This window comes from Bubalus bubalis, chromosome 21 (assembly GCF_019923935.1).
Source record: "Bubalus bubalis isolate 160015118507 breed Murrah chromosome 21, NDDB_SH_1, whole genome shotgun sequence".
In the NCBI taxonomy this organism is placed as follows: domain Eukaryota; kingdom Metazoa; phylum Chordata; class Mammalia; order Artiodactyla; family Bovidae; genus Bubalus; species Bubalus bubalis.
In genome coordinates this window covers 10575574-10700956 of record NC_059177.1, presented here as the reverse complement: position 1 = coordinate 10700956, position 125383 = coordinate 10575574, and the positions used below count along the sequence as shown (strand labels likewise).

Below are 125383 nucleotides of genomic sequence, written 5' to 3'. Positions count from 1 at the left end.
CGTAATTATATCGCAATAAAACTGAAAGATGAAAAAGAATTCCTAAAAAAACACAACACTTTCTCATCATAATAATAACTGTGAAATGTTTTATATCACTGAATTCTCAGAACAATTCACTCACGTCCATTTTACTGATGAGGAAACTGAGGTTCAGAATGGTTGAGTACTTTGCCCATTATCACACAGCTCTGAAGAGTCAGAGTCAGGGTTTGAAGGCAACTCTCTTGGACTCAAGAATTGTAATCCCCATCACCACACACTACATGACACCCTGCCATTCAGGAACAGCCTTCCAGATCTTCCAGCCTTCCAGAGATCTCCATTTCCCTTCACCCAGCCGTACCCATCACCTCCGACACCACTACGCCTCTACATATACCACTCTCCCCAAGACACTGCCAGGTCTCCCTGGGCAATGATTTTATGGGCTTGGTCAATAATTGTTGATGAATCAATAAAAATATTTCCTCCTTGATCATCAGACAACCCTTTGAGGATGGCTGGACAATGACTATTAAGCTAAGAAGGTGAAGACAGTGAGGTTCCCAGAGAAGTCCAATGCCTTGCACCAGGTCACCAGGAAGCCTCAGACCTCTGGGAATGGACCTGAATTCCCTGACTCCCAGGACAGATGTCTGCTTCCCCATACTTCCACTCTCCCTGTATTTCCCTCTTCTGACCTACATTACCAGGAACTTAAAAACATCCTTCCCAAAGAACTCCCCCACATATGCATCTTCAAAAGGGGCTCTGTGTTACTGACAGATGGGCCAGATTTAGACATTCACAGGGGGCCACCACAGAAAAACCTGGGAAACTCTGGATACCAGATACAACAGCCCCCTGGATGCAAGGAAAGGAAACATCATCAGGCAAGAGCCTTCAACTAGTGAAGCCTATCCAAGCCCCTCACAAGGAACCCAAATTTAGGCAGAGGCCCCTGGAAAGCCAGGCTGGTGGAGACCCATCACCCTCCCTGGCCAGGCACCAGCCGGTCCCTGGAGTCTGTGGTATTGTGATTCAACTGGTCAAGACAGCCCTTCCTTTCCCTTTATTGTCTTCAGAATGAAGCTAAGGGGACTTCCCTGGTGGTCCAGTGGTTGAGATTTTGCCTTCCAATGCAGGGAGTGTGGGTTCGATCCCTGTTCGGGAAGCTAAGAGCCTCACGGCCCAAAAATCAAAACATAAAACAGAAGTGATATTGCAATAAATTCAATAAAAACATTAAAAAGCGTGCACATCACAAAATTGTTTTAAAAAGAAAGAAGCTAAGACATTTACCCAGTTCCACATGTAACCAGAAAAAAGCAGCACACCTGCCTGAAATATTCAAATATTTAGGAAAACATGGGAGGGACATTTCCCTCGAACTGGTTAAAAGAGGGTTGAGGGAAGGCAAGAGTGAGATCCTGTGGACAATGAAGCAATGCTCCATTTTGTTTTGCATTATGCCAAAGCACCATGCCACCCTTTGGGCACCCACCAAAGGCACCCAGATGAGGTGATTAATGGGCTCTGACTCCCTGTTGGTTAAACTAGTGCCTAGGCACAGAGCTCCATCCGTCAGGAGGCACTTTGTGAAAATTCTCACCAAGGCACTCTGCAGGCTAGCACAGGCTGCCCAGAGCTCGTGATACAGTCGTACTCAAGAAATGTTTGGCTCGGTTCCCTAGCATCAGATCCCGAGACAGGAATTTCTTAGGAAAGTGTTTCACTAGCAAGTATCCCTAGGAAAAATACTGGTAGGGGAGTGAAGACGTGAGGCCAGAAAGAGAAGCCAGAGCAGCAATGATGCCTGGAGGTCAACACGATGCCACTCTACAGTGGATTTCTACAGATTCCAGAAGCCCCAGCAAAGAGGGTCTTCCTCCAACAAAGAGGAGGGGCTGGCAGCTGGAAATGAAAGCACCCGGGGCCCCAGTGTGCAGAAAGGGCTCTGAGGGGACACTGAGTGACAGTGGAGAGTCCCTGACAGCCCAGGGTTCAGTATTCCTTTCTCCAAGGTTCGCCCAAAGCATGGCCACGATACCGCTGACTCAGTTATTCTGCAGCCTCACAGGGTTCTCATATTTCTTTTGGCTCACCCAAAAAGGACCTGGCTCAAAGACCTTTCAAACCTTCATGGAATGAGTTACAGAGCCTCTTTCATAATTGTTTCCTGACTCTCTTCTTTCTCCCATGAAGCATTTTCTGTCATTAACCAAAGCAATCCAAATATTAAGCTGAAATGTTTTCCTGAAGTTGGGCTGCCAGGCAAACCCAACAGCCTTTTCCTTTTTTTTTGTTTTTTTTTTGCTTGCTAGGGCCCCTGCTTCTTGCCACTTTGCCCCTTAAGGATAAGCACAATGCTTGGCTACTCTTCTAAATGCCCCATTCGTTGTGTTAGTGATTGTTAGCTCAACGCTAGCTTGCAGATCACCTCTATAAGCAGTAAATGGACTAAGTTCATGGCTCCTAACCCAACCATCAAGGCACAGGATCACCTAATGTCAAGACGATCGACAAGGAAGGACCCAGCTTCAACTTGACAGCTGTCATGTTGGACAAGACAGAGAGTAAAGGACATGGAATCCACAGTGGGGGGCGGTGCAGGGGGATGGAAAGATGACTAACTGTTGAGGATGAATAACAACTGAGTTCTCTCCACAACTTCTCCTCACCCTCCCCTCTCCCAGCAGGCAGATACCCCGAAAAGGTGTCTCCAGACACCTCTGCCCAGTCCTGTACGGCCTTCTCCCGTCTCACAACACCTTGCCCCCAGAGTTAGACAGGAGAAGGCTGCGGAAATGCAATCCTATATTTGAAATCATTGATGGGATATTTCACGAATTCATTTTCTTTCCTTTTCTTTTCTGTTCATGCCCCAAATGCTCTGCCTGGAGCCTTTTCTCCTGTGTTCTTTAGTTCTTCTCTGTGTTTCTTTACTTCTAAGGAGAACTGCCTTTCCTTTAGCCGGGTCACAGAGCTGCAGGAAACCTGGGTTCAAATCCCAGCTTGGCTGCTATCAAGCCATGTGACCTTGGGAACCTCCGTTTGCTCATCCGACAAATGGGAATAAATCCACCTTCCTTATAGGTCTGTGGAGAGGATGAAATGAGGTCAACTCTAGGTAAACCACCTGCTACGTCGAGATGCTCAATACAGATACAGGCCGGATTGCTCCCTCGCGGCTCCCCTCTCCTGCAGCCCCACCGCACCTTGCAGGATGTCCCCTCGTTTCCCAGGCCAGCCCCTCTGGACAGCGAGGGACAGGAACCCAGCTCGGGACAGCGTTAACCCCGAGGAGGCGAGTTTCAGCTGGTGTGTACACACACACAAGCACACGCGCGCGCGCGCATATACACGCGCGTACAAGCACTGCGCGCTTGCTCCGGGCACCCCCGCGGGACCCGCACTGAGGCCCCGCCGCGCACTGAGCGGGGTCTCCAGTCCCGGAGACAGAAGGGCTCCCCCTATCCTGGCGGCGGCCCCGACCCGGTGGGCGCCCGAGCGCACAGCACTTACCCGGGGTGGGCCGAGTGGGGCAGCCGGGGGCGGGCCGGGCGGGGGGCGGCGGCGGGCGCGGGGCGGGCGCGGCGGCGGGCATGGTTTGGAGGCCCGGACACGGGGCCGCGGCTCGACGGCAGGGCGGGCGCGGCGCTAGCGGCGAGGAACCCGCGCCGCCTCCTCTGCTCGTTCCCTCCCGCCGCCCGCCTTATGCTGCGCCGGGCGACAGCCACGGGGAACGTCTCCGGGGGCGCCGGCTTAGCAACCGCGCGCCCGCCCCGCCTCCCTCCCCGCGCCCGCCCCGCCCCGCCCCGCTCCTCGCCCGGCCCTGCAGGCAGGTGGGGCCCGCTTTGAACTAGCTCGCGCACCCCTTTCTTCTCCAGAGAGCGCCCGAGGTGGCCCTCGGGGACCCCTCTGGAGCCCCGCCTCTCCCCGCTGGCAGGGCGCGCCCTGAGCTAGGAGCGGTCGGGCTTTGAACCTGAGCCTCGCCCACGTCCTCTGTGGGTGGCGGACCAAAGGCGTTCCCAGGACCCCGGCAATCCTCACCCCTCCTGGCGGTTCAGAGACCAGGCTTCCCTCATCGATCCCTTCCCCCTACCCCATCCCCACTATGGTCATATACGGACCCCGCAGCCGCCCTCTGCGTGCCCCCCCAGACTCAGAGACCTGCTCCCACTCTGTTCACACCAGTGACCTCTAAGATATAGCTTGCAAACTGCCCTCCAGCCCCATGTCTTCCCGGTACCATCCAACGGCTGCTCAGTGCCCCCTGCATTTTTCTACCCCTTCCAAGCCCACCACGCTTATAATCCCCCCCACTTGCAGAGATCCCCCATGTCTGCAGTCACAATCCCGTCTCCTCAAAGAAGGCTCCCAGGCCCCTCTCGGGAGAGATGATTAAGGCAGGGAAGACCATGCCGGTGTTGGGGAACAGGATTTGCCACTCCAAACGGTCTCTCTTCGAAATATTATTTTAAGCTGGCTATTTTTTGACAAACAGCAGAGAGGGGAAAAACTCTGAAAACCAAGTAGGAGTTACCCTTGTGTAAGAAACATTTATATTTGTAAAGGAAATCTCCGTTTATTACATGTCTCCTTTACCTGGAAGAGAAGGACCAAATCTCTAAAAATTCCTTTTCCCCCTCCTTTCATTTCTAATTCTTTACTGAGTCTTGTCACATCATTTCTGAGTTTTTCTTTTTTTATTATTACATGAAATATATATCGTTATTCTCCACATTTTTAAATGGAACTAACATAGAGCAAGCATTATTTCCCAAACTTATTTGAGCACATAGTTATATTAATATATCACGAACAAATGGTTCTATACGAAGAATAAATGACAGCTCATGTGCAAGACCTAGAGAAAGATATTTAAAGAGAGATGATTTTCTCTTTCTTTTTTTTTTTGTTTGTCTATTTCATGAGGTTTGTGGGATTTTAGTTGAACCTAGGAACTTGACGTGAATGTACAAAGTCCTAACCACTAGGTCACCAGGGAATTCCCTAAAAATTCTAATCATTGGAGAAAGCAATGACAAATCTGCATCACAACCTTCCCCCTTTATACTGTGCTTTTCCTGGTAACCTCTACACCCTCAAGATCCTCTTTTGTCTTCAGTTGAGGATGGTATGTAAGGTGAGGGCTTTAGCCATTTGGAAAGTTACTCAGTTTTTCTGGGGCTCTTCCATGTACGTGTGTATGTTTGCTCAGTCGCATCCAACTCTTTGTGATCCCATGGACTGTAGCCTACTAGGCTCCTCTGTCCGTGGAATTTTCCAGGCAAGAATACTGGAGTGGGTTGACATTTCCTACTCCAGGGGACCTTCCGGACCCAGGGATCAAACCGCCATCTCCTGTGGCTAATGCATTGGCAGGCGGATTCTCCACCACTGCGCCACCTGGGAAGCCCTCTCTCATGTATACCTGTTGTTAAACTTGACTTGATTTTTTCTCCGATTAGTCTGTCTCATGTCAATTCTGAGACCAGCCAGAAGACCCTAGAAGGTAGAGGAAAATTTCTTCCTTACCACCACCTACCTCTCCACATGGCCACTGACATGATTACAGCCGTGGTCTCGATTTTCTTTGATTCATCAGGTCACCGAATGGCCTTGTCTGGTGTTGGTGTTCTGTGCACTTGTTCATGTTGACAACACCTAGGCTGAGGACCAAGCCTGTTCCCAGATGTCAGGGTCTGTCTTCCTCTTCCTCACACATAATAAACACTCTAGGAGAAGGCTCTACTACATTGGTTCAGCAGCTCAGAGGTGATCTTAGGACTAAATCTCTTTCCGTGGCATCCTTTAACATATTACCTTCTCTCCTCAGACTCAGACGGTTGCCTCAGGGTCATTGAACGGCTGCAACAGCCTCTGGAAGCCACTGTACAAAAGAGCTTTGGCTTCCAGCTCAATTGATGGCCACAAAGTGGTCATCAGGGACCATTTGCAGCAATAGTGAACAAAATGACAAATGACCTGCCTCCCAGTCACTCCTCTCTAGTAGGGAGGAGCAAATAATGAAATAGCAAGTATGGTGATAAATGGCAAGGAGAAAACAAACAAGGAGAAGGGAATGGAGGTTGGGACTGTGTTGTTTTAGGTTGGGCAGACAGGAAGGGCCTCACTGACAAGATATTTGAGCAAAAGCCTGAAAGAAGAAGCTATCTTGCAATTTCTCTTGGCGGTAGATAGCCCCTTGGCTACTTAAATATTTTCTTTTTAGAAGCCACTGCAGCCACTGTTCTTGACTCTATGATTTAGGAGTAGACAAAAGTTTCAAAACCAAAGTTTTAGGGAATTCTCTGGAGGTCCAGTGGTTAGGATTCATGCTCTCATTGCCAAGGTCCCAGGTTCAATCTCTGTTCAGGGAAATAAAATCTCATAAGCCTCAGGCAAAAAAAAAACCTACAACAACTGAGTTTAGAAAAAGGTTTAACTTTTGTGAAAGAGGATTCGGATGACTTGTTTTTTCTTTCTTGTAAAAGCAACAGCGCAGCAAGGTTTAATTACTGTCTACATAATCATTTATAAATTCATTAGATAAACGCATTAAATACATACAAAGAACAGCTTAGCTCAAGTTATCAGATTACCTCCCAACAGTGAGGGATAAACATGATACATCTCATTGAATACTGGAAGAAACAGTTACCTGCTCACTGAACACATATTCTCTTTCTGACTTAGTAACAGACCCCAATTTTTAGCTGAACACACTGCAGCCTGGAATAAAAACTAGATTTCCTAGCCTCCCTTTGTTAGTGTACCAAACTGTGGTCGGCTTGCCTACTATGCAGCAAAGCCAGTCTACTGATACCAGGTTGTGATAAAGGAAAGTACAGTGTTTATTGCAGGACACCAGCAAGGAGAATGGGCCGCTCATTATCCAATGGCTGAACTTGCTAATGTCTTTCAGACAAAGTGTTTTTAAAGGCAACATTTGGGGTGAGGGTTGCAGCTCATGGGCCTTCTTCTGATTGGTTGGTGGTGAGGTAACAGGATATTTCAGGAATCTTAATCATCAACATTCTGGTTCCAACCAATCTGAGATCTGTGTGCTTGTGGTCAACATATGGTCACCATCCTCCATTTGGGTGGGGGGGCCTTAGTTTCTGCAGAGCAATGCAAAGATATGCAGCAGATTGTTATGTATATTCCTTGAGGAGGAATGAGGACTGTTTTGTAGTGAACTACTGCTTAACCTATCCTTAGTGTTGTTGCTTGACTGCCTCAGCTTCTGCATTCCCTCACTTCCCTAATTAGTAACTGCTTGAGTCTGCTCTTTGGAACTTAGGAAACTCCTAGGAGACTAATGCCTTTTTCAAGGAACAGGGGGCACAGAGGGGATTTTGTACCCCAAAAGGCCCTGTGGGGACCTGCTCAATATTACCTTTCCCTACCTTTTCTGAAAAAAAGACTCCTCCAGCCTGAGAGGTCTAGGGGCAGGATAAGAAAGGGAATAAAACTTCAGAAAGGAACTTGGCAGGTGAACTCCATCTTAGTGGGGAATTCAGACAGCTTCACTGTCTGCCTCTCAACCCTCACCTCCTGCCAGTTCCCCAGGGAGGCTATAGGCTCCCGCTAGTGCAAATTCCTTGCTTTGTCTTGGCCACTGTCTCTTTCCATCCACTGTTCCATCTGCCCCATGCAGCCCTTACTCAAGCATCATCTCCTCACCCTAAGTAAACTGCAATGCACCTAACGAGTCCTAACTATTCTGTCCTCCCTATCAGCAGAAGATAGGAAAGTAGGGTGTTGAAATGGCTGCATCGTGGTCAATCTGGCTCCCCTTCAGTAATAACAACTGGCACAGTTAGTGACACATTCCATCCAGCTGGTGATTCCTATCAACCTTAAAGTCAGCCAGAATGCCTTGGTCAGCTTGGGCAGACTCATCACATACGACTCAAGTCCACTCTGGTAGACTTCTTTCAACAAGGAAGAAGTCAGGGAATTCCCAGGCCGTCTAGTGGTTAGGGGCTTCCCAGGTGGCACTAGTGGTAAAGAATCTTCCTGCTAATGCAGGAGACTTAAGAGGAGTGGGTTCAATCCCTGGGTTAGGAAGATCCGCTAGTGGAGGTGATGGAATTCCAGTTGAGCTATTTCAAATCCTGAAAGATGATGCTGTGAAAGTGCTGCACTCAATATGCCAGCAAATTTGGAAAACTCAGTACTGGCCACAGGACTGGAAGAGGTCAGTTTCCATTCCAATCCCAAATAGAGGCAATGCCAAAGAATGCTCAAACTACCGCACAATTGTACTCATCTCACATGCTACTAAAGTAATGCTCAAAATTCTCCAAGCCAGGCTTCAGCAATACGTGAACCATGAACTTCCAGATGTTCGAGCTGGTTTTAGAAAAGGCAGAGGAACCAGAGATCAAATTGCCAACATCCGCTGGATCATGGAAAAAGCAAGAGAGTTCCAGAAAAACATCTATTTCTGCTTTATTGACTATGCCAAAGCCTTTGTGTGGACCACAATAAACTGTGGAAAATTCTGAAAGAGATGGGAATACCAGACCACCTGACCTGCCTCTTGAGAAACCTATATGCAGGTCAGGAAGCAACAGTTAGAACTGGACATGGAACAACAGACTGGTTCCAAATAGGAAAAGGAGTACATCAAGGCTGTATATTGCCACCCTGCTTATTTAACTTCTATGCAGAGTACATCATGAGAAACACTGGGCTGGAAGAAGCACAAGCTGGAATCAAGATTGCCGGGAGAAATATCAATAACTTCAGATATGCAGATGACACCACCCTTATGGCAGAAAGTGAAGAGGAACTAAAAAGCCTCTTGATGAAAGTGAAAGAGGAGAGTGAAAAAGTTGGCTTAAAGCTCAACATTCAGAAAACTAACATCATGGCATCTGGTCCCATCACTTCATGGCAAATAGATGGGGAAACAGTGGAAACAGTGTCAGACTTTATTTTTTTGAGCTCCAAAATCACTTCAGATGGTGATTGTAGCCATGAAATTAAAAGACGCTTACTCCTTGGAAGGAAAGTTATGACCAACCTAGATAGCATATTGAAAAGCAGAGACATTACTTTGCCAACAAAGTTCTGTCTAGTCAAGGCTATGGTTTTTCCAGTGGTCAGGTATGGATGTGAAAGTTGGACTGTGAAGAAAGCTGAGCGCCGAAGAATTGATGCTTTTGAACTGTGGTGTTGGAGAACACTCTTGAGAGTCCCTTGGACTGCAAGGAGATCCAACCAGTCCATTCTAAAGGAGATCAGTCCTGGGTGTTCATTGGAAGGACTGATGCTAAAGCTGAAACTGCAGTACTTTGGCCACCTCATGAGAAGAGTTGACTCGTTGGAAAAGACCCTGATGCTGGGAGGGACTGGGGACAGGAGGAGAAGGGGATGACAGAGGATGAGATGGCTGGATGGCATCACTGACTCGATGGACATGAGTTTGAGTGAACTCCGGGAGTTGGTGATAGACAGGGAGGCCTGGCGTGCTGCGATTCATGGGGTCGCAAAGAGTCGGACACGACTGAGCAACTGAACTGAACTGAACTGAACTGAACATATGAAGAAGTAAAATTTGGTGCCTTGCCGCACCTTCTCCATTTCCTCCAAAGACAGAACACAGAAAGGTGCTGACACTATAGCAGGGGTCTGTAAACTTTTTTTGTAAAGAACCAGGTAATAAATATTTTTGACTTTGTGGGTATGTTGTTTAGTCGCTAAGACGTGTCCAATTCTTTGTGACCCCATGGACTGTAGTCTGCCAGGCTCCTCTGTTCATGGGATTCTCCAGGCAAGAATACTGGAGTGGATTACCATTTTCTTCTCCAGGGCATCTTCCCAATTCAGGAATCAAACTCACATCTCCTGCATTGGCAGGCAGATTCTTTACCACTGGGCTACCTGGGAGGCCCTATGGTCTCTGTTACAACTATTCAAAAATAACATAGGCAATGTGTAAATTAATAGGCATGGTTGTATGCCAACAAACCTTTATTTATACAGATTGACAATGAGCCAGATTTGACTGTGCCATTCATAGAGTCTGCAGATCTTGCCTTAGAGCAGCAACTTCCAGTTAAATACAAGAGTCAGGCAAGGTCTGTCCACTTTCTCTCTGTTTATCTTTGAGGACAGCATTCATATCTTGGATGACTTTCTGTCCTTTATATTAAGATGAACAGAAAGAATTTATTTGAGGCCAACTGAATCACTGATAAGCTTATTTTAAAGTTTTATATAAGAGAATCTGAGCCCCTAACTTCAGAACTTCCTTATCACATTCTCAGTTCTGGCGGGGTCCATACATAGGCATGAACCATGCATCGCATTTTGCAAATATGCTTGTACATATGTATGGCTTTAACTTTGTGTGCCTTCATGTTTTTTTTTTTTAAGTTTTTATTGAATTTGTTACAATATTGCTTCTGTTTTATGTTTTGGTGTTTTGGCTGCCAGGCATGTGGGATCTTATCTCTCCCACCAGGGATCAAACCCATATCCCCTGTACTAGAACTAGACTGCCAGGGAAGTCCCCTGTGACCCAGTAGGTTTTATCCTGGAATCTTAGCACTGGCTACTATTTACTTATTATCTCTTCTCTTTTTTTTTTTTTTTTGAGGACAAGTTTGGTAATTCAAGAGAGATTACACATATTTTTGTGTTTCAGTCTGTCTTCCTCAGACTTAAGCCCAGTTCTGTTTTCTAGCTCTTATACCTAATTATAGGCAGTGTTTTGAGAATGTCATGTCCTGTGATGCTTGAAATCTTGCCCTGAATCTACTACTATACCGTATGGGCAGGGGAATGTTTCAGACTTGCCCTTTATTAGCATTCCACATTTGAAAATCATTTAGTAGTTTTGCAAATGAGTTTGTTTTTATTGCTACAATAGAGAAACAATTATCTGCATCTTGTTTTTACTGCACCGAGTGCCATATTCTCAGACATCGGGAAGGCCCAGATGGCAAGTTTAGCAGACATTGGAAATAAACGGATTTGTTTAAAAAAGCAGGAGCTTGTATCCAGGAAAAGGGGTGTTGCATTTTAGATATATTCCTGAAATCATGTCTACACACAGCTGACACAGTTAGCTGAAACAGAGTGGAGAGATTATATGCATCAACATCTTCCACGGGAAATCCTGGAATTTATCTTAGACAAGAGTTTTGAATTCTTCGTTGTTTTTTTTTTTTTTTTTTTTCTGGACTTTATATACCACGCTGCATGGCCTGTGGGATCTTAGTTCCCCAACCAGGGATTGAACCCTGGGCCCCAGCAGCTGAAAGCAGTGAAAGCACTGAGTCCTAACCACTAGTGTGTGTGTGTGTGTGTGTGTGTGTGTGTGTGTGCGCGCGCGCGCACGCGTGCATGCAATAAGTTGCTTTCATCTTATCCGACTATTTGCAGCCCTATGGATTGTAGCCCGCCTGGCCGTTCTGTCCATGGGATTCTCCAGGCAAGACTATTGGAGTGGGTTGCTGTGCCCTCCTCTAGTTCAGCTCAGTTCAGTTGCTCAGTCGTGTCCGACTCTTTGCAACCCCATGAATCGCAGCATGCCAGGCCTCCCTGTCCATCACCAACTCCCGGAGTTCACTCAAACTTATGTCCATTGAGTCAGTGATGTCATCCAGCCATCTCATCCTCTGGCATCCCCTTCTCCGCCTGCCCCCAATCCCTCCCAGCATCAGAGTCTTTTCCAATGAGTCAACTCTTCTCATGAGGTGGCCAAAGTACTGCAGTTTCAGTTTTAGCATCATTCCTTCCAAAGAAATCCCAGGACTGATCTTTAGAATGGACTGGTTGGATCTCCTTGCAGTCCAAGGGACTCTCAAGAGTCTTCTCCAACACCACAGTTCAAAAGCATCAATTCTTCGGCGCTCAGCCTTCTTCACAGTCCAACTCTTGCATCCATACATGACCACTGGAAAAACCATAGCCTTGACTAGACGAACCTTTGTTGGCAAAGTAATGTCTCTGCTTTTGAATATGCTATCTAGGTTGGTCATAACTTTCCTTCCAAGGAGTAAGCGTCTTTTAATTTCATGGCTGCAATCACCATCTGTAGTGATTTTGGAGCCCAGAAAAATAAAGTCTGACACTGTTTCCACTGTTTCCCCATCTATTTCCCATGAAGTGATGGACCAGATGCCATGATGTTAGTTTTCTGAATGTTGAGCTTTAAGCCAACTTCTTCACTCTCCTCTTTCACTTTCATCAAGAGGCTTTTTAGTTCCTCTTCACTTTCTGCCATCAAGGTGGTGTCATCTGTATATCTGAGGTTATTGATTTCTCCCGGCAATCTTGATTCCAGCTTGTGCTTCTTCCAGCCCAGCGTTTCTCATGATGTCCTCTGCATAGAAGTTAAATAAGCAGGGTGACAATATACAGCCTTGATGTACTCCTTTTCCTATTTGGAACCAGTCTGTTGTTCCACGTCCAGTTCTAACTGTTGCTTCCTGACCTGCATATAGGTTTCTCAAGAGGCAGGTCAGGTGGTCTGGTATGCCCATCTCTTTTCAGAATTTTCCACAGTTTATTGTGATCCACATAGTCAAAGGCTTTAGCATAGTCAATAAAGCAGAAATAGATGTCTTCCTGGAACTCTCTTCATTTTTCCATGATCCAGCGGATGTTGACAATTTGATCTCTGGTTTGTCTGCCCTTTTCTAAAACCAGCTTGAACATCTGGAAGTTCATGGTTCATGTACTGCTGAAGCCTGGCTTGGAGAATTTTGAGCATGACTTTACTAGCGTGTGAGATGAGTGCAATTGTGTGGTAGTTTGAGCATTCTTTGGCATTGCCTTTCTTTGGGATTGGAATGAAAACTGACCTTTTCCAGTCCTGTGGCCACTGCCGAGTTTTCCAAATTTGCTGCAATATTGAGTGCAGCACTTTCACAGCATCATCTTTCAGGATTTGAAATAGCTCAACTGGAATTCCATCACCTCCACTAGCTTTGTTCGTAGTGATGCTTTCTAAGGCCCACTTGACTTCACATTCCAGGATGTCTGGCTCTAGGTGAGTGATCACACCATCGTGATTATCTGGGTCATGAAGATCTTTTTTGTACAGTTCTTCTGTGTATTCTTGCCACCTCTTCTTAATATCTTCTGCTTCTGTTAGGTCCATACCATTTCTGTCTTTTATCAAGCCCATCTTTGCATGAAATGTTCCCTTGTTATCTCTAATTTTCTTGAAGAGATCTCTAGTCTTTCCCATTCTGTTGTTTTCCTCTATTTCTTTGCATTGATCACTGAGGAAGGCTTTCTTATCTTTCCTTGCTATTCTTTGGAACTCTGCATTCAGATGCTGACATCTTTCCTTTTCTCCTTTGCTTTTCGCTTCTCTTCTTTTCACAGCTATTCGTAAGGCCTCCCCAGACAGCCATTTTGCTTTTTTGCATTTCTTTTCCATGGGGATGGTCTTGATCCCTGTCTCCTGTACAATGTCCTGAACCTCATTCCATAGTTCATCAGGCACTCTATCTCTCAGATCTAGTCCCTTTACATGTTAAATAATATATAAAGAACTTTTCTAGAAAAAAATTCACATTTCTCATTCTCGGGTTTGAAATAGACATTTTACTTTAATCTAACCCTTTGGGTTTCCCTAGAGAAGGCAATGGCACCCCACTCCAGTACTCTTGCCTGGAAAATCCCATGGACGGAGGAGCCTGGTGGGCTGCGGTCCATGGGGTTGCTCAGAGTCGAACACGACTGAGCGACTTCATTTTCACTTTTCACTTTTATGCAGTGGAGAAGCAAATGGCAACCCACTCCAGTGTTCTTGCCTGGAGAATCCCAGGGACGGGGGAGCCCGGTGGGCTGCTGTCTATGGGGTCACACAGAGTCGGACACGACTGAAGCGACTTAGCAGCAGCAGCAGTGGCTCAGACAGTAAAGAATCTGCCTGCAACACAGGAGACCCAGGCTCAATCTCTGGCTCAGGAAGATGCCCTGGAGAAGGGAATAGCTACCCATCCTAGTATTCTTGCCTGGAGAATCCCATAGACACAGGAGTCCATAGACAGGCGACAGTCCATGGGGTCACAAAGAGTCAGACACGACTGAGTGACTAATACTTTTTTGGTGTCCAACCCACTTGGGAGATTTAGCTCCTTCTCTGAATATTCTCAACAATCTCTACCAAAGAGGAGAAGCCCAATGCAAGAGGAGAGACAAACATTTTTGAACCATCAATCAGGAGCTTCTGTAGAGGGACACCTCTTTTAAGCCCAGAACTCTGTAAGGTAGGATCATTCTTGCCATTTTTCTGAGGATGTCTCCTGTTCTTAAACACTTGAGAAAGCTGAGAGTCGGAGAGCTTAAGAAACTCACCCAAGCTCACTGCTGCTGCTGCTGCTGCTAAGTTGCTTCAGTCGTGTCCGACACTGTGCGACCCCAGAGACGGCAGCCCACCAGGCTTCCCCGTCCCTGGGATTCTCCAGGCAAGAACACTGGAGTGGGTTGCCATTTCCTTCTCCAATGCATGAAAGTGAAAAGTGAAAGTGAAGTCGCTCAGTTGTGTCTGACTCTCGAGACTCCATGGACTGCAGCCCACCAGGCTCCTCTGTCCATGGGATTTTCCAGGCAAGAGTACTGGAGTGGGGTGCCGTTGCCTTCTCCGACCCAAGGTCACACAATAGCCTAATAAATTGCAGAGGCAGAATTGTAATCCAGGTCTGTCTGATTGCAGTGCACATCCACCATACCTTGCTGGCCTGATCAATGTATCCATTTATGCATCCAATGAATAACCACTGAGCACTTTGGGGGTATTTGGCTATGTTCAGTCTCTGCACCAGAGCCTGAGGACACAAAGATCATGAAAAACAATGAAGAGGGACTGCCACCAGAGCACAATACATTTCCAATAGGATTGATGTGACCTCCTCCAGGTCAGAATCCCCTCAATTCATAATTTAAGTTTAAAAATTAAGAGTAACCATATCCTTCTGAAAGACAGTCCCATGGTTATATCTTCCTAAAAGATGTAGCGTTGACTAATTAGATCATAACCCTGAAGTATAAGCGTACACAGACTGTTGGCATCATGTCAGAGAAGTCATCTGACTCATGAGTTAAAGTAATTTCTCAAACCAATTTAGTTCTTTAAAAATCTAGATTACCTTAGAATTTCTATTAACCACCATATGAGACCTAATTCTAGAGTCCTGTTAGTGTAGAACTCACCAGACTGTGAAGACATATAAAGTCACTATTTCCTAGTCTCTAACTTGGGTGTCATTATTTTTTCAATGTAGTCTTGAGTTTTTTTTTTTTAATGCTTAAAAGTTGAAAGTTCATTCTATAACCTTGATAGAACATCTTTAGTTTCCAACAGCAGCTCTAGTTACTTAAGGGATGATTATATTATTTCTTTCCCTTGAATCTTCATGGCTATATGAAGCCTTTCATAGAATCCTGAAAGTAGTAAAGAAAGTAGTATTATATACATTGCAACTCTAAATGTTTTAAATGTAAATAGTGAAGATTCTAGTAAATCAGTAAATGTGAATCTGTCTGTGCTGGAACAAGTGACTAGGACATCATTTCACACAGTCAGAAAGGTCGTTTGCTTATTTGTTTTCAAAAAGCAAGTAGGATGGGAACTCTCCAGACGTCCAATGTTTAGTACTCGGCACTTTCACTGCTGAGTGACCCGGTTCGATCCCTAGCTGGGGAACTAAGTTCCTGCAAGCTGCACACGTGGCTCCCCACCCCTCCACCACAAAACAAAAATAAAAACAGAATGAATAAGCAAAATAAATTTTAAAAATAAATAAAAAAAACAGGTAGGAGGTTTGACAGTGAAGATGTGAAATCTGATCATCACTGCATAAGCAATCTACTGACCCCTAATGCTCAAGAATTGTCTGTTTTGAAATTTTGAAACAGATGGCAGGAAGTCATCTATACCTTTATGATTCTCAAACTAAGCACAGTGACAGAATCACAGTTACAGGTAAACCAAATTCTCCCCACTTGCCCCAGAATAAGTCATATGTTCCAGTGTGAAAATAACCGATTATTAATAAATGGTTGAAGAAAAGCACTAAGGCTCTAGGGTTTCCCTGGTGGCTCAGACTGTAAAGAATCTGCCTGCAGTGTAGGAGACTCAGGTTCAGTCTCTGCGTTGGGAAGATTCCCTGCAGGAGGAAACAGCAACCCACTCCAGTATTCTGGATACAATATTCCAATATCCTCTTGCCTAGGTAATCCCATGGACAGAGGAGCCTGGCGGGCTGTAGGGGTCGCAAAGAGTTGGACACAACTGAAGCAACTAACACTTTAATTTCACTTTACACTGGTGCGTGACTCAATTTTGAACTCCTTACACCAAGGACAGAAGTGGTATGGACCTAACAGAATCAGAAGATATTAAGAAGAGATGGCAAGAATACACAGAACTATACAAAAAAGATCTTCATGACCCAGGTAACCACGATGGTGTGATCACTCACCTAGAGCAAGACATTCTGGAATGTGAAGTCAAGAGGGCCTTAAGAAGCATTACTACGAACAGAGCTAGTGGAGGTGATGGAATTCCAGTTGAGCTATTTCAAATCCTGAAAGATGATGCTGTGAAAGTGCTACACTCAATATTGCAGCAAATTTGGAAAACTCGGCAGTGGCCACAGGACTGGAAAAGGTCAGTTTTCATTCCAATCCCAAAGAAAGGCAATGCCAAAGAATGCTCAAACTACCACACAATTGCACTCATCTCACAGTCTAGCAAAGTAATGCTCATAATTCTCCAAATTAGGCTTCAACAGTATGTGAAAAATGAACTTCTAGATGTTCAAGCTGGATTTTGAAAAGCCAGAGGAACCAGAGATCAAATTGCCAACATCCACTGGATCATTGAAAAAGCAAGAGAGTTCCAGAAAAACATCTACTTCTGCTTTATTGACTATGCCAAAGCTTTTGACTGTGTGGATCACAACAGACTGTAGAAAATTCTGAAAGAGATGGGAATACCAGACCACCTGACCTACCTCTTGAGAAATCTGTATGCAAGTCAGGAAGCAACATTTAGAACTGGACATGAAACAACAGACTGGTTCCAAATTGGGAAAGGTGTACGTCAAGGCTGTATATTGTCACCCTGCTTATTTAATTTATATGCAGAGGACATCATGAGAAACGCTGGGCTATAAGAAGCACAAGCTGGAATCAAGATTGCAGAGAGAAATATCAATAACCTCAGATATGCAGATGACACCACCCTTATGGCAGAAAGCAAAGAACTAAAGAGCCTCTTGATGAAAGTGAAAGAGGAGAGTGAAAAAAGTTGGCTTAAAGCTCAACATTCAGAAAACTAAGATCATGGCATCTGGACCCATCACTTCATGGCAAATAGATGGGAAAACAATGGAAACAGTGACAGACTATTTAGGGGGGGCTCCAAAATCACTGTGGATAGTGACTGTAGCCATGAAATTAAAAGACGCTTGCTCCTTGGAAAAAGCTATGACCAACCTAGATAGCATATTAAAAAGCAGAGACATTACTTTGCCAACAAAGGTCCGTTTTTCCAGTAGTCATGTATGGATGTGAGGGTTGGACTATAAAGAAAGCTGAGGGCCGAAGAATCGATGCTTTTGAACTGTAGTGTTGGAGAAGACTCTTGAGAGTCCCTTGGACTGCAAGGAGATCCAATCAGTCCTTCCTAAAGGAAATCAGTCCTGAATATCCATTGAAAGGACTGATGCTGAAGCTGAAACTCTAATACTTTGGCCACCTGATGGGAAGAACTGACTCATTTGAAAAGACCCTGATGCTGGGAAAGATTGAAGGTGGGAGGAGAAGGGGACGACAGAGGATGAGATGGTTGGATGGCATCACCAACTCAATGGGCATGGGTTTGAGCGAGCTTTGGGAGTTGGTGATGGACAGGGAAGCCTGGTGTGCTGCAGCCCATGGGGTTGCAAAGAGTTGGATATGACTCAGCGACTAAACTAACTGAACTGACAGCAAAAACAAAAGTAAATATCTTGTAATATCAATCACAGTAGTAGTCAGGACAAAATTATGCCTAGAGGCAAAGCAGAGAGGGGTATTGCCAAAAGCTGTTACCAAATGACAGTACAGGAAGTCTTGTAAAATCAGTGAGAGACACAAGAGGAAAGAGTAGTCTATATGATGTGTGTGTGCACATAATAAAAGTTTCTTCAACTTAGATTGGGACAAAACACTGCAAAATACAATCTCACTCTTGACCCAAGCATTGCACATTCACAAGGGAGAAGCTCTCAATGACTTTCATGTACCAGGATGAGAGATTGTTTGGGCAGCTTTGTTGTAAACTGGAAAACAAGTGCTGAACCAGGGTTGATGGAACATCAGCCACACATGAAGCAAAAAAGAGTATATCTGTATAGTTCAGGGCCTGTTCCTGCAGGCCAATCCATACACAACTTTATTAGCAGAAGACAGGCAGTGACTGACCATCAGCATGCCCTCTGGTCATTGTATCCGGAGGGAGCCAGTGAAAATGACAAACATGATCAATTCACGGTGACCTAACCTCCACTCTCTCGGCATGCAGTGAGAAGAAATGGGCAACAAGACTCTGCTTGGCATGGTTTGTATGAATCACATTCAAGTAAGATCACAGTCAAGAAGTCTGTTTCCATTAAATTATGGAGAGGAGGATGAGGTTGTAAAAATGTTTTTTTTTCTTGTAACTAATATGTAAGGAAAGACCTCTTCTATCATTCCAAGTGGGCTTCCCAAGTGGCATTTGTGGTAAAGAAACTGTCAATGTAGGAGGCATGAGACTTGGATTTGATCCCTGTATCAGGAAAATTCCCTGGAGAAGGGCATGGCAACCCACTCCAGTATTCTTGCCTAGAGAATCCCATGGACAGAGGACCCTGGCGGGCTACAGTCCATAGGGTTGCACAGAGTCAGACACAACTGAAGCAACTTAGCACATGATTCCAAGTGGCAAATGGCAGTGACATTTTCAGTATTTTAGAGATGGTTGAGCTTCAAAGCTAATGTATCAGCTTTGAATAATGATGGTTAGCCTCAAAGCTAATGTATCACAATCATAAATACCCAAAATAGATATCAGGGGAATTCCCTGGAGGTCCAGGTGGTTAGCACTCTGCACTTCTACTGCAGGGAGCACAGGTTTTATCCTTGGTTGGGGAACTAAGATCCCACATGCCACATGGTGTGGCCAAAAAAAAAAAAAAAAGATATCAGAATTTCACAAGGAGGTTGAACTCTGGTATAAAAGATTCTAATCATCAAGTAGGAATTTTTTTCTCAATGTTTTCTTCACTCATCAGAGAAAGAAGTCATTATATTATCAATCAGGTTGACAAGTCACATTCAAACACTGCACCAGACCATGAAGAAATTGTTTCAGAGGCCAAGTCAGTCAAGGGCAGGACAGGGCTGTAAGCAGTGTTCCACTCCAGGTTCAAACATTCACCCTCTTGGGCTCCCCGGGCAGTGAAACTGTTGACCTAGCAGCCTCGAAAGATAGCCTTCAGTAAGAAATTGCTCCAATATCCAAACCAACTAATGAAGCTATCAGACACCTGCTGGTGTCCTCTGCTCCTAAAATTATGATTTAGTAGAAGCAAAGAATTAGAGAAGAAAACAACGAGGGAGTTATGATGGCCAATTATTGAAGCTGACAGATACCCTGGTGGTGGAAAAAAACACTCTTCTCCTAGGTGATCTGAAACTATTGTTATTAATCTTGACTTTAATGTCATGCTTTGTAACATTTGAAAGTTGTGATGATTTTTTTTTGAACTAAAGTTGGTAAATGGTGTGATCTAAATTCCCATGGGTTGTTTAAATTTAAAAACAGAATAAATTATGAAATAAGCATATTAAAAACAAACAAAAATCGACGGAAACATAGCTCTTTTTGCAGTACAAAAGCAGGGCAGGGCAGTCATGGCCGAGTCTGAAGAGCCATTGTTCTGTGAGGAGTTCTGGTCTTTGTTTTTCACACTCGCACAGAACATTCTCAGTTTGAAATCTCAAGAATTTTGCAAGTGTTCCATGAATCTTTAGACCATCCCACTTACACTGCGAGTGGGTGGAGAACAGGAGACCCAGGGAAGTGAAAGAGCCTCTTCTGTGTCAGAGACGAGAATAAGGATGAAAAAAAAAATGTCCTTAACTTTGTTCTGGTTCATTTTTAATAATGTCATTTGTGAAACATTTTAGCAACAATAAAATCAGAAAGAAAAAAAAACAAAACCCTCCAATCATCCCTCAGTTTCAGAGAAGGTAGAAAATGTAGATTTTGGTAAAGCTATTTTCAGGAAAGCATTTAAAAAGCATAATTATCTAACAAAGCAAAACTGATAATTATATAATTCCACAGCATTTGGCAGCAGGATGGCTTTTGTTTCAAGGAACGGGTGGGATTCATTGGATGCCTTCATGTCTGCAGCGCTTGGTGCTTCAGACTGCTAGAGATCTCTGGTGTAAAACAAGGTTAACATCAATCAAAGGTCTTGCAGGAACAGACACTATTTATCTTCGTCTTTGGGAAAACAAAAGTTGAAAAGTACAAATGGAAATTATTGGTAATGAAAAAGTCAAGATATGGTTGAAAGAATGCTGTCTCTGAAAAATGAAAGCAAATGACATATAATCAGAGGCAGAAGACTTGACTCCCAGAAAGGTGGCACCTCCTACACCTTGAACTTTAAGAAGGGATCAGCAGGTCTTTGGAAGAGGTGTTGAGACAAGAGGATGTGATGGAGAAATGATGAGCACACCAGGGAAACTGAGGCCGCAGGCGTGAAGATGTTCTGTGAGAAACAGCAGAAAAGACAAAAGAGAGGCAGAAGGCAGAGCTCAAAGGACAGCATTTATTATCCACCCCCTGCCCCCACCAGCCAGTTGTCCAAGCTCCTCCAGCACCAGCAGCATCCTAGTTGACCAGATGACTAAAGACTTCGGTCCCCTTTGCTCAGTCAAAACTTTCATCCCAGGTTCTGCTCTCTGTGACTTGACAACTGAGACAAATGGTCCAACCAAACTTCTTCTTCCTTAAGATATTGATGCCTTTGTGCTGTGTGCTCAGCTGCATCTGACTCTTTGCAACCCTTTTGACTGTAGTCCACCAGGCTCCTCTGTCCATGGGATTTTCCAGGCAAGAATACTGGGGTGGATTGCCATTTCCTCCTCCAGGGGATCTTCCCAGCCCAGGAATCAAACCCATGTTTCTTGAACTGGCAGGTGGATTCTTTACCAGTAGCACCACCTGGGTTACCTCTTCTTCAAGAGTTGCTCACAAAGCTGATGCCTCAATCCAGTCCTGTGGGCTAAATTGTATCACCACACTGCTAAATTCATAGGTTAAAATCCTAATTCCCAGTATCTCAAAATGTGACTGTGTTTGGAGATAGGGTCTTTAAAGTGGTGATCAGGTTAAATGAGGTCATTAGGTTGGACCCTAATTCAGTAGAATTGGTTTCCTTATAGGAAGTGGAAATCTGGACACAGAGGTCCACAGAGGGAAGATCGTGTGTAGACACTGGGAAAAGACAGCCATCTGCAAGCCAAGAAGCGAGGCCTCAGGAAAGACCAAACTGCTAACAGCTTCATCTCAGCGGTGCAGCCACCAGAACCAAGAAAATATACTTCTGTTGTGTAAGCACCCCTCAGCAGACCTGGTTATCATTAGTGGGGAGACAGCCTTAGTCACGAAGGCTTCTAGTTCTCCTCTCCTTAAGCCAAACGTTCTGTCCCCTCCCCGCTACATAGAACTCCCTCTACCCCTCCCTGACGACCCCACCCCACCACCTACTCCCATCACTGCAGGGTGAAAAAAAGGAGGTGTAGACCCTTCAGATTGCAGGCTCTCACTTGACTTTTTAAAATATCTCCTATAAAAAGGGTAGGCAAAACAGTGTTTGTCCCTTGGCAAAGACTGCTTCTCAGATATATTTGCGGATTGCAGTTCACTTGAACTAAACTGCGGTGGCTTCGTTCCACCTGGACACCCCCAAGCAGCCTGTGCATTTTTTTTTCCTTTGAGTTAAACACAAAGAAGGAACAGAAGGAATGAGAAATTCAGCCACATGCACCTTCTTTCATGTCCTGACTCCTCTACACACACACACACGCACACGCACACGTGCACATGCACACACGCACACACGTGTATCCTGCCTACTCACAGCTGGGCCTGGGGATAGGCCATGTTTCCTCCTCCAGCAGTCAGCCTGACAGACTAACATCTCCAGAGTCTACTTTTGTTCTAAATAGGACTTCTACTTCTTTAAAAAATTTATTTGAAAATCCTTGATAGGAGGAAGATTAGAGTTCTTCCGGAAAGTGTTTCTATTACAAACCCAGACCTCCTTGAAAACTCTAACCTGACTTTTGATGAGCTGAGAGAATTGACGATCAAGGTCAGCCATCTCTCAGTTCTGAGGACGCCGATGTTTGGCATCGGGAACACTATCTCCAGGAAGACAGACGGCATCTTCTCACTTGGGTCCAGCTGTTCAGCCACCTCACAGCCTCCGCAGGGAAGCTGTGGGGCGGAGATAAAGTGCTTCCCCCTTACTCTGACCCAGAAGCTTTGAATAAAAGAGAAAAACTCACCAACCTGGTCTGTTCTGATTCCTCCTCTGTGAAGTCAGGAACATTCCAGGCGAGAGGCTCTTTCCCTCCCTCGGTTGTGACTGACCCTGTATTGTCCCCGGGAGTTCCGCTCCTGGGCCAACGCGACCAGAGACAGGGTGGGAAAGAAGCCCTGAAGCTATCAGCTAGGAAAAGGGGCTTTGTGAGCAGTGATTTAAAAACAAACAAACAAACAAAAAAAAACAAAAACAAAAAAACAACAGGTGCTCCCCAACTCCCCACTGCCAAATAACCACCTGCAAAGTGAGCAGTCAAAATAGTCAAAGGATTCCAGAAAACTGGAAACACGCTGACATCTATGTGAAGGAAAACTGAAACGGGGAGGAAATTGGTGGAATAGAAAATGGAAGAAAAGTGTTTTTTATCCCAAGAGAACTACCACCCTGTCTATCTTTGTACAATTGAAGCAAACTTACCTGTGATCCCCACAGGCTAGTGCTGGAGAGGTGAGGCCTGAGGGGCGGGGCTACATGCAGCTCTCACAGCCTCAGTGCTCATCTGTATAATGGGTGTGATCCCGACACCTGCCTCACGGGGCCGCTGTGGGTACTCACTCGCCTGTATGAACAGCAGGGAGGTACTCACTGCACAACAGCTGTTAACAGTGGTTGTTTGCATCGTGTCAAGCTCCAGTGGGGCTTCCCTTGTGGCTCAGTTAGTAAAGAATCCACTGCAATGAGGGAGACCTGGGTTCGACCCCTGGGTTGGGAAGATCCCCTGGAGAAGGGAAAGGCTATCCACTCCAGTATTCTGGCCTGGAAAATTCCATGAACTGTATAGTCCTTGGGGTCACAAAGAGTCGGACACGACTGAGCGACTTTCACTTTCACTTTTCAAACTTCACAGCTAGATGAGCGCATCTTCGAAGCGCAAGAAAGAAGCCAGGGAAGGTAGCAGGAAGATGTCATCGGTTGGGAGACTCAAGGGTAAGGATGCTCTCGGGGAGTATACCTGCGCCAAGTTTACTAAGAGGCTGTAGCAGGGTCAGGTGATAACGTTCAAGGTGTAACTGATGGATGACCTTAGAAGCTGAGGTGCCCTCTAGCTGTAGGTGCACACCAGTTGGATGGGGGTCAGTTGGATAAAAAGCACAGGACAGAGCTAGACCAATGGGACCTCAAAGGGGTGTCTCCAAGAGGATCCTTTCCTACTGCATTATCATAGCCTCTCTCTCTTTTTTTTTTTTTTTTTAAGGTATTTTGACATGAGCCGTTTTTTAAAAACCTTCATTGAATTTCTTACAATGTTGCTTCCGTTTTATGTTTTGGCCCCAAGACATGTGGGATCTTAGCTCCTCCACCAGGGATGGAATCCACACCCTCTGCACTGGAAGGTGAGATCTTAACCACTGGAACGCCAGGGAGATCCCTCTCATCACCTCTTAATATCATTTTGGAAGCACATGAGTGGACGGAGCCTGCTCCTCTCTAACCACCTCTTTGAGCAACAGGTGTGTGCCCTCCTGTTCCTCTCTGTTTTCATCTCCAAAAATATCTTTACTGTTCTTTGTGACCACATATAAACTCCAAACTATTTTAAAAATCCCAGGTCTTACAGAGTACTCAAGATCACCACCAGCAGCAACTTGGAATTAAATTTTATTTTTGTTGGTTTTTACTAATGTGGATTGAACCATAGAGCCTCCTCTTCAGCATGAGTTTTCAGGGAACAATTGATCTTCTCCGCATGTCCATGCTAGCATATTTACATCTTTCTAAAACCTGACCCATATTCAAGGTATCCATCTGAAATTTGAGTTGTCTCCAACTCTGTACTTTCCTGGAGACTCTGGAAGTGGACATTTATTTGGGTACTTCTAGGAATGTTTCTCTAATGGAAAGTCCTGAAAGTAGAAACGCTGACAATATACATACAATGAAATATTCTTCCACCTTAAAAGGGAACGAAGTTCTGCCGTATGCTACATGGGTGAACCTTGAGAACCTTATGCTGAGTGAAATAAGCCAGTCACAGAAGGAAAAAAGCTGCAGGAGTCCACTTAATCGAGGTCCCTAGAGTGGTCAAAATCAAAGATGCAGAGTGGAATGGGGGGTGCCAAGGGCTGGGCGGAGGGGAAATGGGGAGTTGTGCGATAGGTACAGTTTCAGTTTTGCAAGGTAAGAAAGTTCTGGAGATGGTTGCTCAATAGTGTGAATGTGTTTAACACTGAAAAGTAATAAAGATGGTGAATTGCATGTTGTGTGTATTTTACAATTAAAAATGATAACAATTAAGAAACAAAAAGTAGAAATGCTGAGTCCAAAGGTGAGCCCTTTTTTAAACTTAATACTGTCAGCGTGCCCTCCAGGAAGGCTGTCCTGGTTTTGTTCCCATGGCTGTGGGTAAGCCCACCATCCACAGCCTCATTGGCAGGAGTGTCACCAAACTTTTCTCCACCGTGATTTGGTTTTAGCAAGCAGAATGGCAAAAAAAAAAAAAAAAGAAAAGAAATTGGAAGAGGACAAATACTCTCAACTTTAAGTGTAACAAGTGTTCATCTGGAGACTTCACTGATGGTCCAGTGGTTAGGGCTCCACACTTCCACTGCAGGGGGCGCAGGTTCCATCCCTGGTCTGGGAACTAAGATCTCCCATGCCAAGTGGCAAGGCCTCCCCTACCCCGCAGAAAAGGATGTTTATCAGCTTGGTCCCTCCAGAAGCTCCAGAGTAGCCACAAAGAAAATGCGGGCTGCAGCATTCTGCAGGGTAGGGGTAAATCTCCCAACGATGCATCTAGAAACTCAGGAGTTATTCTCGTTGTCTTCCCCCAACCCACTCCCTAACCTTAAAATGATGACTCCAAATATCACAGAGTGGCCTACATACTTGCCTGAAACAGCTGTCCTGCAGAATCACAAAAACGTGGGCTAAAAATAGCCTCAGTCTCTAAAAAGGTTGGGCCCCAGGGAACAAAGCCCTCATAGAAAAATATCTCCACTTCCATCCAGGCCACACAAAGCTGACCCAGCTCTGTCCCTGGTGCTCGTCATCCTCCGTGACCACCTCTCCCTGCCCTGGAAATAGATGCCTGGCATCTTTTTGCCTTCTTGGTCCCTAGAGGGGAGGGAGGCAGGGTAGGAGGGAAGATAATGCAGTTACACCCAAGCTCCAAGCTTGTATCATTATTTCCATATTATAAATGCCTTTAAGGGCTCAGATTTTAAATAACGTGTCTGAATGCCCACGGCCAGAATAAGTAGCCAAATTTCAAACTTAGGGCTTGCTTCCAAGATCCTGTGGTGACAGTTCTCCTTTCTGTGCAGCCCATCACCCCAAAGGGTTCTATGAGACACTCAGGTCACATCCCTACTGAGGAGGGTGAGATGCTGTGTCTTAAGCAGAGAACACAGGCTCTGAGTAGGGTAGGATCCTGCAGAACTGGGAGGCAGGTTTCTCAACAACAACCCACCTAAAGAACGCCTGGTACCTTGCTGATGGCTTTCCCTCCCTCTTAGTGAGTGAGGAGACACATTTTTCTGGGTGGCAAGTGGGAGTGTGGCTCAGCTCCGTAGTCATTGGCAGGCCTGCTGTCTCTGCCATTGTAAGGTATGTGGGTCTGTCAAGTTCAACTCTAAACCTCTATGGTGTTGTGGGGGCTGCCGGATGGGGGATGGCTCCTGGTGGCCCCCACCTGCCTTGCACTCTACAGGCACAATCTCTAAAGCACGTTTAGAGGGACAGGCTCGATTGGGTAAAGACAGTCTCAGTGCCGAGGAAAGAGACTTAAGGGGCGAGGGAGAGGGGTTACCTGTCCTTTGAGTCAGGAACTTAAGGACAATCCAGGAGTGCAGATTTCTGACAATCACATAGAATCAATCTGGGAACATGTTGAAGGGATCTCAGACTCTGAGTCAGCTGGAGATAGGGCATGTGTATGTGTGTGTGGGAGAGAGAGAGGAGGAGGTTAGGCACTGAGATGAAGCTGGTGTCATGCCTGGAGAACCCGTGAATGCCAGATTCCCGTCCTGCACAGACCCCAAAAGAGGCAGATGCATGACAAGAAATGACCAGTACACACGGCACAATGCAGCGTGCATGGTCAGTTGTGTCTGACTCTGCAGCCTCATGGACTGTAGCCCACCAGGCTCCTCTGTCTATGGGATGTCCCAACAGGAATACTGGAGTGGGTTGCCATTTCCTCCTCCAGGGGATCTTCCCGACCCAGGGATTGAACTGCATTGGCAGGTGGATTCTTTACCATGGCGCCACCTGGGAAGCTACTGACACAAGGTTGCTACTGCTGCTGCTGCTAAGTCGTGTCATTCGTGTCTGACTCTTCGCAACCCCATGGACTGTAACCCACCAGGCTCCTCCATCCATGGAATTTTCCAGGCAAGAGTACTGGAGTGGGGTGCCATTGCCTTCTCCTAACACAAGGTTATGTTGTTATTAAATACTGGGCCCAAAACCTGCCATACCAGATCCCTAGTCTCTAGGAGGTCGCATTTCAGCCCTAAGGGCGTGTGGACCGTGTCTGACTAGTCCCAGACTAAATGGCTCCTTGGACAGGATCAGGATTCAAGGCAGGCTCTCCTGTCTCCCAGGGCAATGTTCTTGTTACCTATTCAGAACCCTGCCTGTGTGGAAACACCCAAAGGGAAGAATTTACATAGGCAGGCCCTCAAGAGATGGTGCAACCAGCTGTGGGTCTTTGGGCCCCTAGATTTCTCAGTTTCAGAAAACACAGCAAGCTTCTGTCTGGATCAGTAGCCACCAGCTGACCCAACCCTCCCCTACCCAAGATGTACCAAGTTTTAAAATTTACCCCTTGAGTCTCTAAGTAAAGAGATGAGAAATAAACAAGTGGACAGATGTATGTAAGAGAAATGATTTAACTTTATAAAAATGTGATCATACAGCAAGATTTCTTTTTTCTTTTTCTTCTGGCAAATGAAGTTTATAAAAACACCTGGAATAAAAAGTAGAACCATAACCTAATAAAAATTTAAAACCTTACATTTCAAGGAAACAGAGTTGTTTCAGAAAGACAATGAAGAGAAAACAAAGAGCAGCCAGAGCAGCAGTGGCACGGGGAGAGGGGAGAAGGCAGGTTCTGGGGGTATAAGGAAACAGCGACCGACTAAGGTGAGCCTGACCTTTGGCACCAGGGTGGGCTCAGGACTGGGGGCAGGGAGGGCAGTGATCATGAGAGAGGCAGGTGGGCTTCCGGAAAGGGACAGACCAATGGCTCAGTGGGCAGCAGTGGCCTCCTGCAAACGGCCCATGGTCCCCTCCTCTTCCCAGACCTGCAAGCCACGGGGCAGTGACTCAGCCAAATCTCTATGAATTTGCCCCGGTGGGGAGCTCAGTGCGGGGAAACTCATTGGAATGTCAAGGTCAGCTAGGGCAACTTGCCACAGAGACCCAAGGAAACTAGACAGACAGGGCTACACACAAAACACTGTTTGGAATGTCTGCACCAGCCAAGACAGGGTAGAGACAACCCTGGAGAGATAGGCCGGGAACCCACCGCAGCAACATCCCCCAGCCTCTCCTTCTAGGGAGCTGGTCCTGAGGCTGGCTTCTCCCCAAGGAGATGGGGAATTCTTGACTACATTCTGAGGTAGTCTAATCGCCACTTGCACAGGCGGCTGAGAATGACCTCAACAAATGGGGGCAAGGCAGGCAGAAAAGTTTCCACGGAGAGAAAAGGCTAAAGTATATAACAGAAGGAACTGTCACAGGTGGGCTCGGAGAGGACTACAGTGCAGCCTGGGGTCGGAGGTGGCTGGCAGTGTGAAAAGATAAGCGGATCTGGGGTGGGCATGGTTCTCAGGCCAGGGCAGTGGTAATACTGAGGTGAGGGGTGTACCTGCCCCTGACTGGGGTCATGCTGATGATGAGCCAGAGAACCTTGGGGCCTCGGGAGGCAGGGGGTGGGTCCCAAGGTGGGTCCCAAGGCTATGATTCTGGTCATTTGAGCTTGTTTTAGGGAGAACCAGTCCTGCTGGACTTGAACTTGGAAAAGCATTTAAGAGGCCCCTTCTCTGAGGAAGCAGTGTACCCTAGGCCACCACAAAGAGAGAAATGATAAGGATGAAAAGCAAAGGTGATGTCAGACCCCTCATCCCGCTTTCGATGCTAATATATATTCTTTTCCTCTTCTGCCCCAGCACTTGGGATTCTAAGTCAGGAAGGAACATTCTGAAGGTTTAAGAAGCAGCAGCCATGTGGATGTTAGTGCTTCTTCTTTGCACATTTCCGAGGACGCCTTCTGGGACGGAGCTCACCAAAGTCTTCCACTTCATTTTCATATACATCTTCCTGAACGACACCTATTTAAAAAGCAGAATGGTGATTTTTTTTTCATTCTACTGTAATATATAATAACATCCTAGTAACACCTAATGTTGACAAAAAAGAAGAAAAAAAAGCCAGAGCTAGAGTAAACATCCTTCTCCAGAACGTTCTTTTACAGAGTAGCTCCTCTGTCCTTCTTTTAGAGGCCCTTTAAATGAAAAATAAGTCCAACAAAAACTAAATTCAACCGCACCTTGAGGTGGTATCCCAGTTATGTTCTTCTGTTTGAAGCAATCACAAAAAATCACAGTGTCATCAGAGACTAAAATCTAAAGATTATTGGCAGAGACATTTGTGTCAAGTCCTTCCCAGTTTTCCCCAGCTCCAGGGTTTGGATTTTCCAGTAGCATCTGGGTCACGAGGACTCACAGAAGGGCAATCTGGGACAAGTGAAATACTAGGAGGCCGAAGAAGGAAGATACTGCCAAGAGGGGGAGGCATTCCAGATCATATAGAATTCAGCAAGAAGATTCTGTCAGGAAAGAAACCCTGGCTCACTCTATACCAGCTTTAAATTCTCTGAAGGAAGACGTATGCCAAGGTTCCCCAAAGATTTTGTTTGTTTAGTTCACAAAGTTGTTTAATATCCCCAAGCCCACAACAGTGCTAATACGTTCCAGACACTCATGGAATTACATGAAGGGCTTGCACAGGCAAACATTTATCAAGGGATACACTCCGCCCATCCTGGGAGTCACTGTACAGAGTACGAGTAGTAATAGAGCATCACTGGTAGCAGCTCGTGAGTGGCAAACATTTTTGGAAAAGCAATAAGCCGAGTAACAGCCCTCACAGTCAGATGGGGGAGCCCAGTCACTCTGCTGCTACTGATCAGAGTCGCTGGGGGCGGTGTTCCTACACAGTGAGCGACCACTGCTCACAACACAGGCGGTCCCACTGCAGACTGACCGGGGAGTCAGCAGAACCAAGGGCCACGAGACCCAGAGCATCACCCCAGGATGAAGGACTCCTCACCTTCCTCCTGGTGCAGCTCCGTTTTCCTCAGCCACTCCTGTGCATCCCTGACGGACGGGATCAGGATGTTGACCAGCCGAGCCATGACCTCCTCCGCTAGAGAACCAAAGAACCAGGGCTTTGAGTGAAGGGGCGGTTGTAGGGATTAGGACGCTCAGTGCTAGCATCCAAGCCCCCACCTCCCAGGCCCTTGTCTCTGCTTCCTCTGAGAAGGGCAATGAAAGGCCGCTGTCTGCCCCCAGGAGCAGAAACTACATGTCCCTGTCTGGAGGGCTGCCAATAGCAAGCCTTTCGAGGAAGCTTTGCAAACTGTTCTTACCTTCAACTGGACTGTCTGAATTTTAGAATGATTTAAACACATACAATTTCACTAATTTTATACATAACTTCCCTCTTCCCTCGTGGCTCAGTGGTAAAGAATCCACCTTCCAACGCAGGAGATGCGGTTTGATCCCTGTGTCGGGAAGATCCCCTGGAGAAGGGAATGAGGACCCACTCCAGTATCCTTGCCTGGGAAACCCCATGGACAGAGGAGCCTGCAGGCTACAGTCCATGGCGTTGTAAAAGAGTCAGACATAACTTAGTGACTAAACAACAACATACATAATTTCTATTCAGTGTTGCTAAGATGTAGCTAATAAGGATGTCAGAGGAAATCTGATTCACAGATCACGTAAGAATTCTTTTTAGAGGCTCACACTAGGTATGGTGTGAGGACGCTCCTAAAAGGGAAGGACCAGGTATGCAGGCTAGATCTTAATCAAGTCAAAGTGTTAGTTGCTCAGTCATTTCCGACTCTTTGCGACACTATGGACTGCAGCCCACCAGACTCCTCTGTCCATGGGATTCTCCAGGCAAGAATACTGGAGTGGGTAGGTATTCCCTTCTCTAGGGGATCTTCCCCACCCAGGGATCAAACCCAGGTCTCCTGCATTGCAGGCAGATTCTTTACCATCTGAGCCACTAGATCGGGATCAGCCCATAGCAGGTGCTCAAGAAATCCCTGAATGAATGAGCCAAGGAAGGTTTAAAGAATTTTCTCAAGACTGGAAGCATTCTCCTTCTATCTTCTCCATAGAATTGGTTAGCAAACCCTTTTCTTATCTGTCATGCCAGGGGAAACCATCCTGCCCTAAGAATAGGACACACTGGTTAACTGGGGGAGGGGGGATCCAAAGAATTGGGCTTTGCTGGGACTGGAGAACACGTGGTCCTCACTTGTGTCTCTGCTACTGCCAAGATTCCAGCATCCCCAGGTCAGACCTCACTACAAAGGGGCTCGACTTGGACACAAGTCCTCAAAGCCCGGGTTCCGCCACCATCTGGGCCTGCCTTTCGAGAACCCTTACCATCAGCCCAGGCCTTCCGCCTGTAGAGGTCCTCCACCAAGTCGGAGACCTTCTTGATGTTCTCCTGGACCTTCCTCTGTAGTACGTGGCTGTGCTCTTTGGAGCCCAGGTGTTTGCGGCCCCAAGCGCTCTGCTCCATGTCCTGCACCACCAGCTTGCCTTCCTCCATAGCCGGGTCCACCTTCTCGCGGAAAAACTCCAAGTACCTCTGGTAGGCCACTTGCTGACTCTGGTGGCTTTCCAGGCGGATGTGCTGCTCGTAGGACTCACTGCTCCTCTCCCAACCTTGCTCATCTTCCAGCTCCGTCCCAGAAGGGGCTACAGCCTCGGGAGCCGCACCCTCAAATGCCTGATCTGGGGTGAAATAGTTCTCGGGCCCGCGGGCGAACTTGACCCCGCACAGGTCGCACTGGGTCCGGTCCACGTCAGCCTTTTTGAAATTCCCAGCCGCGGGCTCCCTGCCCTCCTCCCTGAAGTGCTCGGCCTGGCCTCCCGCCCTTCCTCTCCTCCATCTGATGCACAAAGACACCACCAGGCATACCCTCCGCATTTTCCGGCGGATGGAAGCCCTCCACAGCTTCTGCGAGAGGACAGCGTCTAGGAGGTGGTCCCCCTCCAAGGCCAGCTCCTCTGGCTCGTCCTGGCCGACCTCATATTCGGGTTCAGCCAAGTAGCCCACAGGATCCATGGAGAACAGGCGGTTCAGCCTGACCTCCTCGTGGTAGAGACCCCGCACAGCGGTCCCTTTGGTGTGCCCACTGTCCCACTGCCAGTGGCAGTCCATCAGGAACTCTTCATCCCGCTCAAAGAGCAGGTCCTGCAGCGCCTCCGCCACGGACTTCACGTTGACTGCCAGCCTCACTCGCTTCACCACTCTGAGCAGGCGCTCGGGGACCTGGCCCGGGCACTCCATGCTCAGCAGCTGCAGCCTGGCTTCGAGCTCCTGGAACTGGCTGGACAGGAGAGGCTTGCAGGATGGCTGCAGCACACCCTTGGTGTTCACCAGCATCACCAAGCACAGCACCAGGGTCCGCTCGGCCTCCCCGGAAACCACGTAGTCGATGTCGCTGAAAGCGTCCAGCAGGACGTTGAAGTTGGCGTTCTCGCAGCCGCAGAGCACCTTGACGAGGTAGGACAGGTGGAACCGGAACTCCTGAATGGCCCTGGTCAGGTCCTTGGGTCTGTACTCCTGAATGATGGCGAACACGTCCCCGGGCTCCCGGTCCTTCTTGCTAAACAGGAACTCCCAGTAATGCAAGAGTGCGATGTAGCTCTTCGGGAGGCACAAGACGGCATTCTTGGAGAGGCGGGCCAGGACCGCCCCGCAGTGGATGAACTGGAACTCCAGCAGGGCCACTGTGTTCCCGATGCTGGGGATCAGCGGCTCTTTGCACCTCTTGACCAGGACATTCATGAAACGGAAAAAGCGCCTCTTGTAGTCTTCTGGGTTCCTGCACACGTAGAACTGGTGGATGGAGTCCTGCAGCAGTCGGATGAAGCACAGGTGGGGCTTCTCCGCACTCTCGTCATCCTTGTTGGGCGCCAGCATGCCGAATTTCCCTTCTACTCCTTTCATCCTGCTGCCTCTGTCCCTGCCCCTTTTCTCTTGTTCAGACTGCAGGGCTTTGAGTTCCCAGTTGTACTGGTCCTCCTCCTGGTACAGCAGCTTGTCGAGCTCATCGGGGTAGCTGGAAGAGAGAAGAAAAGCCTGCATGGCGCTCAGCCACAGGTCCGTGGACTCCCGGCGGCTTCGGGCCCGTTCGTTTTGAAACAGGACGTGGATGTATTCTTTCAGGGCAGACCTGTAGGATCGGAAGGATTTGTAATGTGGCTTGAGGACTTCTTTGCATGCCATGGGGTTTTCTGACAACACCCGCTGGTGGAAATGCTTAGGGAAGACGACATTCAGCAAAGATTTGCAAAGGCCATGCTTGTCCAGAGACAAAATGTAATCAATCTCCTCAAGTCCTTCAGCTAAGACTTTAGAGAATACTCTTTTGGCTTCCAACAGTAACCCCTTGATGGCCACCAGGTGTATTTTTGACTGGACCAAACACTTGGCCTCATGACGCCGCAAAGGCCTGTGGAAGTCTTCACAGTGTCCATCCTCGCATTTTAAGCCCACAAGAAACTTCATGCAGACACCCGGGTAGGTCTTTGCAAGCAGGCTCTCTGTGATCTGACATAGCCTGCTTAGAAGGTGTTTGTTTAGGGCTAATTTCACCTGATCCATCATTATCAAGAAATGGTCTTTTGTTTTCTTCTCTTTCAAGTTCAAATCCAGGTCAGAAATGATGCGTAATATGGGTCCAGGGTCGTTCTGAGCTATCTGACAGTACTTGGCATCCACCTGCGAGATTCCAAAAAACTCGAAGCAAGACTTGACCATCTCCTTCTCAGCGTTGGTGGTCACCTTTCTGAGGGCCCTGACCAGATCGAGGAGGACCCCGAGGCCCCCCGGAGCCAGAGCTAGGACATCCTCGGGCTGGACCTCACAGTGGCTGGTGGCTTCGTAGAGTGCCTCCACTGCCCCTGCCGAGTGGTTGAGGGTGTCAAACTTCAGGAAAGCATCCTTGAGCTTCAGGAAATCTCTCATGATCACCCCCTGCAGGAAGTGGGCCTGGGCGATGCCAGACACCTGGTTGGTCTGATGGCAGAGGTCCAGGGCTTCTCTGAGGATGGCCTTGGTAAGGTCAACATCGGAATCCCTGGCCACGTTGAGACGGGCGGCCGCTAGCAGACACGAGGCCTGGAAGTCCTTGTCCGCAGTGAGCCTGGCAGCCTCCAAGAGGCAGCCGTGCTGCTTCATCAGCAGCGCAGCCTCTTCCCTCCGACCTTCCCTGTTGAGCAGGTCGGCGGCCTCCGTCAGCCGCTTCCGAGACCTCAGGAACACCAGCTGGTCTTCAATGTCGAGCTTCGAGAGCACACCCATCATCTCCTTCATTTTATTCATGCTCAGGTACTTGGCTGCAGCTTCCAAGTAAAACTGGCTGGCAGAATAGGTGAGCTTGGAGACAGGAAGGGCCTTGGCCCTTAGCATTTCTTCATACCTGCAAAGATAGACAACACCGATGTCAACTAAGCATCACCCCATATAAAATATATAAAATGCAGAACAGAGCAACTTATATAAAATGGCACTTGTAGACAGGACCTGCCAAACTGGACCTGAAGTTAGCAGCAGGTGTATCAAGACTTCATTTTATGCTATAAAATTAATTCTTTATTCCCCAAAGGAACCCAGCACTAGTATGTTTAATGAAATATAGTGGAGTTGCACAGAAAGAAAAAAATAGTTAAAAAAGAAAAAAGAAATAAACCCAAACAAAACTGAAAAAGAATAAATATTAAAAAAAAATTTGCAAAAAAGAATATAATGGAGTTGCATCCTAGGCAAGTGACATTTACGTTAGAAGTCAACCTGCAGGGCATAAAGTATGCATAGTCAAAATTATTCTTGGGGGAAAAAAAAATCCCTTAAATTTGCATAAGAGCTTGCTAATCATTTTGGGTATATAGCCTATGGAGGCTGATACCTGATAAAGGAGAAAGTGTGGCGATGGGGGCTGCAGACACACCAGCCATTACATCAGTCTTCCTCTTATTATTCAACTTGCGGCTTTTCTCTTTTTACCAAGAATGCGTGTGATTGATTTAGTGTGAGATGAATGAAGCCTTGAAGTCAAGTTCCCTTTGACACTGTTGATCCAAGTGAGTATATCCCACATACCAATTTTTAAGGCAGTGGGCCAATCCAGTGAAACATGCCTACTTTTGAACTCTTGCAGGGGACAAAATGTATTTCCTCACAACCAGAGATGCCCAGGAACCTCCTGCTGCCCTGGGGTCATCTTACAAACATCAGATCCCCTCTTATAACAGGACCTCTCTGAAGGAGTGTGACTGAGGATGAGCTCCTCTCATAAGCTTTGGCTGATAGAATAGAGGGTATTTATAGCACGTTTAAGGAACTAACCAGGTATTTGGTTTTCAAATCTAAAATGTTCTAATTACATGTTAAGTCAGGCCAGCTAGCAATTGAATTCTACATCCAGTATGTAGAGCATTCAAAAGACTCTCAGACAAATCAAGTGCTAGGCTCCAATTAGTACTGACGACACTTAGATCTCAACTCAACATATCAATAACGAGTTGGTTGAATATCTCAGGAAAGCTGATAAACAAAATAATGAGACCCCAAAAAATGTTTCTGGGGAAACATTCAATGCTATCCTGACAAAGTGAGAACAGAAGATTAAAATAATTGAAAGTACAAAAAAACCCCCAAAACCCTCTCAATTGCGTTCATCATATGGCATCACAAGGGAACTGTCCTGGTCAATTTCTCAGAGTACATAGCACCCTGACAACTGGGTACACAATCAATGCCACAGCTGGCACCCTGCTACAGACTGATGGTTTGTGACCCTACAATTCATATGTAGAAATCCCAACCCCTAGTGGGACTGTATTTGGAGATGAGGCCTCTAAGGGAGTAATTAGGGTTAATTGAGGTTATAAGGGTGGAGTCCTGATCTAATAGGATTAGTGTCCTTATAAGAACTGACACCAGATAGGGAAGGAAGAGAGCTCCACCAGTAATCCAATTGACTGGAGCCCGGATCGTGAACTTCTAGCCTCCAAAACTATGAGAAAATAAATTTCTGTTCTTTAAGCCACCCAATCTATGGCATTTCATTATGGCAGCCTGAGCTGACTAATATACACATGCTGTGTGTATCTTATGCATAATAGCATCAAAGACCTGGATAAAGAAATATGTTCATTTACTAACTGTGACACTAGAGACGTACTGTTTCATTTCTAAACATAAAACTCAATTTCTTTATCTAGGTGTTGGTTATATAAGTGTGGACTTCCCTGGTGGCTCAGACCGTAAAACGTCTGCTTACAACGCGGGAGACCCGGCTTCAATCCCTGGATCGGGATGACCCCCTGGAGAAGGAAACGGCAACCCACTTCAGTACTCTTGCCTGGAAAATCCCATAGACAGAGGAGCGTGGTAGGCTACAGTCCATGGGGTTGCAAAGAGTCAGACATGACTGAGTGACTTCACTTTCTTTCTTTCTTTCTTTTCTTTATACAAGTGTATTTACCTTGTGAAAATTATGCGCTTTTAAAAAATATATGATATACTTTAATAAATGCTAACTTAAAAATATAAAACTTGAACACCTGGTCAATCCCGTTCATTTTGTCACATGTATAATTTGGTAGAAAGCAAAGAAAATACAGAACCAAGTCACAGCTTACTTTTCCAGGAGCTGCTGAGCAGAAATGCAGAAGAGCAGCCTCTGCAATTCTAGCTATCTCCTTCCACCTGGAAGACCTCCTACCAGGAGGCATCAGGAGGTCTGATGTTTCTAGAGTCCTTATCAACTGTTAACCCCATCTGTCTCCACTTCATCTTTGGAACATCAGTTAGGCTGAAGGCTCAAGGAGGCTCCTCTAGGTCATGTATGAAACATGTGTGTCCTACAACTTCGGGCATGTGGGCATACATATCATATACACATGTATCAGTGCCCACAACCCTGACTGCCCACTAGTGCTCTGACCTCTATCTGTCCACGTCAGTGAAACTGTCAACTCAGCTGGTAAAGGTGGAGAGGTCAGAACCATCAACCAGGAAATTGCTGGGCATGTGATATACATACTTGCAATAATACATCCTTCATCTTCTTCTGCCCCTTCTCCTCATGACACTGTGTTCAAGAAACTCTTGACTCAGCACCAAGGCCACCACTCAAGTGTAAGGAGGGTGACTGGTCAAGCCACTTTAGAAGAGCAAAATAGGGAGTTCCCTGGTGGACCAGTGGTTACGACTTGGTGCTTCCAATACAGGGGGCACAGGTTTGATCCCTGGTCGGGGAAGTAAGATCCCACAAACCTCATGGTCAGGGATAAAAACAAAAAGAAGAGCAAGATAACACCTCCCCAAGGAGCAACGGAAAGGTAGGGCTTGGGGATGGGGAAAAGGAAGGACGAGAATAAAACCACCTACTTTTCCACTGCCATAGCAGCTTCTTCAAACAGCTCCTCTTGGCAGTACATTTTGAGGGCTAGATCAAATTCCTGAATCTGCTCAAAGCATCGGGAAGCATCTTTGTAACACTGACTTCGCTTATAGAAATAGGCGGCATCTCTTACCTAGGACAGAGTAAAATTTTATTCAGTATATTTATAACAATTTTTCATCTTAAAAGTAAACCAAAACCATGAATAATAAAGAGGATGTTTATATGTCTGGAATCTGTTAGAATCCAGTGAAAAACACTAAAACCTAGGTAATTTAGGAAAACTAATTCTTTTCATGAAGAAAAATAAAGTGAAATTCCAACCTCACACCATACACAAATAGAAGCCCCGGCGGTTAAAGGTCTAAGTGAGAAAGCTATTGGAGGAGTGTGTGTGTGTGTGTGTGTGTGTGTGTCAGTCACTACTACTACTACTAAGTCACTTCAATTGTCTCCGACTCTGTGCGACCCCATAGACGACAGCCCACCAGGCTCCCCCGTCCCTGGGATTCTCCAGGCAAGAACACTGGAGTGGGTTGCCATTTAAGTCCTATCTAACTCTTTATTATCCCATAGACTGTAGCCCTCCAGGCTCTCTGTCCATGGAATTCTCTAGGCAAGAATACTGGAGTGGGTTGCTGGTTCCTCCTCCAGGGGATCTTCCTGACCCAGGGATCGAACCCAAGTCTCCTGCATTGCAGTCAGATTCTTAACTGTCTCAGCCACCAGGAAAGCTACACTGGAGGAGAACGTATGAGAATATCTCTGACTTTGAGGTCAAGAAAGTCTTCAACAAAACTCAAACCACACAAACTTCGGGGGAGATATTGATGGATCTGATTACAGTTGACAACACAGATTTGACCTGCATGGGTCCACTTATACACAGATTCTTTTTTCAGTAATAAATACTACAGTGCTACATGGTCTGCAGTTGGTTGAATTCCTGCTGCGGAACTGAGGACACAGAGGAACCTCAGATACGGAGGGACAAGTGTAAATTACACGTGGATTTTCAGCTGTGTGGAGGGTCAGAGCCACACCGACACTGTTTAAGGTCAACTGTACATCTAAACTGTTCAGCTAAGGGCATGTGAAACGCAGTTAAGAGAGAATGGAAGCATTATATCTAGACCAGCACTGTTACAGGGAGCCTTTTGTGAAGGTGGAAATGTTCTATATTGGTTTATCCTATCTGTCCAATTCTGTATCCACGAGACACATGTGGAGGCTTCCCTGGTGGCTCAGACGGTAAAGAATCCGCCTGCAATGCGGGAGACCTGGGTTCGATTCCTGGGTTGGGAAGATCCGCTGGAGAAGGTTACTCACTCCAGTATTCTTGCCTGGAGAATTCCACGGACAGAGGAGGCTCCAGTCCATGGGGTCGCAAAGAGTCAGACACGACGGAGTGACTAAGCGCACAGATACGTGTGAACAGTGGGCACGGGAATGTGAGGACAGTGCAAACAAGGGGCTGGATTTTTAAGTTTCACTTAGTTAATTTTAATACAAAAAGCCACATGTGGCTGCTGGTTACTGTACAAGAGTAGGCAGGTCTAGAACATAAGATGGATTCCTGCAAACTAAGAAAAAGACGTTCAGGAAAACCAGACAAAGGTTGTGAACTGGCAATTTGAAGTGGGGGAAACTTGAATCCCACTGACTCGGCTCTCCCAACACTTCTTGGACTGGACAGGACTTCTCAGCACCTGCACCACCGGGGCGGCAATCCAAGCCGCAACATCTGAGCCTAAGCCACTACTCGACCCTCCTAGCTGGTCTTTCTGCTTCTACTCTCACTGCCTACTGAGCTCTTATCCCAATCAGTTGTTTCACATCATTCCTCCAATCAGTACTTTCACTGGCTCCCCTCATGCCCGAACAAATCCAGCCCCTATCATGGACCTGCAATCTACTCCAGTATTCTTGCCTGGAGGATCCCATGGACAGAGGAGCCCGGTGGGCTACAGTCCATAGGGTCGCATGGAGTCAGACACGACTGACACGACTGAAGTGACTTAGCAAGCATTCATACCATGGACTGGGGATTCCCATGTGGTGCCAATGCAGGACACGAAAGAGACACAGCTTGATCCCTGGGTTGGAGAGGTCCCCCTGGTGTAGGAAGTGGCAACCCACTCCAGTATCCTTGCCTGGGAAATTCCATGCACAGAGAAGCCTCAAGGGCTACAGTCCTCGGACACGACTCAGCACACCATGAACCACGGGATCCTACCTGATTTGTTCTAGTCATCCTCTGTGGCTCATTTTACCATTTTGACCCCACTCCCTCTGCTCTGGTCAAACTGGCTTCCTTGCTGTTTTTCAAACTCGATCACACTCTCCCACCTTGGGGGCTTTTGTCTGCGACGCCCTCCAGCTATCGTGATCTCTGTGCAAAAGTCAGCTCCCTGACCCTGGCTCCATCTCAAACAGCAACACCATGAGACTTCTCTGGGGGTCCAATGGTTAAGACTTCGCCTTCCAATGCAAGTGGTGGGGCGGGGGGCGGGTTCTATCCCTGGTTGGGGAGCTAAGACCCCACATGCCTCGAAGCCAAAAAACCCGAACATAAAACAGAAACGATGTTGTAACAAATTCAATAAAGATTTTAAAAGCAGTCCACATTTTTAAAAAAATTATTAAAAAAAAAAACCAACCGACACTTGACATCCTCTGTCCCCTCTGCCAGCCCTCATCCCTGCAGACATCTTCTGTACTACTGGCTGTCATCTCCCTCCCACGCTAGAAAGGGATCTACAAAGGCAGAGGCCCCTGTTCTGCTGCCTGCTGGGCGCCAAGCACCCACAGCACCAGGCACACCCCCAGGTGGGAGCAGGGGGTCTACTTATTTGTTGAATATTTCATTTCCTAACTTGACTGGCTGCATCTGAGTTCCAAAGAGAAAACAGAATAAAAATGGGACCAAAAAATGCAATATGCTAGGCCCTCTAATAAACCTCAGCTGGGTTTTATTTAAAAAGAGAAGTGACATAAAATGCCAAAATATGAACAAGATTCAGGTGTGCATTTTTGCTACATCCAGAGATCTCACAGACCAGGGAATTCCCAGACCCATCTTCATAATCTCCATATTCATAACCTCTAGCCACCTTTTCCTCTCCTCAACAAGGCTGACTACTCAGAAGGAAACCCCTGGGGTGAACACAGGCCCCCTTAGGTGCAAGCGTGCACCCAACTGGATCGAGAGAGAGGAGGGCTGACTGTTTTAAGCAGGCCCCCAAGTGGGTCTCTGGGCTCCACCACCCAGAGCAAGGGCCCTGAGCAGTTTCCAGGGAAACCGCATTGCTCTTTAGAGATGCAGCAAGCAGGCAAAGCAGAAGAATCCCTAAAAGGAAACCTCCTGCTCCCATGGCCCTCCTCACACACCCTCTCCCCAGGATCAGCACATGTTTGGGGGCAGGGAACAGATAGGCTGTTTGGCCTAGGGATTTTGCAAAAGATGGTCCATTTGTATCGTGCTGGCTAGTTTGCTGGATGACCACAAGAGGTCTGATGCTGGCTGAGGGTTGAACAAACATCCTTCCAGGGAGGGGCTTGTGCAAAGAAAGGGACCAGACTCTTCCCCGGATGGGGCTCAGAGATGCTGGAATGTGCTAGGGAGAGAAGGCAGAAGGAGGTGGCCCCAGTGGTCAACCCTGGGGACGTGAGGAAGGCTGGCAGGTGTGCTTCCAGGAACAGGGCGGCCTCCACATCTTGAAGGGACTGGGGTCGTAGAAAGGGACACAGGCTGGACATCTGCCCTCCTGGACCCCATCTCATTTTCAGAGGCGGAGCTCGGCAGCCTTGGGGAGGCAAGATGAGCAGACAAGGACGGGGTCTCTGGCTCAGCCAGCAGGGGCGCTGCCAGGCAACAGGGAAAAGCGGCAGGTTCAGGTCTGACCCTTGCAGCTGTCACTGCTTAGGGCCCAAGGGGGTGCCTTGGAGATTGGAGGCTGGGAGACAAAGGAAGATGGAGAGTTTGGAAACCATCTAGTTCCTGGAATCTTACTATCCAAACTTCCTACCCACACTGAAATCCCCATTCCACCCCCCTTCTCCCACATCCTAACGAGTCACACCCCATAGTACACATGGGGCGAGGCAGGCAACCGTGGGAGGGGGAGGGTCTTACCTTTTCTGACACTGAGTGGGGGCCACACTTCAAACTTCCCAGTAGGTACCATCCCCACCCCGCCCAAAGCCTTGGTTCAGGAGTTCCTGCAGTTCACATACAGATGCGGACACTCCGCTCCCTACTGGAGGGTCCATAATGCTCAGTGCAGGCAGAAACACAGCACCCGTGGTAAGGACCAGACAGCTGCACGTCCAACCCTCCACAACAGGTACAGTACAATGAACTGCTTCATATTATTCACAGTAGCCAAGACATGGGAACGACCAAAGTGTCCATCCACAGATGGCTGAACAAAGATATGGTCCATACACACAATGGAATACTATTCAACCATAAAAAAGAAAGAAATTCTGCCACTGGCAGAAACATGGATGGACTTGAGGACATTATGGTAAGTGAAAAAAAAGTCAGAAAAATACTGTATGATATCACTTACATGGAAATCTAAAAAATACAACAAACCAGTGAATAAAACATAAAAGAAGACTTATGGATCTGGTGAACAAAAGAGTGGTTACCAGTCTGGGGGGAGGGGCAAGAGAGAAGAGAGTGTTAATAGAGTGTTAAGAGGTATAAAGTATTAGGTATAAAACAAGCCACAGGATATTTTGTACAATATGGGGAATAGACCTAGTACTTTATAATGACTATAAATAAAGTATAACCTTTAAAAATTGTGAATCACTACACTGTGCACTGTTAATATTACTGCACTTCAGCTATACATCAATAAAAAATTTCTTAATTTTAAATGAACTGCTTCATGTACAGGATTTGACTAGTTAATAATATTGTACTGTATATTTGAAAGTTGATGACAGAGTAGATCTTAAAAAAATTTTTTTATTGTAATATAGTTTATTTATAATATTATATTAGCTTCAGGTGTAAATACCTGAATTTGATATTTTTACAGATTACATACCATACAGAGCTACTATAAAGAATTGGCTAAATTCCCTGTGCTGTACATTATATCTTGTAACTTACTTATTTTATACCTGGTAGTCTGTGCCTCTTAATCCTCTTCACCTATTTTCCCGCTCCTCTCTGGTAACCACTGGTTTGTTCTCCACATCTGCAATTCTGTTCCTGTTTCGTTATATTTGTTCATTTATTTTTCAGCTCCCACATACAAATGAAGGTGATCTTAGGTTTTCTCATCGTAAGAAAAACAGACTGTCACTATGTGTGGTGACGGACATTAACTAAACTTACAGCCATGATCACTGTGTAATGTATCTTTGTGTCGAATCGTTACATTTGTACAATTAAAACCAATATAATGATATACATCAATTATATCTCAATAACAAGGAGGACAGATGAATCTCTAAGAAAATCATCACCATTCAGATGTCAGAGCAATGCCAAATGGCCATAAAAATCTCTAAGTGCCTACTCTCGCCCTGGGAGTTCATCTCATTGCAGACAACAGCAGTCTGTGCTGTGCATGGCTGACCATGCTGACAGTCCTGTGTCCTGGACCTCCAGGTCTCTCCACTGGCGCTTCTAGAATGACGGACATGTTCCATCACAGCATGCAATGAGATGTGGCTTGTGAGACTTCGGAACTGAATTTTTGACTTTATTACACTTTAATTAACTTAAATGTTTCATTAGGTAGCCACTTGTGGCTAGCAGCTGCCAGACTGGTCCCTGCAGACCTAGAGTAAGGGCTGTGGGACACAGAGAAACCACCATGTATGAGCCAGATCGTCCACCCAGGCTGACTCCAGACTGAACACAGAGAAAGAGAAGGCAGGACTCTGCCAGACTGGTCCCTGCAGACCTAGAGTAAGGGCTGTGGGACACAGAGAAACCACCATGTATGAGCCAAATCGTCCACCCAGGCTGACTCCAGACTGAACACAGAGAAAGAGAAGGCAGGACTCTTTGAAACCCGTTTTCCCTATGTGAACATGTGGCCTCCCTGTGGTTAATAACAGATCACAAACGCTTGTAGAGACATGGACACACAAACACACACATACACAGTCCTTGGAACCATCTAATCTTTGAGCAAATGGAGAAAGAAGGGCCACCCACAGAGTCAACATGGCCAACCTCTCTCTCTTGGGAGGACAGGAGCCCTCCCTGATACAGGAGGAGGGAGGCTTGGGCCCCCCCTCCACTTGCCCAGTGGAGCCCAGTTCTCCCAGGAGCAGCTGCGGGCCGGGCATACCTTTCCCAGCCGCTCGCAGAGCTGGGCACACAGCTGGAACTCCTTGGCGTAGCTCAGACACTTAAGGCACAGCTTTGGCTCCTTGCACTCCAAATAGGTCTTAGCCAGCTCCAAATACTCCACCTGCTTTTCCCTGGGAAGGGGAAACAAAACAGAGTTTCATGGACTATGACACCAATAAACTGAACTGGCAGCTCCCATCAGAGCAAACCTGAAATGACACCGAGACTCTTTGTTTTAAAATTTTATTTTTAATTGAAAGATAATTGCTTTATAATATTGGTAAATTCATTAACATGAATTAGCCATAGATGAGCATATGTCTCCTCCCTCTTGCGCTTCTCTCCCACGTCCCACCTTTCCCCATCACTTTGGGTTATAGACCCCCAGTTTGAGTTCCCTGAGTCATACAGCAAATTTCCATTGGCTATGTTTTACATATGGCGGTGTATATGTTTCCATGCTGCTCTCTCCATCTCACCCTCTCCTTCCTCCCCCTGCCCTTGTCCATAAGTCTGTTGTCTATGTCTGCGTGTCTATTCCTGCCCTGCAAATAGGTTCATCAGGACCATCTTTCTAGATTCTGTATATAGGTGTTAATATATGGTATTTGCTTTTCTCTTTCTGACTTACTTCACTCTGTATAACAAGCTCTAGGTTCATCCACCTCATTAGGGCTTCCCTCACAGCTCAGTTGGTTCAAAAATCTGCCCGCAGTGCAGGAGACCCCTGCTGGATTCCTGGGTCGGGAAGATCCCCTGGAGAAGAGATAGGCTACCCACTCAGTATTCTTGGGCTTCCCTTATGGCTCAGCCAACAAAGAATCTGCCTGTAATGCAGGAGACCTGGGTTCGATCTCTGGGTTGGGAAGATTCCCTGGAGAAGGGAAAGGCTACCTACTCCAGTATTCTGGCCTGGAGAATCCCATGAACTGTATACCCATGGGTTGCAATGAGTTGGACATGACTGAGTGACTTTCACTTTTCATCCACCTCATTAGAACTGACTCAAATGTGTTGCTTTTTATGGCTGAGTAGTATCCAGTATATATGTACCACAGCTTCTTTAGCTATTCACCTGTTAATGAACATGTAGGGACCATTGTTAAAGTCTTTATTGAATTTGTTACAGTATTGCTTCTGTTTTATATTTTGGCTTTTGGCTTCAGGGCATGTGGGATCAGACCTGTACAACCTGCATTGGAAGGCAGAGTCTTAACCACTGGACCGCCAGAGAAGTCCTCCCTTCCCCCCAGGACTCTTACTTGAGGCTGACTTTCTTGGATTTCATGTTCAGGGCAGTGTTGTGGGCCAGAGCCAGCTTCTCCTTCTCAAGTGCCCCTCCCTTTTGGTAACATTTGGCAGCAACCTGGAATAGACCAAAGGTTTCTATTCCCAGCAAGGTCATGGAGAGGACACAGGAATAAGAGTTAAAGCGTGTGTTGTTCCATGTTGGCACAAAGTCCTGGGTCTCATTGCAGCCGAATTCAAGAGGAGGGGCAGGAAGATGCTGACATGTTGAAGAAAACAGCCACAGAGGATAAAGCCCAACAGAGTTCGTGGTTAACACTTCAGACTCAAAGCTTCTTTTTGGAAACACCCAGAAGCCATGGAAAAGGCACTTCAGACATGTTTTTACAGGTCACCATAACAACACTCTCATCTAATCTTCAACAGCCACGCAGGAGACGTTTCATCCTTCTCACTGTATTTGATAGCATCCTCAGGTCAAGGGCATGAACAAACTGGCCCAAGGTCACCCAGCGGCTTTTCTGGGTTCAACACAGGTCCCTTCTGGTCGGTAACAACCAGGGCTAGTGGGCAGGGTGGGAGGAGCAGGGGTAGAAGTGGGGACAGAGCTGGTGTCCCAACACACATCCCAGAAAATGACTGACCAGAGCTTTGTCACATGCAGACCTGGGTGGAGCAAACGGAAAGTGGCAGATCTCTGTCCCAGGTGAGTTGGCCTGTGTCCCGCCGGCAGAAAGCTGCTGACACTATGTCTCCAAGGCAGAAGGTCACATTCTGCCCAGCATGTAGAGATTAGGTCTCAGGGTGGGTGAGGGAAGGATTAAGTGGAACTTACTGATGTCCTGGAAAGGACATCACCTCTCCCCCTACCCTCCCCCAGACTCTCTGCCCCAGACTCTCCAGTCCTGTGGGCCTCCTCTCATTCCTGACCCGTGCTATGCTCCTTTCTGCTACAGGGCCTTTGCACACATTCTTCCCTCTGATCAAAATGCTCTTCCATCCCTCCTCCGCCTGGTTAACTTCATGTATCCTACAGGTCCCAGCTCAAGGCTCCCCTCAAAGCAGCCTTCCCTGGCTTCTCCATGCAGGACAGGTGGTTCTGAAGGCAGCTGGTCATTCATCTATGACACAGGGGACAGCCAGCCCCATGCCCTCTTCTGTACATCTGTCATGCCTACCGTCACATCCCCCTGACCTAAACACAATGCAGGGCTCACTGCTCAACAGGAATATGATCAGTGAATGAATCGCAAGGGGTTTCCATTTGTACGGTGGTTCTGGGACACTTGCTGACATGCAGCCAAAATCAGTATGCCTCCTGAGTCCCAAAGCCCTTGTGCAGAGCCAAAATAAACTCAGGTGAACAGGAGGCTTTTTATAACAGTCTCATCCGTGCCGCTCCCCTCGAAGGATTTTAGAGGCAAACATTCAGAAGGTATTTTCAAAGGGATAAAGAATTGGAAATCCATGGGCAACATGTATAACACCAGCTGTGTTCTGCAGGGAGGAAGGGAAAGAGTGAATATAGTTTTCCTATTTCATACCCACTACCCACTGCTCACATAGTCCCTCCATATCCTCTATCTGAAAAAAAAAAAATCTTGGTTTTATAACAACAGCCAGGTGCTTAATGTTCCTTGCCAATTACAAGAAGGATGGGCAGAGAATACAGTTTGGGGCTCAGTCAACTTCTGCAGCTGCAGGTTTATGGAAATCCTATCCTGACACAGCCAAACACATAACAGTGCAACCTGCCTTCTCTTCCCTCACGCCTGACGGCAGGGGTGGCCACAGGCTTGCACCCTTCCCATCCCCCTTATGGAGCACTCTATGGCGTACTCTACAGCTTCTCCCCTGGGGAGTGCAGCCTGTTCCCCGTCCCTCCCGATAGAAGGAATCCTCAGCAGGCAGAGACGGGGACCCTCCCTCTTCCTATAATCACCTGCTGGCACTTGGTCAAAATGAAAAGCTGTCCTGACTGTACAGGGGGAGAGGAGGACAGGGAGCTTTCTGCATGGCGGGTGACCTGATGTTACAGAAGCGAGAGCAGCACCAGAAACATGACCTGTGACGCCCCTGTCCAGGTGACAAATGCAGTGATGAGAGACCGGCTGGTGAGGCCCGATGAGGCCCCGGGACACGCAGACTCACCACTTACCTTCCAGCACTGGTGTTTAGCGTAGTAATCTCCTTGTGCGATCCACTCCCCAGGGGTCGAGGTCTTTACAAACATGCTATCATCAAGGTCTAAAAGGAAAGAGAAACGTGGGTTTGCCTCTCTGCAGATTCCTTCACTGAAACCTGTTGTTAAGGGCTCGATTTTGTCATGACAAATTTCAAGCGTTGAAGCCCTAAACTTTGTCGCTTGGAGTTTGACTATATTTGGAGACATCTTTAAAGAGGTGGTTAAGGTAAAAGGTCATGTGGGTGGGCCCTGATCCAATCTGATGGGCATCCTTAAAAGAAAAAGGGCAGGCTTCCCAGGTGGCACAGTGGTAAAGAATCTGCCTGCAATGCAGGAGACGTAAGAGGTACAGGTTCCATCCCTGGGTCAGAAAGATCCCCTGGAGAAGCACATGGCAACCCACTCCAGTATTCTTGCCTGGAGAATCTCATGGACAGAGGAGCCTGGCATGCTACGGTCCAATCAGCTCAGTTCAGTCACTTTGTCATGTCTGACTCTTTGCAACCCCATGGACTGCAGCACACCAGGCTTCCCTGTCCATCACCAACTCCCAAAGTTGCTCAAACTCATGTCCATCCAGTCGGTGATACCATCCAACAATCTCATCCTCTGTTGTCCCCTTCTCCTCCTGCCTTCAATCTTTCCCGGCATCAGGGTCTTTTCCAATGAGTCAGTTCTTCGCATCAGGTGGCCAAAGCATTGGAGTTTCAGCTTCAGTCCTTCCAATGGATATTGAGGACTGATTTCCTTTAGTATTGCCTGGTTTGATCTCCTTGCAGTCCAAGGGACTCTCAAGAGTCTTCTCCAACACCACAGTTCAGAAGCATCAATTCTTTGGCACTCAGCTTTCTTTATGGTCCAACTCTCACATCCATCCATGACTACTGGAAAAACCATAGCTTTGACTAGATGGACCTTTGTCAGCAAAGTAATGTCTCTGCTTTTGAATATGCTGTCTAGATTGGTCATAGTTTTTCTTCCAAGGAGCAAGCATCTTTTAATTTCATGGCTGCAGTCAAGCTGCAGCCCAAGAAAATAAAGGCTACGGTCCACAGGGTCACAAACTGAAGTGTGACATGGAAACCACACAAGTGACTAAGCATAAGAAGGGCATCCTTATAGGAACTTCCCTGGCAATCTAGTGCTGAAGACTCTGAGCTTCCACTGCAGTGGGCACGGGTCTGATCCCTGGTCGGGGAACTAAGATCCTGCATGCCGCGTGGCGTGGCCAAAAAAATAGGAAAGAAAAGAGAGATTAACACATACAAAGAGACACCAGGAGCTGACACAGAGGAAAGAGAGTACACAGCCAAGAAGAGAGGCCTCAGAAGAAGCCAAACCACTAGCAGCTTGATTGATCTGAGACTTCTAGCCTCCAGAACCGAGACATAATTTCTGTTGTGTAAGCCGCCCAGCCTGCGGTACTTTGTTGGGACAGCTGGAACAGACGAACACCTGTGCTGTCTGTCTAGCGGTCATGTAACATGGAGTTTAGCTTACCAAGCCAGGTCATGGAGGGTTTGGGGAGAAGGAGGTGGGGGTGAGAAAGGATCCTCTTTGTTTTTTTGAACTGTGTTCCCTTCCTTTCCTATGGCCATGAATCAAGACAGACAGTAATTTCTAATTCCTCCTTGAAAACCCAAAGCCACATTGCTCTTGGCAAACTCCCATGCTGGGCTTTAGCAAGGGATAAGGTGACGGGACGTGACAGTATTTCCAAATGTGCACTTTGCCCTCATCACAGGAAGCAATCTGACACACTGTTTTTTTCTTTTTCCTGGCCGTGTACCTTGTGGGATCTTAATTCCCTGACCAGGGACCGAACCTGGACCCTCAGCAGGGAAAGCGCAGAGTCCTAACCACCGGACCACCCAGGGATTCCCACAGCCTGACACATTCTTATTGGTGGATACAGACTACTGCAACCACCGAGTGTGGGTTCCGTCTATGAGCCTCAGCAGCTGGTGGTGACTGCAAAGGCCCTCCCCTTTTGAGGACCCCCGAGCATCGTCAGCCAGGGATCAACACTCCCTGGGGCTTCCGAGCCACAGCTTCATGAAACACATGAAAGGCTGACTATCCGGCAAATGCCGAAGCCAAGTCTGAGCCGGAGAGATCTGAGACTTCCAGGGCAGTGGCTGTCAACCGAAGGAGCCAGGCAGACAGGTCAGCTTTGTCCAGAAGGTACACAAGCACATGCTAACCCTTGCAGCCTGACCCTCCCTGGTGCCGTGCGCCGTGTGCAGAGCTGACTGTGCGGCATCTAGCTGTGACACCACGTGCACTGAGTGCCCAGGCGACACCTTATTCCTGCAGCAAAGCCCTGCAGTATCTCTGCATCTGGCCGTGACCTCTGCCGGTGCACAGTGAAGAAGCCCCCCAACTGCAAGGTCACCACACTCATCCCCAGTTCCCCGCATGGTGGAAACAGATGTCCTCAAAGACTTTACCACGTGCAGCTCACAACTCACAATGAAGGCTGGATTTCTTGTATTCTTCATGCAGCCTAGAGATAAATAGCAATCCTTTTTCATTTTTAATTTTTTAAATTAAAAAAAAATTGCTATCTTTGAAATAGATAACCAATAAGGACCTGTTGTAAATCACAGAGAACTGTATTATTACACAACAACCTAAATGGAAAAAAGAAGTTGAAAAAGAATAGACACATGTGTAACAGAATCACTTTACTGTACAGCTGAAACTAACATAACATGGTTTATCACCTCTACTCCAATATAAAATAAAAAGAATTTTAAAAATGGCCTATCTTGATGATCTCTTATAATGGGCACCGGATTGTGAGAATAAAAGTGACTATGAGCTGCCGAAAAGAATAAAAACCACCATGGTAGGCCAACCCACTCATTTTGCTTTTAGTAATAGTTGAGGAAGTGGAGGCCAAGGAGAGAAAGTGCCAGCTGAATTAAACCCTGTGGCTGTTCAGGTGGAGAGTTCTAACGAGAAGGCAGCTTACCCTCAAATCTTCGACTTTTCCCTTTACAGCACCACGGTCAGGTCCCAGAAACAGAGCGTCTAACCCCAGTCCCCAACTGAGCCTTTGGCTGGAACGGGAAACAGTCTCCATAAAACTGGCTTACTGGTTTGTTGTGGAGCCTGGGACTTTTCTCCCATCTTTAGAGGAATTCACCCTGGTTTGGAGGAGCCAGCCTCCCCCCAAGAAAGAGAACAGTTTTCTTCTTCATGAGAGTTGATTATTTCTCTCCTAGTTATCCCATCAGGAGAACTTCATTCCATTTTTTAATTAGCTAGCTTTTGTAAATTATGAAAACAATACATGATAATGTTGGTCTAAAAAAAACCCCAAACACTGCAAACAGCACAGAAGGGTATAATGGTGGAAAGTTAAAGAGGTCCATATCTAGTTAACAACCTCACCCCCACCAGTCCAACACCAGAGGAAGCACTGGGAACAGTTTCACCTTCAAGGACACTTAAGTCATATCTAGTTTCTTACAATTACCAGTGGGGCTGTAATGAGCACTCTGGCGCATGTATTGTTATCTTGGAGGTCTTATACAAGAGTCTCTCTGGATGGATCCCTAGAAGTGGAGTTACTAGGTTTAAAAGTACGTGCTTTCTTTATCTGAATAGATATTGCCAATCAGCTGCCCAAAAGCCCACAGAAATTTGTCTTCTTCCAATAAAGCCTATTTTCTCTAACCTTTGCCCATGACTCTCACCTTTAGTGAAGGCGTCAACCCTCCCAGTCTTACTACAACCCCACTCTCCCAGGCACTTTAGCAATAAAGAGGAACACTCATTTCTCAGAAGAATATGGAAAAAAAGTGCTTTCCAAAAACTATACCCTTTACACCTGGCCATAGAGCAGATGAAGAGTAACATGCTTTCTCGTCAACAGCCAGAATATTTTGAGTGCTCACCTTTGTTTTCATCCATTTTCACAACTTCAACAAATTTCCTCTTCATGAAATATTTGAACGCAGGAGCCCGCTTCTCTGGGTTTTCATCAAAGATCCAGAGGTTGACCCGAGCCCGGGTGATGGCCGTGTACAGCTGCTTCAGCTCCCCGTTGAGGAGCTAAAGACAAGACCGATGCAAAGACTTGAGTCTTCAGGCTACAGTACCAGGTATCTCCCTTCAATGGGCTTACTCTCATTTTGGAGAAATATTCAAATAGTAAGTTTCACAAAGTACAGCTCAGACTTGAGCACATGTGGGGAACTCCCCGAGGCCACAGTACAGGGAAGCTCTAGCAAGGGGTACCCATAGTACACCCTTGCGCCTGCTGTGCTTATTCATTTTGAAATAATTACAGATGCATAAGAAGTTACAAAGATACTATAGAGACGTCCCATGCATTTTTCACTCTGTTTACCCGAATGCTCACATCCCACCCAATGACTATAACTTACTTTTTAAAATGTCTTTTCTTTATTTATTTGACTGTGCTGGGTGTTTGTTGTAGCACGTGGTACCTTTAGTGGCAGCATGTGAGATCTAGTTCCTGACTAGGGATCAAACCCAGGCCCCCTGCATTGGGAGCACAATCTTAGCCACTGGACCACCAGGGAAGTTCCTATCGAAACTTACTTTAAAAATCGGAGCAGTGAGAAGTCCCTGGTAGTCTAGTGGTTAGGAGGCTTCTCTCGTGGGTTCAGGGGTAAAGAACCTGCCTGCCAATGCAGGAGACTTGGGTTTGATCACTTGGTCAGGAAGATCCCCTGGAGAAGGAAATGGCAACCCAGTCCAGTATTCTTGCCTGGGAAATCCCATGGACAGAGGAGCCTGGCCGGCTATAGAGTTGGACACAATAGAGCGACGGAACAACTGGGGGTTAAGACTCTGAACTCTCAGTGCCAAGGGCATGTGTTCAATCCCTCGTTGGAGGACTAAGGTCCTGCTAAAACTTGGTGGTGACTTAACAACTATGTGCAGAGCCTTCCAGGTATTTACAGGAACAGTCGGATAACTGCTCTTCTGTTTGTTTTCTACTTTGTAGAAGACATAAAACTAAGCTAGTATCAATAGTTTCTCCCAAAGCTTTCAGTCTGGCTGGTTCGGTTTTCTGTCGTGTTGCCCTCACTCTTGACGCCTCTCGAGATCTCCGCAGAGCTTCTCATCTCTGGCCTCCTTCCGAGTGATGGAACTGGGATGCTCAGGGAAGCAGGGTCCCTTCACAACAAGGCTGGAAGACAGCAGTCTCCACTGACTACAGTCGTGGACTTCACTTCTGAGTTCCCCATTTCTGAACAGAGACGAGTTCCAGAGGTGAACAGAAGGTACTACCCTTCTGTGGTCCCTCCCATCAAGCCTGGCTGTCTGTTGAGAAGCAGGGCTCACCAGCGCTGAGATGGCCTCCATTCCTTTCCTGTCCTCCACGCCCTGGTGCTGACAGTCAGGAAGATTCGCAGCACAGACTCCACCTCTAACCCCATCTTCTCAGCTGAGCCCTGCTTGCTGGCTCCCCATCAAACCAGTGTGTGGACCCCTGGCTGATACTCACCTTGTACATTTCCGGATTCATGGTGACAGCCCGGCCCTGGGAGGAGCTGCAATTTTCCAAGGGCACCTCAATCATCGGCTGGCTTTCCTCTCTGCACCCGGAGGATGAAGGAGTAAATGAAGAAATGATCTTCCATTCCTTGTAAGCCTGAACAACGAAGACAAATGCAAGACCAGCAGAAAACGCTTCCGTAGTATACACCCATCCTCCCTGGGCCTCACGGAGAACTCAGCCCCTTTGCCTGGCATAGGGGCCAGGCCTTCAGCACCATCTGGGAGGACAGGACTGTTGTATGGCCTCAGTCGGGGTCCGAGCCCAGGTAGCCCAGCCAGAGACCAGGGCAGTTACCGCAAAGACCCCAAGATGCTTGGCCCGGACAGCCAAGAAGCAAATACAAGTGCTCACTTCCAGGAGAAATGTTAGGGCCCGGAGCTTCCTATTGTTGAAAGCGTGCCCACACACAGAATGGAGAGAGGAAACCAGCGTCCTCTCCTCTATTCACAATGTGTTTAAGAAATGCCACTTAGGTTCAGTTGTTAAGACACATGTGATGCTTAGCGTGGTACCCTCAGGGTCCACCCATGTTGTCACAAATGGCAAGCTATCAACTGTATAGTGACAAGTGGAAACTAATTTTTTTAAGGTTCATTTTATTTTTTATTTTTTGGCCATGCCCTCAAGGCATGTGGGCTCTTAGTTCCCCTACCAGGAATGGAACCCACAGCCCCTGCATTGGAGGCACAGAGTTTTAATCACTAGTTGTGCCAAGAAAGTCCCAGAAACTAAATTTTTGGTGGGGTCAGTATGCTGTACCGAATGTATTAATAGAAGTAGAAATACAACTTTGTATATAAGCAACTTATAAGCCAATGTTGCCTCAATAAAAAATGTCTAAAAATATAAACACAAACTAATTTGTGTTAAGCTCTGGGTTTCATATGACTAAGAATCACAAATAACAAAGATTAATCACAAATAACAAATTAATAAAAATTTAATTACTGCTGTTACATGTGAATAGTTACCAATGTTTAGATGAGTAACAGAACAAAAATGTATTAATTCATAAATTATTTTTATATCTATTCTATAAAATATATAGTCTTGCCTTTATGTCAGCAAAATTACCAGTTTTGTTATAACTGAGGTGGCGGGGGGATGGCTTCCCAGGTGGCAATAGTGGTAAAGAACCCACCTGCCAATGCAGGAGACATAAGGGGTACAGGTTTTGTCCCTGGGTTGGGAAGATGCCCTGGAAGAGGGCACGGCAACTTACTCCAGCATTCTTGCCTGGAGAAGCCCATGAACCGAGGAGCCTGGCAGGCTACAGTCCATAGGGTCGCAAAGAGTTGGACACAACTAAAGTGACTTAGCATGCTGTTATCATGGACTTTTCACATAATTGTGTTTCAATAAATGACCAGGATTAAGAGATGTAATTGCATCCAAAGTGTAAATAATTTGAAATATTTTCACTGAAAATATGAATGATAGGAAATGTAGGAATAAAAAATTAAAATTATTTTCTTATGATTTAGAAAAAAAAAGACACATGTGACAAGATTCCCTAACCAAGTGATTCAATCAAGGATGGAACAAAGGAATTCCCTGGCAGTCCAACGGTTAGGACGCTGTTCTTCCACTGCAGGGGGCCCAGGTTCGATCACTGATTGGTGAACTAAGATCCCACATGCCAAGCGGTAGGACCAAAAAAAAAGGATGAAGCAAAATTCAGGAGCCATGGGGTACACTGTGCAAGGTGGACTCTGAAATCAGACTGAACAACTTATATCCCAATTTGTCTATTTATTATGTGACCCTGAAAAAATTGGCTCTTCTACGTTTCACTTCCCTGTTCCGTAAAATGGGGATGAGAGAACTACCCACATTTGTTGGAAAAATAAAAGGAGATAATCAATGTCAAGTTTCTACACAGTGGGTGATAAAGAGTCACATTTTAGCCAAATCAAAGCACAAAACCAAGGTGACTTATAGGCTAGAGTTTGCAAATATTTTTGGCTTTGTGGGCTATATGGCTTCTCTTGCAACTGTTCAACTCTGCTGTGCTGTGCTTAGTCCCTCAGTCGTGTTGACTCTTTGTGACACCATGGACTGTAGCCCGCTAGGCTCCTCTATCCAAGGGGATTCTCCAGGCAAGAATACTTGAGTGGGTTGCCATGTCCTCCTCCAGGGGATCTTCCCAACCCAGGGATTGAACTCAGGTCTCCCACATTGCAGGCAGATTCTTTACCATCTGAGCCACCAGGGAAGCCCAAGAATACTGGAGTGAGTAGCCTATCCCTTTTCCAGGGGATCTTCCCAACCCAGGAATCAAACCTTGGTCTCCTATACTGCAGGTGGATTCTTTACCAGCTGAGCTTCCAGGGAAGCCCCAAAGGAGCCCTATTCAATAGTAAATGAATAGGCATGGTGTAACACAATAAAATGCTATCTTTTGACACTAAAATTGAATTTAACACAATTTTCACGTGCCAAGGAATATTATTTTCATTTTTTTCTTAACCATTTAAAAATGTAAAAATATTTTTTAGCTCACAGGCAGTGAGCTGGGTTTGGCCCCCAGGCCATGGTTTGCAGACCCGCGGGAGGCAAACCTGACTGGGTTACTCGCAGTATTTACAGCCGGGACTCCCCATGCAATTTCAGATTTCCTGCTTTACTGTCTGTAGGGAGTCGGTACTCAACTCTCCCATCCTTCAGTTCTTTATAAAATGGTGATACCTGCCACCTGTGCATCTTTTCAAGGATGATGGAGGTAGAGGCGTACAGTGCATCCCCTCCCTTCAGTTCCTCTGTAATGAACTCTATAAATACTAAGTTAAATGCTTTAAACACTATTACATAAGAGTGGTTATGCTACTAAACAACTAGGGAATTAATCACCACGTTCTGAGAAGAGATGCAAATCATGTAATCATTTAAGTAACTGGAAGCTGAAAAAAATTCTTCAAGACACATCTGTGAAATCTTTTCATCTTTGTAAAGCTGTTTACCCAACTTGTTTGCCAGAGGAAGCAGGCCAAGATCCACGTGCTGACAGCTGAGGGGTCTGGCGGCCGGCAGAGGTGCAGGCTGGCTGAACTTGGAAAGGCCAGAGGAGCACCTGTATTTCAAAACTGCTCGAAGGAGGTGCAGAAGCTGTTCATACAGCACACGACTAAGCTGCTGCCATGAATAAAACACGTCTCACTCTCAAGACAGAGCCTCCAAGGAAGGAGTACGTGTACGGATGGCAAGAATGCAGGCTAGCAGCAATTTTGGTAATAACAGGAAGAAGCATTTAGAAATCGTCCAGCTTCTTCTCTGGTGATTAATAATTGTGAAGGGAGAAGGCTTAGAATCTGCCAGCAAGTCTTCCTTTGCGGGGCTTTTTCTCTAGGTTGGTTCAGCAACCCTTCAAAGTTGTGGTTTTGAAAGTCCCTCCTGTCTTCCTCACACATGAGTTGGGGGGGAAGGGGGTCCCCACTGGGGCAGAGTGTCAATGCCAAGCACCCCTCAAAGTCCCCACAGGAGGAGAACTCGGGGGTGGCTGGGAGGATGACTGCCTCTCCCCCAAGTGAGGCAGCAATCTTACAAGAGAAGGCCTTGACCTAACCATTCCTCAGTTCCTTTCTCATCTCAGAAGACAGCCCTAATGTCCATGTGGTTGAACAGGTAACAGTGAATTCTCTGAAGAGAAGAATCACAAGCCAGGGCAACAAGAAGCCCCCTACACACACACACACAGACACACAGACACACACACACACACACAGGGTGTCTGCCAGACACACACTTCAGGGATGGAGAGGGGAGTCCTCCCCTGTATCAAACAACAAATACCCTTTAGTAGCCTTCTTTCTTTGAAAGAAACCCCACGTGAGCAGCCAGACCATGGACGTGTGGGGACTTATGTGACTTCTGTCTTTCCTCCCTTTTGCCTGAAGCATCTCCTCTCATTTGCTGACCGGCACCTTTTGGTCTTGTGGTTGTAAATGATAAACTATAGGTGACCTCTGTGCTGGGAGTGCATGATTCCATCCTCTGGTATTTGGGAAGCAACATACCAGAAATTTTTCTAGAATTCTCATTCCATTGTGGGATGAAGTGGTGTTACCATAGGACTTAATTTGTGATTGTTTCAATTTCATGCAACTCACTGAGCCACTGATGGGAGTTTGGGGTTAAGGTATCCAGGATTTTGTCATTCCAGGATCAAGGTGAGAGACACAGAGTGGACCACAAATTATGAGCCATAAGTCCAGATCTCGTGGAGCTTCTTACTAGCACAAGCATACAACTGGCACTTAATAAAGGACAGGAACAACAAAGTCTTACCCCTTCCTCTTTTAGAAGAGCCTCGGTCCAACCATGACCAATGGATGTATTATGAGAGAAAAAAGTTAGTCCTCAGAGATTAAAAGTGGTTCTAGGGTTAATGAGAGTGCATCTGATTTTATTAGCAAAAGTCAATAGAAAAGGAATGCACTTGAGCTACCGTAATGATATGTTCATTGTGGAAGGTTCTGGAAGCTGATTTGCTTTGCATGCGGGGCATTAAAAGGAAAGGAGTAGAGTGGAAATATCATGAGATTTGGAACTCAAAGCATCTGAGTTCATCTCCGAGCTCTGCCACCTATATTAGGAATTCAGGCAACTTAACTTCCATGACCCTTGGTCTTACATGTAGAATGAAGGTCATAGAAATACACACACCCTCAGAGGGTTGGTGGAGGATAAAGTGAGATGATGCATTCAAAAAGCACTTTATAAACCGTAAAGCATCCATAGCAATATTAGTCATAGTTATTGTCAAGGCAAATGTGACATTTAAAAAAAAGACGAGGAACAAAACCCACAGGACCCCCTTTAAAGGGTTGTTTCTGGGGCAGATTTTAAGGAGTTGAAGCTAACAATGCTCTTGATTTGAGTATGAAAACAGCCCCTGAAAGCATGCGCCATGTGTGATGGGAAATCTGCCACGGGGACCAGGGTGCAGCCAGCTACGTCCCCACAGGAGACCCAGCAGCATGGTCAGCAGCCAGCCTGAGCTCCCACCAGAGACGGTGGTGAAGAGCATGCAGTGGCTGCAAAAGTGAGAACCATTGAGTTGGTGGCTCTATCCATAATGTACTGAGCTCGGGAAGAAAAACCATCACAAGGACTCAGGAGCCAAGTCAAAACAATGGGCCGGCACAGAGGTTACTGGGGGTCAGTCCACGGATTCTTTCACTGCCATCGTGGGCAAGGGCAGCAAGCAGTGGTGGCAAAGCCATGCCAGAAGGGTGCTCAGGCAGGGCGGCTGTTCTCGTGCCCTGCATCACCTGGTCCCGTGGCAGGAACCAAAGCTCCTGTGTCTTCCCGGAGTTGTCTCTCTATGAATGACCTTGCCCAGTTCTGTCCTCAGAGGGTGGACACTGCTAACCTTGCCTTCATTTGTCAGGCTCTCCTTAGACCTTGTTCCAACTTGAGCATCCTTAGCAGTCAAGGATAACAGCAGCTAGTGAAACACAGAAGCTGGTACTTGGGTACCAGGCATTCGGAAAAGATGAATCCAAGAGAGCAGGGAAGGGCAGGGCACGGGGAGAGCCAGCCCAGGACACACTACAAACCAATCCACAGCCACTGTCAAAACGCACATCCAAACACAGAAAACCTCACACCACATGGATGATGCTCCGAAACAGAAATGGTCACCTGCGACAAACTCTTCTACGCAGCTCCAAATGCTTTTTCCTGGAGTGGAAGTGGAGTTCAGACATACACATGCTGTGCGAAAAAAGAATTCAGTATGGCATACCTCAGAGTCAGTAAAAAAGTTGTAAAGGAGGACATCATCGAATTCTAAGCCTTTGGCTTCGTAAACTGTTAACACAAGTGCTAATCCCAGCTCTTCTGGAATTTTCTCCTTTGCCATTTCATTAGCTACAAGGATTACCTTGGGGGAGGAAAAAAAAAAGGATTGGAGAGAAAAAACTTCAAATTGTACAAACAGAAATCTAATGAAGCTGAGTCTATTTTTCTGGGAGGCAGGTAATGTCTCCAAAGAGGAGTGGCTGGTGTGGACTAGGTCAGCCAGGCTGGTGGGAATATTAATAATAGTCACTCACTCATCTTTGAAGCCTCCTCATCCTAGGACAGGAACTGCTGAATTCTACCTTGTGGAAGAACTCAGCTTCTCAAACCTTTGTTCAATTGCAAGCTGCCTTTTGTTTTAAAACATACAATCTCATGAAACTCACCTGGTGGGCTCCAAATTCAATGGGCTGGGTTTTTCTTTTGTTGCCTCGAAGCAATATTGCCAAGTCACTCACACTACAGGACTCTAGGACAATTGGCCGGGGACCATCGAAAAGGCCAGAATCCCTTGGAAGGCGGTCGAAAGACTCGGGGAAATAGAACTGAAGTAAATCTACCACTCCAGATGCCAGATTGAGGATTCCTGGGATAAGACAAGAAAAAAAAAAGTCAGATGTTACACAACACACCAACATGGCTGGACTTTGGGGTTTTTTTTTAATTTAATTTTTTTTGGTCACACTGAGCAGGTTGTGGGATCTCAGTTCCCCAACCAGGGGTTGAACCCAGGCCCTTGGCAGTTAAAGCCCAGAATCCTAACCAGCAGGCCACCAGGGAACTCCTGTGTATTCTGTTTTCTTATTTTAGTTTGCTTTTTTCCCCCGAGAAGCAGTATTGGTCCTGAGAGTACATCTAATTGCGGACAGTTTTCAGGTCCAGTTAGATTTTATCACTTTGGCTCTGGGCTGTATTACTCTGGGTACAGCGGACAAAGGCAGGGATGCGTTTACTGTCCTAAGAAGGTTTTGTAGAATCTCATTCCTGGACTACATTCATGTTAGAGAAAATGACCTCATGAAGAAGAGTCGAGGCAGAAATGTAATCTAAACACTTAGAGCTGTTAGAATGCTAACACAAAGGGCTAATACAGTGCAAAAAAACCCAAGAATTATCACGTCCTCTGTCATTGGCACTTAGAGCACTGGAGACAAGGTTACACGCTAAGAGCTGGATTTTTTCTTTTTTCTTGGCTGCACTGGGTCTTCATTGCTGTGCATGGGCTTTCTCCTGTTGCAGGGGTGGAGGCTACTCTCTAGTTGTCACGGGTGGGCTTCTCTTGTTATGGAGCACATGCTCTAAGTGAGCGAGCTTCAGTGGCTGTGGCACATGGGCTTAGCCGGCCCACGGCATGTGGAATCTTCCCAGACTAGGGATCAAACCCACGTCTCCTACGTTGGCAGACAGATTCTTAACCACTGTACCCCCAGGGAAGTCCTAAGAGCTGGATGTTAGGTGGGACAGCAACCTTGGCTTGTGTCTCTCTTTTCCACTATGTTTATACCCAGGGGAGAGAACACTATACTAAGAAAAATTGTCAGTGCTAGATAAAGGATTTTCCAAAGAGCTTTCTCCCTGGGCCCCATTTCTAAGTGCTGAAGTAACAATGACAGTGAGGCTTACTATACAACAGGGTCCTTCATAACAATTATCCTGTTTAATCCTCACAGCAGCCTGGTAAGACAGACCAGACTACCCTACTTTTACAACCAGGGACTCGGAGGTCCGAGAGCTTCAAGAGTCATGAGCTGGACTGAATACAGATCATCCCAGGTCTCCTACTGATCTTAGGGGCTGTGCGCTCTTTGCCCGACACCAGATAGAATTCTATGAAGTGGGCATAGGTGTCCCCATTACTATTACCAAACAGTGAAGGTAAATTTTACTATTCAATGCTACTATTATTAAAAGTATGCAATATAAAGAAATCAAGAACACAAGTGGAAACTGTTGAATCTAAGCACATTAGCTGCCATGGTGGTTCAGAGATGTACATTAACGAGAGGATCAGAAAAAAGCATGGACGTGTTCATTGCAGTGAAAAACTGGAATCCACTTAAATGCCTTTCTAGGGAACTAGATGAACATTTTTTTAGATGAAACTATTTTATATGAACATAATCAAAGAATGGGCTTCCCACATGGCTCAGTGGTAAAGAATCTACCTGCCAAAGCAGGAGATGCAGGAGACAGAGGTTTAAACCCTGGGTTGGGAAGATCCCCTGGAAAAGGAAATGGCAAACCACTCCAGTATTCTTGCCGGGATAATCTCATGGACAGAGCAACCTGGTGGCCTACAGTCCATGGGGTCACAAAAGAGTCAGACACAACCTAGCAACTAAACAAAAAAATCAAAGAATAGACAACGGTTCAACCATAAAAAGCAGTGAGGGACTGAAACATGCTACAATATGGAAGAACCTTGAAAACACTGTGCTAAATGAAAGATGTCAGACACAAAAGGTCACATATTGTGTGATTCCATTAATATGAAATGTCCAGAATAGGCAAACCTACAGACACAGAAAGTAGACTGGTAGCTCACAGGGGTGGTGGGGGCCAGGGGTTGGGGAGGGGGATGAGGAGTAACTGCTAGTGTTCATGGGGTTTTTTTAATCACCCTTTTGGGGGTGATTAAAATGTCCTGGAATTAGTGGTAATAATTGCACAACCTTATGAATATATTAAAAGATGACTAAATTGCACATTTTAAATAGGTGAATGTTATGCTATGTAAACAAGGACCTCAATTTTAAAAAAGAATAAAAGATGGGGAGAAATATTCACTAAACATATATTCACTACCTAATCAATAGATGTATGTGATAAATGCATATATGCATATGGAAAAAAGATCAGAAGGAAATGAAACAAAACGTGAGTAGTGAGCAGCTTTACAGGTGGCTTGAAATTTTTTTTAATACTTTATGTGTTTTCTAAAGTCTCTCAACTCTAATACATATTATTGGGGCTTTTTCTGGTTCTATACACAGAAACATTTACACACAGTCTTCCCTTCATCCTGAGAGGAGGTGGAAGATGGGGCATAAGCAGTGATCATCTGGGTGGGTTGCTGAGTATATTAAAAAAAAACAAACATTGTTCACAGGAACAGTTCCCTCTGTCTGTGGAAAAACTTTAGCCAAAGAAAGTTTAATCAGAGAAGTGAGAAAATGTAGAAGCAAAGAAAAGCAATCCAACAAGACTAAATAATCAACGTTTAGTCATTAAGCAAAGTCAAGGACCTTTAGTTCCTCCTCAAGGATCAGAGATATTCTGAACCATATCCTCTGAGCAGTCTAAAAGATAATGAAACCCCCACCAGCTGGCAGACTTTAACTACACGATGAAAAGACTATAGCCAAGATATGCTGCCACAACTCTGAAAACTGGCCTCAAGCAATATGGGAACAAGCTGACCCTGGAACTGAAGAATGACTGTACTTAAAACAATCAGAATGACACTGATCAGACCACCACACGACCAATTTCAAGATAATGGTGAGAGCTGAGTATACTGTTTTTGCACATGTCCCCTTCCCCTGTCTATAAAAGCTCTTGTCCACTGATAAGGCAGTGGGGGGGTTGGGCAGGGGAGTCGACCTTTGAACCGTTTGCCTGTCTCAGAAATAAAGCAAACTTTCCTTTCCACCATCCCTGCTTATTAGCCTTTGAGCAGTGAACAGTGAGCCTAGAAAATCCCATGGACGGAGGAGACTGAAAGGCTGCAGTCCGTGGTGGGGTCGCTGAGGGGCGGACAGGACTGAGCGACTTCACTTTCACTTTTCACTTTCATGCATTAGAGAAGGAAATGGCAACCCACTCCAGTGTTCCTGTCTGGAGAATCCCAGGGACGGTGGAGCCTGGTAGGCTGCCGTCTATGGGGTCGCACAGAGTCGGACACGACTGAAGTGACTTAGCAGCAGCAGCAGCAGCGAGCATCTGGACCACTTGCCGTAAGGTTTGCGCACACAATGCGAGGCCGCACTCTCGCTATATCTGGCTCCCGTGGTTTTCTGGAGTGCCGCCGCTGCCATGACACTGTGTAGGGAAGGCTTTGAGGAACCTGCTGCTCGTGGCTTGCTGGCCCTGAGAAGGGGCTTGGGGAGACATCCTAGCAGCTGCTGAAGCAATTTGTTTTGAGGATCCTCCCTGTTTCTCCCCTGCTCGGCACTGGCTGCCAACATACTTCCCCTTGGAGGAGTGGAAACCTGAATCTGGACGAACTGAGGCGCTCCAAGACCCAGTAAGTCCCTTGGTGTGCACCCGGCTAACTTCTCTTTTGAGCATGATGCGCTCTTTGGGCATTTTGTCAGTTAGTTCTGATGTCTGTCTGCCATTGGGGACTGTTTAAAGTCATTTGGGCATTTTTGCCACTTGGTTCTGACCTGTGTCTAATATTGAGGACCCTTTGTAAGCAGTGAGTGTCATTTGGTTCTGATATGTGTCAACCATTGAGGACCATTCATGTTGGGGAGGTGTTTGGGACTCCATATGGGTCATCTTCTCAGTGGATCGGTGACCGTTCTGTCTTCTGATGTGTGTGTGTGTGTGTATATATATACACACATATACATATTTATATGCCATTTGTGTGATTGGTATTCTTGCTGCCTTTTGTGAAATGGGAAATTCAGGTTCAATTCATTAAGAAAAATTTAGCTATGAACCTCTAAGGAAAAAAAGAAAGATAATTTTTTTTAAAAAAACACTGTGGGGCCAATGACATTCTTCACACTCCAGAGAAAATTGGTTAAGATGAAACTTTTGAAACTCTAAAACTGGTTCTTTTTGCAATATTCAGTTAGAGAAAGGTGGCTTGATAAAATGCTGTTTTCAGAATTCTGACCCCAAGAGAATAAAAATATACCTAGAAGAAAGCTTGAAGTTAACTCTTATCAAGTCCTTGAAATAAGAGCTCATTCCCTGTGATTTCAGCCCTGGATTAATTAGTAGAACTTCAAAAGATATTTGGGTTCATTAAACACTTATCCTGTGCCACAGTAAAGAGAAAATGTGCTGTGAGAAAAATGTATGTTTTTAGAGATTATGGAATATGTTAAGTTTGCAAATCAGAAAATGCTGATATAATAGTTCATTTACTTGTTTCTTGGTTTTGCTATCATCTTTTAAAAGTTAAAACACTAATATGTAAAAATGATAAGGGAAGCATTTCAGGATGTAAAGCAAGTAGGAGATGTGTTGTCAATAAGGTATAAAAAATGAAAATACTTTTGCTGAAGGATAAAAGAAGAATAATTTTGTCTGGAACGTGGAATACAAAATGTGGAACAGTCATAAACTAGGTACTATCAGCACTGAGAAATGCATGAACTGCAGCTCCATGGTATTAACATGCAGAAATCCCAAAACATTGTTATAAGCAAAAAAAAACAAAGTTGTAAAAAGGTATGTCTGACATGAGTCCATTAAACAAAATGTTCAAACATGTAAAATAATACTCTATGTTGTCCATGGTCACATGGAGAACATAGATGGTGAATTGGTGAGGAGTCTAAAAACCACATAGGAAGTATTCTCTGTGCCTTGGTTACCTCCTTTGTAAAATGGGAGAGATGCCTTCTTTATAAGGTTGTGTGAAGATTAACAACAGATACCCGTGGGAGTTCCCTGGTGGTTTAGTGGTTAGGATTCTGGACTTATATCACCATGGCCCAGGCTCAATCCCTTGTCAGAGAACTGAGATTCCACAAGCCACATAGCCCAGCCAAAGAAAAAAAAAGCAGATACTCTATGCCAACTGCTTGGCATCATGCCTGGCACAGGGAAGAGGAACATGTGAAGCACAAATTAAAATCACCTGAGTTAGCATTATCTCCCACCACCTCCTACCACCCTACTTTTCTTTCTTCTTCTGAAAGAAAAGCTGCTTTCTTTCAGGATTAATGACTTGTAATTGGTGTGTCATTTTACATTACAGAAGCGTGTGCCTCCAAAGTGCTTTAACAAAAGTTCTCAAGCAGTTGTTTACATGTTCCCCTGAAATGTTTCCACATCATGGCCAACACCTTAAACTGTTACTACTTAGAGGTTTATTTCCATTCAACCACACCTTAAATCATCAACCTAAGAATGAGTAGTGGCATCTACTTAATTTATGGTTACTAAAGGGGGAAAGTAGGGAAAATAGGAGTTTGGGATTAACATGTACACACTACTATACATACAATAGACAACCAACAAGGACATACTATACAGGCACAGGGAACTCTGCTCAGTGTCTTGTAATAATCTGTAAGGGAAAAGAATCTGAAAAATTTTATATACCTGAATCACTTTGCTAGATACCTGAAACTAACAACTATATCAACTATACTTCAATTAAAAAAAAGAAAAAAAGGGGGATTCCCTGGCGGTCCAGTGGTTAGGACTCCCTGCTCTCAGGGTGGAGGGCTCAGTTCAATTCCTGGTCTGGGAACTAAGATCCCACAAGCCACATGCCACCCCACCCCAAAAAAGAGACAGGAAAAAAAATGAGCAGTGGCAAAAATCCTAAGATCTCTTGTTCATGAGGGTAGTTACTAACAAATGCCAAAATACTGTACTTGGCTCAGCTACAAGAGCCCAACAAAACTAAGTTACAGCTTTAAAACCAGCCCAAGGTCAGTGCCAAGCACCTCCCCCATAAGGCAAGCCCAAGGCCTGGACGTACCGGAGTGGGACCTGTAGTTCTGGTACAGCTGGTGGATCTTCTTGGGCTTGCGCACTGCGCACTGCTTGTCCACAGCGTTCCTGCTGGCGTAGTGGAACAGGGAGCGCAGATCACTGAAGCGGAAGGCCACGCCCTTCATAATGCTCTGGGCCGTGTCCCCCGTGAGGAACATGGCGTTGGGGTCGTTGATGCATTTCATCAGCAGCGCCAGCTCGGCTTGGGTGAAGTCCTGGATCTCATCACCATAGAGCTCGTGGATGGACCACGGGAGCACCTTGAGCTTCGACAGCCTCCGGGACAGGTTGTACAGAACATCCTCATCGTCAAAGTACCCTTTCTGAGACCTAATCTGCTGATACAGGCAGAAGAGCCCATAGATCTCGCTCCGGTCTTCCTTGAAATTGGGGCACCGCTTCCGCCCTAATTGCTTATATGCTTCTTCCGTGAGTCTCCCCCCGGGGCAGCTGAGGGCCTCAAAAGACCCCTTCAGAAAAGATTTTATTTCTTTCCAGATCAGGGCAGGGTTGTAGGAGGTTTTCCCTTTGATCATTTTGGGCCATATCTCATTGACAAACACCTCAAATGTCACATACACACGGGGGTCGCTGTCGCTCGGGCGCGTTTCCACGGTTTTTTCCTCCTCGCCGTAGTCCCCATCAGCCTCAGCCTCCTCCTCCTCCTCCTGCCAGTTGGTGATGGTCAACTCCTCCTGCGTGGACCATCCTACGATGGATCTTTTCAAGCTGCCATCTTCGTTTCTCAGAAAAAACGGTTTGGGCAGAGAAGCATCGAGCAGGAGGAGCAGCTGCTTGGAGGTGACAAACAGAGGGAAGTTCTCATCCCTGAGGTCCTGGAGCTTGTGGACATTGGGTTCCAGCGGTTTGTAGTGACTGGTGGCCTTGGTAGACTTGGAAAGCTCCACGAAATTCCTCTGCACCTCCTGGCACAGGACGTGGTTCTTGGTCACGAAGATCTGATGTAAGTGCTCCAACTGGGGGGGCTCTTGTGGGGCGAGTTCTTCCTCCCCTTGGCCGGGCCCTCCTGGCTCCCCACCGGCTCCCTCTGCACAGGCTTCACTCTCCTGCTCCTCCTCTAGGCAGCCCACTGTTCCCACCTCCACGGATCCTTCCTCCTCCTCCTCCTCCCCTGCTTCCTCCTCCTCCTCCTCTTCCTCCCCACCCTGACCCTCCTTTCTGGGTTCCAGTTCCAACCTTCGCTTCAGCCAGATCTGCTTTGCCAGCAGCGGGCTCCCCGCCTGCTGGGCTTTCTCCCAGTAGCCGTGGAATTTCTTCCACAGCCTGTACAGGCAGCAGGTGGTCTTGCCCGTGCCGCTGCGCCCAATGAGGATAATGGGTTCCAGCGGCCTGGGGTTGAGGCCGATCACCGCGTACTCGAGCTCGCCCACCCGGAACGGGTACTCCACCGTGGCCGTGGTGTCGTTGAGGATGTTGGAGGCCATGTTGGTGCTGAAGCTGTGGAACTTCATGATGTTATATTCCGTCTCCACCGCGCTGGCTGGGGGGAAGTACTCGGGCTCGGCGCGGGCCCCGCCCTTCTCGGCCTCCGTGTCCTCCACGTAGCAGCGGGGGATCCGCTTTTGGATTTTCATGTTGGCAGACACTGGGCCCTTGTTGATGCCCTTAAGCTTCTTGCGCAGGATGCAGGACAAGCCCCGGTTGTAGGCGCTGCAGATGGCCTGGATGGAGTAGGACAGTTTGTTGTGGTCTAAGACGATGTCCCAGATCCGTATGATTTCCGTGTAGACCCGCCCGGACTTCTCAGTGGGGTGCATGCTGCGCTCTGCGGCTATGATCTTCTCGGGGTTCTCGCTGCACCGCGGGGAGAAGTCAATCGCCAGCTCCCACAGCATCCGGGCCGCCTTGTCCAGCTTGGCCTCGAAGAGCTGGATGCTTCCTTTCAGGTTCCTCAGCCGCTTCCGCAGGCCTGGGGTCCACTCACCATTGCCCAGCTTCTGGATGGCCAGGATGATTTTCTTCTTCATGACCTTGGACATGACCTTGCTGGACAGCTTCTTCAGCATTTCCGAAGTGCACTCGATCTCCCACGTCATGTTCTCAAAGTCCAGGAGGCAGATGTCCATCTCTGACACACTCCAGTCGTCCTGGTCGTCGCTGCCCTCTGTCCCCCTGCTACCCTCAGGAAGGAGCTGTGGGGCCGAGAGTCCTGCCTGCACTTGTCCCTCTGCAGCCTCCAGGGCCCCGGGGTTGTTCCCACTGCAGTCAGAGCCCCCCGCCCCCGGGGCGCCGTGCAGCTCTTCTTTCTCTCCTTTGGTGCCAGCTCCTGTCTCCAGAGTCTCGGGGCCCTGAGGACAGTCCTCCGGGAGGGATGAATTCAATTCCAGTTGCTGAATCAAAGCCGTGATGTCCTGCACGAGGCAGTCTCTCCGGGAGCAGGGCCTGGCAGCCTCAGGCTCCAGCCTTGGGGCCTGGGCATCAGGGAGGGTCTCCCAGCTGTCAGGGACCCTGGCTTCTTTGGGTGGGGCTCGCACAGCACCCGGCAGCAGCTTGGAGGAGCCCTTGACCTGAGCAGTGTGAGCAGGGGCCGCCGGGCGTGGGGGCTTCCCAGGGTGGGCGGCGGCGTCCTGCCGGCCCCGGCGCCTGGTCTCCGTCAGGGCTTTGTTCCAGGCCAAGAGCAGTGGGTCGTTCTTCTTCACGCGGTGCCGTGCATCTTTGCCTTCCTTGTTCTTCAGGTTGAGGTTGATGTCAAACTTCGCCAGCAGACCTACCAGCTTTCCCGTGCGTTTGAGCATGCCTTTCTGGAAGAGGATATGCATCAACGTGTTCCCGCTGCCGTCCTGCATGTTGGGGTTGAGGTAGGAAAACTCCTCTGGCTTGGACCAGAACAGATCCAGCAGGTGGCTGAGGAAGTTAAAACCGATGTCAGCTGAAAGACACAAAAACCCTGTGAGCGCTAGACAGCTATTCTGGGGAACAGAGATGCCAGCCGGGGAGGGGCCTTAGAACACAGAGCTTCCCCAAGCATTTCATAACCCAGTGGTTCTCAACTGGGGGCAATTTGCTCCCCAATGGACATGTGGCTGTGTCTGGAGACACTTTTGATTGTCACAGTTTAGGAGGTGCTTCTGGCATCTAGTGGGTGGACACCCCACAAACGCACGGCACAGCCCCAAAACAATGAATTATCCTGCCCAACTGTCGGTAGTGCCAAGGCAGAAAAACCCAGAAATCATCTTAATATTTCAATAAGATCTTTTATGTCAGGACCCTTGAAATGATGTAAATAAATGAAAAGTATGTGCAGCTATGGATGGCCGACTTTGGGACATAAGAATCTTCTTCATCAGCCCACGCTGACCACTCACAGTGATGGTCACTCCTTCCCATTGAGCTATGGGGGAGGGGCCAAGAGATAGGGGCTTGGTCAAGAAATAGGCCTTTTCCAGATCGTTGGCTTTCTCAGGAGGAAAGACCAAAGACCACAGAATCCTTTCTAATATCCAGTTTCATCTTCAAGAAAAAGACTGCTGACAGAATGAAGCCTACCTTTGATATCTAGAAAGATGTGGAGCGCAGCATGCAAGGGAGTGTCACCTTCCGTGAGAGAAATACTTCGGGGGTCTGCACCCTTGGTCAAGAGGACGAAGGCCATGTCGAAGTCCTCATGCTTCATGCACACAGCAAGCGGCGTCTCCTGGCTGCTCTGGAGACCCTCCAGCAAGGCTGGGGGAGGCAGAGAGAAGGATACAGTGAGCCACGTCCCAGGGGTGGGACCATTTCTGCCCTTTAGTCTAAAGCAAGAAAGGGTGCTGACCCCACTTCCAAGGCCCTCCTGCCACCGCTCTTTCTGGGAGGCAAGGGCTTCCCAGTGCCCTGGGGGGAAAGCTTGCCCCCTCCACGTGTCCTGTCCCTGGGCCTCGTCTCCTTTCCCGTCTCTCCAGCTCCCTCTCCCACGCTGAAGCAGGACCATCGTCAGCACTGCCCTGGAGTAGGGAAAGTGTGAGCGACTGAACTCCCGGTGTCTGTCCAACCCTCTCCGTGACACACACTCAGTGGCCAGGACGTGAGCAAGCTTCCCACTTCCTCTGCTTCTATGATGCTTTTCCCCGAGAATGCCCGTCGACCCTCATTTATCGTATTCCCTGACATGTCCCCACGTGCACATCACCTTCTTTTTAGCTCAGTCTGCGTTTCCCCTCTGCACTGCAGGCTCCCCAACCTCCACCCTCTTTGGACCTGCAGCCTTCTTGTACTGCTGCTCGCTGGCAGCCATGAATTCACTCTCCATCCTTGGGCCCTGGCACCTGACCCCAGGGAGGCCTTCGATAAGTGCTTGCTTCATCAGGAACAAAACAGGAATTCCACAACTGCCATGGTTTTTGGTCAAAGATAGTAAGAGTCCATGTCAGGAATGGGTTTGAAGACATTAATAGGCAACCTTCCATCTATCTCCTGAGACCCATGGGTAAGGCCAACACTGGAAAGCTTTGTAAGGCTCTCTGAAAGCTGGGACCAGTGTGGCATCACCCCCTCTGAAGGTGATTTCCCTTAACCTGCAAGGCGGGTGGAGAACCATGCAGCCAAGGCGCTCTGCCCAGATCCTGCATCCATGAACACAATGAATATTCAAAACAGCCCTGAGAAAGGGGGACTATTGTCACTCCCATTTTACAAATGAGGAGATGGAGGCCAGTTTGTAGTGGCCTTAGGAAGGGGTTTTGGAGGGGTGGGGGTGTAGGGAGAGGAGGCTGGTGTTTCCAGATTAGCTTTAAATAAAACTGGATCCAGCAAGCCGTCTGCATGCTCCAGACACACACCCAGCCAAGTGTGACTGTGCTGATGAAAGTGGCAGATGTTCCCACCCACCCGTTATCTGGCCGTTTCTTTAAAAACAAGCATCACAAATCCCAATCATGGATCAGAAAAGAACACCGCAGAGTTTGACAAGGACCCACACAGCGTATCAAGTGCAAGGAATGGTCCAGCTGAAGGTCAGGAGGAAACGACTAGGGCTGACACCCCTCCACAATCCTGACGTTTCTCACACAAAACACAAAGGGAAGGGAAGAATTCACAAAAGTGCCTTGACCTGATCACTGCTTCCAGTGAGAAGATATGGAGGAGAAAGAGAATGAGGCGGAAGGAGAATCCAAGGGACTTCCCTGGTGGTCCAGGAGTTAAGACTCCATGCACCCAATGCTGGGGTGTGGGTTTGATACCTGGTCAGGGAATTTCCCACGGCAAGGCCAAAAAATAAATACACTTTTTCAAAATTAAAAAGGAGTCTCTGAAATCAAGTGAAAGCGCCGTAACCTGCGGCACCTGGACTCCCCGGGCTTGACCCCGATGCTGACTCAGCATCTGGGACTCACCTCCATGGTCTATCAGGCGGTCCAGGAGCAGGGTCCTCCTCTGGTCCCAGGCCTTGAGGTGGGGGAGGATGGCACACAGGTCGAGGGTCGAGAGGTCGCAGTCTTTGATGAGACAGTCCCCGAGCGGCGGCTGCCCACTCACCTTTCGGGTCAGCAGCAAAAGCACTTCGGGCCATTTCTGTTTTTCCAGTAAAAACTTGAGGAAGGTGTTGGCACAGTTGCGGTCAATGTCATAGACCAGATCAGGAGGAATTTCTTTCAAAAACAAGAACACACCACACTCCAACAACAGGTTCCTGTGATTTCTGTCCCCAGCCACAACCCTAAACAGAGGGACATCACTGCCCCAAGTTACGGGAGACCATAAACAGTACTTAGTTATTTCGGCCATGCTACTCAATCACAGGTGAGCCTCAGTGACAGCACTCGCCAGTGAGCTTGAGAAGGCTGGAAATACCCAAGGAGTGTACAGTCTTAGCCAACAGAAAAGAGAAACATCTGTGGTATTTTAAAAAGGATAGGGACTTCCCTGGTGGTCCAGTGGTTGAGAGTCCATCTGCCAATGCAGGAGACATGGGTTCGATCCCTGGTTCAGGAAGACCCACATGCCATGGGGCAACTAAGCCCATCTGCTACAGCGACTGAGCCCTCGTACCAAGAGTCATGTTCCACAAGAGAAGCCTCCACAAGAAAAAGGCTGTGCACCCCAACTAGAGAGTAGCCCCTGCTTACCCCACCTACAGAAAGCCTGAGTTCAGCAAAGAAAATTCAGCACAAACAAATAAATGTTTAATTGTTCAAACACTCATTTAAATAATTTTAAAGTTTAAAAAAAATGAAGAAATAAAAAATGTAAATGGATCATATATGCAAATTCCAGGAGGATGCATGAGAAACCAATAACAGAGGTTGCCCTAGGGATGAGATTTAAAGATGTAAGTTCAAGGGGTGGATGATCCACTTTTCACTGGAGAATGTTCTGTGTTGTTTGAATGTTCTCCGTGTAGATCATGACATTTATTTTTTAATCACTTCTTAAACAGGACCGTAGAAAAGAGTATTAAGGTGCCTAGAGCATCTTTGAACACAATTGAAGGTTGTCAGAAACCTTACCTTGCAAAGAAGAAAGGATGCGCAAGAACTTCTGAACCACTTCTTGCTTCATAAAGTTTTTCTGCAACAAGTGACTTCCTGAGTTCATGTATGTCACCAGTTGCTCGCAGACTTTCTGGAAAATGTCCCCCTCGTTAGCTGGTCCCTCACCAATGCTCAGTTCTGCAAAACACCCCCAGATGCTTCTTGTGACTGCAGAGATCACACAGGCATAGACTGCAAAGACGGTCACACCTCTCCACCCCTCCATGTAGCCGGGCAACTGCAGAGCACCTGTTCTCCCCTTCCACCACTCTAGCCTAGCTTCATGACCTGCTATGACAAGGAGAATGTAGTGATTGTGAGTTTTGTGCCAGTTCTGAGCCTGAGCCTCAAGAAGCCTTGTTTAGTTCTATTCAGGTCCAGGCTAGATAAGAATCATCATAAAACAAAGATGAATCAACCCAGTGGTCCAAACTGAGGCCCCACAGATATGAAAGAGCCCAGTCAAGATCAGCAAGAGGCAGACACTTGAAGAAGTTCTGTTACAGCTATGAGAATAGCCAAGCCTCAGTGGCTGAGCTGCAGGATCATGAACTAAAGAAGTGTTTGTTGCTTTAAATCACTAGGTTTGAGGGCTGTTTGTTAAGTAGCAATGGATAAGTGATAGAACAGTTCAAGGATATAACAGTGGGAGGGTAGCTTACTGCAGCAGCAACATCTAACTACACACCAGCCACCCACACATCTAATTGGCAAGTGGAAAAAGCCAAGAGTAAGGAGCCAGCTCTCTAGCCAAGAGGGAAGACACTAACCACTCGGTTCAATTTACTGAGAAAGTAGTTATGATTAGAAATCATCCAATAAAGGAAGTCTGAAAAGGGGCAAATGCTTTATTTGGTATCAGATTATACACTCAAAAAGCCCTTCTGGTTAACATGGAATCTTACTAAACAGATCAACCGGATGTGGGCTTTTCACACCTGGCTTAAGTACTATCATGTGGTGAAGAGGTGAATGCATGTTCAATGTCATGTTCTAACAGAAGCAGGGACACTAAAGGAGATGGAAAAATAAAAGCATCCCATCAGCAGTCAGGTCTCCCACAGCAGACCCCAGGCCAAAGATTTGTGTGCAAATAGTTCAAGAAAGAAGAGACCAGTGAGGGTGGGGGGAACAGGTAAGGGCTGGGGAGGAAGCAGGCAGGCTGTCAGCCCCACAGTCCCCTGGGGGATCTGGAGTGAATCACTCAGAGCTGCGCTGGCAAGGCAAGGGGAATGGGCTTTCAGATTCTCACCTCTGTCTGCCACTGTCCACAGCCTGCCTTGAGTGAGTGAGTGAAAGTCGCTCGGTTGTGTCTGACTCTTTGTGAACCCATAGACTATACAGTCCATGGAATTCTCCAGGCCAGAATACTGGAGTGCCTTTCCCTTCTCCAGGGGATCTTCCCAACCCAGAGATCGAACCCAGGTCTCCCTCATTGCAGGCGGATTCTTTACCAGCTGAGCCACAAAGGAAGCCCAAGAATACTGGAGTCGGTAGCCTATCCCTTCTCCAGCGGATCTTCCCGACCTAGGAATCGAACCAGGGTCTCCTGCATTGCAGGTGGATTCTTTACCAACTAAGCTATCAGGGAAGCCCTAGAGGCTATAAATTCCCATGCACTTCTGGTTTGAAGGAGCCTGAGCAAAGCAGGTTCCATAAGCCCTTAGGTTGTTCTCTTTGAGAACGAGCCTTAGGTGTGGGCTCTGCAAAGTGAAGGCACATCAGGGAGCACACAACAGTGGGAAGGGACCCAGGGGACCCAAGCAGAGCTCCGACATCACTTGCTGTGCCTTCTGATACACACCTGGCTCGCCTTTCAAAAGATTGGGTCAGAGAGCCAGAAACACACACACACATACCAACTTCCCGGGCAAACCCCCACTGCCTTCTAATCAAGAGACTTTCCAGTGCCAGACAGAAGCAAGACCACTCTAGCACTAACCTCTAGAGAAAAGGAAGTGGAAACCCTTGGCACAGGAAGACCCACATCACCTAAGCTAGCAGCCGGCTCTGAGGCAGAGAACATGAACCATGTGGTTTAAGAGTGACTGAACAATACCCCTGGGCCTGGCATCCCACCTTCATCCTAGAATGCCTCTGAAGACACAAAAACAGTGATAATGCACAATACAGGAATAGAACCTTTGCTAAAGGAGGAACTGCCTTCTCCACCAAGCAGATGGAAACCTGGCCACTTGTCCCCTGCCTCCTGCCTCATGGCATCAGTCTTCCACCGGGGCAGTTAGTTTAGTATAAAATCATTTGAAACTGAACAGAAAGATTACCAAGCTTGACAGTAGAGACAGTTAGATGCAGCTGTATAATAATGGGTGGCTGTGTGGTTCAGAATAATTAAGAAGGTGGTTATAGACCAGAGAAAGGTACAGAAATCAGGCAAGAAACTAGAGAGTGATATCAGCAACACAGCAAAGCATAAAAGGAAATGTGCTGAAACACTGACAGTAGTAGCTGTGGGTCGGCACCTCTGGGGAGGTGCACCTGATTTATTACTCTGAGCCTGTCTGCTTTTTCCTAAATTTTCTATAAGCTTAAGAGAGAGAAGACACGTTGGGTTATAAGGTTGTTCATACATTATAATCACAGGTTTTTTAGAAAGATGACTAAGTAATGAACAACCAAAAGACTAGATAAAAATATGCCAAAGTGTAATTACAATAAAGTTCTGTTTTTATTTTTATTTATTTAAAAAATGTATTTATTTTTCTCTTTTTTGGCTGCTTCCCAAGACATGTGGGATCTTAGTTCCCCGACTAGGGATGGAACCTGTGCCCCCTGCAGTGTAAGTATGGAATCCTAACCAGTGGCTGAAGGGAAGTCCCTCTGTGTTTATACAAAATGATATTTTTACAAATTTTCTACAATGGTCATATTTAATAGATATATACAAGCAGATTCAAAATTAAAATGAAAAGAGATCGTTTAAAGCTGCAGTAGTGCTCAGCTGTAATAGTTCTTGTTGTGTGTGTTAGTTGCTCAGGTGTGTCTGACTCTTTGTGACCATATAGATTGTAGCCCATTAGGCTCTTCTGTCCATGGGATTTTCCAGGGAAGAATACTGGAGTGGGTGCCATTTCCTCCTCCAGAGGATCTTCCCGACCCAGGGATCAAACCCACATCTCCTATGTCTCCTGCATTACAGGCAGATTCTTCTTGTTAAAAAACAGAAATATATCATTTCAAAAGGAGATTTTGCTTTTGTGTGAAATCTTCCTTTCGAGGTAAAAAATATGAAACTGACAAGCTTTATTACAAACACTTTATCAAGTGAAATTTATGTAGCCATCACATTTTTATAAAAGAAAATTAAAATATATAACTGTAAATGCATGGAATAAAAGTAAATGACCAAATCACAACTATATTAATGTTTCCAGGTAGGTGGGTTTATGAAGAATATTTTCTTTTTTTAAAAAAGAATCTACTGATTTTATAATAAAGAAAAAGTATCATCAATATCGCATGCCTTCATTTACTGAAAAAGAGGGCATTTTGTGGTGCTAAGGGACTCAAGGTTGATACACCATGGCCTCTGAGTCACAGGCTCCATCTATGGGGGAAACACACACAGAGAAGGTCAGAGTCCTCTTAGTCCTGGGCAAGAGGCACCTTCACAGAGCAGAAAGCAGCTGGTGCCTCGGGGAGGACCAGAGAGAAAGGCTTCAGATGCCTGCATTTATTCTCTGAAAAGCCATGCACCAGTGAATCAAAGGAAAAATCACCACCGACCAAGAACAATAACAATAGAGGCTCCAGTCTCCCTGGTCCTGACGGCAGTCCAGCTGCTAGAGAAGGTGGACATGCTGCCATCTAGTGGTTGTCATGAGAGGCAGGGAAAGACAGGTAACCCTGACCTCTCAGGTTCACCCCGCCCCCAACCTCCCTACCGCCCTGTGGGCCCTGCCTTCCCCCGGCAGCTAGTGAGAAAGGCCCTGCCCTGAATCTGCTGAATCAAAATCTGCATTTAAAAAGCTCCCAAAGGATTCACGTGCATGTTAATGGAAGTTCTTATTTAGAGAACAGCAGAAATCTTCACCAAGACCCTATATTTCTCAGGCTTTCTCATCTACATGCAAAAGCCACCCAAAGATAACCATCTCCATTTTCATCAGAATGGGGCACAGTATCTGCCAGAAAGAGCCAAAGGTGAGAACATCTTTTATCCTAGCCTATATCCTAGCTGTTCATCTGGGCACAGAAGCTAGTGTCCTAATGATGCTTTACTCAGGACCACAGATGTGAAAAACGAAACCCATCAAGTGGACTTCCCTGGTGGTACAGCGGACAAGAATCTGCCTGCCAACGCAGCGGACATGGGTTCGATATCTGGTCCAGAAAGATTCCACATTCCTCAGAGCAACTAAAGCCCCTGCAGCACAACTACTGAGCCTGTGCTCTAGAGCCTGCGAGCCCGTAGGTCTCACCTCCTGAAGCCCGTTCGCCTAGAGCCTGTGCTCTGCAGCAAGAGAAGTCACCACAATGAGAAGTGCACGATAGGCTTGTGCACAGCAACAAAGCCCCAGCACAGCCAAAAATAAACAAACTCTTGTTGTGGTTTAGTTGCAAAGTCGTGTCTGACTCATTTGTGACCCCATGGACTGTAGCCCACCAGGTTCCTCTGTCCATGGGATTTCCCGAGCAAGAATACTGGAGTGGGTTGCCAGGCGATCTTGCCGACCCAGGGATCAAACCCACATCTCCTGCATTGGCAAGTGAGTTCTTTACCACTGAACCATAGGGGAAGCCCTAAAAATAAATAAATGAAGTTTTAAAAAAACTCATCAAGTTAAAACTCAGGTCAGGAGCAAGGGTACCAATCCCCTAGGTAGCATCTCTTTCTAAAAATAATGGTTCCATTGTGCCCACTAATGTGTGAATGGGGAGAGATTAAAATCCATATAATCTTCATTTTTATGAAGATCTACCTTCATTCCCATGGCCCCAGGCCCTCCTTCTGGCCTTCCCTCCCACTGTCTTCTCAACTACTACTCTGCACAGAAAACCATTCTGGGTTAAAGTCTAAAATGACACTGTCCAATACAGAGGCCCACTAACTTAATTACATAAAAATAAAGTTAATTGAATAAAATTTCATTTCTTCAGTTGCTTCTTATTGTTGTTGCTCAGTCGCTCAGCCACGTCTGACTCTTTGCAGCCCCATGGACTGCAGCACGCCAGGCTTCCCTGTGTTTCACTGTCTCCCAGAATTTGCTCAAACTCATGTCCACTGAGTCAGTGATGCCATCCAACCATCTCATCCTCTGTCGCGCCCCCTTCTCCTCCTGCCTTCAATCTTTCCCAGCATCATGGTCTTTTCCAATGAGTTGGCTCTTTCACATCAGGTGGCCAAACTATTAGAGTTTCAGCTTCAGCATCAGTCCTTCCAAGGACTATTCAGGACTGATTTCCTTTAGGATTGACTGGTTTGATTTCTTTGCTGTACTAGGGACTGTCATGAGTCTTCTCCAACACCACAGATCAAAAGCATCAATCTTTGCTGCTCAGCCTTCTTTATGGTCCAACTCTCACATCCATACATGACCACTGGAAAAACCATAGCTTTGACTAGACAGACCTTTGTTGGCAAATAATGTGCTTTTTAATATGCTGCCTAGGTTTGTCAAAGCTTTTCTTCCAAGAAGCAAGCATCTTGTAATTTCATGGCTGCAGTCACCATCTGCAGTGACTTTGGAGCCCAAGAAAATAAAGTCTGTCACTGTTTCCACTGTTTCCCCATCTATTTACCATGAAGTGATGGGACCGGATGCCATGATCTTAGTTTTTTGAATGTCGAGCGAGTGAGTGTGTGTGTCTGTGTGTATGTGTTGGGGGTGGAGGGGTCAATTTTCCCCCTCAGGAGGTCGTGAGGAAAACAAACCCCAGTGTGGCCAGGTGGAAGACAGCCTATTCAAAATGACCTAAGCACCCAAAATGACTTAGACATGGTCCAGACATCATGGATGTTCGTGCCCCCCAGAGAGGAACTGGGCCTCTAGCACTCATCTTTTCCAAGTTCCTCTGACCTTTGCTCTCCCTCCTTTCACCTGAAAGATTTTTTCCCCACACCTGAAAGCTTGCCTGATCATTCCTGGGGAAATTAAATCCCAGGAGATAAGAGGAAAATAGTCTTCCAGACCCAGGGGAAAACGATAGAAACAGTCCCCCATTCAAGTTATGTTTCTGTGTCTAAGAATTGCCAACAGTCACATCCTCTTTCAGGGCCCCTTCCCAATAGTACAGGTGCTCTTCTAGATGGCCTCTATGTGCTCAAAGCAACAGGAAAAGACTAGGTTTCGCCACTTCTCTGACCGTTTCCTTGTTTTCTTTGGAGGGCTCACCTGCCGTGCCATGTCAAACTTCGAAAAAATACATGCCTGTGCTTTTCTCCTTCCTTGTGAATCTAACATAGGGAAGATCCACTTAAAAATCCAAAGGAGGATAACAAAGGGAGGGAGGGCTGGGTGAAGGAATCCTGGATGCCTGTTAGCCCACACCCGGCAGAGCCCCACTGGTTTCTGTCTCAACGTCTGAAAGATGCTCAGTCCTCATTTTATCCACTTGATGATGATTCCCCTTCTGAATACCTGACGAGGCCTAGGAAGTACTGGACTCCTTGAATCCATAACTGCTAACAGGATCCAAGGAGTTTTCAATCACTGGCAGAAAAAGAAATGATCCTCCTGAACATAAAACAGTCAAGAAACCCTATCAACTCTATGACGTGACCATAGACTCTAGAATAACAACAGCAACAACAAAGATAGCAGCAGGCACGTTTTCCTGCTTCTTAAAGGAAGGGGGCTGGGATACTTATATACGCACACAAGTTTTTAAAGTTAAAAAAAAAAAAGAAACAGAATCAGATAGAGTTCTTAAAAATTAAAACTGAGTTTCAAATTAAAAAATGCAATAGACAAGCTAAATTGTAAAAGGAAAAGCTAAAGTCCTAGTTAAAGATCTGGAAAGAAAAAAGAAAAAGAGATAGAAAGCGTTAAGGAAAGCAGAGGGGAAGCTCATCTATGTGAAAGTGGTGGCAAAGAGATAGTGGAAGGAAACAAAAGTGATGGAAGATCATTTCCCTGAGCTAAAAAAAGTTAGACTAAAAGGGATCATAAGGTGCTAAGCAAGAAGAATGAATAAGATACAGTCCAGGGAAATTCCAGAACTCTAAGGACAGGAAATTCTAGAAGGGACAATAAATAAGACTGACATTACTTCCAATCAGTAATGGAGGCGAGAATACAAAGTTGTGAGGAACGAGGTTTTACAGCATATTTCACAAATCCAAGAGATCACAGACTGTCACACACCAGAAAAGGCTGCCATTAAACTGTGACACATCACTGATCACGAAACGCAATCCAATTCAAAGATGGCAAAATGTGGGGGAAAGTGCAACTGAGGATCGATGAAACACAAGGCCTAAATGCAGACCAAGTCTCGATCTAAGGACAGAATAAAGACATTTCCAAAACCCTGTAAGTCTACTATGCACGTCTCCTCACTGAAAAACTTACTGGAGTTGGTACTTAGCAGAGCAAGAAAGAAATCTAGACAGACAGCATGAGTCACAAGTGCTGCATGTGAGTGCAAGAACGGAAAAAAGCATACGTGTGCTGGGGCTGCAGTCTAAATACAAGTCTAAACAAACCTAAAATCATTTGTGTGTGCTTACACATCTGTACACACACACATATATACAGTGATGTGTTTGTATGCGTCATCAAACTAGGATGCTTAGAGAGTATAATATTTCAAGAGCAAAGTTTTCAGGACATTTGATGATTCTTCTCATTGGGTGCAATATGCTACTAGTTGTAGAAATCATACTTCCATATAAAGGCAATTTAATGTTTTTTCAATTTTTAGAATCAGTCTATAGGTGAAGCACAGAAAATCCAGAATTAAGGAACAGAATGTAAATGGCACAAATCACTTTACTAGGCAAAATTCAACAACAAGGGCTGACTTGCTGCGTTTTATCTTTACAGAGTCAGTCCATAGATGCTATCCACATTGACAGATTAAGAAATAGAGTTACAAATGTACTTTTAATTGTTGGCTGTGGTTGTTTCTCAGAAGTGGGCTTGATTTTTGTTATCTCCTGTTCTGTCTGATTTTTTTCTTTTTTACTATGTGCATGCATGGGAAAAAAAAACTCATGCTTACTGCCCAAGGGTAGACTTGGCCAAGTTCCTAGAATGTAGTAGACACTTTTTAAATAACAGTTGTCTCATTCTGTCTTTCAAAAAAAGCACGCAAGCTTTCCAAAGACTGGGAGGTCTCACTTTCATCTTCATGTGCTAGGACAAGATATACTGATTTGTACCTAATTTCACAGAACCAGTTTTGCTGCCTCGAAAAAGTTAATTCCCTGGAAGCTGTACCTGAGAGGTCCTTAGAACACGCTGCCAGCTTTTCCAAGTGGCTGTTGATTTTGTCAATGGCTCTGAAGTTCTTGTTCCTCTTCAGCACATCCACGGCAGACCGGGACTGTCGATCCACCAGGGTGGGGTCAGCCCCAAAGCGCAGGAGCATCTGTACATCCTCTGTTTGCCCTAGAGCAGGCCAAAGTGAGAAGGGGGGGTTGTCACGGTTTCTTTCATAAGGAGAGGTCCCCATGAGCACACATCCGCCTGGTTCCCAGCCTGAGTGGCCTGGGGCAAAGGGGCCAGAGTCCCTCTGTTTACAGAAGCTGAACTGCTGGCCTTGGGCAATCCAGCCGAGTCTCCGGAGCCAGGAGTCCTATGTGGAGTGGGAAGGACAATAGCTTTTAAGAGGTTCAGAAGTGCACTCCTCTCTACCTTTCTCCCATCTCCTTGGCAACAAGCAAGGAGAGAGGGACTCTTGTTACTAGGCAACAGTTACAGCTGTAAGGATGACAGAAAGCTGTGACTTCAGATTTCTTTATTCCTTAGAGAGGAAACAGAACATACTTCCAAAAAAAAAAACACAACAGTCTGGAGACAAGAGAAGAAAGTGGCAATTGTTTTTGCATCAGGGTTTTCTTCACTGTTTGAACCTTCGTTAACCCCACGTCTGGCTGCTGGCTGCATTTGCTGCTTTAACATTTATTTGCCAAGCATCAAGGGGTCTCTGTGATCATAGATACAACTGTTTTCAGAATATAACAGGTATATCCCTGGAGGTACGAAGACTTATGTGAGCACCGAGAGTTACAAGAATCAGTGCCTAATTCCCAGCTTCCAAACATGTGCTTTCTGACAATTCACCACGTTGACAGAGCACCTCTACACCAGACAACACCCTGCTTGTGATGCTGTCCTTTCCCATCTCCCCAGTCACAACTGCTCGCCTCTCATTTTACAAAAATAAGGCAAAATTTAAAGTCATACTTCTCACCTATCAAGCATCACACTGTGAAAGGCAAAATTTTCAGACCCTGAGACTTTCAACCCCTGGTATACACACACCTTCTCCCAGTTATCCATTTAATACTAATCTAAACTCTGCTGTGATGAGACTTTGCAAATGTATTTAACTTCCCAAAGCAGTTGACCTTAAGATGGGGAGATTAACCTGGTCTGATCACATGAGCCCTAAAGATCAAAGGTCTAGAGGTCAGAGATGGAAGAGCACAGAGATTCAGAGTCTGAGGGATCTGATGCACAAGAAGTTCTCTCCTGCCGGCTTCGAAGACAGAGGAGGCCATTAGACAAAGAATACGTGTGGTGTGTGGAAACTGACAGCAGCCCCTGGCCAATAGCCAGAAAGAAAACGGGGACCTCGCTCCTACAACCCCTTCATGGATCACAGCCCTGTCATGGCGAATGGGCTTGCATAACTCAGTGAAGCTATGAGCCATTCTGTGCAGAAACGTGGTTCACGGGAGGAGGGAGTGGCAAACGACTCCACTATTTTTGCCACAAGAAACTTGTGAGCAGTGTGAAAAGGCAAAAAGATATGATACCAGAAGATGAGCTCCCCCAGGTTGGAAGGTGTCCAATATGCTATTAGGCAATTACTAATAGCTCCAGAAAGAATGAAGAGGCTGGACCAACGTGGAAATGATGCCCAGCTGTGGATGAGATCACCACCCCAAACGTGGTGGTGAAAGTAAAGTCCAATGCTATAAAGAACAATGTTGCATAGGAACCTGGAATGTTAGGTCCATGAATCAAGGTAAATTGGAAGTGGTCAAGCAGGAGACGGCAAGAGTGAACATCAGTATCTTAGGAATCAGTGAACTAAAATGGACAGGAATGGGCGAATTTAATTCAGAGGACCATTGTATCTACTACTGTGGACAAGAATCTCTTTGAAGATATGGAGTAACTCTCATATTCAACAAAAGAGTCCGAAATGCAGTACTTAGATGCAGTCTCAAAAATGACAGAATGATCTCTGTTCATTTCCAAGGCAAACCATTCAACATCACAGTAATCCAAGTCTAGGTCCCAACCAATAATGCCAAAGAAGCTGAAGTTGAACAGTTCTATAAAGACCTACAAGACCTTCTAAAAATAACACCAAAAAAAGATGTCCTTTTCATCACAGAGAATTGGAATGCCAAAGTAGGAAGTCAAAGAGATACCTGGAGTAACAGGCAAGTTTGGCCCTGGAATACAAAATGAAACAGGGCAAAGGCTGACAGAGTTTTGCCAAAAGAACGCACTGATCATAGCAAACACCCTCTTCCAAAAACACAAGAGATGACTCTACACATGGACATCACCAGATGGTCAATACCGAAATCAGATTGATTATATTCTTTGCAACAAAAGATGAAGAAGCCCTATACAGTCAGCAGAAACAAGACTGTGGCTCAGATCATGAGCTCCTTATTGCAAAATCAGGCTTAAATTGAAGAAAGTAGGGAAAACCACTAGACCATTCAGGTATGACCTAAATCAAATCTCTTATGATTATACAGTGGAGCTGATGAATAGATTCAAGGTGTTAGATTTGGTAGACAGAGTACCTGAAGAACTATGGACAGAGGTTTGTAACATTGTACAGGAGGCGGTGACCAAAACCATCCCAAAGCAAAAGAAATGCAAGAAGGCAAAGTGGTTGTCTGAGGAGACTTTACAAGTGGCTGAGAAAAGAAGAGAAGCAAAAAGCAGTTGAGAAAGGGAAAGATATACCCAACTGAATGCAGAGTTCAAGAGAATAGAGAGATAAGAAAGCCTTCTTAAGTGAAGAATGCAAAGAAATAGAGGAAAACAACAGAATTGGAAAGACTATAGAGATTTCTTCAAGAAAATTGGCGATATCAAGAGAACATTTCATACAAGGATGGATATGATAAAGGACAGAAATGGTAAGGACCTAACTGAAGCAGAAGAGATTAAGAAGAGGTGGCAAGAATACACTGAAGAACTATACAAAAAAGATCTTAATGACCCAGATAATCATGATGGTGTGACCACTCACCTAGAGCCAGACATCCTGGAGTATTAAGTCAAGTGGGCCTTAGAAAGCATTACTACGAACAAAGCTAGTAGAAGTGATGGAATTCCAGCTGAGCTATTTCAAATCCTGAAAGATGATGCTGTGAAAGTGCTATACTCAGCATGCCAGCAAATTTGGAAAACTCAGCAGTGGCCACAGGACTGGAAAAGGTCAGTTTTCATTCCAATCCCAAAGAAGGGTAATGCCAAAGAATGTTCAAACTACTGTACAACTGCACTCATTTCACATGCTAGCAAGGTAATGCTCAAAATCCTTCAAGTTAGGCTCCAGCAGTATGTGAACCAAGAAATTCCAGATGTTCAAACTGGGTTTAGAAAAGGCACAAGAACCAGAAATCAAATTGCCAACATTCATTGGATCATAGAGAAAGCAAGGGAATTCCAGAAAAACATCTACTTCTGCTTCACCGAATACTCTAAAGCCTTTGACTGTGTGGATCACAACAAACTGGAAAATCTTTAAAGAGATCGTAATACAAGACCACCTGACCTGCCTCCTGAGAAACCTGTATGCAGGTCAAGAAGCAACAGTTAGAACCAGACATGAAACAACAGACTGATTCAAAATTGGGAAATGAGTACAAGGCTGATGTTGTCACTCTGCTTATTTAACTTATACTGAGAGTACATCATACAAAATGCTGGGTTGGATGAATCACAAGCTGAAATCAAGATGGCCAGGAGAAATATCAACAATCTCTGATATGCAGATGATAACGACTTTAACTGCAGAGAGATAAGAAAAACTAAAGAGCCTCTTGAGGAGGCTGAAGGAGAGTGAAAAAGTTGGCTTAAAACTCAACAATCAAAAAAAACAAAGATCATGGCATCTGGTCCCATCACTTCATGGGAAATTGATGGGGAAAAAGGGGAAATAGTGACAGATTTTATTTTCTTGGGTTCCAAAATCACTTGAGGACAGTGACTATAGCCATGAAATTAAAAGACGCTTGCTCCTTGGAAGCAAAGCTATGACAAACCTAGACATCATATTAAAAAGCAGAGATATCACTTTGCCAACAAAAGCCTGTCTAGTCAAAGCTATGGCTTTTCCAGTAGTCATGTATGGATGTGAGAGTTGGACTATGAAGAAGGCTGAGGGTCGAAGAATTGATGCTTTTGAACTGTGGTGTTGGAGAAGACGCTTGAGAGTCCCTAGTACAGCAAGGAGATCCAACCAGTCAACCCTAAAGGAAACAACCCTGAATATTCGTTGGAAGGACTGATGCTGAAGCTGAAGCTCCAATGCTTTGGCCACCTGATGCGAAGAGCTGACTCATTGGAAAAGACCCCGATGTTTGGAAAGATTGAGGGCAGGAGGAGAAGGGGGTGACAGAGGATGAGATGGTTGGATGGCATCACTGACTCAATGGACATGTGTTTGAGCAAGCTCCGGGAGACAGTGAAGGACACGGAAGCCTGGCACGCTGCAGTCCAGGGGGTCACAAAGGGTCAGACATGACTTAGCGACTGAACAACAACAGTCCTACAAACACAAGGAACCCGATTCTGCCACAATCATGGGAGCCTGAAGGAAGGCCCAGAAATCCAGATGAGAATGCAGCTGCAGTCAATACCTTGATTTCAGCCAGGAGAGATTCTGAGCAAAAAACTCAGTCAGATCACATCGGACTAGTGACCTATAAAATAGTGAGCTAATAAATGAGTGTCATTTTAAGTCACTAAGTTTATGATGATTTGTTACACAGTAGAGAGAACAAACGCAATTACCAAAGTTGCCCCAAAGGTGGTAAAAATGCCTGATTTCCAGAGTATCAACCTAAGGGAAAATTAAGTAGCTGGCAAGCCCCTTTGAGAAGGCACCACGACCCATGAGCCTCCTACCTCCTTCCCCCAATTTTTTTTTATCTTTCATAACTACTTACAGAAAATTTAATATACTTAGGTTGTTTTAGTGTTCTCTGTAGTAATAATAATTTTGTAATAATTAAATCCAGAAAAAAATACTTAATCTTGAGTCACAGAATTTTTTTAATTTAAATCTATGTAAGTTCTTTTTCTCGAGAAGAGTTATCACTAGGTAAGATTTTCAAGCACAAAATGTATCAGAAAAAGCTTTTTTCTGAAAAGCAAACAAAATACAAAAAGAAAAGGGGGTGCATAATTTGATATTTTTGATTATTAAAGCCCGTCACGGGATGGCATAGGTAAAGTGGTCAGTTGTGTGGGTTCCCTACACCCGAGTCTGAATGGTGCTGCCACTTACGCTTGGTGAGGTACCCTGGCGAGTGGGCGGCAACCACGTGGAGGACAGTGCAGCCATCCTCATCCTTCTGGTTGATGCGACCTTTCAACTCGGGCTTGTAGTCCATTAACCACCTGAAAAGATGGCTTTCCCCTGAAGGAATGAATGAGTGGTGTTATTTCCAGCAGACCAGAAAGCAGCAAAGCAAATCACTGTGCACACCAAGGGAGCCCAAGGGGACATCCAACATACACTGTCCCTGGCCATACACAGGTGTGGAGACGGAGTTTGTGTGTCGGTGTTTTTTGTTTTTATTTTTTAAAAACCTTTGGCCACACCACGCAGCATGTGCGATCTTAGTTCCCCGACCAGAGATCAAATCTGTGCCCCCCTGCATTGGAAGTACGGAGTCTTAATCACTGGACTGCCACGGAAGTCCCAAAATGTGTGTGTTGAAAGCACAAGTCATAGGAAGTTATTCATAGAAAACTTAAGTTCAATTCCCTAGAAGCAGAGCTGTGCTTAGTTGCTCAGTCATGTCCAACTCTTCGTGACCCTTTGGACTGTAGCCCACCAGGCTCCTATGTCCATGGGACTTCTCAGGCAAGAATACTGGAGTGGGTTGCCATTTCCTCCTCCAGGGGAATCTTTCTGACCTAGGGGTCAAACCCATGTCTCCTGTGTCTCCTACACTGCAGGCAAAGTTTTTACCCACCGAGCCATCGGGGAAGCCCCACTTCCTAGAAGCACAGCCTGTGACAAGGATTCTTGTATGTGTGATTTATTGGCAGAGGGAGCTGGGGAGAAAGAGAGGAGGGAAGCAGGGCAGGGGATGGAAGCAAGCAGAGATGTGGCCTCAGCTGAGCGGCCTTCAGCCTCCACCCACGGGGAGCTTGTGGACCAGGAACTGCACCACAGCACTGACCCACCTTGAGGTAGGTGCTCTCCTTCCGCACCCCAGTGGCAGTCAATCCAGAGCTACAGACCCGCCCCCAGGGAGGGAGGGGGTGCCTACTGGCAAAGAGCAGCTCACTGGCAAACAAGGCGGCTGTGGTATAGCCGAGACGGGGGCACTGGTCATAGAGGACCGGGGCAGGGGCCAGCAGCACCCCACTGCATGTCTATAGAGAGGACAGAGATTTCAAATTCCTCTTAGACTCCTTCCAGTGGGTTCTGAAAAGCCGCACAGTTCTGCCAACTCTGTGGACACCATTTGTCACCATGTCAGAGTTTTCCTCTGAGAAGAGAATCAGGCCTAAATTCGAAGACTTGATCTTATCCACACCTGCCTGTAACCACAGGAACAAACTTAAAAAGTAGACACAGAGAGGGACTGTGACTTTCATACCCAGAGATGCTCCTAATTTGAAACTGGGAGCATTGGATTAGATTGCTTTTATTCAGACTTTATACTTTTAAATAATTTAGTCACCAAAATGTGTATATGTAAATGCTCGTATGGATTCTCCAGTGGATGGAATGCATAATGGCAGGGTAAATCTGGCTGAAGCAAAGACGGTGGCTCGGGTCTTTAAGCCCCTGGCCACGCCACTCCTATCCTGAGAAGATGCTACAGCCTGGAAGGGGAAGACAGTGTAGACAAGTCCTCTTGGTTCCTTCTGGCTCTAAGATTGTTTGGGTCAGTATCCAACACTGATGCTACATATGCTTGGGAAAAAAAAAACAAACAGGCTTCTATCTAAGGTATAAATGTGGATATTGTATGTGTGCGTGTTTTAATGATAAAAATATTTTTAAATTTATATCCTATAGCCAGGTGGTAAAGATTAAAAATGCAAAAAAAGTATATATATATATGAAAACAGGATTACTTAAAAAAAAACACACACACAAGCCAACTGTATCAGCAATAGCCAGTGTTTACCTTGGGATTCCCCCTACATACACATTAGTTGGTCCTCTGGTTGAGAGGGAAAAATGAACCCGGAAAAAGACCACGGCTGACTTGGCCAACAGGAAGAAATTCCACAGCTCCCTTGAGAGCTCTGTCCAGCAAAGGCTGTCTGTCCCAAGGCCCATTTTTGAATCCCAGGGCCCCAGTCTGCTGCCAGCATCTGTCTGAGAACACAGAATCCTTTCAGTGTGGGCCTCCTGTAGCTGTGAGGTCCCAGGAGAAAGGAAAAGTGGTACTATTTCCTTGCTGTCTTCATATATTTGAATAATCCAATCATTGACTATTCAGATCATCTGAATATTCCACATCTACGCGGCCACATTCTGGTTTCGCAGACCCCGAGGTCTGAGCTGGAGGGCAGCGTGGAGGGCGTACCACCAGGAAAGAACTCACCGGCCTGGATGCAGAGGCGCATGAGGGTGTGCAGAGGGTACGGTCCTATGCTCTCCACATTGGCACCCATGCAGACGAGCCACTGCACTAGCCTGGGCACCTGTTCCACTTTCTCGTAAGGTCCGACGCAGACGTATTTCTAGGGGAAAAAACACACAGGAAGAATTATGGCAGCTGCCACATCAATATGAAACTTCAGACTCGCCTTCCCCATAAAGTTTGGGGTTTTTTCCTTCAAGTTTTATTGAGATATAAACGACATACAGAGCTGTACACATTTAAGGTGTACAGCATAATAATTTGACTTAGGTACATCATGAAATGATTATTACAAGTTTAGTGAATATCCTTCATCTCATAGAGATACAAAATTAAAAAAAAAATTTTTGTGATGATAACTCTTAGGATTTACTCTCTCAACAACTTTCATACATAACACATCACAGTGTAAATTATATTTATCACGTTGTACTTATTTATCATCCCTAATACTTATTTATCATATAACTGGAAGCTGGTGCCTTTTGATTGCCTTCGTCCAATTCCCCCTCATCCCAGCCCCCACCCAAAGAGTTTAGAATCAGTAAACCCCTGATTCGCTGTGGCCACAGCCTACAATCACCATAAACAACAAATCCACAGTGAGGCAGCTGAAGGGGAGGGTCCCAGTCACCATAAGTGGGGAGAGGTCTGACTTGAAACCATGCATGTCAAGGAGCTACCTTACCTCAAAGAGACTTTTCAGTGATAAATCTGGGACGTGGAGATTTCTCGGAAGCCGGTCTTTCTTCATTGACAGAAGCAGAAATGACTGATGAAAGGGGAGAAACAGAAAAGGCAGGAACAATTATGTTCTCCATATGGGTTATTAAAACAAAAGTAATCTTAAGCTTTAGGAACTTTAGGAACTCAGAAACAAAAGACAAAACCGGACAGCTTCCAGCCCTGGTTCTTTTTTTAAGCCACCAGCCAAACTCTTTGGCCTTAACCATGATAATCCAAGTGTCTCTGTCTGGTGAAATTCCTATTTGTGCTGAGATATGGGTTTTCTCCACCTTTCCTCAAAGCCTGCTGAAGACGGGAGCAGCTGACGGCGGGCAGCACTGGGAGAGCACAGGGGCAGGGAGGTAAAGAAGTAATCTCCTGCAACGTTCTTAAAGCTCAGCAAGCAGAGGAAACACATCCTTTTGAAATAACCCATCCCAATTTATTCTTCAGTACCTTAGAGCTATTTGGGGTCCATGAGACCCTATTGGGGGCTGTGTTGGAGCGGCTCCTATCAGAGTGGGAGCTGACTGTGCACGTCTCTTCCAAATCCAAGCCCTGCTGTTGACTTAGCAGCTTGAGACTGGCCATGGAAATCGAGAGCATTTACACTATCAGTCAGTCAGTTCAGTGGCTCAGTCATGTCCGACTCTGCGACCCCATGAACCTCAGCACGTCAGGCCTCCCTGTCCATCGCCAACTCCCGGAGTTTATCCAAACTCGTGTCCATTAAGTCGGTGATGCCATCTAACCATCTCACCCTCTGTCGTCCCCTTCTCCTCCTGCCTTCACTCTTTCCCAGCATCAGGGTCTTTTCAAATGAGTCAGCTCTTCGCATCAGGTGGCCAAAATATTGGAGTTTCAGCTTCAACATTAGTCCTTCCAATGAACACCCAGGATTGATCCCCTTTAGGATGGACTGGTTGGATCTCCTTGCAGTCCAAGGGACTCTCAAGAGTCTTCTCCAACACCACAGTTCAAAAGCATCAATTCTTCAGCGCTCAGCTTTCTTTATAGTCCAACTCTCACATCCATACCTGACTACTGGAAAAACCATAGCCTTGACTAGATGGACCTTTGTTGACAAAGTAATGTCTCTGCTTTTTAATATGCTGTCTAGATTCATCGTAATGTTCCTTCCAAGGAGTTGAGTGTCTTTTAATTTCATGGCTGCAATCACCATCCGCAGTGATTTTTGAGCCCAGAAAAATAAAGTCAGTCACTGTTTCCTCTGTTTCCCCATCTATTTGCGATGAAGTGATGGGACCGGATGCCATGATGTTAGTTTTCTGAATGTTGACCTTTAAGCCAACTTTTTCACTCTCCTCTTTCACTTTCATCAAGAGGCTCTTTAGTTCTTCTTCACTTTCTGCCATAAGGGTGGTGTCATCTGCGTATCTGAGGTTATTGATATTTCTCCCGGCAATCTTGATTCCAGCTTGTGCTTCTTCCAGCCCAAGTGTTTCTCATGATGTACTCTGCATATAAGTTAAATAAGCAGGGTGACAATATATAGCCTTGATATACTCCTTTTCCTATTTGGAACCAGTCTCTTGTTCCATGTCCAGTTCTCACTGTTGCTTCCTGACCTGCATATAGGTTTCTCAAGAGGTAGGTCAGGTGGTCTGGTATTCCCATCTCTTTCAGAATTTTCCACAATTTATTGTGGTCCACACAGTATTGACTATGCCAAAGGCTTTGGCATAGTCAATAAAGCAGAAATAGATGTTTTTCTGGAACTCTCTTGCTTTTTCCATGATCCAGCGGATGTTGGCAATTTGATCTCTGGTTCCTCTGCCTTTTCTAAAACCAGCTTGAACATCTGGAAGTTTCTGGTTCACGTATTGCTGAAGCCTGGCTTGGAGAATTTTGAGCATTACTTTACTAGCGTGTGAGATGAGTGCAATTGTGCGGTAGTTTGAGCATTCTTTGGCATTGCCTTTCTTGAAGTGGCAAATGCCACAAATCAGGATTTTTTTTCCCTCGAAAACCCTATTGTTAAGTCAGTGACCCTAAACTAAATCTGAGAGAAGTTAAGCAAGTTTTCCTTTTCAGACAGTTAGCACATCCTGAGAGGTCCCTACTGGGATCATCCAGGTACGCTGGCTGGTCCAGGAGTTCTAGGCTTGGCATGACCTTGACTGGTGATCCAGACTCAGGATCCACTTCCCTCATGTATGCTCTTGCAAGTGGGCATGGGACCACCGGAACTCAGCCTGTGGCTACATCTTGCTTCCAACTTATTTCGGTTTGATACCCACATTATTATTTTCTTTTTAATTTTTTAAATTTATTTATTTGGCTGCACCAGGTCTTAGCTGTGGCGTGCGGGATTTTCCATCTTTGTTGCCACATGCAGGATCTTTAGTTATGCCATGCAAATCCTTAGTTGTGGCATGTGGGGTCTAGTTCCCTGACCAGGGATCCAACCCAGCCCCCTGCATTGGGAGCTCAAGTCTTAGCCTCTAGACCACCAGTGGGTGATGCCCACTCCTAACTACTCACCATAAGCAGGCCCCACAGCCCAGACTCACCCAGATGATCGGTTCAGAGCTCTGACAATCCTGATGGCTGGCTTGGTTTTTATAAGATGTCTTTCCCTACAGTGTTTGGAAATGGCCTGGGCCCCACTGCTGGTAGGATATGGGGCCACCACTTGGGCTGGACTCCTGGGCATCCTTGGCTGGCTGGGTGGCAGCCTGCCAAGAGCTGCTGGGCTCCCACTCCCTCCTTTCTCACCCAGGCTCCGGGGCTCTATCCACGTTCATCCCACATGGGGAAGAGGGGAGTAGTAGACAGAACTACTTTCCTGCTAATGATGCCAAGAGCTTCCCACTCACAGATCTACCCTAAATTACTGAATTTCAGAACTTATAAAAATAAAGCTAGAAAGAGCTCTTAGTTTACCCATCTTATCAGAAAAAAGATCCTAGATCTCTTGTTACCGGGGCCCTAGATTTCTGATTCCTGATTTCCCAAGAGTCTAGCTTGCTTTCCTCCCCGTCACTGCCTCATCCTCAAGACTGTAATATGGGGGTGAGCTTCCGGGAGCCTGTGGCTGGACTTTAAGGAGTTCCTATGAACTCCCTGAAGCGACACACATAGTTGTGTATGTGTGTGTGCATGTGTGCATGAGCACGCACGAAAAGAGAGTCCCAGTGATCTCATTAGATTCCCAGCAGCATCCATGACCTTCTAAAAAACTGAAGAATCCTGTATCCTAAAGTCACCCAGCCTTCCTGGGTCCAGAGTCCCTTCAGGCTGCACATAGATTTTTCTGGTCTGCACAGCTTTAAAAAGCCTGCAGGCCTTTTCTAACCAAACTTCCTCTCTGGGCCAGCCCACTCTCAGGAGCGATTATAGGCCACCTCTAATTGTCATTATGGTCAGTGACAGCCACTGCTCATTGCGTACTGAGCACACTGGTGCCAGGTGTTACAAAACCCCTGGGGCTCAGTGTCTGGCACACTGCAAGCCCTCAGTGAAATTATTATCACCAAGGGCTTACCGTGATAATGACGATAAAATAATATAATGATATTATTATCAGGTGCTATTGGTCCCTTATTTCTAATCCTCCCCCACAACCAGGAGGGAATAGGTTTATATCCTGCAACTTACAAGTGAGGAAGTGAGGCCCCGAGAGGAAAGAATTAGCTCAGAACAGTGGAGGACTCAGATTCAGGGAGGCACCTGTGTGGCATGGAAGCCACTGGGCTCCTTCATCCTATGGATTCCTGGCTGTGGGTTCAGATCCTGCAGTCTTGCTGCTACCCGAGGGTGACAGTCTCTTGATGTCATACATCAAGAAGCACAAGCAGGTCATCAGGCCCCAGCTAGCACATGCTGCCGTATAAAGACAATTACAAAGATGAATAGACAATCACTTTTATTTTCCTCATTCCACGTCACCATTAGCATCTGGACTTTACACTTCTTTGATGGCAATGGAGACAGGGAGCACAGAGTGAGGTTGCCACAAACTGTTTTCCAAGCTTAAAAAACGGAAACTGGTGAACTAATATTATCTCAGTGGCTTTTCATTAATGGCATGACAGTGAAAAAGTTACTTTCGCATCAAGATAAACAAGTACTGAATTATAATTCCCCAGTGCTAGCAGAGAGAAAGAAATTTAATCAAATTAAAGAAATTCAATTTGCCTTTCCTCACGAGAGCTATCTCCTTTTACTTACATGCCATAATCCTTTCTTTGCCAACTTTTCTATTACAGATTGCCACACTTCATTGGAGAATCCAGTAGTGAAAATACGATCAAAGCAGGGCAAGAAACTCTGTAAAACAATGGGGTCACCTGAAAGAAAGTTCCAGAGTTTAGAAATTTTAACTTGGGGCAAGTCTAGAACATCTAGAAAAAGGTCCTCCAATTAAGAGCACACATAGACAAATGATAAATTTAAAAATATCAAAAAGAAAAGAGAGCAACTTCCCTGGTAGTTCAGTGGTTAAGATTCTGAGCGTTCAATGCAGGAGGCATGGGTTCCATCCCAAGCAGCCAAAAAAAGAAAAAAAGAGGGGCCATAGAGGATTATGGGAGTGGGCGGCATGAACAACTGGGTATAAGACAGACTCAAGGATGTTTTGTACAACATGGGGAATACAGTCATTTGGTAATGACTGTTAATGGAAAGTAACCTCCAAGAAGGGCATAAAAATTTTAAAAATTAAAATAACAAAGAAGGGCCCTTTCAAAGCATAAAGTCCTATATAATTGAAGTGGCAATCATTTTACGTTCAGGCAAAAGTCAGTCCCTTAAGGCAGTTTATTGTGAGCTATTACATAATAGCTTCTCTATTTGCTGAGCCCAGTGATATATGCTGTATTAATCCCTCAAACCAACCAATAAGGCAGTGCCTATTAGTTCCATTTATGGAGGAGGAAGTGGGCACTTAAGGGAAGTTATTAAACTCACTTCCTTTAAGAAAAATGTGACAAATATTATTTTCATCCAACAGTGAGAAGCTGTGATAAATGAGGTCAAGCATTGTGGCTTATCATGCAGCTAGTTCATGACAAAACCAAGACGGAACTCAGATTGAGCAGTTCTTTTAGTCAGTTTGCATTCTTTCAGCCTAGAGGCCCATCAACATTTTGCGTCTCATGACCCTGCAAATTTGTGGATGACAGTATCCAAGTGGGACAGGTCAGTGGCCAGTATAACAGGGTCCCTCTTCTAAGGTTATCAATTTCCACAAATGAGTAGCCAAATAGCAAAACAAACATACAGTGTACAAACAGGATACACAATTTTCATAAATATATTTTTCAAAATTTAGAAATTGGGCCATGGGCAAACAGTCATCCTCCAAACAGGTAGAAAAGTCAGGACTGTGCTGTTCTAAGAAGTCCTGTTAACTGCCCCCTGAGGATCCAGATTTCTTAGAGGGGCAGCCACACCGAAGAGTCAGTTGCCTGGAATTCCCAAACTCTGGTCTGGCTTCTGACAGAGCAGTGCTATTAGTTTGTCTTAACCATTGGATTGTACACTTTTTTATTTTCTGGCCGTGCCACACGGCATGTAGGATCTTAGTTCCCCAACCAGGGATCCAGCCTGCACCCCCTGTGCTGGAAGTGCAGAGTCTTAACTAGTGGACTGCCACAGAAGCCCCAGAACAGTGGCTTTTAAAAGACACAAAGGGAGGACTTCCCTGGTGGTACAGTGGATGGGAATCTGGCTGCCAATGCAGGGGACATGGGTTTGATTCCTGTTCTGGGAAGATTCCACATGCTGCAGAGCAACTAAGCCCGAATGCCGTAATTACTGTGCCCCTGTGCTTCAACTACTGAAGCCCGCACACCTAGAACCTGTGCTCCGCAACGAGAAGCCACCACAGTGAGCAGCCCGGGCCCCGCAACAAAAAGCAGCTCCCACTCAGCGAAAGGAGAAAAAGCCCGCGTGCAGCATCGAAGACCCAGCGCAACCACAATAAACAAATAATTAAATTAAGTTTTAAAAAAAGACAGAGAATAATGAGGACATATAGAGAATGGGACAAACCAACAGGCTCAGAGGAAAGGGAAGCAGGCTTTAGTCATTGTCAGCAAAAGGCAGATGGGAGAGCTGTGATTCATTAGCACCTGTCTGGACACTGACGTCTCTGCTGGGAGACACGGCTAAGCCCACCTCTAACTACTTCCCACCTACCACCTGACACTGCTCTCAACCCCTCTCTGTGCCAAGCTTGCCAAAAGTCTGTAGGATCCCCTCCACAGATCACAGAAGTTGCTTTCCCACAATCAAATCGGGAACGGTTGGATCCATGTCAGTCAAATGTATCATCAGCAGTAATTCATCTGTTTCTGAAAGCCAGGACCATTTTCCAGCAATTCTAACATATGCCATTGCTCACATTCTACCATCTCTAGAATCAGGATGTGTGTTGCTCTTGATGCTGTCTCAACAGCAGAACGTAAATTAGTGGCATAGGGATGTCCCTGGCAATCCAGGGATTAAGAACCCCCCACAAGCCCCCCCTCCACTGCAAGGGCACAGGTTCAATCCCTGGTTGGGGAACTAAGATACCACCTGCTGTGTGGTGTGGCCAAAAGATAAAATCATAATAATAAAATTTAAAAATAGTGGCACATCTTAAATTAATGCAATCTTAAATCTGATCAAAAACAGTATTGGAAAACAACAGCCTGGCCGTTGGTAGAACTTTAGACCATGTTGTGATACCCTGGGAAAGATCTCCTTTGTCCCTGGCGGGGAATTTTTCATATATGTTGCATACTTGTCTGTTTTTGCCAACTCAAGGTCACGGACAAAGCCATATCATAGGCCAGGTTGTCAGACTAATAACCTAATGATCAATGCAAATCACCACCTCCCCCACATGCCCACCCCCACCCGGGTGTGTTCCTAGCAGACTGTCAGCTTCCGTAGGACCCTCCCTCAGTCCCTTCAAATTGTTTTCATGGCAAACAGGAACACTTCTTGACATACTGGAGAAATACACGCAAAAATCATGTAAAACATGTAGTATAAGTAGGGACAGCCCTATGGATAGCAACAGAGAAAGCTTAGGTCTGCAACAAAACTGGAAAACTGGGACAGCTTTAAGTGATTTATGCAAAAAGATGAAGTTGTTTTCTCAAAGGCCTGGGCCATCAAAGCTTCCCATGTGTTTTCCACTGTAAAGTTTCATTCAAACTGCATGAAGAAGCCACAAAGAAAAACACCCTGTAATTATCTCCCCAGAAACCTGAGTCCCCAAGGAGCCATTCAAAGACAATCACAAGGCCTTTAAAAGAAAGAGAGGGCAGGCCTCCCCCAGTCCCGACTTACTGCCCATCGTGGTGAAGACTGCCACCAAGAAATCAGCAATCTGGGTCTTGTCCTGGCTGCTCCTCACGAGCTGCAGACCCTCAAAAAACATGCGAGCAGCTTCATAAGGCTGGCGCAACCCCAGCAAGGAATAACCAGCTCGGTAGTACCCCTGCAATGAGAAAAAACAGAACTGTTAACATGCCCATCTCTTCCAAACTGCTGCTGAAGGCAAGGCAAGATTGAGGATCTGAGGCAACAGACTACAAGAAAACACTGATTTCCAAGTAAACACAGATTTCTAACAAGCTCTGGATATAGGCTTTCCACATTGGATTCCATGCCACAATGCTCCTATCAAGTGGTAATTGGCACGAAAAGAATCCCTTTCAAGTCCATGACACATATAGCATCTAACATTGGAGCCAGCTGGTGTCCTCTGTTCCCAGGTGACTCAGTGATAAAGAATCGCCTGCCAATGCAGGAGACACAGAAGAGACGCAGCTTCGATCCCTGGGTCGGGAAGATCCTCTGGAGGAGAAAATGGCAACCCACTCCAGTATTCTTGCCTGAGAAATCCCATGGACAGAGGAGCCTGGTGGGCTATGGTCCATGGTGCTGCAGTCGGACATGACTAACTGGCTGAGCACACAACGTAAGAACCAGAGAGAAAGGAGTGGGCCTGGTTCCAATGACGTATGTGGTTTATGTATTTGTGCCTTAAAACACAGCCTGAGCAAGAAGGGAGAAATGAAACCATGTAGTCCTACAACAACAGTGTTCTGGAAAAGAATGAGATTGTCATGTCAACACAGGAGCTGTTCCCTGCTCCTTTCAATCAAAGTAAACACGATTTCCAATGGAAATGGCAAGCACTGAGGGTCACTCAGCTCATATTACAAGCAGTATACACCAGAGGCCAAACATTTCTTTTGGTTTCTGTAGGGAGAGGAAAATTTCAATGATTAATAGAGGGAAATGGTCTAGCTTTGCCTGTATGCAAACTGTTAAGCTCTTGAGAAGGAACAAAATGATCCATATTGCCTTCCCCACTTTGACCACTGAAATGAATCAGTATCAGGGGCTACCAAAACAATTTTCTGTCTAAAATAATACAAGGTGTTCACCAACTGGGTTCATAAAAAAAAAGCAAGTGCCTGTGACATCCTTGATGGTCCAATGGTTCAGAACCCTCCTTGCAGAGCAGGGGAAGCAGGTTCGATCCCTGGTCAGGGAACTAAGATCCCACATGCCACAGGGCAACTAAGCCCTTGCACTGCAGCTAGGAAGTCCTCGTGCTGCAACGAAAGATCCTGTATGATGCAAGGATGATCCCAAGTACCACAACGAAGACCCAAGGCAGTCAAATAAATAAACACTTAAAAAAAAAAAAGCAAGCACCTGAAATTCAACTTAAATTTTGGTGAAATTCAACTTCACCAAACCTCTCATTATTTACTGATTTGTTTGCATTTTAAAAAGTCTAAAACCTTAGATGACAATCAGAAAAAGGAAGCAAGCAGCCAAGTAAGCTGGTACAGAATTTCCCATTTCTTTGCCTTTCTCAGGTCTAAGTTTCGCCTTTTATTTTGGAGGGAGGTGAAGGGGATCAGAATACATCACCCCAAAATGTGACACTTTGGCACAAGGATTCTTTTGAGATGAATGCATCTGAGATTCAACAGACGCAGAAAGAAGCCTTCCTGGAGCCTCCCTTCTTTGATTAGAAGCAGAAACTCCAAGAAGGATCGCCATAAAACCCCTCTCGCGGGGAATTCTTATGACCAGGAAGGAGACAAACTGAAACTTGCAAACAGCAAAGAACATGCAGAGACTATGAATTTTGGTGTAAATACATCAGAACAAAATGAGCTCCATCGAGACCACCCCTGGACTGAATCCACCAATAGGCCTGGCTCGACTCTCCCCTGCAAACGTCTTTCAACACTTGGCCACCATCCTTCCTACTCGCCTCCAGATGCTGTGCACATCTGTCTACAGTGCAAAGAGAGCTGAATAAGAAGTGCTCCTAAAGACACAGGGACTTCCCTGGCAATCCACCTTAGGGCTCCCAGCACTCAATGCAAGGAGTGCGGGTTTGATCCCTTGTCGGGGAACCAAGGTTCCCCGTGGACCTTGCAGCCAACAACAACAAAAATAAACATGAGAGATGGAAGAGTAAAGACAAAACAAACAACAAGGAAGGGAAGGAGGCAGCAGCTGCAGCGTCCACAGTCAGCCTACCTTTACGTAGGTCGGATCCCACTGGAGACACTCCTTGGCAGCCATGTAGGCCTCGTTCCATTTCCCAAGGCTGTAAAATGCATTGGATTTGTTGCACAGCAGCACAGCGAAGTCCCTGGGGGGAACCCTGTGGGAAAGGAGCAACTGTTAGTCGGTAAATAGTTGTATTGTCCTGCAAATACAGAACCCAGTCCTTGAAGGCCACAGTTCTGATACTGATTATATTTGCCATGGTGATGGGGTTTCAGCAGGAAATGTCCCAATTATACCTATGACATCTGACCCACACAGCCTACAAAGGAGAGGTCATCTGCAATGTCCCAGGCGCCCTTCCTCACTCCCAAATCCTCTCCTCCCACCTTTTCATGACAAATGTTCTCAGCACCTCGAGTCCACCTCCTCTTGACCTCCACAGGACTTTTACCCCTTAGAGTCCACTGGTGAAGATGCTGTAAAAAGGACAACTGGTCTTCAGGGTGGAGAGGTTGGGAGTTCTCACTGAGCCTTCACAAAGTCCAGACACCGTGGGAGCCACCGCACATACACGTGCATGCTAAATGGAGCCAGAGCTCCTCAAAACACAGGACCACACTGTCCCCATGGAGCCTGTGAAAGATGCTGGGTGAGCACTGTTCTAGTACATAGGCAGGGCCACCCAAATGGGAGGGGACCCAGGGCCAGAGTGCAAAAAGAGGCACCCATACCATGTGGCCAATCTTCCCTGTTGGATACAGTGGCCACAGACCACATACAGCCATGTAAATTTAATTAAATCAGAAAGGCAAGCTTCAAATTTAGAACTACAGGCACTCTTTCAGGACCAGTGAGCCAGGCCGGTGCCCCTCACCACTCTCTCTTCTCTTTCCATCTCAGCCTTCATCCTGCATTGCAGGAGATGTGATGTCCAAGCTCAGTCCTCACCCCTAACCTTGGAAGGCACTCTGAAAATTGTCTGCAGGTAAGAGGCCCATGCAGATGCTAGGAGCAGGGGCCGTGGACAGGAATTCTGGGGTCCTGGTGGAAGGAAGCAAGCTCTGAGTGGGTAAAGCCCCTGCCCCAGAATCCCTCCAAAAGGAGGGTACAGCTGGAGTAAGGCAAAATCGGGCCTCAAAAGCACAGCAGGTCAGGGCCCCTCCTGCCTGGTTCTTTGTTGTTCAGTTGCTAAGTCATGTCTGACTCTTTGTGACCCCATGAACTGCAGCATGACAGACTCCCCTGTCCTTTACTATCTATCTCTCAGAGTTTGCTCAGATTCATGCCCATTGAGGCAGTGATGCTATCTAACCATCTCATCCCTGCTGACACCTTCTCCTCTTGCCCTCAATCTTTTCCAACATCAGGGTCTTTTCCAATGAGTCAGCTTTTCACATCAGGGGGTCAAAGTACTGGCCTGGGTCTAGGGGTCATACTGCTGCAAGGTTATTGCTGAAACCAAGTTGGAAGAAGCAAAACACAAAATATACCATAAAAAGTCAACAGAAGTCCAAGTGCTGTTTAATTCAAGACACACAAAGTGGAAAAGCAAGGCTTATACTTCCTTTATTTGAACTACTTTCATGTAAAAATAATACTAACAGGAAAGTTAGGTAATACAGATACCCACAAAAAAATAAAGCAAAGTAAAAATCTCCTCTACTATGTCCCCACCCGCAGGGCTTTCTGTATCTAGTTTTTCTCCGTGAAGTATGAGGGCCCAGAAGCTCAGGAGAGGTGCTGAGTCTGTCAGAAGGTAACTGACAAGGGAGCTGTGACCACAGTGTAGTAGACACCAAGTGTCCAGCCCAGACATCCTGGCCAGTCCTAGCAGGAATGAGTATGGGCTGCAGCTAGGGTCTCCTTGAGTCCCATTTATCCTCAGCCTAATGGGAGCTGCCTTCTCCCCAGGAAGTTATACCCCCGTTATGGACTGTGTTCCCACCAAATTCATTTGTTGAATCCCCAACCCCTAGAGTGATGGTATTTGGAGCAGGGGCCTTCAGGAAGGTGATTAGGTTTAAATGAAGCCAGGAGATCGGGGCCCTCATGATAGAATTAGTGCCTTTATAAGCAGAGACATCAGAGTGTTCCTGTTCTCTCCACCATAGGAGGACACAGTGAGAATGTGGCCATCTGCAAACCAGGAAGGGAGCACTTACCAGGAACTGAACTGGCCGCTACCCGGACCTTGGACTTCCCAGTCTCCAGAACTGTGAGGAACAAATTCCTGTTGTTTACTCCACCCAGTCAATGGCAGTTAGTTATTGCAGCCTGAGCTGACTAATCGCCCCACTCCCTTGGACAATTCCTAGGGGCCAGACAGCCTACCAGCTGGAGATTGACTGACACAGGCATCAGAAAGGTCAGACTCCTTGTCTTAAAGAGACAGTTCTGCAGTACAACTCAGGGTCCAGAGCTGACTCCAGTGGAGACACCATCCCTACCCGATCCTGCTTCCCTCCGTCCCCTTCTCCCCAGGACACCTGCTCGTGGACCACAAGCCCTGTGTCAGCTGGCAGCGGCAGGAAGGCAGGTGACAGGTGATGGGCTCCGGAAACTGTATCAGGAAGGTCCCATGAAAGGCAGTACACGAGGGTGCAGGCAGGTGTCCCTTTAGCTGTCATGCATCTGCTAAGTGGTGGCGCTGAGATGTGAGTACTCACCATGTGGTCAGTCTACCACCACAATCTGACACTACCTTTTTCTTTGCAAGACAGAAGGGGAAGTCAATATTTCCCCCGATGAATGAGGCACTCTACCAGCTCTGACACAGCTCTGATCTGAACTAAGAGGGTGCAGAATGACAGAACTACAAGCCCAGGTCAGTTACAGTCAATTCCAATCCAGCGTAGACACAGGAAATAGGAGGGAGGAGGTGGGAGCCATGTGTCAGGAACTCAACTCAGTGCCACTTCTAGGTACAAGTTTACGCTGTATACTCCCTACAAATGCCAACCTCTGCTTCCTCTATTACAGCTGTGCCCAAAGAATGATGTGGTAACCTCTGGGGACCCCCAAGACCACTCCAGGTAGTCCCCAAGGTCAAACTATCTTCACAATTGCAGTTAGCTGAATAATGGGTTCCAAATAATGTTTTCTTTTATGGCAAAAGGAACTTGGGAGATGGGATTAATTTAGGATCTTGAGATTAGGATCTGGAAGAGGATACGATCACAAGTGTCCTTGTAAGTGGGAGACTGAGAGAGTCGGCCACAGGCAGAGGAGATGTGATGACAGAAGCAGCGACTGGAATGATGTGCTTTAAGGAGGATGCACAAAGGGACCACAAGCCAAGGATACAGGCAGCCACTCAAGGGTGAAAGAGACAAGGAAATGGAGGCTCCTCCCCAAGGAACTGGGCTTTCCTGGTGGCTCAGATGGTAAAGTGTCTGCCTACAATGCAGGAGACTGGGGTTCAATCCCTGGGTCGGGAAGGTCTCCTGGAGAAGGAAATGGCAAGCCACTTGAGTATTCTTGCTGGAAAATCCCATGGATGGAGAAGCCTGGTAGGCTACAGTCCATGGGGTCGCAAAGAGTCGGACACGACTGAGCGACTTCACTTTCACTTTCCCCAAGGAACCAGCCCTGCCAACACCTTGCTTTTTAGCCTCACAAGACTCATTTTGGACCCCTGACCTCCGGAAACACAAGATCATAAATGTGTATTGTTTTAATCCACAAAGTTGGTGGTCATTTCTTACAGCAGCAACAGGAAACTAATACAATAATACCGAGACTTAGGTGCCTTTTTCACAATCCTTCTCTCACACGTGGATGGGGAATTTTCCAAAGGCTACCTGGAGTGTGATGTCACAGCAGACTCAATGCAGAAACAGATGTGAGAAGCCAGATGTCTTCCACTGAGACAGACATTAAAGAGACTTGCAAATACGTAAAATGTGAAACTCGTCTCACTACATTTTTGGTTTTGAAAAGTAATTCCTCATAAAAACACTGCTTGTGTCAGCATGTCACGGGTTTATTACTGATATTTTAAAATAATGAATAAATACATATTTTAAATGTTTCTCAGTTTTGAGTTCTAATACAGGCTTTATTGATAACTACACCAACAAAAGCTCTCTGGGGTCCTCCATAATTTGTAAGCAGGCTGTAATCCTGAAATGTTTGGGAACAGGTCTGCTAGAAGCGGAAGGGGCAGGGGAAGAGGTGAGCCTTAGTTCCTGGTGGCTTGCCCTGTGGCCAGGCCAGTGGGTTGACAGCACAGATAAACAAGATGGAATGAATGGCAAATGCAGAGGCTTGGAGACAGAGTCGGTCATTCCAGGAACTCTGTTGGAACCAGACAAAAGGGAAAGTTTTGCAAGGTTGATCAACAGCCCCCTGGGTTTCACTTTCTGTTTCCTGAATTCCTCTAGCTTCACTGAGACTGACTCTGCAGAGAAGATAAACAGAAAGTGGGAGGAGAAAAGAAACTGAAACTAGCTGGTGCGATAAAAAGTGAGAAAAAAAAACAAAAGCAAGAGAGTGAGGCAGGGAGAAAATCCAAACACTTACCCCCACTGGTACAACTGCAGGAGAATCTGGATGGCTTCATCGTACTTTTTGATGGCCAAAGAGAAGTTCCCACTCTTAAAACCCTGGTTGCCAGATTCTTTCAGCAGCTCGGCGTAAGCTGTGGGGTCCATCCTGTGAGGAGACGAGGGAAGGCTGGCGGCAAGGGCTTCCGTCCTCTCCCCATCTGCATCGCTCGGAGTCTGAAGGGGCAGGTTGTTCATCCTGGCCCCTCCCACCAGCTGAAGGCACACCCTGCCCACACCCCTCCCCACCAGGGACCAGACTGAGTGTCTGATCGCAGACGGTTTCTTTCTCAGTTCTTTTCTGACCTCTGGAGCAGCGGCCAGAACGATTCCATTTATTGGGTGTTAATGACCAGGTAGGCTGTAAGGAAGGAGTCAGCTTCCATGCCTAAGACGATCTGAAGGACCTCCCTGGTGGTCCAGTGGTTAAGAATCCGCCTGCCAATGCAGGGGACGTGGGTTCGATCCCTAGGCCAGGAAGATTCCACAAGCTGTGGGGCAACTAAGCCCATGCACCGCAACTACTGAAGCCCAAGTACCTAGAGCCCACGTGCTGTGCAACGAAAAAAGCCCTTGCGATGGGGAACCCGTGCACCGCGACTAGAGTAGCGCCCCCCCCCCCCACTCCCCGGCATGCGCAGCAATGAAGACCAGTGCAGCAACGAAGACCCAAGGCAGCCAAAATAAAGAATAAACAAAAATTTTTAAAAGACGACATGAAGCTGGCAGGTGGTGTGCACTAGATAAGTGGCAGCACTTCCCACAACCGCCACAAGCATTTCTCTCTCATTTACCCAACACAGCGTCTCAGAAGGAGGCACCATTTTCACTGTTCAGATGAGGAAACTCAGGATCAAGTTCAAGTCACTTGCTTAAGGATGGACTAATGGGTGTCCCCAGTTCTGACCCCAGTTCCAAGTTCCTGCCCTTGACCCTGTACTGCATGGCTTACTCACTCAAGGAGTTTAGAGTCCTTCCACTGTCTCCAAAGGTCCTAAAAGCCTCGAAGTATTTGTCCCTGAGATTCCTATTGCCCACTTACCTGTCTGCATCCCCTGGGAAGCCCTTACCTCTTTCATGACTCCTGTTTCATTCATTTGGTAGCCCTAGCACAGAATGTGGAGAAGGCAATGGCACCCCACTCCAGTACCCTTGCCTGGAAAATCCCACGGACAGAGGAGCCTGGTGGGCTGCAGTCCATGGGGTCGCTGGGAGTTGGACACGACTGAGCGACTTCACTTTCACTTTTCACTTTCATGCATTGGAGAAGGAAATGGCAACCCACTCCAGTGTTCTTGTCTGGAGAATCCCAGGGATGGGGGAGCCTGGTGGGCTGCAGTCTATGGGGTCGCACAGAGTCGGACACAACTGAAGTGACTTAGCAGCAGCAGCAGCAGCACAGAATGGGTACTTAAATATTTGCTGTGTAATGAATTAGAATGCCAGACCCAGAGAGGCTGCTTGTTACCGATTCTCTCTGGTGTGGCCTGGAGCCCTGCCCACCTGATGGGGCTTCAGGAAGTGTTTGCTACACCAAGGTAGTGGACAGGAGAGGCCTCGCAGAGCCTCGAGAAGCAGCTGCCAAGGAGGCAGGGAAAAGGTGGGGGTCAGGGACTTCCTTGGTGGTCCTGTGGTTAAGACTGCTTCCACTGCATGAGGCATGGGTTTGATCCCTGCTCAGAGAACTACGATCCTGCATGCCACACGCTATGGCCAAAAGAAAAGTGGGGATCAGAAGAGATGTCCCACAGAATTTTCTCCTCTCAAGATAGCAGAAGGAAAGGTAAGGCCGTGGGGAAAGTCTTAAAAATGAGGACACTTCAGGTGGCTGCACAGGCCCTGCACCTGTAGGGTAGTACAATCTATCGAAAGCCTTCTTGACCAGCATAATCATCGTACAAAGAATAATCCCTGTTGTTTGTATCATTTCAAACCTTGGCAAGGGGTTTGGGAGGCAGGGAAGCCAACCCAAGCAGACAGAAGTGGTGGCTTATTTTCCTTTTAAAATATTTATTTATTTGTCTGTGCTAGGTCTTGGTTGTGTCGTGTGGAATCTAGTATCTCCAACCAGGGATCAAAACCGGGCCTGCTGCATTGGGAGCAGAGTCTTAGCCACTGGACCAATAGGGAAGGGGAAGTCCCGGTGACTTATTTTAAGCCCATGAGTTAACTGGACTTTTGAACTGCATTCCTGCATTCACCATGCAGAGCTATTCCAGAATGAGGCATGTTATTGCTAAACAAGTCAAAATTAAAAATTCCACCTAGACATTGCATTAAATAATCTCTAAATTCTATGACTCACATTTATACAGAGATGACAGAGGAGACCATGAGAAAAAGTTTATACAATTGATTAGAGAATGAAAACATGTGTTTCACCTTCAAATATTGCCAGCCAGGTGTCAAATAAATAATTTTAAAGTGGCCATTTTTGGACAGCTAGAAATAGGAAATGTCTGTAACAACTGACAAAGGGTTAATATCCCTCCCCCTTTTTTTTTTGCCTTTTGGCTGCACCACGTAGCTTGTGGGATCTTAGTTCCTCAACTACGGATCGAACCCAGGCCCATGGCCGTGAAAGCACAGGGGTTTAGCCACTGGACCACTAGGGAATTTCTGGTACCCCTCTTTTATAAATACCTTTCACTGCAAGGAAGGATCAACCTGATCAAAATGTGTAAGGCCACAGACAGAAAATTCACAAAGGAATACAAGTAGTTGCTAAATACATGGACAGTGGATATCCAGGATCACCATCACTCGTAGGCAAAAGAATGAAAAATTAAAATAGCAAAGGGTCACTAGGAAATATTTAAAAGAGTGAGTCCCCCAATGGTGGGAGCTGTCACATCCGGCTTACAGGAAAAATATACTAGATCACTAATATACTTAGCCTCATAGATGTTCACCACAGTGAAAAACCAGAAATAACCCTAAATATTCCATAATGTGTAATGGATTTGAATCAGTTATAAAGCACCCATATGGTAGAATACCACACAGTTATTTTTAAAGTCATGTTGTAAAAGAACATTTAATGATGGGCTACGTTAGTAAATGAAAGATAGAGGCTAATAAAAAGGCACATAATCCCAAATTAAATTTTAAACACATCTAATGTACCGAAGACATGCCAGAATGTTAACAGCCTCACCACTGGAATTAGGTAGGGTTTTAATCTTCCTCCTTGAGCTCTTCTGAATTTCCAATTGCCAGAAAATGTGCCACCTTCATGATCAGACCATAAATGTTATTAAAATGACTCTTTAAGGGCTTAATTAAAGAATTCAAACACAAAATGTTTCCACTGTACTTACAAATACAATAAAAACGATTCACATCTGATTTTTCTCTAGAACTTAAGTGAGCTCTAAATGTTATGAGTAGACATCCAATGTTTTCATCCTCTTACATCTTGGCTTTTTCTTGGTATGGTCACGCGACAAGGGAAAGGGGGATTGCCAACCACAAAGAAAGTTTTTTGCTTCTCAACAGGATTTATTGACAGTTACACCTTCATTACAGGGAAGAATGCTTTACATCGCTGCTCTGCTGTCGAGTCTTTTTTTTAACAAGTGAGCAGTCTATTTATAGGATGAAACTGTTAAACACAGTGGTAATTACCTACCGTAATGACAGAACTCCTGAGAACGAATCTCATCATGTCATTTCATTCTTACCAGAAGCCCCAGGAGGTAGGCTGGATTGTGTCCCCATTTGACAAATAGGGAAACTGAGGCAAGGAGCGCTCAGGGCCTTGCCATAGTCCCAGGGATAGGGGTGGTGCTGGAATCCAAGCCTAGGTGGACTGGCCTCGGGGGCGAGACTCCACTCTGAAGAAACCAGGCGGAGGCTAAACAGTCAGCGGCAGTCAGACCCTGCCGTGTGAGGCACTGGCGGGCCATACATGGATCCATCACAGTCTGCACTTTCAGTTTTTCTGTTTGTTTTGATGTGGACTGTTTTTTTAAAGTTTTTATTGAATTTGTGACAATATTGCTTTTGGTTTATGTTTTGTTTCTGGCTGCGAAGTATGCTAAGTCCTGTCCAACCCTTTGCTACCCTATGGACCATAAACCTCCAGGTTCCTCTGTCTATGAGACTTCCCAAGCGAGACTACTGGAGTGGGTTGCCATTCCCTTCTCCAGGGGATCTTCCCGGACCAGGGATCGAACCTGCATCTCTTACTTCTCCTGCACTGGCAGGCAGATTCTTTACCACTAGTACCCCCTAGCTCCCTGACCAGGGATCAAACCAGCACCCCTACCCTGGAAGGTGAAGTCGACCACTGGATGGCCAGGAAAGGCTCCTGAACTTTCAGCTTTGTCAGTGGGGCTGAAGCTAAATGATCAGAAGGTAAAGACAGGTTCACAGGGGCAGAGTCTGCTTTTGCTCAGTTTCACTATATCCCTAGGAGGATTCAAGGTCCAGTTGTTGGGAGGTGGCCAGAGCTGCTTGGCAGAGGAAGCAGAAGTAAGAAAAATGCAAATGCACTGGCGAGGTTCTGAAACTAGCAAGTTGAAAACAAAGCAGGCGCGGGCTGCTGTCATTTTGTGTGTGTGTCTTTATTCTGTTTTGTCTTTTATTGAAGGATATTTGATTGTTACAGTGCTGCGTTAGTTTCGGGTATACCGCAGAGTGATTCGGTTATACATGTATATATCTATATTCTTTAAAAAAAAAAAATTCTTCTCCATTATAGTTGCATTGTGTGTATACACATGAAGAGTTCTATAACTGACTTACAGGCGCCAGACTGCAAAAAGGTGGACTCCAGGCAGCTGAAAGGGGCAGAAAGAGAGGCTTTTCCTCTGTCCCTTATCTGGGTACGACATAACAACTTAACAGCAAATTTGTTTACTTTTTTTGTTTCTTGGTGGTGGGGTTTTTTTGTTTTTGTTTTTTAATTGAAACCCTTTCAAAACATCCTCAAAGTAGTGAACAATCCAAGATCAACTCTGGAAAGCTGGGGGTACAGATAACTGCAAAAACAGAGGGCAGAGACAGCAATTCTTAAAACCAACTCCTTCCTGCTCCCACAGAAAGGTGGGCACAGACAGCACGGGATAAGAATGCAAAGTCAGGACTCATTCTGAGGACTACGATTTGCTTTCTTTGCTGTTCCTTCTTTTTGTCTTGGGGGAAAGGGTGCAATTTCCACACTTCCTGCGCTGTCTTATTCCCACCTCTGAGCTCTGTGTTGTCTTTCTATCCCATCCAACATCTACTATACACAGATGAGCAGTACCTGCCATCAGGAGCTCAATCCTCATGTAATTACTTCCACACAATATCTTGACATAGAACATGGGCTTACAGGTTGCCACAAATCCTCCATTCAGTGCCCACAGGAGTACAACTGAAAAATGATCTCATGGCTCCATAACTTCCCATAAATACAGAACCTGAAGTTTCCACCCTACTCACTCCCTTAACAAATAGAGCAAAGATGCACAAAAGCAAGACCCAAGTGTACAAAACTGCTCCTGACCTTGCAAAGCAAGCATGAAGAAAATGTTCTGACGTGATTTTATGAAGCAGCTTGGTTTCTGTCTGAGGGGGACACGGAAGTTTCAGTCCACAATTGATCCCTGCTGTTCAGAATTGCCGATACAGCCAATTGAAAGTCCTGTTTCCCCTGATGCTCATATTAAGACTGGACTCATCTCAGATTGACTCACTCTTGTCCTGCAACTAACCAGTACTTCAAAGTATGCTTTTTGTTAAATTCTTAATGGAACGTTTCACTGTGAGGAGAAAAGCAGAAATAGGACTCCTGGGAAGGTCATAAGTTCATGCTGCTGCTGCTAAGTCGCTTCAGTCGTGTCCGACTCTGTGCGACCCCATAGATGGCAGCCCACCAGGCTCCCCCACCCCTGGGATTCTCCAGGCAAGAACACTGGAGTGGGTTGCCATTTCCTTCTCCAATGCATGAAAGTGAAAAGTGAAAGTGAAGTCGCTCAGTCGTGTCCGACTCTTCACGATGCCATGGACTGCAGCTTACCAGGCTCCTCCGTCCATGGGATTTTCCAGGCAAGAGTACTGGAGTGGGGTGCCATCGCCTTCTCCGAGTTATGTTCATATTGCTTTACAATTTGATGTTTATGGGCTAAAAATTAACACAGGACAGAAACCCTAAACAACAAGGTCCTACTGTATAACACAGGGAATTGTATTCAATACCCTGTGATAAACCATAATGGAAAAGAATATGGAAAAGAATATACATATACATATAACTTAGTCACTTTGCTGTATAGCAGAAATTAACACAATGTAAATCAACTATGCTTCAGTTAAAAACAACAATCTTGTATCTGTCCAACCTGAGAGACGAGACATAGACTTTCAAAGAAAAACCAGAGTAATAAGAAAAATTTTAATTACACAAATATGCAAGTCTATACATAATTCTCATGGAAACTTTTATTTGGGGATTCTCTGACAGTTCAGTGGTTAGAATTTGGTGTTTTTATTGCTAGGGCCAGGGTTCAATTCCTGGTTGGGTGGGGGGGATTTTTTTTTTTTAATCTCTTTATAAACAGCCACTGGCACTTGTAAAATTGCAAGACTGATGTGGAAAAAACAACCAAAACTTTACTCAAAAGATAGTCTTGAATTTTAAACTTTAATACACAACATGTTTCTTTTTTTAGTTTTATTTTATATTGACGCATAGGGCATGGCAACCCACTCCACTGTTCTTGCCTAGAGAATCCCCACGGACAAAGGAGCCTGGTGGGCTACAGTCCATGAGGTTGCAAGAAGTCGGACATGACTAAGCATAGGTAGTTAATTAACAATGTTATGTTACTTTCAGGTATATAGCAAAGTGATTCATTTATACTTATACATGTATCTATTCCTGTTCAAATTCTTTTCCCATTTAGGTTATTACAGAATATTGAGCGGAGTTCCCTGTGCTATATAGTAGGTCCTTGTTGATTATCTATTTTAAACACAGTAGTATGTGCATGTCAATCCCAAACTCCCAATCCACCTCTCTCCCCATAACATGTTTCTGTTTGGGAAAATTCACTATTACAAAATATCAAATCCTCTCTAAATTAATGTACTTTCCAAAAAAATTCCAATTAAAAAACATGATATTTAAAGAAATTAATGCAAGAATTCTCAAGTTCATCTTAGAATAAACAGGACAGACTAGCCAAAATATTCTTAATAAAAGAAGTATAAAGAGAAAATCTTTTCTAACATTTTTAAATGTATTTATAAAACTCAACTGTTAAGTTTTAAAAGTGTGATATTAACATGAAAACAAGCAGACCAGTGGAACAAAACAAAATATCCAGAAGTAAACATATAATATAAAAGAATTCCATGTATGAAAAAGGTAGCTCTTAAAATAGACAGGGAAAGAATGAATTGTTGGTAAAACTGGCACAATATCTGGAAAGGATGTTAATTTTTCTTTTTGGCCGCAATGCCTGGCATGCAGGATCTTAGTTCCCTGGCCAGGAATTGAACCTGCGCCCTCTGCAATGGCAGTGAGGAGTCTTAACCACTGGACTGCCAGGGAAGTCCTGGAAGTTAAATTTTTAATTCATACTATTTGGTAGGCCAAACAACAGACACACATACACACACTCCAAAGATGCCTATGCCCCAACCACCAGAACCTGTGAATGCATTACGTGACATGGCTAAAGGGTCTTTGTAAATAGATGGAATCCAGGCTGTTTTCTTGTTGTCATTGTTTAGTCGCCCAGTCGTGTTTGACTCTTTTGGGACTCCATGGATTGGGATTTCCCAGGCAAGAATACTGTAGTGGGTTGTCTTTTTCTCCTCCAAGGGATCCTCCCCGTGCAGGGATCAAACCTGCGTCTCTTAACGTCTTCTGCACTGGCAGGCAGATGCCTTACTGCTAACAGCGCTGGTGCGCGTTCAGTCGCTAAGTCGTGTCTGACTCTGTGTGACCCCATGGACTGTAGCCCACCAGGCTCCTCTGTCCATGGGATTTTCCAGGCAAGAACACTGGAATGGGTTGTCACTTCCTTCTCCAGAGAAGCCCTTATCTAGGTGAGCCCAATCTAATTATATTAACCCTCTAAAGCAGAAAAACTTATCTGGCTAGAGTGAGCAAGATGCTGGAGAAGTGGAAGGCAAGAGACTTGCAGAAGCAGACGTGAAACCTGAAAAAGACTAACCCCATTGCTTCGTGCCTCGAAGATGGAGGGGAAGCAACGGGGAGGGATGTAGGTGGCCTTGGAAAGAGAGAGAGGCTCCTGGGTGACAGTCGGGTAACAGGAACCTCAGTCCCACAGCTGCAAGCAACTGGATCTTGCCAACAACACGAATGAGCTTAGAAAAGGATTCTGGGCAGACCCTCCTAGCCAGCCAACGTCTTGATTTCAGCCTCGTGAAACCTGCCACAGGAACCAGACTTCTCACCGACAGACTGTGAGATGATCCGTCTGCATGGTTTTAAGCCACTAAGTTTGTGGGCATTTGTTACGGCAGCTATAGAAAACAAATACACATCATACACCAAAATTCCTTCTAAGTCAATGGAAAAAAAAAATGCTAGTGTGACACATGTATACCTGTGGCGGATTCATTTTGATATTTGGCAAAACTAATACAGTTATGTAAAGTTTAAAAATAAAATAAAATAAAATAAATAAAAAATAAAATAAAATAAAATTTAAAAAAAATAAAGAGAAAAAAAAAATAAATTAAAAAAAAAAAAAAAAAAAAATGCTAGTGTCAAAAAGACACCAGGGCAGTGAAAAGCAATGGCTGGCACACACAGCAATGTGAAGAACCTCAAGAACATTATGCTAAGCAAGAGAAGCCCGACTCAGAAGACTGTAGACTGTGGGATTCTATTTGGCTGATGCTCTAGAACTGGCAAGTCTAAGAAAGCAGAAGAGCGGTTACCCAGGGAAGGAGGGAGGGTTACTGACTGGAAAGGGGGATAAGAGCACTTTCTGCGAGATGGAATGTTCTCTACGGTGATTGGGGTGGGGTCACACAGGTATGTACACTCATCAAAGCTCACTGAACAGGATCCTTAAAATCTGTGCCTTTGCTTAGATGCAAATCTCTCATTTTTTACAAAGCGTTGAGAAAAAAAAAAAAAAAAGCCCTAAGAGAAAATACAGCTACAGGTTTCAGATTATCTTCAGCTGCTCTAGGAGGAAACTTGGTCAGATCTAATCAAGTGCCACGCACACACGGCCTTTGCCCCAGTAGTTCTACTTCTGGGAATCAATGTTGCAAACCGATTGCACACACAGGAAATGGTATGACATTATTCACTGTCTAATTGTTTATAATAATAAAAGACTGGGACAAGCTTGAATGGCCATCAACAGAGGACTGGTTTAATAAATTATAGTGCAGCTGCCCCACAATGAAGTATGCACTTTCTTTAAAAACAAAGGAAAAAAAAGGGTGAAGATAAAAAAAAAAGGGTGAAGATGCTTTGTATTTACTGATCTGGGATAATCTGCAAAATATTTTTGCACAAAGCAAATGCAGGATAGTGTATACGTTACACTGCATTTTGTGCAAAATTTTAAAAGACAGAGGGGAGAGCTAAATAAGAATATATATATCTGCATTTGCTTATATATGAATAAAGAAATTCTGGAAGGATGCATGAGAAATAAAATTACCTTTATTGGGGTACGGGGTGGAGGAGGAAGACCTAATCCCACCTTTTCATTGTAACCTTTCTGTATTTTTGATTCTCAAATTACATAAATTTGGAGAGGCTTTAATGCAATAAAAAATTGTAAGTATCTTCACATTTGAAAAGGCCATTCTAATGATACCAAAAGCAGAAACCACACAGTGATAGCCATGAATTCATTAAACGTTTAAAACTTCTGTACATCAAAAACCTCAGAAAGTAGTTTAATAACACCCTAAGCAGCAAGATTATGGATGGAGAATCGCTCTCACACACAGCTGATGACAAGACTTAAGTGGTACAGCTTCTCTCTACAGAAATACACAAGCTTTTTACACAGCTGCTTGGAATTTATTCTACAGACATGTTTCATTCAAGGACATGAGGATATTAATTGCCTCATTGTCTGTCAAAGCAAAAAGGATACAAATCCAAGAGCCCAACAAGTGGAGACATTTATATAAAGAATGTACCACTCAGAATAGAACACTATCGTTGTTAAGAATAAATAGGGCAGATCCAAAGGAAGAGATGTCAAAATATGCAATGAAGGTGAATAAAGCCAGTTGGAGTACAATTTGTAGAACAACTTGGAGAGTCTGAGGACAGGTTAGTGTACGTGTATATATTTGATTTGATCTATTGGGAGAAGACAGTATAGAGACACTTCAGAGAGGAATAAGTGGAGATCTCTGGGGAGATCTGGAAAAAATGGGGAAGATGCTCCTGAACCATGGGAGAATAGCTTTCTGTTAAGTCACCCAGCTTGTGGTCGTACAATTTCTTACTGCAGACCTAGGAACATAATACAATACTTCTCTGAATATGTTCTCAGAAATACTAAAATAGAAAGGATTTCAGAAAGTGAGATGGTTGGGCTAAAACTTTCAGAGCAAGGGAAATGCTCTAAGCCAAATCTCCCCAGGCTCAGAGATATGGGGTCCTGACCACGGTCACACGGTGCGAAGTACCAGGGGTGAGACCCAGGCTGATTCCTGCCTCCACCCAGCATCCTGGTCTATAGCACCTGTGGGTGGGCAGGGAAGCCAGGACTAGAACCCACTGTTGCCCGAAATCCAGGAAGGTTCAGGTTAGTGGTACAGGCCATGGCGATCTCCTATTATTTCTGTGTGATCCTTGTAACATTTACAGAACCTTTGCTTTGTTTACCCAGCAAAGAGAAAATATTTTGTTAAAAAACAAAGCCCTGAGGTTATACAGAGTGAAGTAAGTCAGACACAGAAGCACAAATATTGTATGGTGTTGCTTATGTGTGGAATTTTTAAAAATGGTACAAATGAATTTATTTACAAAACAGAAACAGAGTTACAGATGTAGAATAATCTTACGGGTCACCAGGGGGGAAAGGAGGGAGAGGGATAAATTGGGAGATAGGGATTAACATATACAGACTACTATACACAAAATGGGGCTTCCCCAGGGGCTTATCGATAAAGAATCCACCTGCAATGCAGGAGATGCAGGAGACCTGGGTTCGATCCCTGGGTTGGGAAGATCTCCTAGAGGAGGGCATGGCAACCCACTCCAGTATTCTTGCCTGGAGAATCCCATGGACAGAGGAGCCTGGTGGGCTACAGTCCACAGGGTCCACCAAGAGTTGGACACGACTGAAGTGACTGAGCACGCGCACACACATAAAACAGATGACTAATAATGACCTTCTGTATAGCACAGGGAACTCGACTCAACACACTGTAATGACCGATATGGGAAAAGACTGAAAAAAAGAGTGGATACACGTATGTGTGTAGCTGATTCACTATGCTGTACACCGAAAGCTAACAATATTGTGCATCAACTATACGCCAGTAAGAATTAAAAAAAAAAACAACATAGCTCTGAGGGGAGGGAAGAAAAGACCATAGCCTTCAGATCTGTCTGTTTTCACAGGGGTTCTCTGAAATTACCAGTCAGTTCAGCAGCTGATAAAAACCTGTGATTCAAGGCCCTGAATGAAGAGCGGAAGGGGTCAGTGCCGTCAAGTATGAAAATGGACCCAAATCTCTCTCTCCTGCAGTTGTTCCTTTGAATGGAAGGCCAAGGTGCGTGCAGCAGGGTCCAGGATCCCACGTGGGCTCTGGGTGCCAGACCTGCAGGCCCGAGAGTCCCCTTCCCTGGGGTTTTGGACTGGAACTTTGGGAAAAGTTACCCGCTCAAGTAGGCAGCTCCAGAGGGGCGCAGCCTTATCCCCCACCCCAACCCTGAAAAGAAAATCCTCTCGGTGAGAAATAACGGTACCTTCACCCAGAGAAAGGAGGGGCAGAAGGAGGGCCTTCTGGGGCCCTACAACCCCACATTTCTCTGCCTCTGAGGCCCACAAGCTCCTTGCCCCTTCCCTGGTTGCCAAAGACAGTAGCAGCCTTCCAGAACCTTCCACCTTTTGCCCAAGTCCTTGGCAATTTTTCTTTCATTGACTAGTGCCTATTTCCCCCCTCTCTACAACTTCACATTAGACACAGGTCCCTATCAGGGGTTCTGCTTCCCCCACCCACCCACCCAGCCCTCTGATCACAGTATTCCTTCCTGCAGGGCCTGATGAGGCTTCAGAATGCTTTCGGCATCATTCTTTCTAGGTGGCCACACATTCACACCCCAGAAGAGTCCTGTGTGCCATTCCGTTTGCGTAACAAAGACTTGAGCCAGAATGAATCTGTGCATCCAAGCGTGAACACTCAAAGTGCCCTACAGCAGCCCAGTGCAAGTCACCCGTTCCCCACCTCACCCTCAGCTCTGTCTCCCCTAAGAGGCATGCAGGCCCCAGAACAGCCATCCCCAAGCTGGGTTCACACACACCCTCTGGACACATCCTCCCCATCTTTGTTATTAGCTCTCCTTGCCCCAGACTAAGGGGCTTCCCAGGAGGAGCAATGGTAAGGAACCCACTTGCCAATGCAGGAGACACAGGAGACTGAGGTTCCATCCCTGGGTCAGAAAGATCCCCTGGAGAAGGAAATGGCAACCCACTCCAGTATTCTTGCCTGGGAAATCGCATGGACGGAGGAGCCTAGCAGGCTACACCCCATGGGGTCGCAAAAGAGTTGGACACGACTGAGTGACTGAGCACACACACGCACACCTCAGAGTCACCCAGCTCCTGCTCAACTTCTTTATCACCATCAGTGAGACATCCCTGGATCCATCAGATCACAGGCTGCGCCCTGGTTACAAAAGCCCTCCAGGGTCTTGAGGCCCCACCCCCACCTCCTCTCAAGCACAATTTCCATAAAAGTTCCAAAGGACTTTCAGACCTGTGGTTCTCCTCCCCCACCGACACTCTGAACCCCAGCAAAGCTGTCACCTGCCGCGCTCAGCCCAGCTAAAGTCAGCGCTGCTGCTGTGAACATTTCTGCCCAGGCCCTGCGTGTGTAGCTTTTAAGACCGCTTAGGGCCCTGAGTTAGGACCTAACCAGTTTTCAACATATTAAATATATTTCCCCCACAGTCTCAGTATTTCAGGCCCTGTGCTAGGTCTCAAAAGCTCCATGCTAGCCACTGTTTTTTTTCTGCTCTCCCCTGTAGACTGAACTCTTAAGGTACAAACTAAATTTTACAACAGTAGTTCCTTTGGACACAAATGTTAAGAAAAGCCAACCACACAAAGTACAAATCAAAAACAACCAAGATCATACTGTTGGTTACTGGGGGGAAACCAAGGAGAAAGATGTTGACCCAAATTTATAAGCACCTGTTGAAAATCCAAAAGTCAGCGAACAGGGCCACATGTCACCTGTGATATGACAGTGCCAGGGACTGAAAAATGCTAACAGCAAAGAATAATCCTATAAATCAGTGACTCCTAGATTTTTTTTTTTTTTTTTGACAAACAGTAACATTTGCACACACAGGAAAGAAATCAAAGGGAGCCTAAATAAGGTTGCCAACTCCTTGATTTGCCAAATCAGAATTTTTTTGTGTGTACCATCTTAAAAAATAAATAAATGTGTGCCATCTGCTGTCTGCATCATTTCACAAGACGGAATTTTTTAACTCCAAAAAAAAAAAAAAAGACAAGAAAGAATGTAAACTCAGATTAAAGAAGTTCATTCTCTAAGGAAAGACAAGCTAAGAGCTTCTGGGCACATTTTAGTCTTGGATAGTGTGCAGGTGAAATGAAAGGCAAATGTTCCAAGTCTCTAAAACCACCAGGGCCCTGGAAATATTGCTGAAGGGCCGAGAAGGATACATCTCAACTCCTGGCTCAGAAGTGGAGTCTTAATCACTTGATCCCCAAAGAGGAAGGCCATAAGGAGACCCCCCTCCCCGTGGTGGCCAGGGGTGGGCACAATTTCTCCTGTGTGTGCCACAGACTGGCCTGTTTGCACTGTACTATCTGGATGAGGGCAGTCCTGGGTAGCTGCATGATAACAGGTAAAATTCACCAAGCACTTATTCCACGCCAGGCCCTGTGCTAAGCCCTTCTCAGACATTCTATCATCAAATTGTTCCTAACAGTGCCAGTGAGGGAGGTATAATCATGATTCCAGTTTTACAGGTCCGGAAACGGGTTTAATTCAAGAAAAGGGACTTCTCTAAACAACGCATAAACCTAAGTCTGATACCAAAATCTGTGTTCACAACACCCTGAGAGGTTAAGTGAAGAAAGGGTCAGGGGACTGGGGAAAACAGAAAGGGTGGCCTTGAAAATGAAAATTGAATGCCCAAAACAGTGACCCTGAAAAGCTGGCATTCCAGACTCTGACTGAAGACCAATGAGGGCGTTCCACAGGGGCGCGCACAGGCTGCTCAGAAGTCTTGACTCAGGATCTGTGCTAAATCCAGGCGGCCCAGCTACTGCCACAGTCCCAGTATTTGGGCTTCCCACTCTCCCTCAGAGCACCTGGGAGCTACGGATGGTTGTGAAGTGGGAGCACCCCAAGGAGGGCACAGCCCCACCCCCACCCCATGACAGCCCTAGAACAAAGGTCAGCCCAAGTGGGCTCCGCACCACATCCCTTCCAGGCCCCTCTGTAATATTTTGCTGCTGCTGCTCTTCATTTGCTAAGTTGTGTCCAATTTTTGCAACCCCCTGAACTGTAGCCCTCCACGCTATTCTCTGTGGAATTTCCGGACCCAAGGATCAAACCCATGTCTCCTGCGTGGTAGGTGGATTCTTTACCGCTGAGCCACCTGAGAAGACCCTATAACATTTTAGATGCAGATTAATGGCCTCTGTTCCTCCTCCCACCCCTAAAACTGCAGCAATTTGCTTCCCCATGTCTGAAAGGCAAGACAAACCAGTGGAGAGCCTGAAACACCATCCACTGGGGCCTGGGAAGGGTCCAGAGGTGCCCAGGAGCTCCCCTAAATAAGAGTCTCCCCCAGACAGGCTCCCTGAAAGGCACCTCCTCAAAGGGAGGTACCTTAGCAATGCTGGAGAGATCTGAGTCCCTCCGAAGTTCTAGCACCAGCTGACAGGTTCCTGAAACACGGGGCTTTGCCCTTGGTCTTGAAAAAAGTGTGAACTTTGGCCAGGCTGAAAAGACAGCCATCCGTTTTTCCCAGCCTTCTAAATAAAATACAAAGCTGTTTAAACACACACACATCCTTCAACTTACCTTTCCAGCCTTCTCCCTGTTGTAACCACATGATCCCAAATTCATCTGGCCCCTTCCCTGTCACACAGCTTTGCAGTCACAAGGCTGGGGCCAGCCCCACAGGGAGGACAAGCGTGCCTCCTCCTCACAAAAGACCAAGTCCACAAACCTGGGATCCAGTCCCACTGGGGCTATGCCAGGCCTGGGGTCAGGCAGCCAATTCCCTAACCCTCGCCTTCAGTTTCTTTAACGCTAAACATGGCTGGAGTCACCTCTATGACTGGACTTCCTCTTTCCTCAGCCAGTCAGCAAGCATTGAGCACCTTCTGTGTGCCAGGCCCTCTGCTAGATGCCAGGACATGTGCAGAGACCCACATCTCTGCTGCCCTCATGAAGCTCACACTCGGGGACAGAGAGACCTGTAAAACGGGCATTGCTTACAGTATTTCTCCGAGGAATAAATAATACATGAAAGGCATTTAACACAGAGCCAGGCACAAAGTCAACTATGGGTAGCATGCACAAGGGCTAAGCTGCTTCAGTCGTGTCCAGCTCTTTGCGACCCTACGGACTGTAGCTTGCCAGGCTCCTCTGTCCTTGGGATTCCCCAGGCAAGAATACTAGAGTGGGTTACCACGCCCTTCTCCAAGGGATCTTCCCAACCCAGGGATCGAACTCGCATCTCCTGCGTCTCCAGCACAGCAGGTAGATTCTTTACTCACTGAGCCCCCTGCGAAGCCCATATTGGAAGCATACAAGGTAGCATATTATATTGGTTTAGCATACAAGACTTTTTGCTCACCATTTTTCTTTTTTCCTCTTTTATAAAACAATATTGTTTAAATATAATTGATGTATAACCTTTTGTAAGTTTAAGGTGTGCAGCGAGTTGATTTTTTTTTTACAGTTTTTTTACTCTTTTGGCCTAGCCTCGCTGCATGTGGGAATCTTACCTCCCCAACCAAGGATCAAACCCACATCCCCTGCATTGGAAGCCAGAGTCCCAACCACCAGACCACCAGGGAAGTCCCCAAGGTGTTGATTTTATAATTGTCTGTTTCAATATACATGCCGCCATAGCATTAGCTAATACCTCTATGATGACAGACAAGTATAATTTCTTTTTTGTAATGGGAAAAATTAAGATCTAGTCTCTTGGCAACTTTGCGGTTTATAATACAATGTTGTTGGCTATTATCATTATGCTGTGAGTTAACTAGATCTCTAAAACCTATTTATCTGGGAGTTGTTAAAAGACATTTGCCCACCTCCTTCCTCATGGCCTCCTGCGCGTGCCCAGTCCAAGAGGACCATTCCAGGTGGGGTGAACCAGCGGCTACGCTCACCTAGTAGAACCTCTACACACGTCCTCGTGACGTGTTTGTATATAAGGAAATAGTGCTCGTCATTATTCTTCATAATAAGCTGCCCCCTTTACCTGGAATGACCCTCTCTTCTCCGGCGCCCCTCAATCCGGCCTGCTGGAAGTGCCCTCCATCCGTCTGGGTGTAGCACAAAGCTTACCTCCCAGACTTCGTCCAGGGATGGAGGATTCAGGAGCTGGGAACCCTTCTAGAAGGCTTGTCTGCATGTCCACTCACCCTTTCTCCCTGGGCTGCCCGGCACTGACTCTGTTCTGCCCCCGTTAGCAGTGCCTAGGTCTCACGTGCTTAAATCCTCCATCGGCCAGTATATGAGGTATACTGGCCCTCTGGTATGTGAGGAGCACAACTGCCTTGGAAAGCGAGAAAGCAAAAAGTGGCAAGACCAGGTAAGACGCTGACGGGAGAACAAAGGGTATATATTAGAGACAAAATCTGAGTCCATATTACGGAGACCCTTAGTACCTGGACAGTGAGTTAAGACTCCAGACGCCAGTGAGCCTTTGAAGTTACCAATTTTTGAGGCTCGAGGTAGAGTGGACCCTGATGGACAATGGATAAGGTGATCCAAGGGTGACCACAGGCGAGAACCCCGGGGACCACAGCTGGACACGAAGCTCATCCCAGTTGACACTTGTGATCCAAGTACTTTTCACAGTAACTCAAACTACTCAGTAGAGTGCGATAATTCTCTATATTTTCTGTTGTGCAGCTTCCCCCCAAATGGCCTGGTTTCCTCTGAACATGGTACCCTATGATGTGCCACTCTGGCATAGTGATTATGATTTTGTATCAAAGGTATTTGAGAAAGAGCTGGTGCAAAAAGGACACTCTGATCCTCCTTCCCCCTCTGAAAGCAAAAAATAAATTTCCCATGGGAAAGGCACCCTCTCTGTACCAGAAGGGTAGGAGGCATCCTTATCAGCAGAGATAGAGAATTTAGGGTGAGAGAACTGTGTAAACAAACCTTGTTATTTTTTCACCAGTTTATTACCCCAAGCCCAAGCCCCTTTGTCAATGCTCCTTGTTTCTTTGCCTAAAAGGCATAAAAGCTTCCTGAATCAGTTAGACTTCTTTGAGTCTCATATTTTTATGGCGCACCCATATGCAGGAAATTAAATTTGCTTTTCTCCTGTTAATCCCTTGGGTCAATTTTAATTATTAGAACCAGCCAAAGAACATAAAAGGAAAGAAGGGAACACTTTTCTACCCCTGAACCTTCAAAAGGTCATCACCGTTTTCTAAGGTCAGCAATCTTTCTTTTCATTGACAGGAGGACTCAGCACTTACAAGATAAAAGCATCTCAATCTAGATGTCATAAGAATTTCAAACAGAAATAGCTAAATCCAGACTCGGCTTGTCTCCGACAAACACACAGGAGGTCCCACCAGCTCACCAGGCTCAAAGAAGCTAAGAGAAATGTGCTATGGGGATGCAGGTGGGCACTGATGCTGATGTTCAACACCCAGGCAAAAGATGGAGTTGATTCAGGTAAACTGGGTCAGGGGGTTACAGGTAAGGCTCAGTCACACTTTCAGATGTTTCATAAAATCAAAGAAACAAAGCAATGCTTACTTAGGAAATCTGAGACAACGAAAAATGTCTGATCAGGCAAAATGGACAACCTTAGTGACGGAAGGGAAGAATACTGATCTTGGTTTGGGCACTGTGACATTTTGGGGTTCAAAAGATGTCTGTTTATCTGCTTCAATATCTTTTTTAAAAGTTTCTTATTTTGTCTTTTTTAAATTTTGTATTGAGGTATTTCAGGTGAACAGCAAAGGGACTCAGCGATACACATCCATTCTCCCCCAAACTCCCCTCCCATCCAGGCTGCCACATAACATTGAGCAGAGTTCCTTGTGCTATGCGGTAGGTCCTTGTTGGTTACCAATTTTAAATATAGCGGTGTGTAGTTCCCCAGTGGTCCAATGGTTAGGACTCTACATGCTTTCACTGCTGAGGGTGTGGGTTCATTCCCTGGTCAGGGAACTAAGACCCTGCAAGTGGCACGGTGAAGCCAAAAATTAAAAAAAATAAAGTTTAAAACCAAATGTTCTCTCCACCCTTGCCACTGTCCCACCATAGATCTCAGTGGTAACATAAAGAGTCATCTTTGCTAAAGAGACTGTCCATTTTCCCCTAGTTCTTCCTTCTTATAAAGATGTGTTCAAACAAAGATTTCTGGGCCTTAAGAAACTCAGGCTACACTTCAAGGAAACTTGTTACAAAAGTCATGAGACACGGTCAGCTGTGTCAGTGACTGGAAACCCAGAGGCAGGGCGCCAATCGGTCAGCTCCACTTTTCTGTCTGGAAAGGCAATGAAATTGTTCTTGGAGGCCAAGGAAAGCACTACCACACCCATGACAATGACCAGAGGCCCACAACCCAACCCCACTTCAGTTTTTAAGAGCATCCTCAGGGTCACTTACCTTTCCCACTTAGAGGCCCGCATGCTCTATTTTGCCCGCTAACAGAATCTTCATCCCAAGTAGCAAAAATAAAATACTAAGAGCGTACACAGCATAGCAATGGGCCTTTGGTAGCAAGTGCAGGAAAAAAGAACGGATCAACAAAGAGACGTTGAAGAATTCCATCAAGTCTCTTTTCGGTCCCTGAGAGAGCCGGTGTCTAATGCCAGATCTACTACTAATTAGCTGTAATGACTACCAGGTGATGAGCCTCAGCTTCTTCATCTATACAATGTTCACTGCCCTGCTGCTGACCCCGCTGTGCAGAGACTTAAAAGAGTCCCCTTTGGAATGTATGAATCCAGGGCCCCTGGCAGCCTTTCAGCATTCTCCTTCCTGCTTACTCAAAAAAAAAAAAAAAGACAATGGCAAGAAGCCATTCCTCTGCTACCTCCCCAGCACTCACAGGAGGCCCCACCCATTCACTGGGCTCCTGGCAGGCAGGCAGCCTGGTGGGGCCAGACAGATGGAACCAGAGGAACCAGAAGCATCCTTCAGCCTGCCTTTGCAGCCACAACCTCTAGTACTCTCCTTACTCAAGTTTGAATCTCAGCTTCCTTCACGTCTCCTAAACCAATTCATCCCTTCCAGACTTAGTTCCCAGGGAAATATGGATACTCTCCTCCACCTCTCTGGGGGTGCCCCAAAGAAAGCTTACACTTGCCACCGTGGACTGATTAGTCAGTGATCAAACCAAGTTAACAGATTATGACTAGGTTAAAAAAAAAAACAGAATATGGAATAGAATAGAAAATACCACTGTCCTCACTCTGTAGAGTGTTAATGTGAGGCTGTTCTTGGGGACTTCCCAGATGGCACTAGTTGTAAAGAAAATAAGAGCCTCCGTTGGATCCCTGAGTGGGGAAAATCCCCTGGAGAAGGGCATGGCAACCTACTCCAGCCAGTATTCTTGCCTGGAAAATCCCATGGTCAGAGGACCCTGGCAGGCTACAGTCCATAGGTTCACAGAGACTCCCACGTGAGTGAATCGACATAGCACTCACGGCGCTCTTCTTGCAGTTTTATACTGATATATGCATGTGCCTGGGTGCGGATCTCTATTGTGGATCTTGGTCAGGAAAAGACAGAAGCTCATAGGCTGGAAGCAGTGGGATCTGACCCTGGGGACAGATGCCCCCATACACCCATTCCCCCTCCATCTCCTGTGGAGGATACAAAGGCCGGCAGAGGGTACTCAGAGCTCATGCATCCATCCTGCAACTGTACAAAACAGAGATGGCTGCAAAACAATAGAAACTTCTGACTCTCCTCCAGGGTAGTACTTTCTATAAAGCACAAAACAGGATAATCCACAAAAGACCAAGCCATCTGGGTAATAGTCTTGCCTCAGAAAGGTGCCTGGCACTTGGGAAGCTCAGCGCCAGGCAGGGGCTGAACCTGGGTGCTGAAGGCCCTGGGTTCCCTGCTTTCCTCCCACGTAAAGGACTGATTAGGTCAACAACTGGACTGGGGACTAGAAACCTCAGAGCCCACCCCTTTCTCGCTCCTCTTAAAAAAATTTTTTTTGGGCAAATTGTACATCTCCCGATAAATTTTGCCTGCTGCTAAGTCGCTTCAGTCGTGTCCGACTCTGTGCGACCCCACAGACAGCAGCCCACTAGGTTCCTCTGTCCCTGGGATTCTCCCGGCAAGAATACTGGAGTGGGTTGCCATTTCCTTCTCCAATGCATGAAAGTGAAAAATGAAAGTGAAGTCGCTCAGTCGTGCCCGACTCTTCGCGACCCCCTGCACTGCAGCCCACCAGGCTTCTCCGTCCATGGGATTTTCCAGGCAAGAGTACTAGAGTGGGGTGCCATTGCCTTCTCCAAAATTTTGCCTAGTATGAACCAAAGCTTGCAGCCTCCTAGAAACGCCCCTAGCCAGGAATCGGGCTGCAGAAAGGCAGTTTCAGCCAAGTGGCTAATGCTCCAGGCTCCCACTAGGCGTGCGGCGAGGGGGCGGAGTGCATCTCCCAGGCTCCAGGCTCCAGGCTCCGAGCCCGCGTATGCAAACGCTCGGAAGCAGAAGCCTGGGTTTTTGGGACTCCGCCTCTGAACCCCGGGCCCTTAGTGCTATCCCCTCCTCACAATTCTTCTGGCCGAGGACGGTGGGCCTGAGGAAAGCCCAGCTCACGATCGGGCGGGCTGGGGAAGAGGCCTGCTCGGGGCTGGATTCGCCAACCTCCTCCAGCCAGGAAGCGGCCAGCACTCCCCTAAATTCCCGGCAAATCCCGCCCCGCGCCCGGGCGCCTGCCATTCCGAGGCGTGCCCCGCGGGCGCGTCCGCGGGTCTTAACATTCGCGGCCCTGGGGTCTACCGGAGGAGGCGGGAGGCGGGCCCCGGAGCCGCAGATTTGGTGCCGGGGTGGGGACGTGGCAGGCCGCGCGCCGCCGCAGTCCTGTCGCAACGCGCGCCCCTTTCCCAGGCGCCAGGAATCCCGGAGCCGCCCCCCACCCCCAACCCGCGCCGGACCCCGCGCAACAGGCCCGCGTCTGCACCTAGATGAGCGCAGGGACCGCCTGCCCCGGTGCGGCCTCGGGGGACGCCGGCCCCAGCGCGCGGCCGCCTCCCTCCCGCCGGAAAGAGGCACGGCTGAAGGCCGGAGGCGCCCCCCGCGCGTCCTGCGCCTCTACGCACCTAGTTACCCGTGCGTCCCACATGGCCCGCGCCGCCGCTGCCGCCTCGGGAGCCGCTTCCCTGGGGACGGACTCAGCGGGCGGGGTCGCCTGCTCGCGGTAGCTCGGCCCCCTCCGCTGCGACGAGCGGGGCGGGGGCGCAGAGACCCCGGCGCCCGGCTGTATGCAGCCGCAGACCTATTCCAAGTTTCCACGTAGTTGCGAGGGCCCGAAAATTGTCACGTGCACGTCGCCGCTGGGTGGGAGGGGGTGTTTGTCATCGTGTATTTTAAAGAGGCGCTTCGATGTCTCCCATCTCGCGGGCGAGCGCTCCAATGGGGTGGCTCTCGGCCACCTTTGGAAAAACGAGTGCTTCGAGCCGTGCACCTCGAGGGACCGGGCGCGCGCACACCCCCCTCCGACAGGTTTTGGTCACGGTGACTTCTCACCCTAGCTAGGCCGCCGCGATTGTCGGGGAGACAGGAAATGGTCAGCCAATGGCCTTGAGCCCCGCCTCCAGACCTCTCGTCCCCTCCAACAAAGAAACTAGGGGGGCAAGCCCGGGGTAGATGCGCCCCGTGCCCATCACCTCCCACTTCCTATCTGCCCGGTTGAGTCTTATCTTGGACATGGAGTACTTACTGGGTGCTCGGCCTTCCATTCTAGGGGTGCTGGTGGAAAGAAGCCGGCAAGGCCCGGGACATCTTGACGCTCACCGGCACGCTCATGGCGCCGGTGAAGGAGTGACCATCTCACTGCAGGAGGGAATAGAAAGGAACCTCCTGGAAGCGCAGTGGTTCCCGAAGGAGTTGGGGGGCGGTTAGGACGACCTCAGACTGCATTTCCCTGGCGCAACAATCTGCACAGCCTCCTATCCACCACCTCTGCTTGGTCCTCAACTTCTCCGGGACTGGGATCCCTTTCCTCCACGCTGGGGATTTGGCCCAATCAGAGAGCGGAGCCTGCAGCCCTCCCTTGGGCCGGCTGGGGCCTACACTGCCTCCTGGTGGTTCTCATACCCGTCTAGGGGAGCACTACAACCGAGGGATCTCGCGGGGTTTGAACCAGAGGAACAGTAGAGTTTTCAATGAGGCAAGGAAGATTTGGTAACCCATGGACACACCTATGGATGTGAGAGTTGGACTGTAAAGAAAGCAGAGCCCGGAAGAATTGATGCTTTTGAACTGTGGTGTTGGAGAAGACTCTTGAAAGTCTCTTAGACTGCATGGAAATCCAACCTGTCAATCCTGAAGGAAATCAGTCCTGAATATTCATTGGAAGGACTGATGCTGAAGCTGAAACTCCAATGCTTTGGCTACCTGATGCGAAGAACTGACTCACTGGAAAAGGCCCTGATGCTGGGAAAGATTGAAGGCGG

At 46.5% G+C, this 125383-nt stretch overlaps 1 protein-coding gene and 2 long non-coding RNA genes across 10 annotated transcripts; 2 read left to right on the top strand and 1 right to left on the bottom strand.

The window, feature by feature from the left end:
• Window positions 1-27434: 27434 nt before the first annotated feature.
• On the bottom strand, window positions 27435-125140 carry TRANK1 (tetratricopeptide repeat and ankyrin repeat containing 1). 8 transcript variants are annotated; one of them, XM_044933863.1, is made up of 25 exons: window positions 124648-125140; window positions 102298-102429; window positions 99939-99989; window positions 97804-97930; window positions 95581-95731; window positions 92467-92585; window positions 88235-88318; window positions 87508-87646; window positions 85221-85352; window positions 79946-80116; window positions 71517-71678; window positions 70404-70658; window positions 68578-68754; window positions 65054-67957; window positions 58767-58966; window positions 58325-58462; window positions 52525-52671; window positions 50942-51098; window positions 47010-47098; window positions 44866-44969; window positions 43602-43734; window positions 37266-37411; window positions 31241-34290; window positions 29892-29987; window positions 27435-28891 (listed from the first exon to the last, which is right to left on the bottom strand). In XM_044933863.1, exons 2-25 carry the CDS (start codon window positions 102426-102428, stop codon window positions 28794-28796), a joined length of 8961 nt encoding a protein of 2986 aa, XP_044789798.1. In that variant the 5' UTR covers window position 102429; window positions 124648-125140; the 3' UTR covers window positions 27435-28793. The 8 variants fall into 8 exon arrangements, with proteins under 8 accessions (XP_044789798.1, XP_006077105.1, XP_044789796.1 ...); XM_006077043.3 differs by lacking the exon at window positions 124648-125140 and adding an exon at window positions 124028-124473; XM_044933861.2 differs by lacking the exon at window positions 124648-125140 and adding an exon at window positions 121353-122223.
• Window positions 62488-65354, top strand: LOC123331021. Its single transcript, XR_006547420.1, has 2 exons — window positions 62488-62626; window positions 65129-65354. It is a non-coding gene; the product is annotated as an uncharacterized LOC123331021 (long non-coding RNA).
• On the top strand, window positions 65894-75929 carry LOC123331020. The gene is made up of 5 exons (XR_006547419.1): window positions 65894-66031; window positions 67764-67886; window positions 74288-74340; window positions 75615-75704; window positions 75787-75929. It is a non-coding gene; the product is annotated as an uncharacterized LOC123331020 (long non-coding RNA).
• Window positions 125141-125383: the final 243 nt, after the last annotated feature.

Bases quoted from the DNA above. Each gene is read 5' to 3' on its own strand.
- TRANK1 (XM_044933859.2), bottom strand. From the start codon at position 102,518: ATGAACAACCTGCCCCTTCAGACTCCGAGCGATGCAGATGGGGAGAGG. The intron at 70,659-71,516 runs GTAAGGTTTCTG...TGTTTTTGAAAG, and splicing joins CATCCTTTCTTCTTTGCAAG to AAATTCCTCCTGATCTGGTC. The intron at 29,988-31,240 runs GTAAGGGTTCTC...TTGGTTCTCTAG, and splicing joins GCGGAAGGCCTGGGCTGATG to CGGAGGAGGTCATGGCTCGG.